Here is a 123676-nt window from a genome sequence, read left to right on the forward strand (position 1 = left end):
CTGCATATACATCTCCCTAGCATCAGAACCCACAAGCTCCTCCACCTCCTAGGCATGGTGGGACTCAACTGTGTGAACATCAGTCTTACACATAACACCTAATCCCACAGAAACGTCCCCCCACCTCTATAGAAAAGAGTCAATTTAGAAATGCAGACAGTGGGCTGTTTCACGGAAAGGGATCATTGGAGTAGAGATGGGAGGGAAATTTAAATAGTTTCTACCATTACAGATGTTGTGCTCAGCAGATGTTTTGCAGGCCATTATGGCATGAAACTGGTTTGTGACAATCGATTTGAAGGACGCCTATTTTTAAGTTCCAATTGTTCCAGAACACAGGCAATTCCTTCCGTTTGCATTCGTGGGTCAAATAGTCTAGTTCAGAGTCCTTCCATTTAACCTCGCTCTGGCACCAAGAGTTTTTTCAAAGTATGGCCAGGTGGCATTGGAACCACACCAAAGGACTGGCATGAGGGTGTTGCCATGCCTGGATGACTGGAACTGTGTAGCATCACCCCAGCAAGATCTTCATCTGTTGGACCATATTGCTGCTTTAGGGATTGCTTTTACAGTGCAATAACACATCATATTAATTAAGAATTAATAAACAGACACAGTGTTTGCCATTTTTTTGTGGTTGTATCAGACTAGTGCTGTGGTCCCTTTATGATCCTTGCTGCTCTTTGTCATTTTTGGAAGTCAGCAGTCGCGGTCACTGAACTGATGCTGCATGGAAAATGGTAGCTTTAGACCTTCTCGTTTGGCCTCTGACAAAAAAAAAAAAAAAAACTAAGCAGTTTGGGGTGAACTATTGTGTTACTGGACTGCATTAGTGGTTTCGCGCTCTGAATATTCAGCTGACTGTCTGATCATCATCTGGACTGACTTTGCACAGCACTTGAGCGGTCGTCTCTGTCCGTACAGTTGGTCATCTGATCAGTGGGTTTTAGTGCAGAATTAAAGCAAGCCCATCGGTTGAGTCCTGTCTGTGAGCGAAGCACTCGAGGGAATCACTAATCCTCAGCTGTTCACAGTAAACTGCACAAATGGTTTAGAGAAGTAAAGCTTGCGCTATTTTTAGCTACAATAAGCTCTGTTGTGTGTCAGTGTTTGCAGCAGATAGCAAACACTGCTGTCAAATAAAGCAGCAGAACACACACGCACACACACTCGTGTGAACTCAAGAACTGAAGCGAATCGCACTGAGGATTCGCTTCAAAATGACATTTGAAGTGTGTGAGAGGAACAGCTCTGATGATGAGTGTGTTTCGACTGGCATGTTTTATGTGTTTGTTCAAAGGTTTGTTTGCTGAACAACACAATCAACAAAATGCAAAATTCAAGGTTTAAAGACTCATTTATCAAGTGTCTTTAACTACTATGAATGACATTTATAATAATCATTTGATGCAATGCACTTATTGTATATGTTTTTACATTGTACTTATATGTTCAACAAAAATGTTCATTGTATTAACTCAAAATTTGAAGGCAACCAGGTGAAAAAAATTCTAAATAATTTTTTTACAGTGCAGAAGAGTTGAAGCTGTTATAGCTGCAAAGGGCCAACTCCATATTAAACTCTACAGATTAAGAATGGGATGTCATTAAAGTCCGTATGCATGTAAAGGCAGATGTCCCAAAACTTTTGGCACTATGGTGTAGGTCCATAGAGGACAAAAATGGCATTGTCAAAAAACTGTCATAAATATTTAAAGTTTGCACAGACTTAAGGGTCATTTTAAAGAAGACCCTTGGCAGACTATTGTTGAAATAAAAAAGTTTAATAAGTGAAACCAATTTTTGTTATAGATTTTTAAGTTCTATAGATGTTTAAGTAAATTATTTATGAACATTTATATATATAAACTATATATTTTATGAAACATGTTGAACTCTCAAAACTGCTAGAAAATCAAAGCTATAAATCTAAACAATTTGTTTGTTTGCACAGTAACAAATTTCCACATTAGATGCCAGCAAAACTCCAAGAGAGAGTTTTTTCTCTCTCAAATATTATAAACGCGCACGCACACATGTTGCGTTTTTGTGAATTGTGGGGACTTTCCATAGGTGTAATGGATTTTACACTGTACAAACTGTACATGCTATCTGCCTACACAGCCCCTGCCCCTAAACCTACCCATCACAGGAAACTTCTGCAAATTCTGCATTTTTACAGTTTCAAAAAAAACATTTACATTTATAATCCAGCCAGCCAGCGGTTCCCAATCTAGTTGATCTCAGGTTTATATTACATTGTGAGGAGATTTGGTCCCCACAATGTAATATAAACAAGTACACACAGACACACACACACACACATTTGTTTTTGTGACATATGAGGACATTCCATAGGCGTAACGGTTTTTATACTGTACAAACCGTATTTTCTATCCCTTTAAACTGCCCCTACTCATCCTGTATGATTTATAAGCATTTTGAAAAGTGGGGACATGGCCAATGTCCTCATATGTCACAACCCCCCACCCCCCCCCCCCCCCACACACACAATATTATTACATACATACAAACCACTCTGTCATCCACACACACATTGAATTATAGCTGAAGGATTTATCCAATGTATCTATCTTGCATGACTAAAGCATTTGCCATACCTGAGAAAATTACGCCATCTGGTTAAAAAAAAAAAAATTGTACAAAAACAAATATAAATGTTGAAGCCTTGCCAACAGAATTAAAGCCTATTAACAAAAATTGCATCATTTTATAGTTAAATGGCCCTGCGATTAAAAATTGCAGTTTCAATGGGAGGAAGAGAGGAAGTAATTTGTGTTAGTGTAAAATAGATTCATGAAAGGAAATGAGGGTGAAATAGTAAAATTCCAATAAAAATAAACACCTGTGCCAACATGTATGCAGGTGGCATTAACACATCTAAATGATCAAGAAAAACAACTATGGAAAATACGCAAATGTCCATAAGGTCGCACAAGGGTTAATCATATGATGCAACGTAAACATACGTTTTTACATTGTGCTTGAAAAGTACTTGTAACAAAAGCTCTCCTTGACTTCAACCATTGGGAAACAGGATTTGTATACAGTGTGTAGCATTTAAATTGTATTTTGTAAATGCATCTCATAAAATGCGTATTCTGGTCAGAAGTGTATAAAAAAAAGTACAGCTGTTTTAGTTTTTTGCTGCTCTGCACAAACACAGATGATGTCTGGAATGTTCAGCGTTGCATGATGGGATGTGCTCATGTATGTCATCTGTCAATGTATAGTATTGCAGTATCCACCTCTCTGGCTGTACGTGGCTCAAGGACGGCGGATGAAAGCGTCTCAATGAAGGGATTTACTGCAGCGCTGCGTGATAAACCTCAACACACCGACAGATGCTGCTCTCTTCCTCCTCCAGCTCATTTTAACATCCAGTAAATCACTCCGAAACTGAGGAAACTCTGAGGATCAGGACGGGACTGCAGAAAAACCACGTGAGGTTTGAAATCACTTTCTGCATTCATTTACCTTTTGTAATATCAAACGCATTACATATTACACAATCTACTATCTTTTTCTGGGCCTGGTGTCTATAAAAGCTTTTCTTTTACTAACAAGGACGTTTTCAGCTCCGAAACTTACAGGATATTCTTCAGTATATTAGCATGACCTTTTATACATCGAAAGCTCAAGGGAAAATTGATTTCTCAATTCATCACCCCTTTAATATTCACTGTTAAACTGGGACCAATTGTCTTTCATTATTATGTTTCATGAATGACATACAGTGTAAATAGTATTTTCTTTTTTACCTTCAAATGCCAAATTATATTTCCAAATGCACTTGAAGGAGCGATTTCCAATCTTAAAATACATGAGACAGATGATTTTATGTGGTTCTGTCATCTAACCATTCACCATCTTCTGTTCAACAACACAAAGCATACATATGCAACAGCGCAAATAAAACACACTGTTTTGTTTTCAAGGCAATGGTTTCACACCGCTGCCAGGAACGTGACTATTTTTAGCATCCCTGAAGTACCTGTTGAGGTGATTTTTCAGGCGAGATGAGACAGGTGTGAGTACAGGTGACAAATCCCAGACTAACACACCTGCACACATACTGTAGCATTCATATCACCTTCGGAAGACTTCTGGATCCTTTATGCTTCTCGTAATACTTACACTCTTAAAAAAAAAAAAAAAATAGATGGGTTAAAAACAACTCAAGTTGGGTTGAAATGGGTTGAACAATGGACAGTTTGAGTTGTTTTAACCGAGCGGTTGGGTTAAATGTTTGCCCAACGTGCTGGGTAGTTTTATTTAACTCAACTTACTATTTAAAAATGACTATATTGTTTGCTTAAAATGAACCCAAAGAATGTTGGAAATTCATATTTATTAATATGTTTAATAAATTAACATTATTAACAAGTTTAACAAGTTTAATGATTAATAATGAAACAATACCCCCCCCCCCCACACACACACACACACACAATATTATTCCATACATACAAACCACTCTGACATACACACACACACTGAATTATAGCTGCAGGATTTATCCAATTAAAAGCATGACTAAAGCAAGTATTTATTTGCCATACCTGAGAAAATTACGCCATCTGGTTAAAAAAAAAAAACGTAAAAAACACAAAGATAGTGAAACAGACGTGTGTGTGTGTGTGTGTGTGTGTGTGTGTGTGTGTGTGTGTGTGTGTGTGTGTGTGTGTGTGTGTGTGTGTGTGTGTGTGTATATGCACACACACACACACACACATATCTATCTATCTATATATATCTATCTATCTATATATATATATATATATATATATATATATATATATATATATATATATATATTAGGGGTGTAACGGTTCACAAAATTCACGGTTCGGTTCGATACGATACACTGGTGTCACGGTTCGGTACGGTTCGGTATGTTTTAGATACAGCAAAAAGAAAAAATTGGCAGAAATTACCTTTTTTTTATTATTTTTTTTATTAAAACTAGCAAAGTATGATTTTTTTGTTGTTGTATGATTTTACCCATCTTCTATGTAGTTACAGGAATAAGACATTAGCTCTTTACATTAGCATGTGCGTTGCGTGTGCGTTGCAGGAGCCCCACACCCTGTAGTGCTTTCACATATGCTGCGTTTGCAGTCCGTAACTGATCCGCTGTTGCATACCACAAACACAGCATTTATTCATTATTTTTTATTTAAAATCCAAAAGTTTTTTACTGAACATGCCTCGTCAGAATTCCAATTTTCTTTGTTTACTCTTTAATAGAAGTCAGGTTACGTAGCCTACTACATTTAAAAAACATTTTATTAAATTCATTTATTCATATTTATATACTTTAGATTTAGCTCACACAAGTGGCAAAACATTTAAACATAGTTTATAGCCTCACAAACATTTTAAATTAGAAACTTACAATAGTTTATTCAAAAACAGCCGACTCTCGTCTTTTCTTGCGTTTTTACACCCTTTTAAAAGAAATCCTGCAGGTCAAAAAGAACTTTGCTTTTCACCTCCAAGAAAGTACGAGTGCTCTCCATTATGGCACATTTTTTTTAACCTAAATGCCAGGTATGGTGTTGTTTTGTTGTTTTACTTGAGAAAAAAAAAGCCATGTGTTGACTTTGAAACAAGAGTATATTTTAAATGAGATGCATCTGTGATGAAATTACTAGATTTTCGCGTCAGTACATGTTTATTTTAATGCGAACAATGTTCTACCACTTTAATGCAGCAACGCAGCACAGCAAAAAATAGACTCGGTACGAAAACGATCCGTGCACTGCTGCAGACGCAACGCTCCTGGAACGGACTGACGGACAGCATCCGCGTGCAGTTTGAAAGCTCTCATCCCATGGGTACGGGAAAAAATACGCACCGCACACGCACTGCAGACGGAGTATGTGTGAAACGGGCGTTAGGTCTCATATCCGCGGCTATAAATGACCACTCGCCGCGGTGATGTCTTTTGCCATTTGAATAAGTTGGAAATGTCTGTCTAAATGCTGCGGGGATAGTTTGTGGGATAGTTTCTGGCTGTTTCTCCTTTTTATCGTCTTGTTGTCGGCGTAAAGACAACAAGATCGTCTTGTTGTAGGCTTTGATTGACATGAATTATTCCCGCTGCTGTACCATCAGCAAATGCGACATACCGTTGTTTTTTAATCCATCAATCTTGCCAACACCATCATAGCTTACCAAGAATCCAAGTTCACCCAAACACCAGACCTGTTGGTTATTGGAGGATCTTCTATTTCTGGTTTGTTAAACGCAATTGCCATTTTGCCACGAGCATTCAGCGCGTAGCCTGACTGAGCAGCCTAAAACATATATTTGGTGTTTTTTTTTCTTTCTTTCACTTCGGCGGTGTCAGGGGCATTGGCTGTTATGTCGTTTTGGTTATTGGGCTACCTTGTTGACCGCATATTATTATATTTCACACACTTTTTTATTTTCCAAATCTAATTAATTAGTCCAAGAACCGTTCGGTACATAATGCGTACCGCGTACCGAACCGAAAGCCTCGTACCGAACGGTTCAATACGAATACGCGTATCGTTACACCCCTAATATATATATATATATATATATATATATATATATATATATATATATATATATATATATATATATATATATATATATATATATATATATTGCCTAGATAGCACGCAAAGTGCACTCCCTTTATAATCACTAATAGCTGTCAATAAAATATGGAATATTTTAAATTAATGCAATCTCACAAAGTTCTGTTATATTAATCAGTGAAGCTGATAACATAATGAATCTCTTATTAATATAATTTCTATAGAAAGGATTAGCGCTCATGCAGAACTCAGCACTGGACAAAAACGCCTCGAGCGGTGAGTGGATTCTAATTTAAACACCTGTGATTTGCCATTGGGTTCTAGAAATCAACAAACATGTCTGTGATTGGGTAAATTATTCACCAAAGTGAAATGCGAAAACGCGTTGGAGATTGAATCATCTGATGAGTGCAAATACAGATACGCACTGGATCTTTTGCCAATTCTTTTCAAAGAGATCCTAGACCAGCAGTGTTGGGCAGCTTTTCCATCTAAAGGTAATCAGCAGCAGAAGCAGCCAGTGGCAGTGGTCTAAGTGAGAAAATTATACGATATTATATAGTCTTCCTTGGTCCGGAGGATACCCATGTGGTCCATGGCCAAGACTCCCAACGACCCCCCCCCCCCCCCCCCCACCCTCTGGTGTCCGGCCTGGTTTTGTCTGTTTTTCGTGACATTCCCGCTGAAAACCAATGCTGCCTTTCAGTCTTTTTGCTACTCAGTGGACATAACCGCAGTCACTCCAGCTGATGGTGATGTCACATGCATACCCTCTATAGTCATTTTTGAACATTAGTTGGGTTAACTGCACGCTGAGCAACACATTTAACAACTGCTGGGTTAAAACAACCCAATCACTGGGTTTCAATTGGTCAATTTTCAACCCAAGTTGGGTTGTTTTTTTGTTTTAGAGTGTATGCTTCTGATCTACAGGCTTCTGAACACAATTTGTAGACAAATTATGCCCAAGTACGACATTCTGTACAAAACTGAGAGTTTTCGTTTTCGTTTTAATCAACTCATTATTTGCAGAGTAATGTGCAGCAGAAGTGACCGAAACCTTTAATTAAAAAATTCCATAAATGTTCAGCTGTATTGACAAATCAACATTCAAGGTGACTGGGAAATGAGTGAATGCAAACAGAGAAAGATAACAGCAGAAGTGGAGGAAATGAAAAGTCTATTAAGAATTGCCGTGCATCAAATTGGCTTGATTGGCACTCAAACCAATCCATTAATCTTAACTTAGCTTTTCTGAGTAAATAATGCAAATTATGTCAATAGTTCAGATTACTAGATATTTACAATTAAGTTAAGACATTGAGGAAAGTTAAGTAAAAAGTGTTAGTTAGAATCCCTGATGAATTTTACAGTGGATGTCAGTACACTGCAAAAAAAAATGCTTTTCTTACTTAGTATTTTTGACTTTTTTTCCAGTCCAAACATCTAGAAATTCTTAAATCAAGATGCGTTAAGATTATTTTTTCATCTAACTGTCAAATTAAATAAAAATGAAGTGAGTTTTTGCTTAAAACAAGTAAAATTATCTACAAATGGGGTAAGAAAATTAATCTTGTTTTTTCCCAAACAGAAATAAGATTATTTTTCTTACAAGATTCACAGATCATTTTGCTTGTTTTAAGGAAAAACTCACTTTATTTGTATCTATTTTTTTCAGAAAACAAGAAAAAATAAATATCTTATGTCATTAATACAGCCTAGTAAAGGCATTGATTTTAGAATTTGTAAGTATTTTGACTGGAACTGGAAAAGACAAAAATAATTTAAAAAAAGCATTTTTTTCAGTGTGTTAAAAGCAGTTAACACGGTTTCCTGTTTTTCATGAAAGTAAAAACAACAAGTGTAGGCTGTAGATTCAGCACTGTGTGTGTGAATCGTGTCTGCCTCGCGTTGCTCCTCGGAGATCCGCGCTCTTGTCAATCAGCAGAATTATCGAGGCTCGCGTTGCGCAGGCGTGATCCAGTCTGAGCCGCGCGAGCTCGAAGCCAGTCTCTCTCTCTCTCTCTCTCTCTCTCTCTCTCTCTCTCTCTCTCTCTCTCTCTCTCTCTCTCTCTCTCTCTCTCTCTCTCTCTCTCTCTCTCTCAGTTCCGTTCGAACGAACCAGCTCTAGCTCTCCCGCCAGACATGCCTCTGCACCACCTGCGGATCGCGCGTCTCTCCGGCGCGTGAATGGCCCTCGCGCCATGGACGAATTGCCGTTCCAGAAAGTCAAGACCCGGCGCCGGAGGAGCCACTGCCCGCCCGGGGTCATCGCATGCGAGGACGAGTTCGACTGCAAGGAGCTCGAGTCGCTCTTCCACAACTACAACCTAAAGCTCGAGCAGACGTCCACGCTGAAGGCGCTGTCCGTGCTCATCCTGCTGTCCTCCGGACTCAGCCTGCTGGAACTGCTGCTGTCCGGCACCAGCCTCACCGTCGCCAAGGGCTCGTACCCGGTGCACTTCGTCGTCTTCATCTCGCTCTTCATCGTCAGCAACGTCAAGTACCTGCAGGTGACCCAGCTTCAGCAGATCGCGCACCTGAGCCTGTTCTTCAGCTTCACCTTCTCGGTGCTGTGCTGTCCGTTCCCCCACGTGTCGGGCGCCGCGGGTCCGGAGCAGGGCGTTTGGCCGCTGCTGCTGCTGACGTTCGTGGCGTACGCGCTGCTGCCGGTGCGGACGCTGCTGGCGCTGCTCTTCGGGCTGCTGGTGTCCGTGTCGCACACGATCGTCGCGGCCACGTCGGTGACGGCGAAGACGCAGCGGCTGTGGAGAGCGGTGAGCCTTTGCTTCTCTTGTACTCCTATAGTTCAGCACTGGACAGCGAGCGGCGCGCGCTCACATGCGACACCGGACTCGCTAACTCGTCAACAGGCGCTAGGACGTTGCATGTTAATTCTCGCAGGAAATCTACTTTCCAAATCACCCAAAGCGCGTGTTTAGTGCGCTCTTTTCTAAAGCGCATCCGTTTGATCATCGCGCATCAAGATTATGCTTGAAAAGCTCTGCGTCAATCTGTTTGTTCGGATGTTTAAAACACGAGACGAATTAAGCTGAATGATTTACAGTTTACTCTCTTTCTCAGATTAAGTGCATGCATATTTTCAGGAATTTCGCAGATAGGCTAAATACGAAGAAACGGCAGGTAACAGACGTTAAGGAGAAACACAATAATAGTATTTTATTGTCAATTCACTGCAATATTTTCAACATCAAATTTTTTTTTTTTTCACTGGGTAAATCTGAATCAGACGTTCTACCAACTTAACCCCTGAGTTTATTGTAACTGATTATTATCTGCCATTTGGACAGATTGTTTGGAGAGACAAAATATGCAGCATCATTTACTTTTCTAAGAGGTTTAATGATATCTGTTGATTTGAAAGAATGTGGAGGGAAAGCACAGACTGTGATGATGCATTAACACCATCAATCTAGTAAAGCTTTATATTTACATTAAAAATGTATGGACATTTATAAAACCATATTTGTGCATTATTATTACTACAGTAAACCAGTTAATGCTGCTGCCTTACTGTTTCTAATTCTCTCTTCGGATCTATCTAATCAATCTCTTGATATTCCTGTCCTCTAATGGAAAGTCAGAAACGCTACATTTTATTTTTTTGAGCAAATGGGAAAACAGAAATTACATTTGTTGCAGTTTCCTTTCACCAATATATCATTTTACCAAACGATAACCTCCACAAATGTAAACCGGGTGGAAAGGTCAGTTTTAAAAAACATCAGTGTTTAATGCTGAGCTATAGAGCTGATTCAGCTGAAATCCAGTTTATGAGAGAACAGCCTCCACGAGAAAGCGGCCAGTGAGTCTGTTTATTTGGTAATAAGACACATAGACGATGACAGGCGTGAGAAGTAAGCGGGTGTGCTGCAGGTTCATGTGTCATACATTAGTCAGGGACGATATTCATCTTCAGCAGCGGCTCTCGCCTCAAACGCAGTCGGAGGGAGCGTCGGGTCCAGATTTACCCAGAGGCTCTAAGTAGGACGGCTCTGAACAGAGACCAGACACACTTCTGAAAGCTATTTTAGCACAGAAATGGGCAACGAGGCTTCAGATGATCCATTCACAGACGTCTATAGATGTAACTGTGAAATAAGCGTTAGAGCTGGTCTCCTGTGGGACACTGTAGGACTGAGGCAGACAGCCATAGCACTAAAAAATAATGAATGGAAATATTGTCAGGAATGGTTGGTGCCACTCTTGCTGCTGCATTCTGGATCAGTGACAGAGGTTTGGCAGTGAGGCTGGAAGGCCTACCAGGAGAGCAACAATAGTCCAGTCTGGATAGAACAAGAGCTTGGACAAGGAGTTGTGTGGCTCCGATAGGAAGGGCCTGATCCTCCTAATGTTGTATAATGCAAATCTGCAGAACCGGGCCATTCTAGCAATGTGATCTGTGAAGTTTTACTGATCAACAATCACAACTCCAAGGTTCCTGCTGTCCTGGAGGGAATTATGGTTGATGAGCCTACCTAGATGGAGAAGTTGTAATGTTAGTGTTGGGTTAGTTCTGTCTTCACAAGGTTTAGTTAAAGGTGTCGGTCCTTTATCCAGCCAGAAATATCTGTCATACAGGCCGAGACATGAGCAGCTACCGTTAGATAATCTGTCTGAAATGAGAGGTAGAGTTGTGTCATCAGCATAACACTGATAGGAGAAATCATGTTTCTGAATGACAGATCCTAGTGATGACATATAGATGAAGAAGAGAAGTGGTCCCAGCATCGAGCCCCGAGGCACTCAGGTAGCTAGATGTTGCGACATAGACACCTCTCAACTCTACGACACCCTGAAAGAGTTTTTATGCGGTTAAAAATATGAGACGTAAGCCAGTGTAAGGATAAACACTACTGACTACAGCCACGTTTCTAAAGGGTACATAACACACACCGTTTCTGCATGTTAATCTTGAGTACCTATGGAGTAGTTTTGCATCCTTCATATCTACGAAGAGTGTTTAGTTTGATCATATTTAAAAAGTCAAGTGTGATGTACCGATTCTTTCAGAAAATAACCGAGCTGTTGGAGACGTGCAGTTTTATGATTTATAAGCTTTTTAAAAAGTGGGGATATGGGAAATGTTCTCATATTTCACCCTCTTCTTGTAATACCTATGTCATACCATATCGTTATATAGATTATTTGTGTCATGATATTTCACAAAAACAAGCACACACACACACACACACACACACACACACACACACACACACACACACACACACAAACACACACACACACACACACACACACACACACACACACACACACGTTTGTTTTTGTGACATATGGGGACATTCCATAGGCGTAACGGTTATTACATATTTTCTATCCCCTTACACTGCCCCTGCCCCTAAACCTACCCATCACAGGAAACATTCAGCATTTTTACTTTCTAAAAAATCTCATCCTGTATGATTTATTAGCATTTTTGAAAAGTGAGATCATGGCCAATGTCCTCATATTTCACCCTCTCCTTGTAATACCTGTGCCATATGTAATTATATACATTTGTGTCCTCATATGTCACAAAAACATGCCCCCCCCCCACACACACACACACACACAGCTCTGTTATGATTGCCAACAAAACAGAGACATTTGAAGCAGTTTCGCTCACCGCCTGCGGTTATGACTCATGACCGGGAACAAATAATCACACTTGCAGAACTCAGTTGCTGGTCCAGAAAAACAAACCGGAAAAAAAATTCTTAACGTGGGGTTATTTTGGAAGCTGAACAAGGTTATATTTCCTTTGCAAACAAAAACACACTTCTTTAGTGACATTGTTGATTTCGTGGTCTAAAAACAAAATGCCAGCGCTGCCGACGGCTCCCATAACCTAAACAAAGCTGGTTAATTTGCATGCTCTTGCTCTCACTCTGGATGGTGTGTGTGTGTGTGTGTGTGTGTGTGTGTGTGTGTGTGTGTGTGTGTGTGTGTGTGTGTGTGTGTGTGTGTGTGTGTGTGTGTGTGTGTGTGTGTGTGTGTGTGTGTGTGTGTGTGTGTGTGCCTGTTTATGTGGTTTATGAGGACACAAATTTGTATAACTACATGGGTATTACACTGGTATTACACTATAAATGTGGTTTATGAGGGCATTTCAAATGTCCTCATAATTCAAATAGCTTTAAAAACATACTAAATTATGTTTTTTGAGAAAGTAAAAATGCAGAATGTTTCCTGTGATGGGTAGGTTTAGGGGCAGGGGCAGAGTAAGGGGATAGAAAATACGGTTTGTACGGTATAAAATCGATTACGCCTATGGAGAGTCCCTGTAAACCACATAAACAAACGTGTGTGTGTGTGTGTGTGTGTGTGTGTGTGTGTGTGTGTGTGTGTGTGTGTGTGTGTGTGTGTGTGTGTGTGTGTGTGAGCCTGTTTATGTGGTTTATGAGGACACAAATTTGTATAACTACATGGGTATTACACTGGTATTACACTATAAATGTGGTTTATGAGGACATATCAAATGTCCTCATAATTCAAATGGCCTTAAAAACATACTAAATGATGTTTTTTTGAGAAAGTAAAAATGCAGAATGTTTCCTGTGATGGGTAGGTTTAGGGGCAGGGGCAGTGTAAGGGGATAGAAAATATGGTTTGTACGGTATAAAAACCATTACGCCTATGGAGAGTCCCTGTAAACCACATAGACCAACATGTGTGTGTGTGTGTGTGTGTGTGTGTGTGTGTGTGTGTGTGTGTGTGTGTGTGTGTGTGTGTGTGTGTGTGTGTGTGTGTGTGTGTGTGTGTGTTTGTGTGTGTGTGTGCTCATCCGGGAGTGCCCAAGAAGAGCCCATACAATGAATTCCACTGATTATGACCTCATACAGGGCCATAATCAAAATAAAATTCTAAAAAGTATTCAAATTCTGAAGAAATGTATTTAGCACAGAAATACTCTGTCATACTTTTAACTTGTTTTTTTAATTTTGACCATGATTGGCATGAGAATTTAACTCTTTAAGAGTGCAAATAAGTCAGAATGCATGACATATCATTAGACCCCCCTTTAAGGTTAATTTTTAGATTGCTGCATCACGTGCGAGACACTGGAAAAGATACGAAAGGCGAGAGCCAGTCATAAACGTCTGTCTAGCGCTCGTTTACATAGAAACGGAATGGGAAAGCAGTGCAGTGGAATGGAAAAACACAGTCACTCACATGAATGTTTCATTTCCACGAATTAAGGAGTGAAAGGGCCAAAGATTTCCACTCACAGATGTGAATTCACTGCCCTGAGTGACCTTTTTTTGCCTGCTAAATTTTACATTTCAGCTAAATCCAATTTTCGTTTATTTGTATAGCACTTTTCAAAATACATGTCAGCTTTACAGAGTGATCTGTTGTCAGAGATGACTATGCCGAGGATATGCATTTCAGAAAAGTACACATACAAACCACAAAGTTAGCTAACAATGGATTAATGAAAGCAGAAACAATTAGCTAAGTAATGAATGCATGTTTGTTAACAAATGATTAGGATATATAGAAAGAATTTAGCATTGTAACTAATGACCCTTTAGATTATCAGTGGTGCGATGAGATAAGCTAGAGTAGACATGAACTTTCACTGTCTCCTTCTGCAGTCAGTTTCCTCTCTCAGATACATAAACGTAATGATGGTCAAGAGAGTCATGCTGAGGAGCTTAGTTAAAGCTAGTTGACATGCTTACATGAACAATAACACATCTGGTATAATGATTTGATCGCCCCTTGACATTTGAGCTTTCTTAATCTTTTTATTTTCAGATGAGAACTAGTTTAGTATGTGGGACTGTGCATTTGCAGTGTTGTCTCCGTTTGCGTTCTTGCGTGATGAGTGTTTCTGGGCTCATCCTGATGCTTTAAAAGACAGAAACATGCGGCACTTTATACTGTAAGAGTCACACACTCTTAGAAGAAAAACTTCTATATGCAATCTTCAAGGGTTCTGTCAGGCACTTTATATGTAGAACTTTTAGGGGTTCAATCATGGGATCATTCATAGATTTAGTTTTTTTTAATTATTATTATTAAATTAATTATTAAATTTTGTTTTCATTTTTAATTAAATGTTTTGAATTTAACAGCTCATAAACATACTTCATGAGTAGTAAACATAACCCGCCAAGCATAAAATTGTTTTGCAATCATTTAAGACGTTTATATGTATATAGAAAAGTTTTGGCCAAAAAGGGTTCTTTAAAATTGGGTCCAGAACCCTAAAGATCTACATAAAACCCCTGAACCTTTTGCTCATGCTGGTCTGTATATCATTGGGTTTTCAGCATGTGCATGTGCAGAGTAAGGCAGGCTAAATAAAGGCGTTGTGCGTGTGTCCTCTTAAGAATCTAATCCAATAAAGAGCAGATAGACTCACGTCCCTGAACTCTACTATCTGAGGACGAACACAAAACCAGCACCGATGGACAAACACATGTCCAAACCCAACCACACTTACTGGTGTCGTTCATATCAATCGCTCCACTGACACAAACTGTACTAGGGCAGTCTTACAAATCTTGATCTTGATATTTTTGGCTCTACTGCAAAAGGTTTTCATGCCCGAATGTCCAAAAAACAAAACATCTTCCCCATATTTTACATATGATTTTTGTTGCAGCTCCTCTCTTCCCAAACTGTCAGTAACGTCTTTTAAGGAAAGTCTGTTCACTTTGTGGCCTTATTTGCAACGCCTCTGGCCAGCTATTTCGGGCATACAAGTCCAGGTCCTCTCCATTTGAATGGGGGAATCATGGAATCTCAAACACTATTTTCAGAACTCTCAATTAATTAAAACAAAATAATCAAAATCTAAAATTAACTTTCCCATAAATAATGTTTCTTATGATCAAATAGTGTCAAAAAAGCTTATTTTTCAGGCTAGATGAGCCAATGCGCATGTGCAGTCCTAAGCACGAGTCTCAGGTTTCTATGGGAACCGGAGCTTCTAACGGCAGCTGCAGTGAAGCAAAGGCTTTTCCAATTGGCAATTGGCTCTTTGACTTTAGAAGGTGGGACTATTCCGTCATATTGCGTGTCTAGGCCTGTCACAATAACTACTTTTTGTTTTGCGATATATCGCCCCAGAAATAATTGCGATAAACAATATTATTGTCATTTTTTCACTCAGTGAGCTTTTATGAGGGTTTACAAATGCACAGTAAGGTGAATTAAGAGTTATCCAATAGTGTGGATGTAGAGCGTTTTGAAATGAAAACTCAGTTTTCAAATCTATCCGGATTAACTAAACCAGGCCTGAGTCCTTTATTCTACATATGAATTATTATAATTAGGAATATTGTGACGTGTTTATTCCCGGAAGAAAACTCAAGAGTCAAGACTACAATGGAGGTGTTTCAGGGAGTTCAGAAACACTGACACTGATAGAGTCAAGAACTGCCTTTGCAGTGCTTTTTCATGCTCTAACAGCAACAGGCGTCATTTTGAAGATTGTATCATGTCAACATGTGTTGTAATAACTGATCTGGTCTGTCTGTTGGCAGCTGGTGGCGAACACGCTGCTCTTCACCAGTGTAAATCTGTCCGGTCTGTTTGTGCGGATCCTGACGGAGCGAGCCCAGCGGAAAGCCTTTCTACAGGCCAGAAACTGCATCGAGGAGCGACTGCGCATGGAGGACGAGAACGAGAAGCAGGTCAAACTTCTTCTGATTCCTTTATTCTTCAGAGATGGTTGTGGTGTTCTGTTTCATTCTGATGTGAATGTCCACTCATGCAGGAGCGTCTGTTGATGAGTCTGCTGCCCAGGAACGTGGCCATGGAGATGAAAGAAGACTTCCTCAAACCACCCGAGAGGATCTTCCACAAGATTTACATCCAGCGACACGACAACGTCAGGTAACGCGCTGATGTGATTGTTTGTACAGAGCGTTGTGGTTTACTGTTGGTAAAGAGTAATGGTCAGGGTGTTTGAGCATAAAAGATGATCGCTAGTGTTTCTCTTTTGTACACTTTTCACTATTACTAAATCGATAAAACTCATAGTACTGATCTCCAAACAGATCCTTAACTTGCAATACACAAAAGCTGTTCATCAGTACACAGTCAAAGAAGTAAATGTACTTAAAAGTGCATTTTTATAAACTGGTTTTGTTCCGTTTGTCTAAAAGCAAATGATAATCCCCATAGATAATATTAAAATAAACTATTGCGTTTAAATAGCATTTTGTCTTGATGTGCAGAACACACACTTACTAGTTTATGACAGCAGAAATGATTATGGATTTTATTATTTTTTCTGGTGTTTTTTTAAGAGATAAAATAAAATATGATGCAAGTTTTAAAAAGGCATCATAATAAACATTATAGTATTTCAAAGTTGTTTTTGTTTATAGTAAGTAAAACTATTAAACAAGCTTTAGCTTTTTTTATGGTAAAATTAAGAAGCAAACCTTTCTCCCAAGGTTTATTTTTCTCCATCATGCCCTGATGGGAGTTTCGGTTCCTTGCCACTGTCGCCTTTGGCTTGGCTTGCTCAGTTGGGGACACTGAAATTATGATCCAAGTTAGTAAAGGGGGGGTGAAATGCTGTTTCATGCATACTGAGCTTTTTACAGTTAAAGACTTGGATTCCCATCCTAAACATAGACAAAGTTTCAAAAACTAATGTTGGACGTTTGATGGATTTCTGTGTTAAAACTCCTTCCGGTTTCTTACAAGTTTCGGAGAGTTTTTTTCGAGTATGGGTCGACTTGACGTTAATAGAGCGGAAGGTCCTTGTATGGGCTGTACGGGCTCTTCTCCCGGTAGGGTGCGTGCGCGCGTGACTAGAGCGAGAGAGGAAATGCTCGCCGATAAACACTCTCTCAGGTGCAGATCCAGTGATCCGTGAACACTTCTGAGGCGCCCTATGGTCGCGCCGCGCTCCAATTTATTCCTATGGGTGACATCAAGCGACTTCAACGCTTCAGCACAGCATTCCGGGAAGGCAGCGCTGCATTTGAACCGATTTGAACGCAGAAATGACGGGAAGCTTCACAACATCGCTTCAGTCGCATCGCAAAGTGGATCTCCACCGTTCACTGCTGTCAGGACTTTACCAAATCATACCAAAGAAGTGTGTTTTTGACGGAGCGGTCTCAGCGATAAAGGTTTGGTCCTGCTTTGGAAGCAGCCGGTGAGTAAAACTGCTTCAAATGTCTATGCTGTTGGCAATCGAGTAAACATCAGTAAACGACACGATCGCGTGCTTCGTCATTCAAATGCGCTAACGGTTAACGTTACTCCATTGTTGTTCTATGTATAACGTTATACTAGTCTTACGTGCAAAACCGTTTTGCTTGCTCCTGCTAAGGTTTAGTCGCATACAATAGTCCATAAACCGAATCATGTCCTCATAAACTGCGAGTAAACACACACAAATGTTGACATTCCACTAAATACCGTCCATACCACAGAGACGGACGTCCTGCTGTTGCTGTTTCTCCTGTTCAATTTATTTCAGCCTCTGAATGATTCTGGATCATATCTCTATTAGCTGAGATCGATAGCCATGGGTTTCTCCACGCTTGAGGACGTCACCGCTTTGTGTGCGCATTCGTCATTCTTTAGCTCCGCCCACTCGATACGCCTCCAGGCGCTCGTTTTTTTCCAGAAAGACTCGGTACAGCCCATATTTCTTTTATAAATATAATAAAACTAAAGACTTTTCTGAGATATGAAGGATGCAATACTACTCTATAGGTACTCAAGATTGACATGAGATTGACTGAAACTGAGTGTTTCACCCCCCCTTTACTAAGACAAGTTGATACATACCTCTCTCATCTCAGTGTGTGCACTTAATCGCTCTGATGCACGCTGACATTCTGATAGCATTTAGCTTAGCCCACTAAAGCTTGGAACATGCATAAAAAGAAATGTGTTTGTTTTATCGAGGTGGCAAAAACAAGAACAAAGTTCGTCCTGACCAGTACATTCCATACTTTACTAGAAAAGCAGGTGCCTATCATCTGCGTTTCTCCGCATTAACCACGCCCACTTTAAATGTATGACCAATCACACAATAGTTCTCGGACACCAGCAAGAAAAAAGTTCTGCTCAGGTGATGCGAGAACTCCCAAACCAGGGCTGCGAGAACAAAATTACATCATTTTGTTCTCGCAGCCTGGGGAGTGAGAACTTTTTTCTCTGTTCTTGCGGAGTATGTTGCAGCCTTAAGCCCAGTTCATTCACTATGGTACCAAACAGAGATCAAGTTAGATGCGACCAAACACCTCCACGTTTTCCCTAATTAAATACAGTCACATCTCACATCTCCCCCTCCCCCCATTGACAGAAATGAGAGAGGGATGGGGAGATGTGAGGGAGGATTTTTTAGCCGGGATTTTATACTGCGCCAAGTCGAAGTTCTCTCAGAAGTGCTATTCCGCCATACATTTTAGTTCTCCTTTTTAATCCACTTAGAAAAGCGCCATGTTTTATTTTGTGTCACCATATTTGATCGTTCAACTATTCGTGTAACTGTATTTAAATAATGAAAACATGGAGGTGTTTTAGTCGCTTCTAACTTGATCTCTGTTTGGTACCATAGTGAATGAACTGGGCTTAGTGGGCTAAGCTAAATGCTATCAGATCATCACCGCACGTCAGAGAGATTAAGAGCACGCACTGAGACGAGAGAGGTGTGTATCAAATCGTTTTAGTTACGGTAATAACATAGTTTAAAATGGAAAAGCGGTGAAGTATCCCTTTAACTAAACCAGGTTACTGACACCATTGACTGACTGATGGACGTTAAGTCAACATGAATTCTTAACTGACTAGAGGTTGACTGACATATTGATTTAACAGCGCTGAGAGTTGCTACTGGTTCCATCAACAAAGATCAGTGGCAACAGTTGCTGATGGTTTGTTATAGTTATTCCTCAGTAAACTACACACATTCACCTGGAACACAAGTTCACGTGGATATTAAATAAAAGCAGCGTTTCCACTGGAGGAACTTTCCTCAGGAACTAGGGGTTTTGGGTTGGTACACTGCAGGAACCGTGGTCTAAATTAATTTCCGGGTAAAAAATTCCCCCTCAAAATGGCCCTGTTTGCAAGGTAGTACTTTTTCAGAGTTCAGGAAAGTTTGGGGGAGGGACTTGTGCACTGAACATGCTAATTAGTTGAGCACACACTGCATTTTATTTTAAGCTAAAAGTCAGTCTATATTGATAAGTCTACTCTGCTCTGATTGGTCAGATGGCCCAGACTGTTGTGATTGGTCTGCTCTGCTCTGATATGTCATAGGGCCCAATCTGTTGTGATTAGTCTACTCTGCTCTGATTGGTCAGATGGCTCAATCTGTTGTGACTGGGCTGCTCTGCTCTGATTGGTCAGAGGGCTCAGTCAGTTGTTATTGGTCTGCTCTGCTCTGATTGGTCAGATGGCCCAATCTGTTGGGATTAGTCTACTCTGCTCTGATTGGTCAAATGGCCCAGACGGTTGTGATTGGTCTGCTCTGCTCTGATTGGTCAGATGGCCCAGACAGTTGCGATTGGTCTGCTCTGCTCTGATTGGTCAGATGGCCCAGTCTGTTGTGATTGGTCTGCTCTGCACTATTTGGTCAGATGGCCCAGACTGTTGTGATTGGTCTGCTCTGCTCTGATTGGTCAGATGGCCCAGACTGTTGTGATTGGTCTGCTCTGCTCTATTTGGTCAGATGGCCCAGTCTGTTGTTATTGGTCTGCTCTGCTCTGATTGGTCAGATGGCCCAGACTGTTGTGATTGGTCTGCTCTGCTCTATTTGGTCAGATGGCCCAGTCTGCTGTGATTGGTCTGCTCTGCTCTATTTGGTCAGATGGCCCAGTCTGTTGTGATTGGTCTGCTCTGCTCTGATTGGTCAGATGGCCCAGACTGTTGTTATTGGTCTGCTCTGCTCTGATTGGTCAGATGGCCCAGACTGTTGTGATTGGTCTGCTCTGCTCTGATTGGTCAGATGGCCCAGACTGTTGTGATTGGTCTGCTCTGCTCTGATTGGTCAGATGGCCCAGACTGTTGTGATTGGTCTGCTCTGCTCTATTTGGTCAGATGGCCCAGTCTGCTGTGATTGGTCTGCTCTGCTCTATTTGGTCAGATGGCCCAGTCTGTTGTGATTGGTCTGCTCTGCTCTGATTGGTCAGATGGCCCAGACTGTTGTTATTGGTCTGCTCTGCTCTGATTGGTCAGATGGCCCAGACTGTTGTGATTGGTCTGCTCTGCTCTGATTGGTCAGATGGCCCAGACTGTTGTGATTGGTCTGCTCTGCTCTATTTGGTCAGATGGCCCAGACTGTTGTGATTGGTGAAAACGAGGTTCAGGCTTTATTAAGTGTTTATGTGGAGGACAAAATCCACTAGGCTCTGAAAAGTCACGTACAGTCCTACGCCACCAGACTAATCTTCACGGTATGTTACACCGCGATGAAAACGGAGACAGCAGCAGGTATGGGGGAAAAAAGGTCCTGGGACAAATTGTTCTGGGTAATTTCGGTGGAAACAGGGCTATATACAATATACAGAATTTATTTTACTGTACAGTGGACATTTGGCAGTAAAATAAATATGATTTACAATTCTCTACATGCTAGTAGCTATTTTTATGTATTTGAAAGCATTCTCATGGTATAGTCATTATTGTGATTTTTTTATATATTTTAGATTGTGTGAAACATTTTCAAAACCCATTTTTCCACACGTTATCACTGGTGTCTGACCTCTATGATTAATTTTACTACAGGACATGTTCTGGTCTCATTGTGAACAACACTCTTCTAAATAAATACATGTGTGTTTGTCTTCATTATCTTTTATCAAAGTTTCATGACTTGCTCTGCTGCTGAAACATCCCCAGACAGCAGAAGAATGAGATTTGAGAGCGGCCTGATCTCTAGTCAGCTTCATTATAGGGTGAATTACTGTAAGTGTTGGTTCTGATGGAGTACAGGATCATGTGATCAGTGAAGGTCCTTCAGCTGTGCCTGTCCTGCGGCGTTTCTGAGACACTTCACTGGCCTGCAGATTAAACCTCTGCAGGGATTTACTGCAACGGACACTAAAGACTGTTGCGTAACACTGGCACTGCTTAAAGACGCACACACTCGCAGACAGAGATCTGCTCACGCTCAAGAGTATTTCTGCTCCAGATCAGAGTTCCTCCACCTGCCCTGTTGACTCTGAAGGATCTGACTGACATCACTGAAAAATGAAAGCCAAATATTTTTTCAGTATTTTTGACAGTGATATACATTTATGTATTAAATATTTATGTATTTGCTTTAAAGGGTGATTCATGTTTCGCTGTGAGAGGAAGCATCATTCAACCGAACAGTCATCAGCAGACAGGCTGTTTGACTTTGAACTTTACAGATCAAAACTATAACTTTAAAGTGATTGTTGTTGTGAAGTTGAGGATGTTTTCAGCAAATGGTTTGCTTTGTACATTCAGATGAACAGCATTAAAGAGGGCAAATGTTATCACCATGCATTTTAACACATTATGGTCTTCGCCCATGCAATTAAAGCACGTCCTGCGCGGTTTTATAGCGTATTTAATTCAACGGCTTAGGTAATGTTTGTAAGGAATTGATTCGGATCAAATAAATCAAAGGGAATTACAGTGAAAGGAACCGTGATACATATTAAATGATTCAACATTAATATTTAACACTTAATCAACTATTCGTTCAGCGATACGTTGAAATTAGAGTACACTATCAATCCTGAATCGGAATATTACCCGTTACAATGGCAATAATATCAATTTTATGTTCACTGTTTGTGAGCTTAGGTAACACAATGAATCAGTTTGAGGCAGTAACTTAGTAAAGCCCTAAAACATAGTAGAGCCCTGCGCGGGACTGTTTTCTTCATCCCGCTCCCGCCCGCCAAATTTCTGACCATTACCGCCCGCTCCCGCAACGTATGTGTTACACTCCCGCCCGCTCCCGCAATGTGTATGTCCACTCCCCCCCGCACCCGCAAAACTCTGAGAATTTATTCCCGCACAATAATAGAGATGCATTGATTTTTTGTCTTCTCCCGTCCCGCAGGAAAAAAAAAAACCACGTATTTGTATTGGTATTATTAAAGAGATTCATGGGTTTGTTTGTTTCGTTTCCCTGGCCTTCATGTAAAAAAAAAAAAAAAAAAAAAAAACACAATACATTCAAATATAATTTCGTTTTTATCAAAAACTTTGCACATAAAAATAGACTGCTTTGCAAAAAAACAAAACAAAAAAAACCAATATGATATGATAAACTAGGCTACATGAAAACTTTGACCGGGGAGAACAGAGCAGGTGTGTCGCCTCAACCCAGACGTGCCGGATTTGTGCCCATTGTAGATGAGTATTTTTGCACATTTGTCACAATCAACAAAGTCCAGCTCCTTTCCATCTTTATCACAAACAATTGAGAAACTTCTCCAAATGTCAGACTTTCCTTGCTTAGCTTTTGTGCTGTAAATACCTAATTTGAGGTTCTTTTCTACATCATCTATTAACATCTTCTCCATCATGGCGCTAGGCAACCTCCCTATCCCGCTGCGTTTTTTTTAGCCGCCCATTCCCGCCCGCAGCAAAATTCAAACCACCCGCTCCCGCGAGATTTGCGTTGGGTCCCGCGGGACCTGGCGGGACTCAATCCCAATGCAGCCCTCTAACACAGCCATAGACACTTGTATAGATGAAAAAGGTAAACAAAAGTTTATTGGACTATTCTAAACACACACAAACTAACAAAAACACACATTCATACAGTCACTGGGAAAGGGAGGTTTGTTAATGGAAAGGAGTGAAGTCCCAAGGATTTCTTAACCACAATCTGAGAATCAATATACTAGTAGGTCAACCTTAGTTTGCTCGATTAGATATGATTTTTACCAGTTCAGCCAGAACGAAGAGTCATGTACTTGCGTTTGAATGCTCCTACGAGCATGGGTTCCTCTTAGCACGGCGTTGCTCGGCTGGTGGTCAGTTGTTGTGGTCAGGGGGACGAATAGTTGGTTTTGCGGGGTGAAAAGCCGGATCCTGGATGGTGTTAGATGGTTGCTACGTGACAGGCATCTCTGTGGCGCAGCTGTGCGGACTCCAGGAAGTTTTCTTCGGCGAGGTTCAGACAGAGTTTTGGAGTGTGGTGATGAAGAGCTCTGGGTAGCTCGGAGGACGCTGCGTGCAGGCAGGAAAGGCCCGCACGATCAAAGCAGAAGTCACCGCAAAACCATGGCAGTCAGTAAAGCATGAAGCAAAACAAAAAGCAAAGATATCTTGTTGCCAGGGGGTTTTAAACAGGCCCCAAGGTCCCTCCTTGGGGGCGTCTCCAGCCAATGAGATATTGTTGTGGGCAGGTGTCCCGCCTACTTCTCCTGTTCTTGCATATCATTAGTGTAATGTCTGATTAAACACTTTTAAGAAACCAACTTTACTATTGTGATCACAGTAAATTTTACACAAATTTACCTTGCATCAAAATGACGAGAATCATTTATCCATCACATTGCTATTCCCATGATGGGAGTAGGAGATAGTAAAGATCCATATGTAACACATGTCTCACGTACAGAGAAACTTTACAAGTTACATGAAAATATATACATAATACCTTAGTATATGTTTAAATCGCCGTTGGGTGGATTAATTCATGTTGAATGAATGAATGAATGAGGCATTTATATAGATCTTTCAAATGTACTACTGTACACCCAAAGCGCTTCACACTCATGTCAGGGGTCTCTCCTCAACCACCACCAGTGTGCAGCATCCACTTGGATGATGCGACGGCAGCCACAGTACAACGGCGCCAGTGCGCTCACCACACACCCACGATAGGTGGAGAGGAGAGAGGTTGATAGAGCCAATTCAGTGGATGAGGATTATTAGGAGGCCATGATTGGTAAGGGCCAATCGAGGGAATTTGGCCAGGACACCGGGGTTACACCCCTACACCCCTACCCCACCCCTGTTATTGAATCTATGGTTTAAGTCAACTGCTCATGTCTGCATTGGTGTGAGGTCTTTGTGTGATGTTCAAAAAGCCTTTGGAATGCGCGGGTCGAGGAAGGAGGGGCACGGCGAGGTGTCCTGGATGGTGTCAGGGTTGATTTTGGGCCTTTGAAAAGCTCTTAGCGACTCTGTGTCCCGATAACATTTCAAATGATTTCCTGTCTGTAATAAATGCTTCCCTTCTTCGTGAGGTTCTACCCGCTGTTACGCTTGTAGAACAAAGAGGAAACATGTCATGTGACTCGTGTCCTTGTGCTGGTTTTGAGATAACGCAGGTAATGGAGAAGAGATGTTGTCTTTGGGCCAGTTGGGCATCCTTGATTAGTTTTACGATCGGTTCAGGTTTCGGAGAGGGGGTCTCTGGAATGCTTTGTTGTGTCGACTCACTGCTGGAATATACATATTCCTACATGTTAATGGTTAATGATATATTATATTGTGCAGCGCTTGTCCAGTCTGTTGTGATTGGTCTACTCTGCTTTGATTGGTCAGACCGCCTAGTCTGTTATGATTGGTCTAGCCAGCTCTGATTGGTCAGATGGTCCAGTCTGTTGTGATTGGTCTACTCTGCTTTGATTGGTCAGACTGCCTAGTCTGTTATGATTGGTCTAGCCAGCTCTGATTGGTCAGATGGCCTAGTCTGTTGTGATTGGTTTACTCTGATTTGATTGGATTGGTCAGATGGTCCAGTGTGTTGTGATTGGTCTACTCTGCTTTGATTGGTCAGACTGCTTAGTCTGTTATGATTGGTCTAGTCAGCTCTGATTGGTCAGATGGTCCAGTCTGTTGTGATTGGTCTACTCTGCTTTGATTGGTCAGACTGCTTAGTCTGTTATGATTGGTCTAGTCAGCTCTGATTGGTCAGATGGTCCAGTCTGTTGTGATTGGTCTACTCTGCTTTGATTGGATTGGTCAGATGGCCAAGTCTGTTGTGATTGGTCTAGTCTGCTTTGATTGGATTGGTCAGATGGCCAAGTCTGTTGTGATTGGTCTAGTCTGCTCTGATTGGTCAGATGGTCCAGTCTATTGTGATTGGTCTGCTCTGCTTTGATTGGTCAGACTGCTTAGTCTGTTATGATTAGTCTAGGCAGCTCTGATTGGTCAGATGGCCCAGACTGTTGTGATTGGTCTACTCTGCTCTGATTGGTCAGATGGCCAAGTCTGTTGTGATTGGTCTACTCTGCTCTGATTGGTCAGATGGCCAAGTCTGTTGTGATTGGTCTAGTCTGCTTTGATTGGTCAGATGGTCCAGTCTGTTGTGATTGGTCTGCTCTGCTTTGATTGGTCAGACTGCTTAGTCTGTTATGATTGGTCTAGGCAGCTCTGATTGGTCAGATGGCCCAGACTGTTGTGATTGGTCTACTCTGCTCTGATTGGTCAGACTGCCTAGTCTATTATGTTTGGTCTACTCTGCTCTGATTGGTCAGACTGCCTTGTCTATTATGTTTGGTCTACTCTGCTCTGATTAGTCAGATGACCCAGTCTGTTGTGATTGGTCTACTCTATTCTTATTGGTCAGATGGCTCAGTCTGTTGTGATTGGTCTACTCTGTTCTGCTTGGTCAGATGGCCCAGACTGTTGTGATTGGTCTACTCTGCTCTGATTGGTCAGATGACTCAGCCTGTTGTGATTGGTCTACTCTGTTCTGATTGGTCAGATGGCCCAGTCTGTTGTGATTGGTCTACTCTGCTCTGATTGGTCAGATGGCGCTATATAAATCACACCAATAATAACTGCCCATAATGGCAGGAACCATATAGCAATCACTGAGAACAACCTGGCAACCACATAGTAACAAGACTCTTCAGTTCATCATGTGTCATAACTCATTAAAAAAAAACCGGATCAAATGATGTGTAACTCTGTCCTGATCTGTCAGTCATTATCTTTACTGATTGAAAGGTTCTGTCACTAATGCTCATCTGAATGCTCATCAGCAGCATGAACTCTGTCACAGATGGACGCGCATTAAGATACTCACAGCAAACTGAATTTATCGCACCAGTCTTACGGAGGCATCTGTGATTTTTTCTCAGAGTGGCATTTTGAGTGGCTCGATCCACAGACACAGTGTTCCCGCGCGCCTCCACACACACGCTGCAGGATGCCTCGAACGCCTCGCTCTCATGTGTGTCGCTTCACAGCTCAGATGGAGCTGGACGTCAGTGTTCATGTGTTTCTGGACAGTCAAGGTGTGTGTGTGCATATCATCGTCAGCAGAATCTTCATCATATCACTATGACAGCGGGAGGCAGTCAAATGACAGCTGGCCAAACCGTCATCAGACCTGGTTTATTAACACTCTTATGAGAACCAGAGAGACTGAAGCCTTTATCTCAGTTACTGTGATCTGTCCTTCAGATCTGACTCATATCAACCATTTCCTACTCTGGAGAAATTACGTTTTATAGTACCTAAACTATAACTATCGAAATATATGAATATCTAGATACATTTGCTTGATATGCACAAAGACATAAGATAACAAGTCTTGTTTAAAAAGTTAACATAAAACACATAAAACAAGAAAAAAATGGGGACAGAAGTAGAAACAGAGTTTGCGATCAGCTTCACTTCTATATTGTGATATATTTCTAAGGTTTTAAACAGGAAACAAGTAGGATAGTTTTATCAAGCGTTGGTGATTGGATGGTGAAGTGAGCGCTGAATGCTGGAACATATTAATGGAAAACAACAGGGAAAAAAAACTATTCAGTCAGTTGGTGACATTTTATTTTAGGGATAGCTAAGATTTGAGAATAATACTGAAGAAATATCAATAAACAGATGTATTTAAACTAGGGCTGGGCGATATGGCCCAAAAAAATTATCACGATATAATTTAGCATATCAGTCGATATCGATAAATATCACGATAAATGTAAAATGTTTATTTCTTTAAAGTTTAAAGGCATATTTTTGCTCCTGAGTGAAATATGTAGAAAACAAACAGTTAGCTGTGGTTTTAAACTATTCTTTATTGTCAAAACATGATAAACACTTCCCAAACAAATGAACAATTTATTTAAACTGAGGTAGATGTATTTATTAAAATCTTAACTGTGGCCAGCATTTTTTTACTCAACACTATATATCAATAATATATCATTATACAGGGCTTGACATTAAGCATGTTCATGTACTTGTCCTTCGAACAAGTACATCGTTCAAGCTTGTCCAAGTAAAAGATTAGCTTGTCCGGAAAAGTGTGTGTGTGTGTTTGTGTGTTGTATTCTGAAGCAATATTCTCACCAGTGTTCAATCAGCTTTGACATATTTAAATCTGCATCATTTGAAATATGTGATATTTTCACCTTTTATAAAGGGCATTTTCCCTTAATCTTATTAAATATAGGCTAAGCTTCATGTTTCATTTTATATTTGTAATTTTGATCAATACATTTAATTAAAATAAAACACTATAAGGGCTGTTACCATTCAAATTAAATAATTTACACTGAAAAATTACAACAGCATTAAATAAAGTTTTGAGATTTGTAGTTTTGAATAGACAAATAAGACATGTTGGAAAGTATGTTTAAAGATCAAATTAAACCACCAGTAGGTGGCCGTCTTAATGAGCGAGTCATTGAGTCGTTAATTCAAACGATTCATTCAAACAATGAATCGTTCATTTACACAGGTTGTTGTGAGACGCGTTGCGGTTCTGCTGTGAACGATTTTCGCAGCTTAAATAGAACAAAAACGCTCAATATTGCATCATATATATTTAATTGTGTAAGTAAACACTAAAAACGCAAACGGTCAAAAAAAAAGCGTTTTAAGAAACATTTTGAGGCCCTCTTCTCTTGCCTCACAGTGGATTGGTCCACCGTGCATCTCACCGACACACACACACAAACACACCTCACCGACAGTGGGCTGGTCGGGAGAGAGAAAAGTTCAGTGTTTGTGGATCTACAGTAAGGGCTGTCTAGTCTATTTTATTAATTTTAAACACCAGATGACATTATTTCTCTTTTGATACAGGCGATGCGGAGTCATTAATACATCACCAAAGACAAACAATTATGATAGCGATGGACAAGTCCGATGTTTTAGTGATTATAGTTTGGTAACGTTAGCCTGTTGTAAATAAGTCACCCACTACAGCTAACAAGGTAATAAGCCGGTGTGTGAATGTAGTTAATGTAGATTCTGTGTTGGGCTGCATGTTATATGGAAGGACTTTGAAGAAACACGATAATTTAATAATTAAATTCCGTGTGGTGAACGTGAACCTATAGCCCCGTTTCCACCAAAATTACCCGGAACAATTTGTACCAGGAACTTTTTTACAGGAACTTTTCTCCCCCCCAGACCTGCAGCTGTCTGCGTTTCGACCGCGATAAAGTTCCGAGAAGATTAGGCAAATTAGTCCGGTGATGTAGGACTGCGCGCGACTGCTCCTCCAAATCAGTGAAGGACATGTAATCATTTTTAAGTGTACCGATTGAAAGATTTAGTGAACTGTTTACATGAGACGTTATCTAAACCGATCTGGTGTTTACATGTGATGACTTTCAATCGCAATCATTTTGTCACATGCAGTTTGTCTGCCACATCAAAAATGTCAACGCTGTTTTCTCCAGCAGCTGGAGTGTGTTAACTGAAGCCATAGCAACTCTTAACGGCCACCAGGACTAATACAGTATTATTTATAGCTATTTGTTGTAAAGTGTAATAATCATCTCAGAAAAAAAAACAATTCTGTCAGGCGCAGTTAAAGTAAAAACTGCCCGGGGCAATATACGCTGTGTCATTACTCCAACATTATCTTCATAACTTACGAAATAAAAAGTTTACCCCTCAGAAAAATGTACTTTCCTCTCTTGTCAACATGAGCGCGGCGCGCGCCGTCACGTCATGTAAGGACACACACTTAAAAGTAATCGGTCAGGTCGTTTACATGGTGAAAAAAAATGAATAACGAGTATGGAAGAGATTCAAGCTTTGCTGCTTTTGCTGGTTATGTATAGGTTTACTAAAGAGGTAATTAACAACGACAGAAAAGAGCACTAATATGCAGATACAGCAGCATGCAGCATATTCAGAAAGCTTGTAAAGCTAGATTTAAAATGACAATGTATATTATTATCAGCTATTACGGACATTGAACGTGAGATGGCTGAGACGAACGCGTGCCACCAGACAGAGAGCAAGACTGATATTTACTGAACGCAGAACGAACCTCGCAAAAGACTTTTAAAAATGCCGGTTGAACTGCGTGAGCTCAACCAATCAGCATGTTCAGCGCCCAAGTCCCGCCCTCGAAAGTTCCTGAACTTTGAAAAAGTACTACCTCGCGAGCAGGGCCGTTTGGAGGGGGAAATATTTACCCGGAACTTCAATTTTACCCTGGTTCCTGCGGTCTAAACACACGAAGTACCACCCAAAGTTCCTAGTTCCTGGGTAAAGTTCCTGTGGTGGAAACGGGGCTTATGATAAGCAGTCCACGCACGTCGCTCTGTTATATGTCGGATGGGATCGCTAAAATATCTCCAAACCACTCAAGTTGAGCGAACTAACTTGTCAACGATATCTGTGTCCCCCGAGCTGGCCGTGAGCGCTGCATTTTCTTCACTATTGCTCATTTTTATCGCTCCACTTATCTCCGATCCTCCAAGCCTGTCAGCCACATGGTCAGCCACAGACTGTAAACATTACCGCGTGCAGCACGCAGACGCCCGGTCTGCAATACGCATGCGCAGCATTACGCATAGCGCGTAAGCATTATATCGAGAATTTATCGACCTGTTGTTATCGTTTTATCGAGGAAAATTATATCGTGATAATTATCGTTATCGTTTTATCGCCCAGCCCTAATTTAAACTGTAACTATAAAGGGGCCGGGTTGAGTTTGATTGTAGTGTGTTGTAACTGGCGGTTATGGTAAGGGACAGGACATTTCCCAAACATGCTGGAAGCCCTTAACCATTGATACAGCCGACCAATCAGAGCACATTGAGCTTTTCAGAAGGAGGGGCATCATAGAAAAAGGAACTAATTTGAGTGTTACTGACAGACTGGGAAGAGAAGAACTGCAACTATTGAGAATATGAGAAAATAATCAACATTCAAGCAGAAAACCTGCTTTTAGTAGAGACCAAAACCAAAATCAAGACTGTGAAAAGGGGGATAATGTGGCATCTTTAAGTGAGAACACAGTTACAGAAATATACAAAAATGAGGCTTGGTGGTCATATGGCACATTTGATGAAAGCACGGTGCAGTGACAATAGGGATGTTCCAGTCCAGGGGTCCCCAATCTAGGTCCTGGAGGGCCAATGTCCTACAGAGTTTAGCTCACAGTCCAATCAAACAAACCTGAAACAGCTAATCTATAACTGTGTCTCATTTCATTCAATTTTGAAGGCTGCGTCCTCCGGAGGACACGTCCTGTGTAAGATGGAGTATACGGAGTGTCCTAAATCAGAATTAAACGAGACGTCCTTTGTAGGACACACAGGCAAGAAGTATCACGTTGCTATGCCAACACCTTCAGCCTTGTTGTGCTCTCACGCCAGTTATATGAATGAAACTTATTCATAACTTGAAAATGCCTATGAAATGTTTAAACGTTTTAATGTCTAAACATTTAAAAAGCACTTGTAATCCTGTTTACCACAACTATCTGTTTCAGGTAGCCTAATAAAGCTTAAAAAACAAGCTTCAAACTGTTATGCATGTATGACTGGCGGTGGTGCCGTTTTTTCATATGATATAAAAAAAATATGACGTTGTTAACGGCAACGCAAAGAATTGTGGGTTATCTGCAGCAGCGAAGGCTATACTTCATGCTCACTCCGAATTCCTGTAAAAGAAGGGCGCATTCGAAGGTCGCATTTGGAGTGTCCTACTCACTTTTTTTAAATGAGATTATGACGTGTGCAGCCTTCAAATGCTACCTCTGGAGGATTCTTTCTTCCAAAATGAGACACAGCTAAGGGCTTACTAGGGCCTATAAAGACATTGATTAGCTGGTTCAGGTATGTTTGATTGGGGTTGGAGCTAAACTCTGTAGGACAGTGAACCTCCAGGACCGAGTATGGAGACCCCAGTTCCAACTTTTCTTTAAAGGTTGTGGTGTGACAGGCAGCGGGGCGAGGGACCGCGAGAGCGGGCCGGTGATTAGTGTTGACGAGTGCCAGCTGCATGGCACACCGGTCTCGTCTCGCAGCCATGTGACGGGAGCATAAAATGAGGAGCAAGGGCTGCGGAAGACGAGAGAGGACCAGGCCTGGACTTTATGTTATGTTTTGTTTATGTGTTTGTGGGCAGTCGTCCGTGAGGGGCTTTATCCACAGACCTTGTCCTCCAGACTTGAGATGGTCTTGATAATGGCGTCTAATTTTCTTACTCAAACCACTGCCACCTGTCATGCTGCTTCTGCTTTTAGAGTGAAACGCTGCACATAACTGCTTATCTGTGATCTGTAATCCTCTGTAAGAATTCTTAATAATAGCATATTATTAGCGAAAAGGAGCTAGCAAAAGATCCAGTGTGTATCTGTATTTGCACTCGTCAAATGATTACATTTCCAACGTGTTTTCGCTTTGGTGGGTAATGTAGCCAATCACAGACATGTTTGTAGACTTCTACAACGCAGTTGGCCAATCACAGGTGTTGAATTTGGAATCACTCACCTTTTGAGTGCTTGTCCAGGTGCTGAGTTCAGTTAACACGCGCAGCAATCCTCTGTAAGTGCAGACATTGTGAAAATAAGAGATTAATTGTATAACAACTTCACTGCGGAACTTTGTGAGATTGCGTGTGACAGCTTTTAGTGAATATAAAGTATATTACCACCACTACACCCTTCAAAACAGTGACCCATCCGCATATACATGTGGGGTTCACTCGAAAAATGTGATGAATGACAGTAAACATTCATGTTGAAATCAGGCTTTTAAAAATGTCAGGAAAACTCGGTTCCTGGCTGCATGTCATTATCCATGGATCACTGAATCTTTGGTAAGTTGTAAGGATCGTTTGCGCTACTCGCGTTTTCCTCCACTAACTCCAGTCAGGCAGCCACTCTTCTGCCACTCAGCCCCGGCTGATGGGGGGTGTTATGGCGGGAAAGTGACGTCGATGCATTCCCTCTATACGCTGGGTTTTGGTGGGCGTGTCGCAATGGAGACTTGGAAGTAAACGCCCACGGCTAGGATTGGATAAGATTTAATATTTAATGAGCTTCAGCTCCACTTTCATATCTATGCCCCTGTCAGTTCAAATGAGGGAGAGATTATTTTGAAAGCAAAGATTCTCTCAACCACAGCTCGTAAAACGTCTTTATCAAGCAAACACAATGATTAATTTCTCATCCACCCGCGATTGATTGGAATATTATTTCTGTATTACATGGCCCGTACGATCGGTCGATATAAGCGTGAATCGCGCGCACGTGCACACACACACGCACACATGCACAACCAGATCAAGAAAAAAATTCTGCCGGCGGGCGTACGTTTTGGTAGCCCGTCTGGAAAACACACAGCCCCCGGACTACTATTATTACATATAAAAAAGACGTTTTACTCACATAAGTTTGTTGCACCATTCCTGTCGCATCCAATATAGAAGGCACAACATTGTGTCTGCAAATCCAGCACGTGAGGCTTGTTTAGAAATTATTTCGCAGTGACTTGAATAAGAATAAATGAAGTATCACACATTCCTAATATTATGATCCGAAGGAAGCTTATGCAGCGACTGTGTTCTTCCACAATATCTTGCTATCTTCTTCCATATTGTGCTGGCTTGTGATCCGAACAGCTCCATGAGTCGGTGGGCGGGGTTACTGAATTACACGTTCTGTAGAGGCAGTATTTTGTCATGCAATTATGTCAGGATGAAGCACACAATCGTTTTCTGGGCCTGGTGACTATAAAAGAAAAGCTTTTCTATGACTAAAATGGAAGTTTTCAGCTCTGAAACTTACATGATAATCTTATATTACCATGATCTTTTATATAACAAAAGCTCAAGGGAAAGTTAATTTCTCAATTCATCACCCCTTTAATATTTGCTTTATATGGAGATGACAATCATTAGTGTACACATTCACAGTGTTTGATGTTGTGCTCCATATGTAATCTATCAGCTGGCATTCCCCCCAGATTCACACTGAGGGTTTCTGAATCATCAGTAACAAAAGATTCATTCCATCCATCTTTAAAAAAAAAAATTAATAACACCCTGCCTGCCAAATAATAATTATATACACCACACTGAAACCACTTGAGCACTATATAAGATAAAACATCAGACTCATAATGAACAAATCAGACCTGTTTAAATGCTCACAGCAGAGGATCAAAGCAGAAATTACACCTGCTCATTGTGCGAGAAATCAATGCCAACACTAGGGGGCAGATTTACTTAACAGGGCACATTAACATGAGAGCATAATACCCGCCGATTGGAGTGGAAAGCTCTGCGCGTCATCTACTGACAACGTGCAATTTAAAGAACACAGACGCAGCCAGAACATTTCCAGAATGGAATCTACTAGTTAGAATCTGGTTTAAGGCATGCTTTTTTGAGATAAATAATTGCACAAACACCAGTAAATTGATTCATTTAAATACTCTCCTCCTATAAATACTGCTCCTGAAACTCCTTCAAACAAATGCATATGCAATAAGACCAGCTGCAAAAATAACCATCCATGCCTTTTTTGTGCTAACTCTTCACTGCGTGTCTGTCACAAATCCTGACAGTAATTTTTAATGCCAAAAGAGTAAATCTGTCTGTAAAGAGTGTAAAAACTGCACAGATTTATTTTGTCTTTGTGATATATTTAGAAATAGCCTAAAGCTTGCATAATAAAACCTCATTGCCTCTGACGACAGAGAAGTTGCACCTCTGTGAGAGAAAAGAGAAAGCTTCCACTCGTGTCTAATGAACTTGTGCACAAACAGATTTATTTTCATCACAAAGCATGTTCAGGGCTTCAGCTCGGCCTTTGTTTCGATTAACCCCAGCAGACTCGTCTCTGTCCATTCATTATTACAATCAAGGTGGGCAGACAGATACAGGCCAGTGCCTCTGTGTCTGGAGCTTTAAACAGACCATAGCTGACATTTTCTGACAGTTGTCATCTCACACTGAATAATTTAATCTGAATCAGATGAAACATTCAATAAAATTGTGACACCCAGATTAAATGAAACAGCATATAGCCTTTTCCAGTACAGTAGTGTCTAAAAGTGATGTCCGGAGGGGAGAACTGTTTCTAATTACCCTACAAGTTAAATTAAACCATCAAAATATGAGAAAATTAATGTTAATCAACTAAACTTGGTTAAGGTATTTATCTAACAAAATTATTTGGGAAACTACAGCTACAGGTTTGCAAAAAAAATGCATACACTTAAAGCTGCTGTCCATAACTTTTTTTGTGTTCAAGATTTACAAAAAATATATAATGAGAATGTACAACATGAATCCATTTTCCAAACCGTGTTTTTGTCTTACCCTGAATCATTATGGTACACTTATAATAAGTGTTTATATTAGGACTATTTCAGGCCAGACTAGTAGGTACCGCTGCGGAGGAGCACAGTCCCTGCGTGATCGGCCATAGACATTAACAGAGAGAAGTAGCTCCGGCTGTAATGTTCTTCCGCAAGATGCATGCAGTTCTGTTTATTAACCACTAGAGAGCAAGAAGTTACGGACTGCAGCTTTTAAAAAAATGTATTATATGTTGGATTTACTTAATTTTTATTTATTTTTCGTCAACAGGTTCCACTAACTGGTTTATGTGGAATTTAATTAACATTGTTTATTTCAGTAAACATATTTTTTTTACATTCAATGTTATTTAGTTCAATCAGGTTAACATTCTTAATTGTGTCCAAAACTATTAAGTTAAATTATTCTCAAATGAATATCAAATAAAAACCATAACAAGTAATCCAGTTTAATTACAAAATTACAAATGTTATCTAACAAGAAAATCTTTTACAAAATCTTATTGGCTAGCAAGAAGATGGTTTTGTTACATCAATGGCATGCCAAAAGTAGTTGTTTTTTATTATTAAAACAACTTTATTTGTTATCAGCAGGTCCTCACCGCAAGCACATGCTCTACACTTCACCACAATGATAACCTCTAAAAACACTAACAATACACAAACTTTAAAATACACTGTAAAAAATTATTTAGAAAAAAAGTTACCCGGTTGCCTTAAGATTTTGAGTTCATTGAAATTAAAATTTTGAGTTAATAAAAAGAAGATTTTTTTTTGAGATTCGACAACCTTTATTAAAATATTATTAAAAGGTTTTGTAAGCATATTGGGTAATAGTGCTATTTTCATGATTTATAAAAAAAAAAATTATGTGGTTCAGATACAATAATATTTTGAGTTTCTATTTATTAAACAAATTTCCTTCATTGTATCAACTCAGATTTTTAATTTCAATAAACTCAAATTTTAAGGCAACCAGGTTACTTACTTTTTTAAGTTAAACCAACAAAAACCAACATTTTTTTTTTTACAGTGTACCAACATTAAAAAATCTTGTTAACAATACATAAAATAGCACTTTATTTAAGCATTTGCTCTTCGAATTTACTCAGCCTCTTTGCTAAGCATGATGGCAAGTGGATGTCTGGTTTGTTTGGGTTACTTGATTGAATCATGTTATTTGAAAATAAAAACATCAAGTTATGTCAAAGAGTAACGGTTTTAAGTAAATATAACATGAAGCAATTACATTTGAACCAGAAACCTGATATAATGGTGTTAAATCAAGATGTATTGCTTAAATAAAGTGAACAGCATCATACATGTTTTTTTTTTTGAGTGTAGAAAGACCAAAAGCTAACAGAAAAAGCATACTTTGACTACAAAATAATCAGTTATTCATATTTCATTGGTTCTCACTTGTTTTTGCATGTGTTCATAATTTCTTTGTATGACAGCCAATTTATTTATTTTTTTTGTGCATAATTTGGCAGGGAATATGCTCTTTAAATCTGCAATAGGTAACTTTTGTAAAATGTCTTTTTTACATATTTGTTAAACCTGTCATTATGTCCTGATAGTAGAATATGAGACAAAAAATCAAGCTCCCCTGGCTCCTCCCAGTGGTCCCATTGCCATTTGCAGAAATACACCGCTCCCGGTAAGAAACAACCAATCAAAGCCAGGAGGAGTGTCTTAGCAGTGTCAATCAAGCTCGCCGCTGATCACAACCCTCACACAGTGTTCGCCCTCATATAGTGTTCAAATTCAAGATCACTGGTGTGCCGCAGCTTTGCTTATGGCGGACAAACAATCCAAACTACCAATTCCTCAGGTGACATCTGCTCATAAAATAAAACCGGGCAAACAGAAAAAGACAGATGGCGATTATAAAAAAGACAAAAAGAAAGAACTCGATAGAGCCCGAAATAAACTAAGGGTTAATATCGGAGCGGCTTTTCCGAGGTGGAGGGAGCTAACGTTACATGTCCTGATTAAAAATCGATGCAGAGTTAGCCACATTTCTGCTTGACAAGTAAGTATCCCTGCTTGATTTGTTTCATTCCTCAAAGTCGCTGTGGGTGTGAATTCCTCGTCGGAGGTGTCAAAACTCTAGCCGCATATCATACAGATAAAATGTCACGCACTGTGCAAAGCAACTATTGAAACCTACTAATTCACTGGCATGTCATGTTGCGGAAATAATGTACTAGTAAACCTTATTTAGCATTACATATCGATAGAATATTTACTTGCATACTCTAACGTTAGTTACCGTTATATTATCTTACTAACTATTTATTACTTATAGAAATAGTGCAACGTCAAATAGTTACATTATATGTATTGCAAAATACGTAATGTTTTGAGGGTTTTTTCCATCGTCATCGGTGGGCCTGCGTGTTCCCGGCAGGCTGCGTTGTGATAGGGGAGGAGCTATGGAGGGAGGACTGTAGCGCAGCAGAACGCAAGGGGGAGTGACCTGTGAGTTTTTTTAAAAAAAAACTCACTACTGCACCTTTAAAATATTTAACACAAATGTGGATAAAGGGTGAAGATGTCAATTTACCCAAAATTATCTCTTCCTTTTTGAGATCCTTTATGATGTAAAGTGACAATAAATATCAAAATTCATGTCTAAACCACTTTCCCTCCTCTCTTTTTCTCCAGCATCCTGTTTGCTGACATTGTGGGCTTCACAAGTCTGGCGTCGCAGTGCACGGCGCAGGAGCTGGTCAAACTGCTCAACGAGCTCTTCGGCAAGTTTGACGAGCTGGCCACGGTGAGTCGCTCCCGCTCTCTCCTCTCATTGGCTTGTTCCTGTTGCTATGGTAATTTCCGTGCAACTGCAACAGGAGGACAGGTCTGCATAATCAAAGAGTTATACAACTGACATGACGATGAAGCGATGTGATCCTGTCAGGCTGGTCCCTGAGGAGTTTGATCAAACTTGTGTGATCTGAAAGTCAAGAGCTGATGCCATGTACGTATGTGTGTCTGAAAGAGCTTCACGGATCCTTTTTTTTAAAGCACAAAGTATCTTGATTTTTGTATGTGGGAAACAGTCAAATATTCACAGTAATACTATGATAAAAGAATCAGTGCTCAAGACTGTGACTAAAACGGTCGCACTTATCACCAAAAATATTAATCTGCGAGTGATATTTTTGCTGAGATCGCCATTGGCAACCATATAAATGTACATGCTATGATTAAGAAATTGCATGCCTTTTGACTTGCATTTTCTGTGATGAGTAGCCCATCACATATTTTGTTGTATTAGCGTAAAAGCATGAGACGACGCGCAACAAAGTGGCAGCGGGGAAAAAAACTCACTGACCTGAATGCCAAAATACGAAGGGAGACAGCGATGATCAGCTTTTCATGTCTGAAAGCCGTCAAGTGTGTTCCGAAGATGAACAGGTCTTACGGGTGTGGAACGACATTAGGGTGAGTCATTAATGACATCAGTTTCATTTTTGGGTGAACTAACCCTTTAATGTGGCCTGACAGAGCAACATCTCAACCTTGGAAAGAGCTTGTATATCATATAACATCAAATTTACCTCAGAAAAGACATTCAATGCTCAAACTCGTTAGTCAGCTAGAAAAATAACTATAGAAACAGGCATTTTGCTACATAGTAAATGCAGTGCATATCACTGTATGTAACAAGTCGGTCTACTGGATGCAAGTTCACTGAATCCAAGTGCAGTTTATTTACAGGTGCGTGAACAGATAAAATGCAAACGATGACTTGAAACTAGGGGTGTCGGAATTAATTGATTCTTCAATGCAACGTGATGCAGATGAGGACGATTTGGTATCGTTTCAGTAATAGACCATAACCGATTATAATGTTACTGACTTCACACATGTTATTTGTCACGTGGGTGCTTTGTCGTGGTAACATACAGGAAGAGGGAGACGAGAGACGCGAATGCAAGTGATTCAAAATGCTGGGAACATTCCGGCTTTAATAAACTGCTAAGCACAACCGGGAGAATACACGTGCTGTGTATAAATCAAAGCTATGATTTATCAAAACAATTTCATTTACACTTGGGCACATAATTGTGTCTCCGCGAAATGGATATAAATCTCATCTTCAATTCCCGCATCTTTATGCAGATTTAATGTTCATGTCACATCAAAACAAAAGATATGAGCTGCATTTTATTGATCATCAGATAATTTCAAATTCAAAGACATGAGCGATATGAGCGAGCATGTGTGAAATCATTCAGTTTCTTTACTTTTAATGAAGATGATTGTGTGTTAGGGTGCTTTCACATATCTAGTTTGGTTCATTTGGTCTGAAATTGGTCCGAACCAAGGGCAAACAATTAAACATTGTTGCATTTTTCTAGCCTGACAAGCCAGACCCACATCAAGATGTTTGGTCTGGAAATTCACCTGGCTCAGTCCGAGGGGCGGGATAAACGGTTGTCTTTCAAACTCCCTCTGCACGCGATAGGATAGCGCTACCACCAACCAGAGCAACGAAGGTGAAACGGAGCTTGTTGACGGATTAAACATTAGACAAATATTACATTTGCTGCCGCTAGGGTGCGTCTAGATTTCTAGGCTAGCATTTTTCAGCTTTTTTGGTTCTTTTTCACACCACACTGATTGCTTTGGTCCGAATCAGTTAAAATGAACAAAAATGCAAGCAATTGACAACTGTCCACATCACTCATTGATAATGGCGTATCTCCTAAACTGCTTTTCGATTGGTCAGAATTTACGCGTGGGAAAATTCCAAAAGTAGAGGAAATGCCAGAAAACTACACACATATGGAGAGACGACTGCACGGGATGGTTTGGTCCCAGGCCATAATCTACTACACTGTGTGTATTTACCACAGTATGCAAACAATACATTTCTATAATGAAGCGCCGACTTGAAATAACGTTCTAATGCACTGCAAACGGCAAGCGCTCATCACATTAATTATTCTTAACTCTGACACGCTCATCTTCCGAAAATATTGACAACGATCTATCAGGTAATGTCATGCACATACTATCAGCGCAGCTGGTTTAGTCCAAAAAATGATCAGTACTTTTGCAGTTGGTTCTGTTTGAGGTCGGATCACTTTCTTACCACAAACGAACCGCTCCAGAGTTCGTTTGAACTCCTCTTCAAGGAGGTCTCGGTATGCTTGTTTGGTCCGCTTTTGATGTGCACCCGAGTGCGATTGCTGCACCAAAGAGGGAAACAAACTCTAGTATGATTGAACTAAATGAGGCAGATGTGAAAGTACCCTTAAGCACCTACGACTTTACTTTCAGTTTAATTTGCGATAGTTTGTGCGTTGGCTTGATGAAGAGATAAATCTAAGTCTGTGGCGATGCGTGCTGCGGTAGTGCTGTCCCATCTGCTCTAACATGACATAATTCTCTTATACATTTTTTTTAGCATTGTTGGGATTAGTAAAAATTTACATATGTGGTTTCAAAAACCATTTAGTTTTGAAGACCCAGACCACCTCCTAAATATTTTGTGTATTTGTTATGCTCCTGTTTTCTTCTGTGCCCGGACTTGAGTTTTGTTTGATACATTCAAGAAGCGCGTTTTCTTTGAAAAGTTTCAGTTCATAAGTGACTGACAAAATTGTATACATGACGATGAAGTGAACCTATGTGAACCGATGATATGATAATCGTAATCGAACCGAACTGTGAAACCAGTGTAGGTTCACACCCCTACTTGAAACATGAAAAGACTTGAACCATGACACTCACCAACAGCGGATTACAGGGAACATTACTCGGCAAAGACACATGGCAAACATGAGGGCTTAAATGCACAAGGACTAATGACTAGACAAAGGACACCTGTGAACAATGATTAAACAGTTATCCAATAAGAACATGACAACAGAACACAAGACAAGGGAGCACATGGCAGGATCACATGAGGGCAAGGAGTAACATGACAAGACCAGGAAGTGCATGGGAGTAAACAAAGCAAACTAAGAAACATGACAGTGAACATGGCAAAACCAGGAAACATGACTGTAGAATAAACTTGAAACTAAAAGACATGAAGCATGAAAAAATAAGGGCATGAAACATGAACAAACACACCGTGACACTATATTATGCGCTAATCCTTATATTTTCACTTAACCTGTAAAAATTGTATTAAACACCGTCTATAGAATTGCATGTGGAGAGCTGTAACGGTTTGGGGAACCAGGAACAAACTGAAGAATCAGAGCCTGTTCCTGTGAAAATCTTCACGTCACAGGAACAGGCAGACAGGCAACGGAAAAACACACACTTAGGCTGCGTCTACATCAACCCGGATACACTTGAAAACGCTCTCCGTCCACACTAGGGTTATCAAGTATTTTCTAAAAGTTTCTTGTCCGCACTGAAATGTCGGAAAACACTAAATTCACCTTACTGTGCATGCGTTAAAAAAAGATGACAGACAGAACAAGACATTATCAGATTATTACACAATTCATCTGGCAGGATCATTTTATTAAAGGAACTGTATGTAAGAAATGTATTTCAATTCATCATAAAATGGCCCTGATATGTCTCTAGACATTAAGAAATCATGTTCACTTCAAATACTTATATCACTGACAACAGTAGTCCGGCCAGGATATTGTCATTTAAAAGTTGTTGTTGCAGCTCTCAACTGATGTTGATGTTGACATTTTGTGTTTTGGCCTGAAGCTCCGCCCTCCACCTATTGACCAATCATGAAGTTAGTAGTGTTTCGGCATCCGGGTTGCCAGATCTGCTCTAGTTACCTCAGCTGCAGCTACAAACGTTCCTGCTGGATTCTGCAGCCGATCTGGCAGCCTCGAGTCAGGAGGAGAGGGGAGGGGATAGGGATTACAGTACCAGTTTTCACCATAATCTTACATACACTTCCTTTAAGCAAAATATCTGATACCTTTTTACTGATGCATACAGTTCACACTCAGTCACCATTATATGCATTTTTTGCCACAGGACAGCAATTACGAATACATTTTGTGTCATCTTTGTTATGTTATGAAAAGTGTACAAAGTAACATTTATACATTATACATACACATAACAGGCACAATAGCGGTATAAACATGAATACCTATTGATACAATATGCGACACATGACTAAACATGCATCATTGTTTTCAAACACCTCTGTTTTCACAGTCCACACTACAACGCCAACGTTTTCTACTTTTCAAAAATTGATGTCTCAGTGTGGATGGAAGGCCAAAACGGAGAGAAAATTGTACGTTTTCAAACAAAACTATATTAGTGTGGACATGGCCTTAACATAGCAGTGACTAGACAAAGACTAAAGGTGAGGGTGCAGCTTAAATGTGCACTATGTAGTATTTTTGCAGTAAAATATCCAAAAACCACTAGGCCAGTGTTATATATTTTATATATTTATTTTATATATGGTATATATATTTTGTTCAGTTGAGTACCTACAATATCCCAAATGTTTCCAACTATTTGTAAATTGTGAGAAAATTGCTATTTTAACTAAGGACCGGGATGTGTCAGCATAGTGTTTGAGGGAGTCGCCTGTCAATCGCGTCATATCTGCGTTACCCTGTTTTATTTGGCAGAAGCGCTTTTCTCTTAGCATTGTGAACATGCCACAGCAGCGCCGAGCGAACACTCAGAGTAACATCATAACATCATTTTAAACACACTTAAATGTATCTAATATGATAAACAGAGCTGCTTTACCTTAAACTCATGAAAAGCGTAAATAGTGCAGGCGCCCGGCGACGATGTCCCGTCCCGTCATAATAAAAGCCCCGGTGCTTGCGAGCCGTGTGTTTGTATTTCATCGCTCCAGCAGCCGTACTCAGCTCCACAACACTCTGTCCTGCTCTGCTTCATACTACAGTAACATTAATAACCGCATCCATTAACATGATTTCTGCCAGTGTCCTATTTTCCACCGGCTGTGAGGGGAAGACAACATGTCCCAAGAGACAATAGGCGCCCTCTAGTGGACGGAAAGTTTAGTGCATAGTGCACCTTTAAGTTGAGAACAGAAATAACATGATTAAAGGCGGGCGTACACTGTGCGAATTCGGACACTCGGAAGGTCGTGAGATATTGCAGATGCTACGAGTTATTTAATTTGATCATCGCATCAAATCAGCTGGTACACGGCACGACTGTTTGCCCCGCGAGCCGGCCGCGATCACACGAGTTTTCATGTAACACAGACACCGGAGCTTTCAATGTTGCTGCTATAGCTTCAGATACAAAAAATAAAGAAAAAAGGTGTGAAAATGATTTGTTGAAAAGCAGAGAACAGCCATTCCTTTTAACGGAAACAACCAGAGGGAGAGAGAAGAGTGCACGTGAGAGAGAGAAAGTGTGTGTGTGTGTGTGTGTGTGTGTGTGTGTGTGTGTGTGTGTGTGTGTGTGTGTGTGTGTGTGTGTGTGTGTGTGTGTGTGTGTGTGTGTGTGTGTGAACGCAGTATGTGGCAGCCACTGAGCTAATAATAGTCATTTAGATTGAGCCTATGTGACGTGCTTGTGCATGATTTGGCAATAGGGGACAGTCATATGCTGGTAAAAATCGGGCCGACTCCCCGAACTTTTTAAACATGTTTAAAAATGATCGTAAGGTCGGGAGGTGCTCTTAACGTGCTCGGCTCGTCTCGTATTTCCTCTCACACGGTGCGAGCCGCGACCATACGAGCATCCACGATGTCCACGCGATTTCTCCCGAGAAAAAAAAATCGTCTGCGAGTTCGTACGACAGCAAAAATCGCACCGTGTACGCCCGCCTTAACTAGACCAGTGGTTCCCAACCACATTCCTGGAGCCCCCCTAACACTGCACATTTTGCATGTCTCCTCAATCAAACACACCTGATTCAGGTCATCAACTCATTAGTAGTGTCTCAAAGACCTGAAATGGGTGTGTCAGTCAAAGGAGATATGCAAAATGTGTAGTGTTAAGGGGGCTCCAGGAATGTGGTTGGGAACCACTGAACTAGACAATAACTGGGACAAATGAACTAATGAGGGTAACTATGAAAACAAAAGGTTGGTGGGAAAATTAACAAAGAAACACATGAATGAATCAAAACAGAAACTTCCAGATCAAAACAAAAAACAGAACTGTGACAAGAGTTGCTTTTCACCGAAGTGCCTCAATTTATGATTCTTTGTGACTAGTTCTTACATTGGAAAAGCAATTCAGTCCCTACTTTAAGTGAATCCTAGTTCCCAGGACATACACAGGATGGATGAAAATGCTAAGGCGGTAAAAGGAGGGCAGATGTGACAACACATGACAAAATTAAAACCCATTTATTTTCTGTGGCACTTAAAAAAATAATTTGCCACCTGTTTTTCGCCTTATAGGAGCCAATGGCTCCTTTATTGATTTTTAATTTTTAATTTGAGCCCTGAGCATATAATTTGATAAAATAATAATAATAATAATTAACCACCACCAATGTGCAGCATCCACCTAGATGATGCGACGGCAGCCATATTGTGCCAAAACGCTCACCACACACCAGCTTATGGTGGAGAGGAGACAAAGTGATGAAGCCATTTAGGATAGGGGGAAGATTAGGAGGCCATGATGGACAGGGGCCACTGGGCAAATTTGGCCAGGATGCCGGGGTTACACCCCTACTCTTTAACGAAGGGCATCCTGGGATTTTTAACGACCACAGAGAGTCAGGACCTCGGTTTAACGTCTCACCCGAAAGATGGTGCTCTTTGTCAGTATAGTGTCCCCATCACTATACTGGAGTGTTAGGACCCACACAGACCACAGGGTGAGCGCCCCCTGCTGGCCTCACTAACACCTCTACCAGCAGCTACCTGGTTTTCCCAGTTAGTCTCCCATCCAATTTGAGGTTTCATTGATTGCATTACAGAAGTGGATATTCCACTCAATCTTTCTCCTAGTTTACCAGTCATTGCTATTAAATACATATAGCTGTGCACATAGCAGTTATGTGTGTATAAAAGGAACTTACTGATGATAATGTGGTCTTTATTAAACAATACTGTACACTAGGATTTATGTGGCAGTGGCTCAGTGGTTCATGTAGGTTGGCTACAAACCGGAAGGTTGGTGGTTCCATCCCGGTTTCACCTGACCAAGTGTTGAAGTGTCCATGAGCAACACACCTAACCCTAGCTGCTCCTGACGAGACCTTACATGGCTGACATCGTCGTTGGTGTATGAATGGGTGAATGTGAGGCAATAAGTCAAGCACTTTGGATGGCCATAGGGTCTGTTGAAAGCGCTTTATAAATGCAGTCCATACATATGAAAGCACTCGAAATGGTTATTATTGATAACTAAAACTAAGTTATTTTCATTATAATAAGCATTAACTGAAATATAAAAATCAATAATAAAAATATAACTTATTTAATTTAATTCACATTTAGTCTAAGTTGAAGTACTACTGTTTAACTAAAACGAATAAAAACTTTAGACATATTTAACATCCTCAAAACTATGTTTTGTCACACTTCAGTCATTAAAAGACATTCCATAAGCTTAATGTTTTACACTGTACAAACTGTATTTTCTATCCCCCTACACTACCCCTGGCCCCTAAACCTACCCATCACAGGAAACATTCTGCATTTTTACTTTCTCAACAAAAACAAACAAACAAACAAAAAAACTAATTCTGTATAATTTATAAGCATTTTGAAAAATGTAGACAAGGGTAATGTCCTCATTTTCACCCTCTCCTTGTAATACCTATGTCATACCTATGTCATTATACAAATTTGTGTCCTGATATTTCACAAAAACACACACACACACACACACACACACACAGAGAGAGAGAGAGAGAGAGAGAGAGAGAGAGAGAGAGAGAGAGAGAGAGAGAGAGAGAGAGAGAGAGAGAGAGAGAGAGAGAGAGAGAGAGAGAGAGAGAGAGAGAGAGAGAGACTGGATTCAAGGATTTGTTTTTTTTTTGGTTTTTTGGTTGTTATAAAAATAGTAACAGATCATGTCCTCGCAGATTCCCTGGAAATTAATTGGATAAAATAAGGATTTTGTTTTGTCAATGTAAATAAAATCTGGCTCACACACAAAAGAAGGGACGAAAGCATAAAACATGCATTTCGAAAGTCCAGTCTGGATAGAACAAGAGCTTGGACAAGTAGTTGTGTGGCTCCGATAGGAAGGGCCTGATCCTCCTAATGTTGTTAAAAGACAAATCTGCAGGACCGGGCCATTCTAGCAATGTGATCTGTGAAGTTTTACTGATCAACAATCACAACTCGTCAACAAGGGAATTATGGTTGATGAGCCTAACTAGATGGAGAAGTTGTAATGTTAGTGTTGGGTTAGTTCTGTCTTCACAAGGTTTAGTTAAAGGTGTCGGTCCTTTATCCAGCCAGAAATATCTGTCATACAGGCCGAGACATGAGCAGCTACCGTTAGATAATCTGTCTGAAATGAGAGGTAGAGTTGTGTCATCAGCATAACACTGATAGGAGAAATCATGTTTCTGAATGACAGATCCTAGTGATGACATACAGATGGAGAAGAGAAGTGATCCCAGCATCGAGCCCTGAGGCACTCAGGTAGCTAGATGTTGTGACTTAGACACCTCTCCCCTCCATGTCACCCTGAAGGACCTACCAGATAAACTAGACTTGAATAATTGGAGTGTGGTTCCTGAGATGCCCTTCGTCTTGAGAGTTTACAGGAGGATCCGTTGGTTATCTGTGTCAAAAGCACCAGACCGAGAGCCATCATACTTTCTCAAAAAAACTAATCCTGTATGATTTATAAGCCTTTTGAAAAGTGGGGACATAGGAAATGTCCTCATATTTCACCCTCTTCTTGTAATACCTGTGTAACAACAATGACTGAGTTTAATATCTCGGGGAATAATTAACTCAAAAGGGATTTAATATTCAATATTCATGAATTTATGAATATAATTTGCCAGTTGTTCATTACGTATTAAGATTTTCCGATAGGGAAAAATGTTTAATTAAATACAAGTAACCCTTTACGGACTTGCTTGAAATTATCCGACTAAGTTTGTCCACCAAATTAGTTATAGACTTTTCAAATCAATTCTCAATAATGGATTACTGCTTTACGAGCGCATAAGAAACATTAACTTTACTGATCAGGACAAGTTCAATATTTCAAATGGTCATACAGTTTACTTTACTAAAATAGTAGCATGAGCAGTTAGGTAACGTTAGATCGCAAGTTTCATTGACTTTGTGTATGTGGGAGAACAACAGACTCAACTCATTAAAATGTCTTTTGGAGGTTTAATAAACACAGACTAAAAATAACACTACGATTCACACAGAAAGTACACACTAAATATGCATCAAGAGAGTAGAAATATAGATATTAACGAAAGACTATATAAAAGAGAATAATGAATAAACTAAAATTAGAGAGAGATAAAAGAGAGAGAGAGAGAGAGAGAGAGAGAGAGAGAGAGAGAGAGAGAGAGATGGGACAAAGAATTAGGGGTAAGAAGCAGCTTTCCTTCAGTTCATCAAATACAACCTTCACGGAGTTAACTTGTCCCAACGGGAAAATAACACACCCTCTTTACAGCAGTTTGAATTTGGAAAAATAAGAATACTTGCTTTCGTTTTGGTTTCGTTTTGGCTTCTCGCGTGTGTGCGTGTGTTCCGAGTTCAAAAGTCCTGCGTGTCCGGTGGTTCTTTCCGAGGTTGGAAGGGAAGCAGCTGTTTTCTCTAGCGATGCTTCGTGTTCTCCTCCTGAAGAAGGCCCTTTGGGGCTAGTAAGTTGATGAAGCGAGGAGAACCGGATTGTAGAAGAGAAGATTTCGGAAGAAGGAGATTTTCAGGAGAGGAGTTTTTCAGAAGAGGAGTTTTTCAGAAGAGAGCGATTGTGGTCTCCACTGGTCTTTTAAGACAGTTAATCCACGCCCCCTTCTGGGTTAGTTCACCCAATCCAGAGGGTGAATTCTGAGCGGGAAAAGTTCTCTTTGTCTTGGTTTACGACCTGTTTTGCATGTTTCTGAGGTGTCGTAAAGGGGTGTTGATTTTGTATGGTTTTACTCCCAAGTCGGCTAAACATATTAATGATACATTTCACAATCCCATTTTGTGCATCGTTGAGTAAGTCAAAGAAATAGGAATATTTAGATATCAAACACCTTATGGCTGGGAGATATTACAACAGAGATACAATTTTACACAGAAATACAAGCATTTAAAATGAACTTACATTGTTTCTACGCCATGACTGAGTAGGCATGAGTCAAGGAGCATGCATATACACACCAAGCTACCTCGTATACAGTCTAGAATAGTCTTAATTAAAGCTTCATAAGGAATGTGTGTGTGTGTTTGTGAGTCCGTGTGTATTGACAGGAGTCTTGGCGCCTTTCTGTCTGGGGAATGAAAGGGGGGGGGGGGGGGGGAACAGGGTTCGAGTCATGTGACCCGATCACTGCCTGTTTTATTTGGACATTTGGACTCTGTGGCGTGGCTCTTAATTTACATGGGGCTAAAAGCTATCCCCCCCCCCCCTTTTTACAATCAACATTGGGTTCATCTTTGATCCTCATTGTAAGAGACCACAGACGCTACACCTGTGTCATACCCATGTCATTATATATATTTGTGTCCTGATATTTCACAAAAACAAGCACACACACACACACACACACACACACGCACACACACACACACACACACACACACACACACACATGGCTTCAATAACCGAGAGCAGGGCAGTCTCAGTTTAGTGAAGCTTCTGAAATCAGACTGAATGATGTCCAGGAGATTGTTCTGTGTTGGAAAGCTCGAGACTTGTTTGAACATGACTCGTTCAAGTGTTTTAGCAATGAATATAAGAAGGGATGTCGGTCTGTCATTGTCTAGAAGTGCTGGAGTTTTACAAAGCAGTGGAGTGACCTGAGCCTGCTTAAATTCTGTGGGAAAGGTACCAGTGTGAAGAGAAGTGTTGATGATGTGAGTGAGAGCGGGTACAACTACAGAAGAAATAGCTTAAAGGAGATGAGTGGGAGAGGATGAGGAAAGGATCAGTTTGGAGACTTCTGCCTCCGAGACCAGAGAGAAAGAGGGCAGAATGTGTGTGCCAGCTGTTAAGATATGTGTCGGTTTGTGGTGTGGAAAATTGGCCACTCATGGTTGTTGTTTTATTTATACACACACAGACACACACACCTAGAAATATTTGACACATCCGCCTGTGAATCACCGTGGAAAGGTTAAAGCAAAGTTGTTTTAGTCTCCTGCACACACACACTGGTTAAATCTCTCCCTGTCTGTTTCCGTTAGGGTTTGTGAAGGTAAAGGTGCCTTAAAGGTCCCGTTCTTCGCGATTCCCTCTTTCAAACTTTAGTTAGTGTGAAATGTTGCTGTTGGAGCATAAATAATACCTGTAAAATTATAAAGCTCAAAGTTCAATGCCAAGCGAGATATTTTATTTAACAGAAGTTCCCTTTCAAAGCCTACAGCGAACAGCCGGTTTGGACTACACCCCTGCACTTCCTTCAGGAATGACGTCACTAGAACCGTTTGTTGACTAACCCTCCGCCCACAAGAACACACAAAATAGGGGGCGTGGTCTTGTTGCTCTCTCACGTGGAGAAGAGCGCGCATTCAGCGCTTGGATCTCCCCGTTATGGTAAGAGGCGGGACCTTTCCGGGCAAAGTGCGCTAAGCTGCTGTCCAATCACAACACGGGAAGCGCTGGCCCAATCAGAACTCGTTACGTATTTCTGAAGGAGGGACTTCATAGAACAAGGAAATCATCAGGCCGTTTTTAGGACAGAGAAGACAGTGGTGTACAGATAAGTAAATTGTGTGAAAAATACTGTGTTTTTTACACGTGAAACATGAACTCATGTTATATTGCACATTGTAAACATAATCAAAGCTTCGAAAACATGCGAAGAACGGGACCTTTAATTTAAAGGCCGTGTGTCTCTGTACAAATAAACATGTAGATGTATCTCAGTGTAATCTAGGCACAATTACTTACATTCACATGTGCCTGTGAAATCCTTTAATCCAAAGGATTACACCAACATGTTTTCTGTCCAGCTTAAAAAATCTTTCAGTCTGTGCTCGATGTTGCAGCCTGAGTCCCGTTCTGCGGTGTGAATTTTTTTGTTGCATGGTCAGTTTGTTCACATGTTTCATTTGATCCACTCATGCTCCTTCTGTTGGACTGTCTGTTGGATCATATAAATGCTGGTCCACACCATCGCTCTAGACTCTGTTCTTATGCTGTGTTTGTACAATGTGATTGTGTTTGTGATCATATTGTTTGGTTTGCTTATTTTGTTTATGTTGTGTAATGTGTGTTAAATATACAGTATTTCACTTACATATAATTTATGGAGAGTAAATTTAAATGCATATTTGGCATGCTGTTTGGGGGGAGGGCTTCGAGCTCGGAATTTGGCCTTAACCCAGAGTACACCCATCTAACCCTACACCCCATATAGAAAATATTGAACATCTTTCCCCTTGCAATTAAAACATTGTGTGCTATCATTGTCTTCCATTAAGTGCAATGCATACATATTTATTAACATCTTTAAAAAAATACTTGTATTGTTTCATGACACTTTAGGAATTATTATGTGTAAACTGTATAGAAACTAAGACTTCATATTTGTCTGCAGTGTAAAAGTGAAAACTTGTTTATTGAGGAAAAATAAACTGCATGTATCTTAAACAGAAGCTTTTATCCAGAGTGAGGAGAAAACACAATCAGAAGCTATTTAATTGTTTTAAAGAGTTAGTTTACCCAAAAATGAAAATTCTCTCATTAATTACTTACCCTCATGTCGTTCGACACCCCTAAGACCTCCGTTCATCTGAAGACACAAATGAAGATATTTTTGTTGAAATCCGATGGCTCAGAAAGGCCTCCATTGGCCACAATGTCATTTCCTCTCTCAAGACCCATAAAAGACACTAAAGACGTCGTTACAAAGCCCATCTCACTACTGGGATTCTACAATAATTTTATGACGCGACGAGAATAGTTTTTCTCGTCGCGTCATAAGGGGGGGGGGGGGGGGGGTCCTATATAAACGACTTATATAGTGATGGGCCGATTTCAAAACAACGCTTCAAACCGTTATGAATCAGTGTATCGATTCATGATTTGGATTGCCAAAGTCAGCCAGAGCCATCGAATTTCAACAAAAATGTCTTCATTTGTGTTCCATAGGTGAACAAAGGTCTTACGGCTGTCGAACGACATGAGGGTAAGTAATTAATGACAGAAGTTTCATTTTTGGGTGAACTAACCCAGTGTTTCTCAACTAGTGGGTCGTGGATCATTTCATAGGGGGTCGCGAGACTTTCTATGCTTTCTCCTATTTTCGAATTTCGTATGTTAAATCATTATTGCCGTAACTTTCTAATGCTGATTCTAAACTGTCCTATCACAATAATGTATTACTGCCGTGAACGGCTCTTATTTGACAAGGCCCTACTCTCTTTACTCAAGTGTTTTACCCCATTGCTTGGTAACGACAGCACGCTCGAGATGCCAGACCTATACTGTACGCAGCCATGGCCTATTAGCTTGAGACCTGAATTCCTTCTGGAATCAAACCAGACACAAATATATCCAGAACTCGCAGATCGCGCAACGAAGTTTCTCTTGCCATGCAGCACCATCTATCTGTGTGAGTCGGAATTTTCAACAGTTACTGCAATGAAAACAAAAAGCAGGAATAGACTGACAACAGCTAGTTTGAGAGCAACACTACGAGTGGCCCTTTCCCCAATTCCACCGCGTCTGGATATCATTATTTCAGAGGAGCAGTCTCAAATGTCACATTAATGTGAGTAAAAATCAGTTTGCCTTTAGTCTGCCTAATTATTGAAAAAAAATGTGTTTTCGTGAATTAATGGTAAAACTTTACAATATGGTTCAATAGTTTACATGAACTAATAATGAACTGAACTAATCAATATTTACTAATGCATTATTAAAATCTTGTTAACATTAGTTAATGCACTGTTAACTAACATGAAAAAAAACACGAATAGCTGTATTTTTATGAACTAGCCTAGGTCTAAAATGTATGTTATTTATTTCCAGCCTTAGTGGGTCGTATGACCGGCATACAAAAAAAAGTGTGTCGCAGTAGGCAAAAGGTTGAGAAACCCTGAACTAACCCTTAAAGGTGTCAAGACCACAATGAATTTCCATGACCAACCAGGAATTGTTTATATTCACTTTATTTATATGTTTTTTTTAGCACTTTGAGATTTGTTTCAAATGTAAAGTGCAATACAAATAAAATGTATTATTATTATTATTATTATTATTATTATTATTATTATTATTATTATTATTATATGGACAATAGCAACGAACCAAGCAGCGAACCTTGAGGCACCCCAGTGTTTACCTTCCTCCTCAGAAAACCCTCACACCAGTGAAGTGCAGTTCCTGTGAGAGGCAGCAGGACCTGATGATTCCCTCTGTCAAAAGTAGTGGACATTTCTTGGCTATTTCAAACTGTGAATGATTTCAGAGTTTCAGTTACAGCCAGATATCCTGAATGCCCACTTTTAAAGCTGTATGTTATGTGAAAGAAAAGAAAGAGAGAGCTGATTAAACACAAATTGACAGAACATTAGGAATCTATTACTGTAAGGATAAGTAGTTTTTTTTTTTTTTTTTTTAGCTGTTCGGTTAACTGAGTCCATATTGAAGTGATGGAAAAGATGGCAGTAATAACAAGAGATGTAAGAGGATTGTGGAGTGGAATGCTTTTCATTCAGCAAAACCACTTCAGGAGGTTCAGTTTGATCCAATTAAGTGTTTACATGGTGTGACGTGCACTGGCTTGGCATTGTAGGAAAGTAGTTGTGATCGTAGCTGGCCCGGGATCAGTTTTGTGTTAAATGATTATGATGGTTTGGGATTATACAGTGAGGATAAGTTTCATTAGACCGGTTTAGTATGCACAAGGCCTGTGAGTGGACTATTTATAAAGATGTAAATGTTTTGCTGACCACCCATGTTATTCCAGTAACTGGAGTCCACGTGGGTTTACAATACTGTAGTTTAGTCACAGGCTTTTACAACACTTGTATGACCCATAGAGAAGACTCAATATCTTGCGACGGCTTATACTCTCCATCCCGCCGAGGTTGTTCCACTCTGTAATACAGTTCATTGCAGGAGTGAAGGTGCTTGAACATGATGAGAAGGATGATGATATTTATATAAGAGCAGCAGTAGATTGTGGGGAGTGTCACTGGGAAGAATAGGCACAGACAAGAGTCCTTACCTGGATGGTCTTTGTCTTGTATATCAGTACGTTCAGGGGTGGAAATGGCCGAGATTTACGGGGGGACCTATTTTTTGGTGGGGGTATAAATGCCTTTATTATATATAAGGGCAATACACTCACATTGACAGTTCTGGAGGTTTCACAAGGGAGTACTTGGAGGTCCACAGAAGATTTCAGAGAAAGAAAAATCTTGCTTTTGACCACTATTAATTATGAAGGGAGCTATACAAATTATTTTAATTATTAATAATTATTTTGAAATAATATTGATATATTCCAAATAATATATATATATATATATATATATATATATATATATATATATATATATATATATATATATATTTTTTTTTTTTTTTTTGTCTTTTAGTGCAATGACAGCATAAATTGGCAATTCTTTTGATTCACATTGTCTTCGTAATATCACATTCACCATTTTTCCACGCACATATACATGATGCTTTTTTTGGGACTTCAGACAGACATCTTAAAAGTAGAAGACCAACATAAACGGTGCAGTGTGCATTTGTGCATTTAATTATAAATACTTGTGCACAGCAAAGAAACTGTATTTGTGCATCATTTGTGAAGTTAAGTGTCCGTGTGTGGATCTGTTGCAAGTATTTCTGGATTCCCTGTGCATTTGTGGCTCAGTTGCATCCATGTGTTGGAAATTATGTCACTTTATCCACTCAATTCGTGTCTCAATGGGAGCTCTCCGGCCAGACGTTTACATGAAAACCTGGCTCATTTCACGCACGTACCCAGTACAGTTTCATCCTTTGATGGACTTGCCATCTGTCCAGGGTGTTTCCCTCTCCTGTGGCCAGAGATGGTAGGCTCCAGTAAAAGCCCAATCCTAGAGAGAATGAGTGCTGTGAAGAATGGATGGAAGAAGCAATATTCCCAGGGGGAATAAACGTTCAAATGACATTATACTTGGGTGAAAATACAGTTAGTTGAACATTTTAAGAATTGGTCTGGTAACCTTTAAATAACATTCTAATGAGGATATTTTAACATTTTAGGAACATTTCTAAACACTGTTCCCACAACCTTTATATGTGTTTGCTGGGAGAGGAGCTGCAATAATGATATGGGGTAAATAATGTGTTTTTTGAACATTCAAGCATGAAACTCTAGTAGAGCCCAAAAACCAAATCAAGACTGTGAAAAAGGGTATAAAATGTCCTCTTTAATACATTTCAGTTCCGGTTCAGTAGCATTGGTGTCTTTTGTCATATTGCTGCTGCAGTCAAATCAGTTGTTGCATTTTGCAGTCATGTCATGTTCCCAAAAACAGCAGCTGCCAAGCAGGGAAATTATTGCGTAGTAAAAACATCAGAAACAAAACGTGAAAGGTATGTTAACTAAAGAGCTTATTTTACTCATAAATAATAAACCTCAGTCTGTATTCTGAGCAGCTCAATTCACAGCCTCAGATAGCGTACTGGTTTATTTCGCTATCATTTCTTCTTGGTTGGATTTAAATTAAGATGCTAAATTGACACAGATTTGTCCGCGTGCGATCTAATAAGGCTAAAGAACAGATGCTCAGTTGAAGAGCTTTGGCTCCTGAAGGGCTCTTGTTTGAATGATGCAAATGTATGCAGTGTCTATGATGATGGTGATATACTTTAATCTTACTGTGCTTTTTATGCTCCCCTGTTTCCATGGCAGATGCACACACTCTCGTTTTGTGTTTCACATTAAACACTCTGCCTGCTGTTGCTTCAGTGTTTGACTCGCTCCACTTTCCCTTTGAGACGTCTCTGAGATAAATGAACCCTAACTGTGAAAGAGAGACACTTCAGATTTGTTTTCTTTGACTCAGGCAGTCAGATTAGACAATAAGACTTTATTGGTCTAAATGACTGAATTAAATTCTCGTTTTCGAAGAAATGATTACATGATCAGGCCATTGTACAGAGTCATGTAGGTCAGGAATACTCTGAGTAATACTGAGTAGTATACTTCAATAGCCTTATTCCAGCTAACACTCACATTAATTTATGAAAACATAATTTCTGACTGTTCTCTGAATGTCCAGTTTTTCTTTTTCTTGGTTAAGTAAATGTTAAAGGGGGGTGAAATGCTGTTTCATGCATACTGAGCTTTTTACACTGTTAAAGACTTGGATTCCCATCCTAAACATAGACAAAGTTTCAAAAACTAATGTTGGACGTTTGATGGAGTAGTTCTGTGTTAAAAATACTCCTTCCGGTTTCTCACAAGTTTCGGAGAGTTTTTTTTCGAGTATGGCTCAGCTTGATGTTAATAGACCGGAAGGTCCTTGTATGGGCCGTACGGGCTCTTCTCCCGGTAGGGTGCGCGCGCACGTGACTAGAGAGAGAGAGGAAATGCACGCCGATAAACACTCTCTCAGGTGCAGATCCAGTCGTCCTTGAACACTTATGTCGGTTATAGTCCGTGCCGCGCTCCACTTCATTCCTCCACTTTGACATTAAGCGACTTCAACGCTTCAGCACAGCATTCCGGGAAGGCAGCACTGCATTTGAACGCAGAAATGACGGGAAGCTTCACAACATCGCTTCAGTCGCATCGCAAAGTGGATCTCCACACTCCCAGAAGTGTGTTTTTGACGGAGCGGTCCCAGCGATAAAGGTTCGGCCCTGCTTTGGAAGCAGCCGGTGAGTAAAACTGCTTCAAATGTCTCTGCTGTTGTCGCGTGAGTAAACATCAGTGAACGACACGATCGCGTGCTTCGTCATTCAAATGCGCTAACGTTACTCCATTGTTGTTCTGTATAACGTTACACTAGTCTGACGTGCAAAACAGTTTTGCTTGCTACTGCTAAGGTTTAGTCGCATACAATAGTCCATAAACCGAATCATGTCCTCATAAAATGCGAGTAAAGACACTGAAATGTTGACAGGCCACTAAATACAGTACATACCACAGAGACGGACGTCCTGCTGTTGCTGTTTCTATTTCAGCCTCCGAATTAGATTCTGGATCATATCTATTATCTGAGATCGATAGCAAGGGTTTCTCCACGCTTGAGGACGTCACCACTTTGTGCGCATTCGTCATTCTTTAGCTCCGCCCACACGATACGCCTCCAGGCGCTCGTTTTTTTCCGGAAAGACTCGGTACAGCCCATATTTCTTTTATAAATATAATAAAACTAAAGACTTTTCGGAGATATGAAGGATGCAATACTACTCTATAGGTACTCAAGATTGACATGAGATTGACTGAAACTGAGTGTTTCACCCCCCCTTTAAAGAAGCATTCCATTATCAAACATGATGTCTTCAAACATGATGGGAACACTACTTTTGAATGCTCTCTTTTAATGTTCTGAAACAAGTAGTAACATAATATAAAAGAAAAATGAAGATGAACATGCAACTAAACATTTAATAAAAATGCTCAATGAATAATGTACAGGTGCTGATCATGTAATTATAATATCAAAAAGTTGATTTATTCACTAATTCCATTCAATATTATATGAATTCATTACACACAGACATATATTTCATATATATTAAATGTTTATTTCTTTTAAGTTTGTTGAGGAATATAATATAAAACAAGTTTCACTTTTTGAATGGAATTAGTGAAATAAATTTGATGATATTCTAATTATATGACCAGCTCTTGTATATAATCAGTGCTTGGCATTAACTTTTTTTTGCTCAGCATCCACTGTGGCTAGTGGTTTTTCAAAGTTACTAGCCACTAAGCACTGCCCCAAAACTGTTGTTGGCTATATGTAAATGACCACTGTACAAACCCAAATTACTCTACATGAAATGTGTAACATGGCAGGTCATCAAATTTAGCCAAAGTCAGGCCTATTTAAATCCAGCATATATTGTGTATGAGTCCATTCAGTACATCCATATTTTCATGTGATTTGACAGTTTATTGTATTACATATCAAAAATCTAAAAGGTGTGCATCAATACCCGACCCCTAGATGAACACTTTACAGTTGGTTTTATGACTGTAAGTCATTCTATTCAAATGCTATTGAAGGTTGAAATGTGTATACGTCGTGTATGTATATGTTGTATGTAACTTTAGAGAGGGTCTCTAAATTTGCGGATCTCGAACGTCCAACGTCAAGCCAACTTTATGCCAGTCACATCAGATGCACTGTGGTTCTGTTGTGATCTTTGTTTGAAACTGTTTTCGCTGCTGAAATAAAACAAAAAGCACTGAAGTCAATCGATGATGAATTAATTTCACGAATGAATCTCTGCTGTGTTGTTTATGATGAGAGTGTACATTTCAGTAAGTGAAAGTGCACTGAACAAAACTAATCGGAAAGCCTCGAATTATTAGACATTGCATTCATCAGCTCAATAGAATCATGTGTGATTGGTTATAATGCATGACAAAAGTGGCTTGTGGGAGTGACTGTTACACACCAGAGCTGAAATACACCCACAAATTACAGTTTTGGTGGGTGTTAAAGTCAAGCCCTGCAAATAATTTATAAATAACGCTTCTGAGCTAACATTATTAAAGACATAAATAATTGTATGTTGTTCATAACTTTGAGAGAGCCTTGCCAGAATGTTAGCTTAAGTTCTGAGAACGTTCCCTGTTAGCTTCGGATGGAGTCTGGAGAAATCAAGAACTCAATCAATCTAGTAAGCAGGTCTCATCCATTACACCTGACACATATTGATCCGTGGCTTTGCATTTATCCGCTGTCTTACTGTACACTTGGGACATAGGGATGTTCAGTGTGTCATGCACCTCAGTGGAGGATTAACTAGATCAGAGGAGTTAGATGAGAAGATACATGTTGCTATTGAGCGTGTGACAAAGTGCTGGATCATGAATTCCTCTGGGTTCAGAGAGTGTCATTCCATCATGTGCTCAGGAGGAAATGTGTCAGTAAATATAATGGCGGTTTCTCAATATGCGTTGTTTAGTGATCTTGCGTCCTTGTGTTATCGCTATACGTCATCATTACTGTCGACGTTCAATTCCAATACTCAAGAACGCAAGTAAAGAGGACGCATGAAAGAACCCAGATGTGGTCTTGATATCGAGGATGCATCGAATGCAGAATTGAGAGAATCGAACTGTTAGAAATTCCAGAAGATGCTGCAGGTGGTTGACATACGAAAGCATGTAAGCTTTAAACTTCTCGTGTTCACATATATTTCCAGCTGGCAAATGTCAATGTTAATGTCAATGTCAATGTCAGCTTTATTTATATAGCACCATTCAAACAACACACGTTGACCAATGTGCTTTACAACATCTATATATAAAAGAAATAAAAACAATAGTAATGACACATATACACATATTAATAATCATAATAAAAATATTCTCTATCTCTATCTCTATGTATTCATATCTATTTCAATACTAGGGATATGCCATGGAAAACAAGTGTGTCTTAAATTGTATTTTAAAAACATGTACGGAAATCAGCATCCTTGACATTTATTGGTAAGCTATTCCAAAGTCTAGGTGCTACTGCCGCAAATGCACAATCCCCTTTCCGGCTTAATTTAGTCCTTGGAATTTGTACATACATTACATTTTGTGTAATTTTATTAAGGCGAGACTTTACAGGCAAATACAGTTTTTTCATGCATCTGTCAATTTGTGCTTTTTAGCTTTTCATAAAAAAAAATTCAGATTAGTGGCAAGGAAACATCGAAAATTATACTTAAGTGTATCTTTTATAGCACTTTATCTATTTGCATCTGTAGATTTCAATTACAATACATATCTTTAACACTTAAAGACAGAGAGCGCCGGCTAAAAATAACTATAAATCTAAAATGTTTAATAAGTTTTAAACCGCTAATCCAATCTGTATGCTGTAAACTGCACCACAAAAAAAGAGAATCTCCCCTTATGCAGGTATAACATGTCTAGCGATTGATCATTCAGAGGCTCTCTAGTCAGTGTATGCAGCATTGATTTGTCAAGGAAACCCGCGTGGGATGGTCCCCTGGGCCAAACAGAAATATTTTTTTATCCCCCCGTGTCCAGATTCGTTGAACTGTCATTAACTCAACCAATAAACACAGTGTTTGGTCTTTTGAACCACCAATCACGTTTCTCTGAAAAATGTATGTGAAAGTGGTTGTGAATTTGCATGCATGTAAACAACAGAAATAAGCGCGTGCAGAGCACTGTCTCACAGTGCACAGCACACAAATATAATAACACATTATTTAACATAATAAGCTATACTCATTTAAAAAAAAAAAAAAACTGCATCTTTATGAGTTTATTCTTTCAAGGTCACCTGGCAAGACCATTCTCCACAAAAACGCAAGTCCATTCTTTGCATTCTTGGAATTGAGAAACAGCCAATGTTTCCTGAGGTGCACTTATAATGTTAATATGACAAAGCTCGAATCATTTCAGATTGGTTTCTTGAACATGACAATGAGTTCACTGTACTAAAATGTCCCTCACAGTAACCAGATCTTAACCCAATAGAGCATCTTTGGGATGTGGTGGAATGGGAGCTTTGTGCCCTGGATGTGCATCCCACAAATCTCCATCAACTGTAAGATACTATCCTCTCAATATGGGCCAACATTTCTAAAGAATGCTTTCAGCACCTTGTTGAATCAAAGCCACATAGAATTAAGGCAGTTCGGAAAGCGAAAGGGGGTCGAACACAGTATTAGTATGGTGTTCCTAATAATCCTTTAGGTGAGTGTGTATATATATATATATATATATATATATAATATGGTGTTTATGTTATTAGAAATAAAAAAGGTGTAATATTGTAAAATGTTATTAAAATATAAAATAACTGTTTTCTATTTAAATATATTTTAAAATGTAATTTATTCCTGTGATGCAAATAATGAATAAAAAGTTCCAAAGAACAGTATCTGAAATATAAAGCTCAAAATTCAGCTTTGCATCACAGAAATAAATTACATTTAAAAATATATTCAAATAGAAAACACTTTTTTTTTTTTTTGTATTTCTAATAACATAAATGCAGCCTTGGTGAGCAGAAGAGACTTCTTTAAAAACATTCAAAAATCTTACCGTTCATAAACTTTTGACCGGTAATAAATAAATGTTATATATATATGTTATATATATATGTTGTCAAACTGGTATTCACATTTAATATTATGATCCTTACCTGTGTCTTGTTTAGTTGATCACTATCCCATTTTTAGTGCTTAGTTTGATCTGTTAATGGTCAGTTCTTGTCTATGTTGTGTATGTGTAAGTAGTTAATTTCCTTGTAAATGATCATATTTTATTTAGCAGACAAACCTGCGGCCTCTATCTTTTCCTCCTGTAATGTCAGTGACAGTTATACATGACAGAAGTAACTGTAAAGAGATTATAAGATGTCTCTTATGTTTTTAAACACTGGAATTACAATACAATAAGATAAAAATACTAAGCAAGAATTTTTTTTTGCTGTGTAACAGTGGAAAGGTGGTTCGTGTTCTTTATAACGTAACATTTATATTTGCAACCTTTTTGCACACTCACTCAGTTCATTCATCCATGCAAGTGACCTTCAGGTTCATGTGAAAGCTAATAAAGATTTGATATTTTTCCCACTGTGTGAAGGCTGTTTCCTGGAGCAATAAAACATGTTGATCCATAAAAACTAGGTATCTACTTCCTGCTGGGCAGAGTCCTAGACACAATACATACATCACACACGTCACGTTTTGTGTTGCTGATCCTTGTGTGTGTGTGTGTGTGTGTGTAGGTTTCTATGTCCTCAGAGACCTGTGTCAGTAATAGACGGGTGAATATGGGGTTGCTGAGGTGTCCTGCGTGGTTTGAATCATGGTTCTGTGTAGTTGTTGGGGTGTTTTCCTCCTGTCTGGTGTGTAAAGAGTCGCTCCTGATCTTCTGGTCTGCATCTCATGTTCCTTCTGTGCGTCTGTGTTTTTTTTAAGCTGTTTTCAGGTAAAAAGTTTGTGTCTGATCACTTAGTTCAACACACATGATCTGATCTTCTGTCCGTATCAGTAATTATAGGAAAACTACAATCAGTGGTCATGAATAAATGGCTTCATGTCCATTTGATTGATATATTTAGAGGTTGTGACTGTTTAAATTAGTACCAATACAATATTTGTGGGCCAGTGAGCATACTTGTTTTTACATTTGCTGTGTTCCAGTTCGCCTACTTATTCTATGCCCTAAAAGTATATGTTTTTGTGAAGTAAAAGTACACACTTTTGAGTGTGTAGCAGGGTATACAGCTTTTGGACAAACTAGTACTTTGTCATAGCTGCGTTTTAATGGACGCTCTGATGCTCAGTTACACGCATTCTGTCACCGATTAAACTGCCCTGTCAATCATTCTGTCACAGTTAAAATCCTCCACATTCAATCTGATTTAATTCTCTACCGTTTCAGAGAGAACTGTAGCAGCACGTGGATCTGCCAGTCGTGGGTCTTTCATGCGGAGACTCTCCTCATGTGTTTGCAATTTGCATAATGATGCATTTAATTACCAAACGCATTATTACAAAAGCTCACAATGCTGTTGCAGATTAAATATAATGTGGATAACATTGAAGAAATATCTTTTTGTCAGCTTTAATACTGATAATTAATCACCCAAAACCCTCTATCTAAACCTCTCTACTTAACCATCGCACTCACACACCCGTTATGTTTGTATTTTTCTAACAGTTTTTTTCCGTGTTTGTAGTTCTAATCAAATTTTCGTCCGACCTGCACTTCGGATTCTTAAAAGGAAAAAGTAGACCATCCGGATATCTTTGGAATACTTATTTCAACATACTTCGATTTGGGACAACTAATTCTAATTTCAAATACTATTTAGGGCAGACCGTATGTGAATTGGGATGCAGCAATTGTACTTATATTTAAAAATACCTTCATGTAATTACAGCAGTGATTCATTTCTGTAATTACATCTATAATTACACTGTTGTCCTCATAATCCCTAAAAACCTTACCCATACCTGTCCTAAACTTAACTGTATCCACCTCAATAGCAGCACAAGTACAACATCAACACGTTTTTTTTTATTTTTTTTTTTATGTAACTATTAAGACATAGCCTTACAAGCCAGACCTACATCAAAATGTTTGGTCTGTAAACTCACCATTGTAAGACTGAAAAAACTAGTATATGCCGAAATGTCTGAATGAAGAACAAGGACTCTCTGAGAAAATAAAGGAAATTAACATCTGAACTGTCCCTCACACACCACTGGAGACGCAAGTCTCACCTCAGTATCAGCTAATCTACATTTTTCCCTATATACCCCGTCTCCCCAATTCCTTCCCTGTCTCATGCTGAGATCACCTGAAAATACACACAAAATCTCTATATTACAATGTCAATCTACACGATACAGTATTATATGTGTTTGATATCATTTGAAATGTTTCAGTGCGACTGGTACAAATATCTCAACTCCACAGAAGTTAACCAAAAGATAATCAATGTTTTAAGAGTTTAAAGATATCTTGTCTTAGTTTGGTGGGTGTGGCTTTCAGCCATTTGGCCTTTGGATCAATACAAGTCTTGATCAATGCAAATTCCCATTGTGAACTTGTGTTTACACTTCAAAGAGTTTGTGCATTTGTTTCTGGGTATTTAAGGGAATGTTACAAATAGCTCAGGGCTTGACACTTTAAACTGGTCAGCCCGTAATGTTGGATGTCTCAAGATAGCCAGCATTATGTAGTTTTCAGAAGTCAGGTATACATTTCATTCTTTACTTCAGAGTATTTGATGTTATATATGGATTACCTTTTAATTGACTATGTAATTGGCTTTATACATTTACCTGACTGTTAAATAAATTGTTACACTTTGATTGATTCTGACTTGCTCTGGAATTATTCAGGTTGGATATAATTTCAACAAAGGGTTAAACGGAATAATTAAATGTGTAGTTAAACTATTAAAGAATGACCAAATAACCAATTGGCATTCTAACCCAAATTCTAAATTATAATTAAATGGAGTCAGATAACGAGGAATTGGAATAAAATCCCCTTTTCCCGCTGAAAAGACCGAACGCGCAGCGACCTTCACCCGCCGATCGTTAGCCTCCATTGGGACGATTTGGGCGGCCTTACACCATTGACAGCTCAATCCGAGGGGCGGGATAAACAGTTGTCTTTCAAACTCCCTCTGCACGTGATTGGATAGCGCTACAACTAGGGTTGGGAATCGTGAGAAATTTTCCGGTTCCGGTTCCGATTCCGCCTAACGATTCCGGTTCCGATTCCGGTTCCATTAAAATTATTAAACAAATAGTGGTAAAGGAAAAAGGCACAATACGCAACTTTAAACAATACTTTTTTGGGTTTATTACTTGCTCTCAAATTAATTTACAGGTTGGCAATGTCAAAAAAAAAAGTCCTGTACTATACATATATTACAGGATTAATCGAGCCATATGGAATTTATGGAAATTAAAATAAACATGTTCAAATTTACACCTCTGAAATTGTCTTATTACATTTTCTCTCTCTGTTTTAGGGATGTTAACCGATGACCGTTTGACCCATGGTTGACCGTATCAACGTTAACTGATCAAAGTTGTCGGTTAAATAAAAAAGTGATCTCTAAATTAGGCTATTATAGACAGTGGACTAAACGCTACTACAGTTAGCCATCTCATTCCAAAATCTTTTTGTGTGAAGTGAACATATCCCTCGCGCTCAATTTTTCATAACTCTCCTGTTTGTACTTAATAAACCAATAAAAACATTTGCCGCGAGGTCGCAGTGTTTGCGCGCTCACAAGGTTTGCAAAAAGTAAACAGTTAGAGCCAGAGCTGACGACAGTATGAAGCGTGCATTCCGCATAAGATGGGCTTACATTTGGAATATATATATATATATATATATATATATATATATATATATATATATATATATATATATATATATATATACATTTCAGTGGTAACACATAAGGTGTTGATCGTCTTTCTTTATTATTGTTAGCACTAACTTACCTCGAACTAAAGCGGCGTCTCTTCAGAGCTGTCATTTTCTTAAATGAGCCGCGGCAATGTTTCAAATGAGCTCATAACGCTAGACAAATGCCTTTATTTTCAACACGATCACCTTGTACCCAAACCATTTCGAAACTAATGAGCCATTGTCCTCAGATTACAAACAAGCTCCTCGGCGCCGCGTTTGCGGGACTCGCGCTGTGGGGGATTTTAAAAAAGTGACGTGAGGGGAAAGGAGGCGGTAGCGCTAGGACAGTGTGTGGGTGTGAGTATGTGTGTGTGTGTGTGTGTGTGTGTGTGTGTGTGTGTGTGTGTGTGTGTGTGTGTGTGTGTGTGTGTGTGTGTGTGTGTGTGAGAGAGAGAGAGAGAGAGAGAGAGAGAGAGAGAGAGAGAGAGAGAGAGAGAGAGCGGGAGCGCGGCTCGCGGCTATGCTCCCAGCGCTTCGCACACACATTACACCAGAACCGTTTTCGGAACCGACACTCAGGAATTTCGCGTGGTTCCGGTATTTTTCAAAAATCAGTATCGGTTCTGCATAAGAACCGGTTCTCGGTTCCCAACCCTAGCTACAACTAACCAGAGCAACGTGAACCGGAGCTAGTTGATAGATACAATTTTTGCCATATCAGCAAATCAGCAAAACTCAGAACACATCTTCCCTTCTTAAGAATTATTTCAGTGCTGTTCTTTGTTCTTTTCTCAAATAAATGCTTAACTCCAAGTCTTCCAGAGTCACGGCCAAAGCTGATTCGAAAGACCGCCGCTCGCCAGCTTCTTTGTTTACAAGTACCACGCAACTCTGCCGTCATTATGTTAAGCCCAGCCCACCGACTTAATACACGATGTGATTGGCCTGACCAGGGTTTTTACAGCTCAGAAGTGTATTGAGAGTTGCTAGACTACACTCGTGGCAGATTAGATTTGCTGCCTCTAGGGTGCGTCTAGATTTCAAGGCTAATAAAGACACCTAATATGAGCCTTTTAAATGTGAGTCTAAAAATGTGAATACATAAAGCTGCAGAATCAATGTGAAAACACTTATTTTGGACTGGTTTTTAATGTTCATGGTGTAACACCTAATAAACACAGAACTAGAACTCTTCCGTTAAAATCAACAAGCCCTAGACACAGAGTGAATGAGAGAAACGTCTTCACTGATTTAGATGCAATTGAGCATTCAGTACATTTAAATGAACCCTGAACAAGAAACTCAAGACTGGATTGGTAGCAGTTGCAATAGATTTTACTTTCATTATTCTTCAAACATTATGGGAACGTTAATTTAAAATGTTCTCTGAACATTCTGAAAGAAGTAGCAACCTTTAAAAAGCGCTAGACAAACATTTAAATGGTTAGTTTACCCAAAAATGAAAATTATCCTATAATTTACTCAACCCATCCTAGTTGTATATGACATTCTTCTTTTAGACGAATACAAACAGAATTATATTTAAAAAAATATCCTGGCTCTTCCAAGCTTTTTAGTGGCAGTGAATGGGGCATTGGTTTGTGAATCTGAAAAAAAGTGCCCTCATCCATCATAAGTAATCCTTATGACTCCAGGGGGTTAATAAAGACCTATGTTTGTGTAAGAAAAATATCCATATTTATAACTTAATAGACTAAGGCGAACGAAGTTCACACGAAGTTAGAACTTTCCCTGTCCAATCTTTTTTTCCCCTCCTTCTTTTTTCCCCTCCTTCGCCTCTCGCTGCAAAAACGCGTTCTGTGTGATCTGGGCCTAAAAAACGGAGAAGAAGACTTGGAGCATGCGTCAAGACGTCAGACACTCCACACTGCATACAGAATATTGGATAGGGAAAGCTCTGGCTTGGTGTGGATGTGGCTAAATAAATAGCAGTTTCAGGCTCCCAAAACACCGGATCCATCTAGACAAAATGTCGATACAATACAAAAAATGTCTGTATGCAAAACGTGTTTCCATGTGTACGTAGCTAGCTTCTGATAGATGGCCCACGTAAGTCGACTAACTGTGGGAGTGTAACCTCTGATGTAGGATTTAGGAGTAGCGTACGCTTTGAACGCCGCTCGCTGTTCAAACAAACTCAAGCTCCTCATATCAAAATCCTCCCACATTTCTCTTTAAAACTTCATGAGCAGTTTTTTGTTTTGCTCTATCCTCTGCGCTTCCCCTTTCGTCAATGCAAAATCTAGATATTTTTCTTACACACGATTCGGTTTCGATTTGATTTCGCCCTGCAGCTCAGGCTGGAAACCTGTACATTCATTTACCCTGCTTCTTTTACACCTTTGTAGGAACTAGGGGTGTCCCCGACTAAGGATTTACACATTCGAATCAGAATTTTCGAATCTCTCTATGGTCGACCAAAAGTCGAATCATATGTGTGTGTGTTAACCATAGACTGGGAAAAAAAAAACGGTATAAACGGGTTGGGAAGGGCAGGACACTAGTCATTAGGAGGCTAAGACTATTTTTATTTTACTTTACACACGGCACACAGCCACCACTTTTAATAAAGTGATCAAAACTGGCTACACTACATTCGTAAATTAACCGTTCTCTCATAACATTTAAAAGCCACGATCGAAACACAAAACATCACACAAATTTATAAAAGAACATTTTGATAAATAAACCTAAAAAAAATACCTGCCTAGAGAGGAAAAGACCACTTTGAGGGCGTTTATATGCAGGTTCTTAAGCCGATGGTGCCTGAAGGGGGTTGCACACCGGACTGAAGCTCAGCGCCGTGTCTCAGGTAACATTATCTCACTTCAGGCTGACGTGAACATTGTATACGGGCGAGCTCAATTTTGAATCGACTTCTGACAGAAGAGCTGCACGATGAGTGTATCTTGTAGCACAGGGTGAAATCAGTATGTACATTCACGATTTGAGGGAAATATACATTTAATCGCCGCGGAGAGGCGTCCAATGCCGCCGTTGGTGTATGTGTTCGAATTTTAAAGGCGCGGCGCGTCTGGTGCGAAGCTCAGTGCCCTTAAAGGGGCGATTACTCAGCGCCGCGACACGTCTTTATAACACTAATATTGAGCACCCCCATATTGCCAAAATGGTATGATCCTCGTTTCATAACACCTGCGAAGATTCGACCATGAGATCGGTGGTCGAATCCGGTCCTGCATATCGATGCATCGAATCTTCGACTATTAGGGGTCACCCTTATTAGGAACCAATCACAGACCTGCTTATCCACCTGGCGCGCTATTGGCAGGTTTAACACAGTGACCGATAAAGAAGGATGGATCTATGCCCGTTGAACACGCCTCTTGTGGTCTGATTGGTTGAAGGACTATCCAATTACATACAGAGTCATTTGAATTATGCCCGTTGATCACGCCTGTTGTGCAGTAGAAAATACAGAGCAGACTCCTCAGACCAGTGTTTAATCTTAAAAGATCGAGTATGGTTTGGTGGTTGCTAGACAATGAACTATCCATTTAAAAAACATTCCATGAACAATCTATATATTTTGATAACATTGTTAAAGATTACATTACGTTACTGGGAGATTGTTGTTCATAACTTTCACATGAACCTTGCCAGAATGTTCTGAGAATGTTCCCTGTTTGAGTAGATATACATTTATACTAAAAACCAGTGACGGTGTCAGAAGAAATGACGTGTCATTTTTTTCAGAGGCATGTGCTGGGAAACCGTTTGATGTTGAGGTCTAGTTGTAAAGGTTTTGCTTCTCCTGTGTTGGTCTGCAGGAGAATCACTGCAGGCGAATCAAGATTCTGGGCGACTGCTACTACTGTGTGTCTGGCCTGACGCAGCCCAAAACAGACCACGCTCACTGCTGTGTGGAGATGGGCCTGGACATGATCGACACCATCACGTGAGTGTGTGCATCCTGCTCTGTGCTCAAGGGCAGCCGGCTGATGAGCTTTGCCCATAAATCTACTCTTCCACCAAACGCCCTGCGTTCTCAACAGACTGTGTTCCTGTGAGGGTACACTGAATCTCCAGAGGATTGTTTTTATTGACAGTTATAGTTACAGCCTCATACATTTCAATTATGATTATGAATTTTCTGCAACATAGTGATGATTGAGTTTTCACCAAATTTGGCTCATATTTTCATAATCAGATCATACAGTGTGCACAAAGAGCTTTTGGTATATCAAACTGTCCTTGTGTATTTTTAGGAGCACATCTGATCTAGTGAGACTGATCTTTGAAACCTTCTGAGAAATGAACATGACATGAGCATGCACTGCAAAAATACTCTTTTTATTTAGTATTTTTTTTCTTGCTTCCAGTCCAAATATCTAAAAAATCTTAAATCAAGATGCAATAAGTAAAATTATCTGTCAATGGGGTGAGAAAAATAATCTTATTTCTATTTGAGATGGAAACAAGAAACAAGATTTCAATCAGAAACAAGATTAGTTTTCTCACGCCATTGACAGATAATTCTGCTTGTTTAAAAAAAAAAAAAAAATTCTTATGTCATTTTACTGATCTAGATATTTAGACTAGAACCAAGACAAAATTACTAAGTAAGAAGAGCATTTTGCAGTGTGGCAACACTGACACCTGCTTGGATTAGATTTTGTTTTTTTTTAATGGTCACCAGTTACCCAGTCAACAGGGTACATACTCTCAAAATTGTGAACAAAATTCTTCCTGTAACAAAAATAGAATGTTTGTTCAAAGTCATCTGGTCTCTTATGCTCTCAAAATGTTAGCACAAAAACATTTATAAATCATTCATGGAATTATGGAACGTATTAGTTTTTAAATGTTGTTTCTTTTTTCAGAACATTCAGAGAACATTTCAAAGTTACATTCCCATAATGTTTGAAGAAGGATACAATGGAATGTTCCCTTGACGTTCACATAACCAAGAAAAATGTTTTTAAAACATTAAAAAAACTGGACGTTCCAAACGTTTAGAGAACCTTCGGAAATAACGTTTTCTTAACTTAAAGGTGCACTATGTAGTATTTTTGCAGTAAAATATACAAAAACCACTAGGCCGCTGTTATTTATTTTGTTCAGTTGAGTATCTACAATATCCCAGAAGTTTCCAACTATTTGTAAATTGTGAGAAAATTGCTATTTTAACTAAGGACTGGGACGTTTCAGCATTGCATTTGACAGAGTCGCCTGTTAATTGCGTCATATCTGCGTTACCCTCGGTTTCGGCTTTTATTTGGCAGGAGCGCATCACTCTTAGCAGTGTGAACAAGTGAACGCACGGAGTAAAGTCATAACATCGTTTTGAACATACTTAAATGTATCTAATATGATAAACAGAGCAGCATTACCTCAAAATCATAACCGGAAGAGCTGATCAGTGCAGGCGCCCGGCGACTGTCTCCCGTCCCGTCATAATAAAAGTCCCGGTATTCGCGAGGCGGGTATTTGTTTAACAATCGCTCCAGCAGCTGTACTCAGGTCCATAACACTCCATAACACTCGGTCCTGCTCTGCTTTAGACTACAGTAACGTTAATAACCGCATGCATGAACGTGATTTCTACCCGAGTCCTATTTTCCTACGGCTGTGAGGTGAAGACCACATCTCCCAAGATGTTGCGCTCACACTTTGCGTCATCAAACTACGATTTGTTTTGAATAGGTGCCCTCCAGTGGACGGAAAGCTGCATAGTGCACCTTTAATAGCAACATTATAGTGAAACATTCTTTTTAGCTAGAAACTCACCCATGAAATAAAGTAATTTTACCCATTTCAAACAGGAAAAGAGGCTAATTCGAAGAATCTGAATACTTTTTATATACCTACAACCATGATGTAATTAAAGCTACACTGTGTAACTTGTTTAGTTTATTTTTAGCTAAAAACACTTAGTTCTTTCAAAAATATATGTGCTCATTAATGTATATTTACTTCTTTTAAGTAATAAAGTATTCTCGTAAGTTTATAATATGCCATTGAAAATACATACGGGTGAGGGGTTCGAATGCTGGTCGCCATGTTGCCCCTCCATCTTGAAAGTACATTAGCCAAAGAGGGACATACCCATAAATTCAAGCTTCGCCTTTCGCGTTTTAATACTCAATGGCACCGTGTCGAATGTGAAGAGGAGGATTGCAATGTTAATCTTGGACTAAATCGGCCACCGTAGGAGTTAAAACGAAATTAGAATTGAGAGGAACAGAAAGTATTATTCACTGGATGGTCATATACCTTTTCACCGCTAGATGGGGGAAAATATCACACAGTGTAGCTTTAAGGTTTTTTAAATAACTTTGTGTAACGTGAGATAGGGAAAGGGTTAATTTACCCAAAAATTACACGTAAGACCTTCGCTCATCTTCGGAAAACAAATGAAGATATTTTTGATGAAATCCGAGAGCTCTCAGATCCCTCCATTGACAGCTATCAAATTAACACTTTACAGGTCCAGAAAGGAAGTAAAAACAATCCAAAACAGTTGTTAAAATAATCCATGTGATTCCAGTGGCTCAACCTTAATTTTGACGAGAATACTTTTTCTGCGTAAAAACAAACAAAAATAAGGACTTTATTCAACAATTTCGGTTTTCCATGTGCCAGGCTTTCAAGATCTACGCGGCAGCCGATGCTGTTCATGTGAGCACCATGACGCATGCAATGTAAACAGTGTAGGAGACATGGTCATTGTTGTTTTTGCACACAATTAGTATCTCATTGCTTCATTAAATCAAAGGGGTCATTAATTGAGATATCAACTTTCCCATGAGCTTTTGATATATAAAAGGTCATGGTAATATAAGAATATCCTGTAAGTTTCATAGTTAAAAAACGTCCTTGTTAGTCAAAAAAAATTAAGTTTATTGACAGCAGGCCCAGCAGAGGAGAGATCTCAGAATGTCCCAGGCTGTGACGACGTTGTGTGGTGAAACACCGCCTCAACAGAAGCTGTAGCCCCGCCCACCGACTCGTGCCTGGAGCTAAACCGGATCGAACTTCCAAGCAATAAACATGCTGCATAAGCTTCATTCGGATTCAAATATTATGACTGCATGGATGAACTTTATTTTTAATGAATATCCAGCTCAGGTGGGGAAAATATTGTGCGTTTTTTCTTTCATTTCACCACAGATTAATTTGTAAACAAGAGACTGCAGATTTCTCAGACAGGATGAGATTACATGAATGAATGAAGCAACATACTTATTATGTGAGTAAAAAATGTTTTTATATGTGATAGTATTGTATTATTACAGATCGTTTGATCTATTGATTATGTGTACGCATCTTACTGAACATAACTTAGAATGCTGTTACATGTTTGGACCAGGGCTTGCAAAGCCCAAAGTCCCAGGGCTATGTGTTTCCCAGACGGGCTACAAAGTGTGTTGTTCAATTTTTTGACTTGATTTTTGAAGGACAAATACAGTCGCGGAAGTTTTGATCATGCTTTGATTTGTCTGTCTCTGCAGTGAGGCTTGTGTGTGCGTGCGTGCGTGTGTCAGAGATGCATGGTTTGCAGTTATTGACATTTTGCGAGCCTTGTGGGACAAATCTTTCAAAACAAATCCATGTGTACAAACCTGAAGCTTATTAATATGCAAAGCTTATCCAATCGTAGGCATTGGATGTTACTTACATGTCTTCAGTGCGGCACGACCATAAAAACCGTATTCATTATGATGTTTTTTTAATGTAAAGAACAGCGAACGTCATAAGTTGACCTCAGACAACAATATAAAAAACAAAAACAAAGCCAGTTCCTGACAGCTTTAAGGTTAAACTGCTGGTGTCACGTGGACCATTTGAACAATGTTTTACTACCTTAAAAGTGTTAATTCGATAGCTGTCAATGGAGGGGCCTGAGACTGAGAGCTCTCGGATTTCATCAAAAATATATTAATTTGTTTTCTGAAGATGAGCGAAGGTCTTACGGGTTTGGAACGACATGAGGGTGAGTAATTAATGATAGAATTTTAATTTTGGGGGTAACTAACCCTTTAAATGAAACATCCCTAGCCCAAAGTAGGTGCCACTTTATCTGAGAAAGACCTGGAGATCGGGGAGGTGGAGGACGTGCAACATGCCTGCTCTGATTGGTTCCATCGTCTTTCAAAGGCATACATGATAGAATAGGTGTTCTTATTTGTAGTTGGTGTATGAAGGAGTGTCATTTAAAAAAGTGGAAAAGCTGTGCAGTTTTACTGAAGGGAAAAAACATTAGTCTGTTACTCGCAATGTCCCTGAAATGATTGTTCTGCAAAATCAAGCTTGTCTTTAGGCTAACGCACGGGCAACCCCACAACATTTAAATACAAATGCTTGGTTATCCACAGTAGGAGGGTCAGGTCTTCAGGTTGAGGAATGAATTATGACTTCAAGTATTTATGACATTTTGATTATTTCATATCACCATAGTATGAGAAAGGACATTAAAAGGATGTATCAGTATCTACCCCAGGTGCATCTCCTCCCAGAGCTGCAGGCTGCAGCTAGGTGTACATGCTTTATCCTCCAGTTTTACTCTTTGCATATATTATTCATAACTGTTTTGATATATTGACCTGTTCTCATCTAACCCACAAACAATTTGATCAAAGTGTCAAAAATTATCAGATTCTCTACAACTTCACACAAGCCTCTATATTTGCATATCAGTTTGATGACAGCACCACCTGCTGGTCAACAGTTTGACATGCATGCATTGCAATATACACAACCTGACAAAAGTTTGGAATAATTACGATTTTTAAATGTCTTTTAAAAAGAAGTCTCTTTTGCTCACCATGGCTGTATTAATTTGATCAAAAATACAATAAAAACTATGTGAATATACACTCACCTAAAGGATTATTAGAAACACCATACTAATACTGTGTTCGACCCCCTTTGACCTTCAGAGCTGCCTTAATTCTACGTGGCATTGATTCAACAAGGTGCTGAAAGCATTCTTTAGAAATGTTGGCCCATATTGATTGGTAATCATCTTACAGTTGATGGACATTTGTGGGATGCACATCCAGGACACGAAGCTCCCATTCCACCACATCCCAAAGATGCTCTATTGGGTTAAGATCTGGTGACGGTGGGGGCCATTTTAGTACAGTGAACTCATTGTCATGTTCACATGTTCATTTTGAAATGATTCGAGCTTTGTGACATGGTGCATTATCCTGCTGGAAGTAGCCATAAGAGGATGGGTACATAGCGGTCATAAAAGGATGGACATGGTCAGAAACAATGCTCAGGTAGGCTGTGGCATTTAAATGATGCCCTATTGGCTCTAAGGGGCCTAAAGTGTGCCAAGAAAACATCCCCCACACCATTACACTACCACCACCAGCCTACACAGTGGTAATAAGGCATGATGGATCCATGTTCTCATTCTGTTTATGCCAAATTCTGACTCTACCATCTGAATGTCTCAACAGAAATCGAGACTCATCAGACCAGGCAACATTTTCCAGTCTTCAACTGTCCAATTTTGGTGAGCTTGTGCAAATTGTAGCCTCTTTTTCCTATTTGTATTGGAGATGAGTGGTACCCGGTGGGGTCTTCCGCCTCAAGGTTGTGCGTGTTGTGGCTTCAAAAAATGCTTTGCTGCATACCTCGGTTGCAACGAGTGGTTATTTCAGTCAAAGTTGCTCTTTTATCAGCTTGAATCAGTCTGTCCATTCTCCTCTGACCTCTAGCATCAACAAGGCATTTTCGCCCACAGGACTGCCGCATACTGGATGTATTTCCCTTTTCACACCGTTTTTTGTAAACACTAGAAATGGTTGTGCGTGAAAATCCCAGTAACGGAGCAGATTGTGAAATACTCAGACCGACCCATCTGGCCCCAACAACCATGCCACGCTCAAAATTGCTTGAATCACCTTTCTTTCCCATTCTGACATTCAGTTTGGAGTTCAGGAGATTGTCTTGATCAGGACCACACCCCTAAATGCATTGAAGCAACTGCCATGTGATTGGTTGATTAGATAATTGCATTAATGAGAAACTGAACAGATGTTCCTAATAATCATTTAGGTGAGTGTATAGTAAAATGTTGTTTATTCCTGTGATCAAAGCTGAATTTTCAGTATCATTACTCCAGTCTTCAATGTCACATGATCCTTCAGAAATCATTCTAATATGATGATTTGATGCTTATTACCACAGTTTATGGAGCATCGCAGTTTTCAACATTAATCAGATTTTCTGACAAATCCGCATATTAGCTGATTTTCATTTATTGGTTCTCCCGAAAATGAAAATGTTATGTTTATCTGCTTACCCTCAGGGCATCCAAGATGTAGGTGTCTTTGTTTCTTTGGTAGAACACAAATGAAGATTTTTAACTCCAACCGTTGCTTGTATAATGCATCTCAATGGGGTGTTTTTCTATGAGAGCCCCTATGAGAGTGAAAAATAGACATACAAATCCATATTAAACCCTGCGGCTCGTGGCGACACATAGATGTCTTAAAGGTCCACTGAAATCAATATTGAAGTTTTTTAGCTTTTAGTATGACTGTGTTAGCCAAAACTATGTTCCAAAACTAGGACAAAATTTGGATTTAGGAGATATAGGCATTAAAAATGTATAGTCTCTCACTTCCGTAAAAAAGAATCTCAGATTTTGGTGACATCATCGCAGACTTTACTTTCTTGTCAAATCTTCTGTCCAATCAAAATGCTCTCTAGAATCGAAAGCCCGCCCCCTACACTGCTGAAGCTGTGGCTGAAATCGGTCAGTTGTTTACACACATTTACTAATTTCTACATGGTGAAAGGCACATAGCACACTATATATGTGATAGGAAACGATTCAGTGTAAATATGCTTTCATTTCAGGCGAATAAAGTCTGTAAAGTCTGTTAGTTTCACACACCGCAGCAGCGCACACACACCAATGTCTCTGGTCTAAATTTAGACTACAGACACGAGAGCGCAGCGCGGATCATATGCGCGAGTCCACGCAGACAACAAACATATCGACCCATTTGAATTCTGCACAGAATGCTGCATTTCAAAGCGATATGGAGGAGATTATGATGGTAAACAGTGTTAGAGGAATGGCTTTACCAAACAGAAAGGTCCGCTCTTGCGCTCTAGTCAAACTGTATATTAATGAAACGCTATTGGCTGTTTCAAAAAAGGGGAGGAGCTGCTAACAGCTGGAGCCGTTTCAGGGGAAATAACGTCAACACATTGAATAATGCTGTGCGTTTCAAAGCATTTCAGTGGGCCTTTAAGACACAAAACGATCGGTTTGTGTGAGAAACCGATCAGTATTTATATAATTTTTATCTCAAATACAACACTATGTACAAACACCGCAACCGCTCCATCACTTCCTGCAAGTGAGGTCAAATGTACAACATATGGCGTACCTCAATGGGATACAGGTGGCGGAGGTGATCTCTTGCGCGTATCTCTACGTCATATTGTGTAATTTTTACCTTACTTGCAGTCACTGATGGCATGGGGAAGGTTGATGTACATAGTGTATTTGAGGTAAAAAATTATATAAATACAACATTTTCTCAAACACAATTTATGGAGCATCGCAGCTGTTTTCAACAGTAATCAGATATGTTTTTTGAGAAGCAAATACGCATATTAGCTGATTTTCATTGTTTCATTTCTTAAAGGGGTGGTTGCATGCAATTTCACTTTTTTAACTTTATTTAGTGTGTAATGTTGCTGCTCGAACATAAACAGTATCTGCAAAGTTACAGCGCTCAAATTTCAATGCAAACAGAGATATTGTTTTTTAAATTTATGGCAGTTTATTGCCTACAAAAACTGCCGGTTTGGGCTACAACAAGCTTCTTCCCGGGTTGGTGACATCATAATCCCTTGCTAGTCAGCGCAGATGTGACTTTTGCCGGTAATGGTGAGGGGCGTGCTGTTTCCGGATAGCCAATAAAAATACATGAAACTACATTTGGCTATATAACCAATTTAAGACCATTGCGTGTTTCAGAGGGATGGGCTTCATAGAAGTGGGAAGCAAACGAGCCGTTCAAAGGACAGTGGAGACAGCGGTGTGAAATAAAGGTAAAAAATATAAGAAAATATGCCATTTAAAAAAAAAAGTATTAAGACATGTTATACTGCGCCCCATAAACACAACCAGGCCTAGAAAAAATCCACGGAACCACCCCTTTAAGACGTCAATGTGTCGCCACGAGCCGCTATGTTTAATATGGAATGGTATGTCTATGTGTTTTTTACTCTCATAGTGACTCTCATAGAAAAACACCCCATTGAGATGCATGATATGAGCAATTGTTGGAGTTTAAAATCTTCATTTACGTTCTACTGAAGAAACAAACACACCTGCATCTTGGATGCCCTGGGGGTAAGCAGATAAACATCAAATACAATTTTTTGGGTTAACTATCACTTTAAATTGAACACCTGCTCATTTCTTTGATTGGTTTGGTTTTGTATTGAGCTTCTTTTCTGTCAGTCTTTGTCCCATCTTTGTTGCATTTTAGTTGGTTGATCTGTCTTTGTTTTTGAAAGCCAAGTGTCCTGAGAACCTTTGTTTTATGTTTTAGTTCATTTTTAGTTTATTTAACAGGGACCATACATAACACAAACGATATGTCAGAGTTAGCTAAATAGCATTTGCATCGGCGATCACTGATCCCATGTTAAGTTTGTTAATAAATCATAACTGCTGTCAATAGATCCTGCTTTATCACATCTCTGCATCCGCCTACTGTGATAGTAATACCTGAAAATGCATAATAGGGCCTTTCTAAAATATTTTTTTTTTTCATAGAAAAGTTGTTCTAATATTTCACAATATTACTGCATTTTTGATCAAATAAACCCAGCCTTGGTGAGATTAAGAGACTACTTTCAAAAACTAATCAAGACTGATTATAGTTGTGATTTTCAAACTAGTGATTATAGACGACAGCTACAGTAAAACTATGAGTCATTAAGTGTGTCATTGTGCCATCAGATCGGTGGCTGAAGCCACAGAGGTGGATCTGAACATGCGTGTGGGTCTGCACACGGGACGCGTGCTCTGCGGTGTGTTGGGCCTCAGGAAGTGGCAGTATGATGTGTGGTCCAATGACGTGACGCTGGCCAACATGATGGAGGCTGGCGGACTGCCTGGGTGAGCATCTCAACCAATACTTGTTCTTGTCTACCCTAATCCTGCCTAATATGTTGTTTTGGATAGTTTTAGGACTGTTGTCCACTCATGTGGTTGGTTTGCAGGAAGGTGCACATCACACGCGCTACACTGGAGTGTCTGAATGGAGATTATGAGGTGGAGCCAGGAAACGGCCGCGAGAGACACGCCTTCCTGCTCAAACACGACATCGAGACCTTCTTCATAGTGCCATCTCACCGCAGGAAGGTGTGCGCTTATTCATACTAAAGAATATGATCACAATCGTCAACAAACTACAAACATGAAAATGACAATCAGTGTCCCTTTTTTAGTAATCGTGATAAATTAGGTATCATTGGAATGCTGAAACAGTCAAAATTGCTCCTGTGAAAACCGTTTTGAAATTGAACATTTTGTTGCAATACGAGCGATACTTTAAATCATTTTGGCAGGCTCCTCCCCCTAGTAGGCGGAGTCATGTTTCACATTTTACAAAAATGTACTGCACTTTTTATAATCAAAACTGTTTCTAATTGTGTTAAAAATATATTTTTGGCAAGGGCTGAGACTCAGGGTTACATATTTGGCGAACATGCATTAAAGGTCGTGTTCTTCACGATTCCATCTTTCAAACTTTAGTTAGTGTGAAATGTTGCTGTTAGAGCTTAAATAATACCTGTAAAATTATAAAGCTCAAAGTTCAATGCCAAGCGAGATATTTTATTTAAGAGAAGTTCCCTTTCAAAGCCTACAGCGAACGGTCGGTTTGTACGACACCCCTGCACTTCCTTGCAGGAATGACGTCACTAGAACCGTTTGTTGACTAACCCTCCGCCCACAAGAACACGCAAAATAGGGGGCGTGGTCTTGTTGCTCTCTCACGTGGAGAAGAGCGCGCATTCAGCGCTTGCATCTCCCCGTTATGGTAAGAGGCGGGACCTTTCCGGGCAAAGTGCGCTAAGCTGCTGTCCAATCACAACACGGGAAGCGCTGGCCCAATCAGAACTCGTTACATATTTCTGAAGGAGGGACTTCATAGAACAAGGAAATCATCAGGCCGTTTTTAGGGCAGAGAAAACAGAGCAGTACAGATAAGTAAATTGTGTAAAAAAATACGTCTCGGTTAAATATGTAACCCTCGTTCGCTGAAGGAGGGAACGGAGACGTACGTCAGAACTGAACCGAAGAATTGGGATCTCAATTCGTCGGTTCAGTTCTGACGTACGTCGAACGTGACCGAATGAAAGGGAACTATGTTTTTTTACACGCGAAAAAACATAGTTCCCTTGAACTCATGTTATATTGCACACTGTAAACATAATCAAAGCTTCGAAAACACGCGAAGAACGGGACCTTTAAAAAAATCAATGATTGGATGTCCACAATTGGATTTTTTTTTTTAGGTGCAGCGGCTAAACAGTATTTTACAGTAACCTACATTTTTTATAGCAATTTTAGAGTCCAAATATTTAGTAAACAATATGTTTTGTGTGAAATATATATAGTTTAGTATGTTTACAAACTTATTTCTGTAACTTTATACTTTTAACACCATGCTTAGTGTTACATTTAGCTTACGTTTCATATGGACAGTCCCTGAGGCCTATAACTGCTGATTTTCATATCACGATTTTCATATTCAGTCGATATGGGATGGGACTTGCTCCCAACTATTTTTTTTTTGTGCTTTTTTTCCAGATTTTTCCTGGTCTGATCCTGTCAGACATCAAACCTGCCAAAAAGATGAAGTTCAAGACCGTGTGTTACCTACTGGTGCAGCTCATGCACTGCCGCAAGATGTTCAAGGCTGAGATTCCCTTCTCCAACGTCATGAACTGTGAGGATGGGGACAAGGTATGTCTGTTTAAATGAGGACACACTTTTGCTGTTTGTGTATGATGAATGTAAAATTAATTAATTTTTTCCCCAAGACAAACTGTGTCTGATAGTAATGATGTAAAACAGCTGGTGTGTGTTGTCTTGATCTGGACATCATGCTGCTGTTCAGATCATTCCAGCTGCTGTCACCTTCCATAGCTTTCACACTTTCAGTCCAAATCCCATTATTTGTTCATACATTTGGAATATGATCTAAATTATTGACTGTCCAAGCTGTGTATCGTGACTATTCTGATCCGATTTGTGTGCCCTGTGGCACTCTTTTGCTTTCCGGTATATCTAAATTAGTTATTATGATAATGGAATTGCTTTGGTATGCCTATACCAAAAAACAACTACAGCATGCGCAGACCAGGCTAAATAGCAGTATATTGTAATGTTTCACTCAACCTGTACTTCGCAACAACACAACACAACCCATTTTGTACAGTGTGAAGTGTCTTTAAAGAGATAGTTCACCCTAAAATTCTGTCATAATTTACTGACCCTCAATTTTTTTCCAAACTTGTATCCAAACCAATTTCTTTCTTCTTCTGAACACAAAAGAAGATAATTTGAAGAATGTGGGTAACCAATGGTGCTCGGGGCTTTTATACTTTTATAGTATGGGGGAAAAAACACTAGGGAAGTAATTTGGTTACTGATAGTCTTTAAAATATCGTGCTATGTATTCAGTAGCAGAAAGAAAATCATAAGGTAGTTGAACTATCCCTTAAACTACTCTGTAAAAATATTTAAATTAATAATTTGAGACGATGCACTTATTGTACATGCATGCTTTACAATGCACTAATATTTAAAAATACTTGCATTTAATTACAGCTGTAATTAATTTTTTTAAATTACATATATAATTACACTGTTGTCCCCTTAATCCCTAAAAACCTTAAACCTACCCATACCACCAAACCTGTCCTAACCTTACTGGTTTCCCACCTCAATAGCAGCACAAGTGTTTGCAATGCAACATCAACAAAATAAGTACATGTACATAACAATTATAGTAGTTAAAGAAACCTGATATAAAGTGGGATCCAAAACCTTGTTTCCCTTTAGAAGTTGAAGTTTGACACGGCATCTGGAGTTGACGTTATGGGGAGTGGTGTCTGAACACGTGAACCAAACATGCCAATCTATTGGCCGACACAAGTCCATGAGTGGATATAGAGTTTTCGAACAGTGTGTTCCTCCATGTCGGTGCTTCCTTACACCAGAGGACTCACATGAGCTCTGCGTCATATGTCTCAGCCCAAAGCATACATGTGCAGCTCTTGAGGGAGCTGAATGTGCCCACTGTGACCCACAAGTTCCGATCATGTTCATCTCTCTTTATCGACTGTGCCTTGTGGCTCTGGCCCTGCAGTGCGGTGGCTATACTTTTGAGAGTTGCAAGTTATGCTGGCTGAGGAGTTCAGGAGATCTGCTTGATTGAGAAACACAGTCAGTGGATTCTTCCAATCATGCAGACAGTGAACTGGACGTGGTTGGAGAACAACATTATGATGTTCTCCCACTAGCCTTGCATATGGGGTAGGGATGGGCGATATGGACTAAAACATGTATCACGATATTTTATGGTATTTATTGCGATAACGATATCAATGGCGATAAATGTAGTACAATTCCCCTTGTTTTTGGCTACAAGTGAGAGCTGCACACATTCTTGAGAGCCTCAGAAAAACAAATAATGATCTAAAGCAAACATACCCGTCATGAAATAGTCTCCTATAATACATAAAAGAAACACCAGCCTTTTCAGAAATTGAAAAAATGCAGTTATACTTCTGTAAAAGTGCAGGTAATGTTTAAATAATGCAACTGTGCTGAAAAACTTCACACAATACAAACAATAAAGACAAGTTTGAAATGTAAACTCAGATTCTGTATTTATTCATATTCGCATGTTGCAAACAGTGTCAAAAATAGTGCAAACAGCAAAAGTAATAATCATGTCTCCAGATTACAAAAAAAAATAAACTGCAAATAATGATTTAATGATAGAACTTTAGTAATTTGAAATAAAAAAATATATTTTGTAGAAAAGGATTTGGATAATTTTTACTGGTATATCGCAAACGATAAGATATTGCCCATCCCTAATATGGGGAACTATTGGATATAATGGTCCGCACCATGCACATATTTAGTCTGCCCTTGTTGCGTGAGAAAAGGGAAGTTGTTTCTGGATATTTGGGCTTCCTCGTGGGCTATGAATGTCCTTCCCCTGTGAGTGTAACATTTCTTTCAGACCTTAATACTGAGGTAGAGAAGTCTTGGAAGATACTCTAGTCTACTCGGCTCGTCTTTCCTTTACAGCATTTGAGCTATTTGAATGTGAAGGGACTGGGTGAGCAGGGTATGTGAAGATGCCCCCTGTGGAGGAACTAGCAGTTTCTCTCTCACTGGGTGAGGCGTCTTCACTTAAGGCTCTGGCCTTGACTTCAAAGCTGTGTCATCAAAGACATCTGACAGCTTGTGTGGTAGGCGAATGTGGCAGCGAGCCAGGTGGTTGCAGCCATACTAGGCCAACCTGCTCACAGACTTGAAGTAATGGCAAAGGTTGTCTCATGAGGTGATGGCGAAACTGCACTGGACAATGGAACTGGCTCTCCAAGCCACACAACAGACTGGCCCGGCTGTTCTGTGGCGGCCTTGGTGGTTAAAGAGAGGCACCTGTGGTTAAACCTATTGGGGATTAAGGAGAAAGATACATTTTTTTTTTTTTACCTGGATGCCCCAATCTCACATTCAGGTTCTTTTGGCAGATCTGTTGCAAAGGTGGTCAAGTGTTTCAAGGAGGTAAGGATGCGGTCTGCCGTCTGCATGTGATTTATCCCCCGTAAGGATGAATCCAAACACTCTACCTCCTCTAAGTCTTCTGGCCTGATTGCAGACTTATGGAAAGTAAGTGGAAATGCAGACTTTCCTTTGTGGTTAGCTGAAGTGATAAGTCTTGCACCCAGGTGGTGAGTAAGGAGTAGGCTTCCCCTTGTATGGAGAGCAATAGGATGGTTGTAGCCTGGTGGCTAATGGTAAGGCTTTGTCTACTTGTAGGGAAACACCCCTGAAAGTGGAGCAGGGTAAACAGAACCATATGAGCTTATATGATTCCTTTGGTTTCCCTCTCAAATTGATTTTGGAGTTTAAAGCAGGGATATTGCTCCTCTTTGGGAGAATACTCATCTTGGTCTCTCCCTGTTATCAGATCACTACTGGTATTTGACCTGGAAAAGGTGTTTTAATTGAATTAAGGGTTGAGCTATTCTTAAAGTAGAATGTAAGCCTGTGGTTCCCTCTGTTTTTTTTTAGTCTGGGTGATAGAGTTGTAGGCATATGATTTAATGCCTTAGCATGAGTTGCTCTCCTCCAGTTATCTGGGGTCTTTAAGTAGGACATGGCTCCCCTGCGGTCTCTTTGGATTATAAAGGCCGGCGGTGGAAATAATTAGCAAGCAATGCCATGCCATGCCATGCATTGCTCTCATGTTTCCTAAGTCGAAATAGTGATTGGTTCCCCCTTGGCTGAGCGGCATTTTATTTTTGATTAAAACTATTAGTATGGATGGTAAGTATCTTAAAGGCATGTTCCCTGTCGTTGCGTTGCGCTGCTCTGACGATATCCTTAAGGGTAGAGCAGGGTAGTAAAATGTAATTTTTTTGAATCCATCTGTTCCTCCCCAATGATGGTTGGGCCCTAAAATAGTCTTTGTGCTCCCCTATAGCAGATATCACTCAGGAAAGTTATAAGGCTGGCACTTCCCTTGCAATAGAGCATTGAAGCTGATTTTTTTTCGCTTTTAGTCAGGTTATTTTATGCCCACTATGGTTTACATACTCAGCCTAGTTAGGCAGGCACCTCCAAAGCACGGTGGAGTATGTATTTGTCACTTCAAAAGGGAACGTCTATGGTTACGTCTGTAACCCTGGTTCCCATTGAAAGGAAACCAGGCTCGGCTTTTCTAGTTGATGACGTATTTTGCAGGTGCCCTCTTATACTCTGCTCATGACGTCATAGACGGTTGTCATGCTCTGTACACATGCTCAGACACCAGTCATGCTGAGGGCATTTTCCATAGCGTCAACTCCAGACGCCACGTCTCTTTCGCCTTCTTAGGGAAGCGGGGTTACTGTCGTTACCTGAGACGTTCTGCAGCATCTTTCATCATGTTTCCTAAATCAACTGTAATTGAATTTTACTTGGTCTGGGAAAGTGACATAGGCAGATAAGCTACATGAAATCAGATTGGAAAAGTCAGGACTGAAATGGATTATCATAAATGTGGAATGAATGTGAAAAGAATTTCAAACCACATATGAATGTTGGTTGAAATTAATTTGTACAAATTGTATTCAGGGCCAGATTTAATAACAAAAAGCATCAATACAACACCTCTTTTGGTATTACAACTACTATCAGGATTTACTAAAGACATGCAGTAAAAAATGAGCGATGAAAAGGCATGGTTATTTTTGCGTCTGACCTTATTTCATATGCATTTGTAGGAGATTCCCTTTCAGATGCAAAATGTATGGGAGGAGAGTATGAATCATGCAACATGATTTACTAAGGTTTGCGTTTGAAAACGCCCCAAAAAAGCACGTCTCAACCCATTTAGTGCTTGACATGCTGTGATAGTTGCTGTAGGAGAAGGAACCGCAGGGAACAGAGAGCATGTTAGAGAAGCGGGAGAATCTTCTCCACTCATGTTAATTTATTTGTTATCATTTATTCCAGAGGAAGATTCTATCTGAACATATCATTTGCCAAGCCACACTATTTTTCAATTTGCTGTGACTGTGTTGTAAGTAGATCATTAGTTGCTCTAGATTGCATTTGTCATTATGGAAATGAGCTGCTGCGTCTGTGTTCCTTAACTTGCGCCTTGTCAGTAGATTTACGCGTAGAAGTTTCCTCTCACATCCCATCATGACGCTTATTTGCCCTCTTTAGTTAATCTGGCCCAAAATGTGATTTTTTTGCCACATATATTCCAATCGGATATGCACAAATATCAGATTTGGACTGACAGTCTGATAAAGGCCTCACAGCTTCATCATGTGATCGTCCGTTGGCAGAGGAGGGTTCTCCGCTCCGCACCAGAGAAGCTAAGGAACCGCACTTCGACGGCAGCCAACGCCGCTCAGAGCAGCCCAGGGACACGCGTCAACCGCTACATCAGCCGTCTGATCGAGGCCCGGCAGACGGAGTCCGACACAGCTGACCTGAACTACCTCACTCTCATGTACAGAGACTCAGAGCGAGAGCATCGGGTGAGAGCCATGAACACTCCATCAACACATGTTGTCAGTCATCACTGTGTCTGTACTGAGGTTAAACTGTTCTAGTGGTATGAGATAAGTCTGCTGCAGATGCATGGTTGGATGTGGTCACATTTACTGTTCTGCAAATTTTCAATGGTGAAATCCAGTAATTGCAATTGAAATCCATTCAATCTCGAATTTTTTGTGAGGGGGAAAGATTCCCCAAAGCAGGTGTTACAGCTGGTTGAAGTTTTCAAGGATTCATAGCACTGACCAACAGAAAGCTTCTTGGTTTCAAAGTGACCAGTGTGTGCTTCGTACACTTACACCAGGGGTTCTCAACCCTGGTCCTTGAGGGCCACTGTCCAGTAGAGTTTAGCACCATCCTTGATCAAACTCACCTGCATCACTCGCCTGTAGTTTTCTAGTAATCCTGAAGAGCTTAATTAGCTGGTTCAAGTGTGCTTGATTAGGGTTGCTAAACTCTGCAGGACAGTGGCCTTCGGTGACTAGGGTTGAGAATGCCTGAACTAGACTATTGTCAATAGACAATGGACTTTTATTGCCCATTAAATTATGCTTATGTTTCACTAATGTGACTGCACCAGTGTCCAAACCAGATGCAAAGCGATACAATTCCATCAACAAGCAGTTTGTTTGTCCACACCAGACATAACAAAATCAATCACAAATCACAGCCCATCAGAAAAGACTGTGGGCAGAGTCTCTGCAAACGTACAGCACTCACAACAAAATCACAGCCAATCAGAAAAGACTGTGGGCAGAGTCTCTGCAAACGTACAGCACTCACAACAAAATCACAGCCAATCAGAAAAGACTGTGGGCAGAGTCTCTGCAAACGTACAGCACTCACAACAAAATCACAGCCAATCAGAAAAGACTGTGGGCAGAGTCTCTGCAACCGCACTGTACTTGCAACCAAATGAATACACAACAACATCAAATTATTTTTAACATGACTAAAAATAGATACTGAGTGACGAAAACTACACTGAACTAAATTATAAGCTCAAAACTTTTGTTTTTGCCCCCATTTTTCTGAACTATAACTTTAATACACGGCCCCATGTTACAAAGATCTGTACACAATTTCTGGAAGCTGAAAACATCCCAGTTCTTGCATGGCCAGCAAACTCACCGGACATGTCACCTATTGAGCATGTTTGGGATGCTATGGATCAGAGTATACGACAGCGTGTTCCAGTTCCTGCCAATATCCAACAACTTCACACAGACATTGAGACAGACATTGAGGAGGAGTGGACCAACATTCCACAGGCCACAATCAACAACCTGATAAACTCTGTGAAGGAGATGTGTTACACTGCGTAAGGCAAATGGTGGTCACACCAGATATTTAAAAAATGACCCCCCAATACAGTCAAACTGCACATTTTAGAATGGCTTTTTGTGGCCAGCCTAAGGCACACCTGTGCAATAATCATGCTGTCTAATCAGCATCTTGATATGTCACATAGATTATCGATGAGGTGGATAGATTATCTCGGCACTGGAGAAGTGCTCACTAACTCAGATGTAGACAGATTTGTGAACAATATTTGAGAGAAATAGACATATCACCATTGTGGCTGGTTAAAATGATTTCATTAATTACTCACTCTCATGTCGTTGGATACCTGTAAGATCTTTATTCATCTTCGGAACACAAATTAAGATATTTTTGTTGAAAGCTGATGGCTGAGAAAGGCTTCAGATAGGCCTTCATTGGCATGCAGTACATTCCCACTCACAAGACCCATAAAAGGCACTAAAAACATCGATACAAAGTCCATCTCACTACAGTGGCTGTACAATAATTTTACAATGCAAAGAAAATAGTTATTGTGCACACAAAAATCTAAATAACGACTTTATCCACCAAGTTATTGACATGAACTCGACGCATGCGCGAGAATATGATGCAGATCCGCCGTTCAGATACATGACCCAGAAGAGGAGGAGCGCCGCTATCGCGTGAGTTCACGTCTGAGACCTACACGGAGGACAATATCTTGGCAGATAAAGTCATTATTTTTACATTTTTTGCACACAAAAGCTATTCTTATCACTTTGTAACATTATTGTACAGCCACTGTAGTGAGATGGACTTTGTATCGATGTTTTTAGTGCCTTTTATGAGTCTTGTGAGTGGGAATGTACTGAATGCCAATGAAGGCCTATCTGAAGCCTTTCTCAGCCATCAGCTTTCAACAAAAATATCTTAAACTGTGTTCCGAAGATGAACGAAGGTGTTACGGGTGTCCAACGACATAAGGGTGAGTAATTAATGAAATAATTTTGGGGTGAACTAACCCTTTAAAGGGTTAGTTCACCCAAAAATGACATTTCTTTCATTAATAACCCACCCCAATGTCTTTCCACACCCGTAAGACCTCTGTTCATCCTCAGAAAACAGTTTAAGATATTTGAGATTTAGTCCGAGGCCTTTCTGTCCTTTAAATGTAAGTGAATGCCAATTTTCTGTCCAAGTCCAGAAGGTAATGAAAACATCATCAAAGTAGTCCGATTGAAGAATCGACAATGCATTTTGGTCCAAAAATAACAAAAATACGACTTTATTCAGCATTGTCTTTCTTCTCTTCCGTGTTCCTCAAATAAAGAATCAAACGGTCATGATTCAAGATTCGGATCGCGTGTCAAACTGTCAAACTGCTGAAATCACGTGACATTGGCGATATGAATCCCGAATCAATCTGCTGATTCGCAACCGTTTGATTCTTTACTTGAGGTTTGAAAACAAACACGGAAGAGAAGACAACACTGAATAAAAGCGTATTTTTTGTTATTTTTGGACCAAAATGTATTGTCAATGCTTCAAAAGAGTCTAACTAACCAACTGATGTCACATATGGACAACTCTGAGGATGTTTTCATTACCTTCTGGACGTGGACAGCAAGTGGGCATACACCTACATTCAAAGGACAGAAAGGCCTCGGACTAAATCTAAAATATCTTAAACTGTGTTCCGAGGATGAACAGAGGTCTTACGGGTGTGGAACGACTTTGGGGTGAGTCATTAATGAAAGATATTTCATTTTTGGGTGAACTAACCCTTTAAGACAAAAACTGTGCCTTTAAATTTTTTTTAAAAAGATGCCTTTTATCACATTACAGTGTCATGTCTGGTTCGGGCATATTGTAAACTCCGTCATGAACAGGGTGGATTTCGGTTGAATCACGTGAATTTGAGCTGCTATAACTGCTCAGCATTTCTTTTCTGTTTTTGAAAATGGCAGTGACAGTGTGATGTATGTCTTTAGTATCATCAGCTGAATGACGAGTACTTCACTGGCGCTGTCGTTCTGTCTCTCGTCCTCGCTGCTCTGTTCGGCATCCTCTACCTTCTCATCATACCACAGTACGTATAGCAGGATCCTCTCAGACACATGAGTTATTGTGACAGAGAAATACTCTACATGGACACTAGTATGAGGACACCCCTTCAGGCTGACAGGGTTAGTTATTCCAATAAAATAAAATAAAAATTGTACTTATTTCAACACGTGTGTAAAACAGTAAGTGCATTTGTCTACAATTTGCACAATAACTAAATGTACATGGCTTGTGCTAAACATCAAACTTCTAAACATTTATTCATTTTGTGAGGCATCACATGCAAAATGATCCATCCAGTGATCAAAATTTGTCAGACATGCTATATCACATATATGTATATCTGACATGCAATGTTTGTAATAACTTCTAAACCGGTAAATGGACTGCCGTTGTAATGAAACAGGAATCACAATCATACCAGTCAACCAATCAAGTTTGAAAGCGTACAGTAGTCTATGGACTTACAATCACTAGAATTTTTGTACATGGAGAAAGGCCACAACCCTAAACAGCAACAACAGTTTATTTTTGTAGAAATGTTACATCATGTAAACAGAAAATTCATAGCTGCTTGTCATGGAAGAGAAATAGGAAGATATGTAAGAATGTGTGGTGGTGGTGGTGATAAATGTAGTGTAAATATAAACTGCGAGTTGTAACACATTTCTACAAAAATAAATGTGCTGTATAAATAAAAATGTTTGGTCCCACTTTATATTTTAAGAGTACTAAGAAATGTATCATTTGATACAATGGACTCATTGTGTACATACAGCACATTTATATTTTTAAAAAATATTGGGAAAAAAATTATCTTACCCTTTCTCTTCCCATTTCCTTCCTGAGTTTTCCTAAGCTTTACTGAGCTGTTTTGTGTTGATCAAGGCAGTATTGCGTGTCAAATAAAAAATATATGAAAAATTGTAATAAATTATATATATAAGAACGAAATATGCATTGGAATATCATGATACAATTTTATTGTATCTAAAACTAAGGATTGTAAACTAAGGATTGTGAGGTTGGTGTCAAGTATCTGTGCTGAATTGTATATAAATAATAGTGTCAGTTCCTCTTGTGCATTGACTTGTGTTTTTATTTGTCATGTCTTGTCGTGTCTGTGACTCTCAGGGGGACTGTTGTGCTGGTGTTGCTGGTCTTCTGCATCTGTTTTCTAGTCGTGTGTATCATGTACCTGCACATCACTAGAGTTCAGGTAAGAAACTCGCTCACCCGGTCCAGCTGTATCATACTAGTTTCATGTCCAGGTTTAGGACAGTTGTTAGCTTTTCAAATATTTAAATGTATGTAAATATTACGATTTTCTTAGCATGTATCTCAGTTAAAGTTTTTAAATGTTTGGTAAAAAAAAAAATGCAGAAGATTAGTTCACCTCAAAAAAAAAAATCTAAATTTTGTAATTAATTACTCACCCTCAAGTTGGTCCAAACCCATAAGAATTGTTGTTCATCTTCGGACCATAGATGAAGATATCTGACCGTAGAATTAACTGGATTTAGGACCACTTTATATTAGGTGGCCTTAACTACTATGTACTAACATTTTAATTACTCATTTGATACAATGCACTTATTGTGTACATACATTTTTTTACATTATACTTACATTTTTAAAATACCTGCATGTAATTGCATCTGTAATTCATTTCTGTAGTCATTTGTAATTACACAGTTGGCACTTCCCTTACACCTAACCCTACCCTTAAACTTACCCACACTACCACACCTGTCCCTAACTCTACCCGTATCCCACCACAATATCAGCCAAAGTGCTTTACAATACAATTTGAACACAAAAAGTACATTGCACTTATTTTTTGATGTAAGTACATAGTACTTAAGGCCAACTAATATAAAGTGGGGCCTGGATGGACTTGTTCATATTCTGTAAAGCATGTTAGTTTTCTTTACTCTCTGTCTGTTTGTCTCAGTGTTTTCCAGGGTGCCTCACCATACAGATCCGGACCGTTCTGTGTGTGTTCATAGTGCTCTTAATATACGCTGTGGCTCAGGCCTGTGTGGTAAGATTATTCTTACAGTCATCACTGACTGGAGCATCTCCACTATTTCAGTACTGCAAAGAAGCCACAATCTCTCTCTCTCTCTCTCTCTCTCTCTCTCTCTCTCTCTCTCTCTCTCTCTCTCTCTCTCTCTCTCTCTCTCTCTCTTTCTCTCTCTCTCTCTCTCTCTCTCTCTCTCTCTCTCTCTCTCTCTCTCTCTCTCTCTCTCTCTCTCTCTCTCTCTCTCTCTCTCTCTCTCTCTCTCTCTCCTCTCTCTCTGTCAGGTGGGTTGTATGCCATGGCTTTGGCCCAACTCCACACGCTCCATCATGATCATTGATGCGGCCAGAGGGCTGAACCGCACCATGACCGAACTCCCATGTGAAGGCGCCCAGTACGCCTTTCTGTCCTGCATAGTGGGGACGCTGACCATGGCGCTCTTCCTGCGGGTGTCCTGGCTGCCCAAAATGATCCTGTTACTGCTGCTGATGGTGCTGTACATCACCATTCTGGAGCTCAGTGGACTGAGACACACTTCAGGGTGAGAGACGGCTGAGATGGCACTGCGCTCTCAAACAAAGTTCCCCAAGGTTCAGTGGGGTTTTATGTAGAACTCTGTGCCACCTGGTGTATTGGTTTCAGTGCATGGCGAAGACAAAAAAAGATCTAAATAACAATCTTTATTGTCTTTTAAAAAGAGGCAATTGTGATATTTAAAGGGGGGGTGAAACACTCAGTTTCAGTCAATCTCATGTCAATCTTGAGTACCTATAGAGTAGTATTGCATCCTTCATATCTCCGAAAAGTCTTTAGTTTTATCATATTTATAAAAGAAATATGGGCTGTACCGAGTCTTTCCGGAAAAAAACGAGCGCCTGGAGGCGTATCGTGTGGGCGGAGCTAAAGAATGATGAGCGCGCAAAGCGGTGACGTCCTCAAGCGTGGAGAAACCCATCTATCTCAGCTAATACAGATAATGATCCACAATCAAATCTGAGGCTGAAATAAATTGAACAGGAGAAACGGCAACATCAGGATGTCCGTCTCTGTGGTATGGACTGTATTTAGGGGCCTTTGTGTGCAGTTTATGAGGACATGATTCGGTTTATGGACTATTGTATGTGACTAGACCTTAGAGGTAGCAAGCAAAACGGTTTTGCACGTCAGAGTCAGACTAGTGTTATACAGAACAACAATGGAGTAACCGTTAGTGCATTTGAATGACGAAGCACGCGATCGTATCGTTTACTGATGTTTACTCATGCGACGGTAGCCAATAGCAGAGACATTTGAAGTTGATTTACTCACCGGCATCTTCCAAAGCAGGACCGCTCTGTCAAAAACACCATTTTTTGGTATGATTTGGTGAAGTCCTGTGACAGCAGTGACCGTGGAAATCCACTTTGCGACGCGACTGAAGCGATGCCTTGAAGCTTCCCGTCATTTCTGCGTTCAAATCGGTTGAAATGCAGCGCTGCCTTCCCGGAATGCTGTGCTGAAGCCGCTCGACGTCACCCATAGGAATAAAGTGGAGCACATAAGTGTTCACGGACGACTGGATCTGCAGCTGAGAGACTGTTTACAGCGTGCATTTCCTCTCTCTCCCTCTAGTGACACGCGCGCACCCTACCGGGAGAAGAGCCTGTACAGCCCATACAAGGACCTTCCGCTCTATTTAACGTCAAATAGACCCATACTCGAAAAAAACTCGCCGAAACTTGTGAGAAACCGGAAGGAGTATTTTTAACACAGAAATACTCCATCAAACGTCCAACATTAGTTTTTGAAACTTTGTCTATGTTTAGGATGGGAATCCAAGTCTTTAACCCTAATATGTCCTTAGTTTCCTGTTTACACTCAGTGCATTTGGGGTCTATATGACCCCAAAATGTAAAGAGTGATTGTAAAAAAAATATACATTTTTAATATTACATATAATATATTATTTTTTTTGTTCACTTCTCATCTATACAGTAATGCTGTGTTTTTGGATATTCAAAGTACTTTTGTACCTATTTACCACACAAATCCTCATTTATACCATTAGCTTGCGTGTGAAATATCAATTTTTTATGAAAAAAATACTTAAATCATGATCTAAATTAAAATGAATTTGTTTCTGGATATTGATATAGGTGTTAGCTGTACAATTCTGCCATCTGTTGGTCAAAGACAAACTTGAAGGAATTACAATTTAAGAAAGAAATTGTTTTGTCCATAGGGGGCAATAGAGATCCATTCATTTTACTGGATGTGGCCAACTGCTCATATCATAACTTTTGTTATACATTTTGTGAATTTATACATGTATAAACATTATACAAGACATAAAAAAATAAATATTCCTTCAAATAGTAGAATTTTGGTAGTTTTTGATAAGTTTTGAAATGTCTGTTTTAACAAAATACCACATAAATCGCCACATAAGAAAATTATTTATTTTAATGAACCAAATGTGGAAAAAAAATTATTAACTTTAGAATTTTGAAGATATTAATTTAATAATATATATATAAAAAAAAACAGCAGCAATATGCATAAATGACCAGGAGTGAAGAATGAACATTGAATAACAATATAATTTTTTGATAATCAAATTCTGAACACTGACCATAAAAGCAATAACTAGCTACAAAAATTATTACATAATTCACATGGTAAAAAAGCAGTTCAGAATGTTGTGAATGAACATGTATCATGAACAAAAATCAGTCCATGCTCTGGCCCTCTTTTGTATGGGAATATATGTTATGGGAACAATTACTTTGCTTTCAAAACAAAGTTGCAGCTCTTAGATCTCAGAGTAAACTTTCTCAAAGTTGAACGGGTCAGTTTCCTTTCATCTCTCCCTTGCTCTCTCTGCGTGTGTGTGTGTGTGTGTGTGTGTGTGTGTGTGTGTGTGTGTGTGTGTGTGTGTGTGTGTGTGTGTGTGTGTGTGTGTGTGTGTGTGTGTGTGTGTGCATGCATTAGGTCTCACTGATTCACTGTACTCACATTTGTTGCTGATTTCATTTGACAAATTCCATAGATGCTCTCTCTCTCTCTCTCTTTGTCTCTCTCTCTCTCTCTCTCTCTCTCTCTCTCTCTCTCTCTCTCTCTCTCTCTCTTTGTCTCTCTCTCTCTCTCTCTCTCTCTCTCTCTCTCTCTCTCTCTCTCTCTCTCTCTCTCTCTCTCTGTGTGTGTGTGTGTGCGCGTGCGCATAGGCGCACGTGCGTAATGCGCCAGTGCGCATGTGGGTGGTGCCTCAGTACGCATGTGCGTGTATGCGTGCACATGTGCGCGGGCGTGCGTGTGTGTGTGTGTGTGTGTGTGTGTGTGTGTCTGTGTGTGTGTGTGTGTGTGTGTGTGCATTAGGTCTCACCCCTTTTATCTTTGTTCTGCATTTGTGGCTGATTTTATTTGGCTATGGCAGTCATTCCTGTTAGTATGTATGTATGTGTGTGTGTGTGTGTGTGTGTGTGTGTGTGTGTGTGTGTGTGTGTGTGTGTTTGAGTGAGCATGTCTTTTCTACATTCCATTTTTGCTCTAGTACCAGGCCTTCATTTATGTGTAGAAATTTTCAGATTTTTTTCTGGAATTATTGATTTTATTTGTCAATTTCTAAAAAAAATGCTTTCAATTGGAGTCACTCCTGTGTGTTTGTTTATGTGTGTTTGTGTGCGTGAGCATGTGTGTGTGCAAGTGATCATGTTCGTTCCACTTTACATTTGTGCTCTAGTACCAGGGCTTCATTGTGGTATGGAAATTTTCAGATTTATTCTGGATTTATATATTTTTTTTGACAAATGAAAAATAAAAAACACATTTTTTTCGATTTTCCCATTCATTTCAATGTGGGGTCATATTGACCCCAAAGCTCCTGAGTGTGACAGATTTTTTTACATGCCTTTAGAACAACCGAATCAAGCCCAGTTTTTTTGTGCATGTACAGATAGATAACTTAGGAAAAGTCACAAAGTTTTATTCCACTGAGATAAAGGGAACCATTTTTTTTAACTAAAGAAAAGTGCTTTGGGGTCATATAGACCCCAGAGCAGGTGTAAAAAGCTCAGTATGCATGAAACAGCATTTCACCCCCCCTTTAAAGGTCATACTCATCCCCTTCACCATCCATCTGACACTGACTCAAAATTCCTATTGCTAGAAAAATACACTTGATTAACTTTTGTGCTCACCAGGCACTGTTGCTGTGGTTTTCCAAAGTTACAAGCCAATCACCATTTTCACTGGCCACAATTTTGCTGTTTGGAAATTACATTTGATATGATTAAAGTTGACTTTGGCATACTCAAATTACTTTTTTTAGTCATTTTACTTTATTTAGAAGATTTAAAACCCTTTAAAACTGTTAAATGCAGAGTGACACCCAAATCAAGACTGCATTGTATATCAGCTGGTATGTGCAGGTGGGCAATATGAGCATAGGCTAATATGAGACATTTTATACGATATGAGTTATTTTTGTTAGGCTATATAAAATAACAAAGAAGCTAGTTAGCAAATTACAAAAATAATAGTAAATTTTAAAAGTATATCTAGATAAAGTAGGTTTATTTATTATGTATTCATTTATTTAACATCTGTAGTTGTTTGATTAACATTAATGTCAGACAGGTATTTAATTGGGCTGCTGAATGCATGGACGTAATATTCTGACACATATCCAGTTATTACCTACCTGTTTACGAACACTTAAGCCATAACCAACAGGGTTCATGCGAGATACTCCACATGATGGACATTTTGACATCTGTGTGCGCATGAATTTGACTGTTCAGTCGCAAGGAGAACTGATGCCGCGTGTGCGACAGAGAGAGAGCGCGCAAGAGAGAGCACTTCTGTTGTGTCATTCAGGCGCAATTCCGCTTTTTCACCTTCACTAACTGCAAGTTAATTGATAAAGAATTGTAATTTAATTTTAATTTAGTGATTTCAATTAATTGAAGTGGTACGTGAGTTGCTTACACTAAAACATCAATCCTTGAACCTTGATGCATGCGTATTGACGAAGGCAAAAGCGCAAAGGATAGAACAAAACAAAACGTAGTGTCGGGAGTTATTCTTTTAGCGTAAGTCAACTTGCGTAGTACTGTCATCTGTATGGAAAAAACCCAAAGGACATTCTGCCAGAAATTTAAATAGAACATTCATTCAACATTATATGCTATTTAATAATATTCTCAAAACGTTAGCACTAAAACATTATTTATATATTGTTTATTTTTTATATATATGTTTTAGATGGACATTTGTCTTTTTTTAAATGTTACTTCTTCTTTCAGAACGTTCAGAGAACATAGAATAATGTCTTTAGAATATATTTTGTTAGCTGGGTATTGCCCATATGACAGAAACTATCATGAAAGCTGCTGAATGTGTCTGTTGACTCTGCTGATTGTGTGTTTTGGAGTGCAGTTGGGGCTTGCTGAGTTTTCGTGGTCTGGAGCCCATCGTCTCTCTGCTGCTCTTCTCCACCGCTCTGGCCCTCCACTCCAGACAGATGGACCTCAAACTACGGCTTGACTTCCTCTGGGCCACTCGGGTACGTGGGGAACACCACAGACAGTCAGAAGAACAAGAAATACTCCCAATAACGCCAACATAATCTGTCTATCCATCAGTGTTTTCCCATTTTTTTCTATTTTTTCTATAGGGTTGCGGGGATGTTTGAGTTAATTAATACGTTGAAATAAATATTACATTATTTAAACGTATTAATTTAGCAGAACAACAGCAGCATTTTAACATAAAGTAGTCATAATAATAGTAGTGAAGTTATGCTAGGGCATGTTACTAAACTAACATTATCTATATATATATATACAAAACACTTTTTCACATTAATTGGACTTCTGAACAGGTTGCTTCCCCTGAGCGCCAGTAGAGGTCTTTAATCCCCTGAGTTTTGCCATTATTTCACCTTTATTGCATCAGAATAATTACTGGTGACCTATTTGAGTGCTGAGCTCACTTGACTCAGCACAAAGTTTTGTTTTGCCCTGCAAACATATCTAAGATGATTATTCTTTGGACTGGATTTACCTGTGCTTGACGTTACTTGTTTTTTGGACTGGATTTTTGCCCCTTCCCCTATTTGGATTATTCATGCTGTTTGGCTATGTTTGGACCAGAAGTGTAATGATACCCTCATTGCATTATTACACACACATATATATATATATATATATATATATATATATATATATATATATATATATATATATATATATATATATATATATATATATATATATATATATATATATATATACAGTAGTTTAATGTAGTACTGACATTAAAACAACATATATTTGGGTGAACAATACAATACACCATACAGATTGTCACTATCCACAATACATGTTGTAAAAATGTTGTATTGTGATATATTGTGACAATATATTGGTACACCTCTAGTTACGACCCTTGCCTGTTTTCATGTTTGCTCTGACAGATTCCCATGGACTGATGTCTGGTGCCTGGACTTCCCCTTTCAGCAGTGTGTGTTATTTTGTGTCCTATTTCGTGGCATGTTGGTCATTCTAATATCTGCAACCTATAAACTGCACATGGATCCTAACTCTCAAGCCTCCACATCACACTTCTTGTTAGTAGAATGTCTAAAGCGGACTATCGAAATAAAGCGTAACCATATTGCATTCCCCTAAGAAACTTTAGCGCTAACTTGCAAAAGCACGGAAATAGTTTCCATCACAAATGTCACTTGAGTTTCTTATGAATGCAAAAGCATCATGCCAATATAGTCTCTTTTTTTAACATCACAATGTCCCTTCAGGGGCTCCGTAGAGGCGAGAGGACTGTGATTGTCAAGCAGCATCATAACAACATCGTCATGTCATATTGATACCTTAATGGGAGTCATTCTGCCATTCAGGGCCCGTATTCTTAAAGCTTCTTAAAATTTCGAATTTACCTTAAAAACTTCTATGGAAGTGTGATTCAGGAACGATTTGAAAGCAACTCAAAGCAAATAAAATACTAAAACTTTTACTGTAGTGAGGAGGCAGGGCTGACCCTGTTGCTACATATGACAGTCTTTTGAAGACTGTGATTGGTTGGTTGTCCAAGAAGGAAAAAAAGAGTGCTTTTAAAGAGTTAGTTCACCCAAAAATGAAACTGAATTCATTAATGACTCACCCTAATGTCGTGACTCGTGCCACACCCGTAAGACCTCCGTTCATTTTTAGAACACAATGTATTTTCGATGCTTCAAGAGATTCTAATCAACCAACTGATGTCACATATGGACTACTTTGATTTGTTTTTATTAGCTTTCTGGACATGGACAGTACAGTGTGTATAGACTGCATATGCTCTGGACTAATATATAAAATATCTTAAACTGTGTTCCGATGATGAGCGGAGGTCTTACGGGTGAGGAACGACATTAGGGTTAGTCATTAATGATATAAATGTCATTTTTGGGTGATATAACCCTTTAAGTATAGGGTCTATATAAACCTTCACTTTGAAATTACAGGCGTAATTTTTCCTTTTTTTACTGTACTCTCTCTCTCTCTCGCTCTTACATAATATATAAATGTGTGTGTGTGTACATATTATTATTTTTTATTTACCATGCTGTTAATGTTGTACTTAACAGCGACACAATAAGGTTCTGAGATGGCTGTAGTTGTGTGGTCAAATTGCTTATAGAAGGTTGTGACAGACTAGGGTGAGCAAACGTCCTGTTTTCCCAGGACATGTCCTGTTTTCTATTCCTGTCCTGGTCATCCTGCTGTTTTTTTTTTTATAAAGCGATGAAAATGTCCTAGTTTTCATTATTTTCCACTGGGCCATTAAATTGACCGGCACTCAAGTATTATTTGCAGCACCGGCGCACCCACCACACGCACCAAAAGAAGACCTCTCTAATTCACCTCTCTAGAAAGTAACAAAGAAGAGGCCGTGCGACGCCACAGAAGAAGAGACCGTGCAGCACCACTTTATTTTTCACGAATACGGGCCCAGATGTGATGCAACTGAGACACGCAGGAACGTCTTGTTTACTTAAGCACAGTGTAATGCGTGACTTTTACCTTTAAACAAGTGAGGCATGACTACAGATCCCACCAGATCTTGACTAACATCACACTGATTTGATCGTTTTGCAATTGACTGCTTTAACCAGTTCGCAATCATAATGAACATTTCCACAACCATATCTGTCAGAACGCTGTGCATTATTTTTCAATAATTCAACAGCCCAGAGTCAATTTTTCAACTTATTCTACCTTTACCACACCTCAAAATATTGTTCAGATTATATATTTCAAGACATTTGTCAGGTTTAGTCCTTAAAACACTTGTGTGCAGGACTAATTTCTTACGCATTTGTTTTAGTGCTAATGAGCTGTATTGCGGTCAAGACCTGCTGGAACTACTTTAGCCGTAATTTCCCTGAAAATAATTGCACACCTTAGAACGATAGCCAAACAATCAGATTCAAGCATTCAACAGTCCCGTGGTATTAGCATAAATACTGTTTCTGTGCTAATGTTTTAAAAACATACAGATAACTTTGAATGAACGTTCTGTTAATATTACTGAAAGAACTTTGTTCATAACTTTGAGAGAGCCTTGACAGAACATTCCCTGTCAGCAGAGTTTGTCCCGCTGAACTGTGACATTGTGACTTCATGACATGTCTTTCTCTTGGTCTCTGTGTGTGTTTTCAGGCTGAGGAGGAGAGAGATGGCATGGAGAAAGTCAAACTAGACAACAAGAGGATTCTCTTCAACCTTCTGCCTGCTCACGTGGCACAGCACTTTCTGCTGTCCAACCCCAGAAACATGGTGAGAGTATTTCAAAACCATGTCATGAGCACATTCATCTAAACGAATGGTTGATCTCATTCTCTAGTTCTCTTGTGGCAGGATCTTTATTACCAGTCCTATGCTCAGGTGGGGGTGCTGTTTGCCTCCATTCCCAACTTTAATGACTTCTACATCGAGCTGGATGGAAACAACATGGGTGTCGAGTGTCTGCGGCTGCTCAACGAGATCATTGCTGACTTCGACGAGGTCCTTTTCCTGATTTTAAAGAACTTTGTGAAGCATGCCTGTGATCATGCTGGAACTCCTCATCCATTTCAAGTCCTGTTTCACCTGTTTTGCAGCTCATGGACAAAGATTGCTACAAAGACATCGAGAAGATCAAGACCATCGGCAGCACGTACATGGCAGCAGTGGGGCTGGTGCCCACCATTGGGACCAAGGTCACTAAATCAGCTACAACACATATTACATATTCATAAGAGCTCATTTGCTAAATCAGATAACTCATAACAGATCATTAATTTTCATAAATAATATTTTTTATTCTTCTTTTTAATATCAATCAAACTGCAGTTGAAATATTTTTCATTTAAAGTAAAAATCAATTAAAGGTGCACTATGTAGTATTTTTGCAGTAAAATATCCAAAAACCACTAGGCCAGTGTTATATATTTTGTTTAGTTGAGTACTTACAATATCCCAAATGTTTCCAACTATTTGTAAATTGTGAGAAAATTGCTATTTTAACTAAGGACCGGGACGTGTCAGCATAACGTTTGAGCGAGTTGCCTGTCAATCACGTCATAACAAAAAGCTGTGTTACCCTTGGTTTTATTCTGCAGAAGCGCTTTTCTCTTAGCAGTGTGAACATGTCACAGCAGCGCCGAGCGAATGCTCAGAGTAACGTCATAACATCATTTTAAACACACTTTATTAAACACTAATATGATAAACAGAGTTGCTTTACCTTATAATCATGACCGGAAAAAGCAGAAGTGCGGGCGCCCGGCGACTGTGTCCCTTCCCGTCATAATAAAAGTCCCGGTACTCGCAAGCCATGTGTTTGTATAACAAACGCTCCAGCAGCCGTGCTCAGCTCCACAACACTCAGTCCTGCTCTGCTTCATACCACAGTAACGTTAATAACCGCATCAATGAACATGATTTCTGCCCGAGTCCTATTTTCCACCGGCTGTGAGGTGAAGACCACATGTCCCAAGATATTGCGCTCACACTTGGCGTCATCAAACTACGCTTTTGTTTAGAATAGGCGCCCTCCAGTGGACAGAAAGTTGCATAGTGCACCTTTAAACAGCAGTTGGGTTTTGTTTTGACAAAATTAAAGTTCACTTAAAGTATGTATATTTATATTTATATATTTTTTTAGTTTTTATAAGATTTTTAAGTTTTTTAGCAAAACCAGATAACTCCAAGCCTGACAAGGCAAGGCAAGGCAAGGCAAGTTTATTTGTATAGCACATTTCATACCCAATGGCAATTCAAAGTGCTTTACATAGAAATTAATTAAAACAGTGGTAACAAATGCATGAGAAAAAAAAGAATACCATATGGACGAATAAAGAATTAAAAACAAGCATAGTTAAAACAGTCGTAAAGATATAGTAATAAAAAATAAAATAAAATAATAATAATAATAATAATAATAATAAAATATATATATATATATATATATATATATATATATATGTGTGTATATATATATATATATATATATATATTTATATATATATATATATATATATATATATATATATATATATATATATATATATATATATATAATTTAAAAATAAAATAAAAAAATAAAAAAAATAAGATAAAATAAAATAAAATGGTCAGATCCACAATAATGGTCTGATATAAAAATAAACATTCTTCAGTTTACTGCCTACATACATGTACCATCTTAATTAGAACACCTCTCATTCATTTCTTTCTCAAACACGTTCATAACATCCATTTTAATCACTATTCCCTGATTTTTACTCAGAAACCTTCTTGTTAAAACCCTTACTCACTCATCATACCCTCCACAGATTTACACATACTCAAACCTTATTGTCAAACTTACTATTTCCATCAAACCCAGTTTTCACTCGTCATATTCAACTCAAAAGAACATATAAAATAAACAATAACCAGAGATAAGATCAAAAGTAAACTAAAACAATTAGAAAAAGAATAAAGAGATAAGATAGGGTGCAATCAGTCGGACATACAGTGCTCAGAGCTCATTCAGTAAATGCACAGCTGAACAGATGTGTTTTGAGTCTGGATTTGAATGTGGCTACTGTTGTAGCAAATCTGATCTGTTCAGTAAGCTGGTTCCAACTGCGGCTGGCATAATAGCTAAAAGCAGACTCTCCTTGCTTTGAGTGAACTCTTGGTATTTCTAACTGACTTGATCCTGCTGATCTGAGTGATCTGTTGGGTTTATATTTAATCAGCATATCTGCGATGTATTGGGGTCCTAGCTCATTGAGGGATTTATAAACAAGTAATAGTACTTTAAAGTATCCTTGGGTGCTGAATCTTGGAGCAGATCTAATCCTTCACAGTCAGTCTGTGGTGAGCTCTGTGGGCAGGGCTCAGCTGGGAGTGTGTCCGTGAGCAATTGTTGTTGTGGGGGCGTGGTCTTATCATTGTCCTTGTGGGATGTGTCAGCCGCATGTCCATTCAGCTGCTGAAAAGAAGTCCTGTGGTCGTCCATACTCTGTATCAGGTTGAGTGGGTTAGAACACACAGCTGAAGGATGATGAAGGGAAAAATAAATATTGTCCTTTAACACTCTTGCACCAAGTTTGTTTGGGTGGTGGCCATTTGATGTAAACAGTTGTCTCTGGCTCCAGAAGAGATTAAAGTTGTCGATGAAATTCACTCCCTTCATCATGCAGGTTTTTTGCAGCCATGTATTAAGCCCAAGCAACCGTGAGAATCTATTTGTTCCTCTTGCTGGCAGTGGTCCACTAATGAACGGCTGAACTTTCAGTTTGCTAAGTGTTTCAAAAAGTTCATTGAAATCCCTTTTAATGAGTTCTGACTGCTCTCTCTGAATATCGTTCTTTCCTACATGAATGATAAGTCGATTTGCGGTCTTATGTTTTATCAGGATGTTCTGAATTTCCCTGTTTACATCAGAAATGGTTGCTTGTGGAAGGCAGCATGTAGTTGTATCTCTGCTGCTAATGTTTCTGACTGTAGAGTCACCCACTATCAGAGTCCTTGGCTCGGCTGCGCTCTGAGCTGAGGGCCGCTGTCTGCTCGACCTTGAGCGCCTGTTAGCATTAGTGTTAGCTGTGGGCTGATGCAATCCGTGTTCGATCACATTCATCACGTTTGGGGATTCATCACCCTCATTCATTAATACTTCAAATCTGTTTTCGAGATGTATCGATGGTGGTCGGAAACTAGTGTTTGCAATCCTTGTGTCTGGGGTAGAGCATGCTACTGCAGCAATATATGAAGCTCGTGACAATCTGACGTCTCGAGTGCGTTTGGGTCTTGCCCCCTGTTTGTGCCACTGATTAATGTGTTGATCAGTTACTTGTTTCTCTATCTGTTGAGTAGCACTAAATTTACGGGACTCACCAGCTGTGTGCAGAGGACGTTCGTGATGAAGCTCTGCTGTGTGATTCGTCCGGTTTGGTAGTTGCGCAAATAACTTTGTTTCAAGAACTGCAATCCGTTGTGAAAGTCTGTGGCAGTTTGTGCAGCAAGTAGATTCTTGAACTAAAAGAGGCATTTTCTTATCCTTTCGATAGTAGGCAGCTGTGTTTTCCCTTCCGGAATGTAAGCTGATGGAAGGGAGAGGCTGGTCAGATGAAGTGTTCGCTTTTTTGTAGTAATCCAGTCTCCAGAGTTTCAAGTTTTATCAAAAAAGTTAAGCTTTGTTGTTTGAGCGCTTTGTTGATTTGCTGAAGTTTAAGTTATGAGATAAAATATAGAAGCGATAGAGCAAAGCGCGGAGCAGTAAGCAAGAGCGTCCGAACAGTAGCGAAGCAGGAAGCAGAGCTTGTCTAACAGACAAGCCAGACTTACATCAAGATGTTTGGTCTGGGAACTCACCATTGACAGGGCTCAATCCGAGAGGTGGGATAAACAGTTGTCATTCAAATTCCCTCAGCGCGCAATAGGATAGTACTACAACCAACCAAAGCAATTAGATGGACAACCTAGTTGATGGATTAAACTTTTACCATATCCCGTCAGCAAAACTCAGAACACATCTTCCTTTTTTAAAAATGGCTTCAGTACTTAGTCCTTTTCTCAAAGAAAAGCTTAACAACAAGTCTTCCAGAGTTTGCCAGCTTCTTTGTTTTTAAGTAGCAGGCGGAACCGTGGCAATTCTGCCATCATTATGTTAAGCCCGCCCACCAACTCTATCCACAACTTTCCCGAACTCTGACCTTTTCCATGATCGCTATGGCAACGTAGAACACGCCGGTAACGAACTTCCGGTTTACGTTAGTCTGTATTGTTATCAGCTGAACTCTTGGTTGTATTATGAGGATTCAGGAGTAGACTTTTACAACACCGCTTCAGGCAAAATGATCACATGTCCCAGATGGTCGCATGGATCTGACTATCTTACAAGAACTTACTAATATCTGTAGCACTAAGCGATTCACCTGAGTTATGCGGTGCACACATTTTGCCTTTGCGTGGTAGGCTTGGCTGTTCCTATGAACACGCGAGAGTTACCTTCCGTCCATGCGCCTGTAAATCGATTTTATTTTATTATAAATAAAGGTTTATTTGTTTCTAGTTATTTATTTTGTTAGATATTTCCACTTTGCGGGGGTCCCGCAAAATAATTTTATTTTCCCGCGACACGCACACAATAATATCTTGCCACTCGCATCCGCATTCACCATCAAATATGATCCCGCGCCGCACTCGGTTGTGCTGGGTCCCGCGGGAGTGCAGGTCTCTATTTAACGTTAGGTTGTTAGAGCGGTCTTGCTACACAATAAATCTGTAAATTATTGAAAACAATAAACATACCCCTTGCAAAAAATGATACAGTTGTACTGCAGTATTTTAAATAGGTTAAACTAGTATATAAACTCAATAATTACATTTACAGCAATGAAATGTAAATTTTTATTACAATGCACTTAAATTAATTGAAGTTCATGCATCTATTTTCATGTTGATTAAAAAAAAGTCTACTGACAAGGTCTGACATGATTTCAACAATTACAAATATTAAAATATAAATATTACTTCTACATCACAATTCTTGAGTTTACTTGAAGCTCATTGGGCATTGAATGGGTGCGTATGGTGCTAGGCAAATGGAAATGGTAAATGGACTGCATTTATATAGCGCTTTTATCCAAAGCGCTTTACATTTTGCCTCACATTCACCCATTCATCAGCCATGTAAGGCGCCATCCAGCTCGTCGGGAGCAGCTGGGGTTAGGTGTCTTGCTCATGGACACTTCGACACTTGGTCAGGTGGAACCGGGGATTGAACCACCAACCTTCTGGTTTGTAGACAACCTACATGAACCACTGAGCCACTGCCGCCCCATAGGCAACATGTCAAACGGGTCCGTTTATGTTGCATGGTTTATGGAAGCAAGATTTCGGAGGTGTGAGACCCAGGCGCTCAGCGCTCATCAACCCCAGCGAGAGCAGCCTTAACTCGGCTCGTCTTTCTGACGACCGCCGCTGCCTGGCAGAAGCCCCTCCCATGACGCAAATTTGCATCTGTTGTGTAGTGAATGAAGCAAATGGATTCAAAATGTTCACGCGTCCATGTTCGCGCGAATAGCGCTATTTATTCTCGTCACTCGCGCCTGGTGTGAACGCAGCATAACTGTAATGTGTGCTAAACCGGAACTGAGATACCGTCAACCGGAATTATCGAGTGTCATGGCGCTGCCCACTAAGACTCGCAGGAAAGTTGTGGATACACGATGCGATTGGCCTGATTAGAGTTTGGTTTTTCCAGCTCACAAGCCAATGGAGAGTTGCGAGACTACCCTGGCTGCAAATTAGATTATCTGCCGCTACGATGCGTCTAGATTTTTTAGGCTAGATAACTCCACATTTCATGAGTTAAACAAAACCAAGTAATTGCTTTGTAATTGCATTTAATGCAATTTAATTTAAAACACTTCTGATTACAAGCAATACATACGTTTCGCTAACCATTGTAACGTTCTGCTTTAGCAAGGTTCTGTGAAGAAGTTTCAGCTCCAAAAGAAGATATCACAGGTTCATAAAGTTTGTAGAAATGATCCATCCTTGATCAATTTTAGTCAGCTTTGACGTAACTCCTTTAGATGAAACTCCTCTCAGCTAGCGCATCTTTTCTATGTGATTAGCAGCCTTGTCCTCTGACCTAAATTAGCTGATTCGCTTAAACTGACCTATCGGGTTGTGTTCACAAACAATGAGGGTGCTTGTCGGTTTCTGCTGTAAAACGTGAACTCACGATGCCTTGACAGTGGACAGTACAGTTTTTTGTGACAAAATGTGTTTAGGGTTCAGAACATGCTATATGTGGACAAAAACACACGCCGGTCAGTTATATTGTTTTTAATGTGCCGTTTATCGTTTTTTGCACATTACCTCTTCATATATCAAAATGCAAAAATACCTACAGAGCATCTGTGACCATGATTTGTTTTCTCCTTCATAGGCAAAGAAATCCACGGCTGCCCACTTGAGCACCATTGCAGACTATGCCATTGAAATGTTTGACGTTCTTGATGAAATCAACTATCAGTCATATAATGATTTTGTCTTGAGAGTGGGTAAGTTTTAATAAATGTATACTGATGTGTTTGCCACAGTCCCTCCACCAAATCTGCACTTTTTCTACTATTTTTTCTACTTTTTTTTTTTTTTTGAGAAAAAAAAATACTTCTCATTTATTCAGTTCGTGTAATTTGATGTTTCTTTTCTGGGCACCACTGAGTCACAACTTTTATACTGAATACATATTATACATACAGTATACATAGTAGTAGTAACTTCACAGTAGTAACTTCAATACAATACAATTTCCTTATCCTTTACATCTGACAGAGTGCCTTTGACCGTAAAGGGTGTCTTTGTGCCTCTTAACAGACACAAAATGCAATTAAAATGTCTGTTCAACATGAACAGGTCCCTTACATGACAACGAGATGAGTTTAGCCACTTAGCCATTGTTTAAATTCATCTAAGCAGTGTATTAGAAGGGTATCTGTATCTCACGCTGAAGTCCCGTGGGAACTCAGCGTTGTGTGTGTAAAGCACAATTATTTTATTAGGCTACTGCACATCTTTTCTCAAGCCGTGTATGCCCAAATGGAAGGATAAATAAAGTTTACATTACCTCCACAGTGGCTGCACCCGTCTTTAACCACGGAATGGCATTTTTCTTCAACCGACCCGGCTGTGTTGTGTCTGTGTAAGTTAGTCAAGTGTTCGCTGCAAATTTTCATAATTCGGAAAGGCACAAACGCGAACCATTTCTTCTTTATTGTGAGTCCAATCGGATCATCACTCTAGGGATGTCCGGTTCACAAACAAATCGTTCTTTTTAACCGGTTCTTTTTAGTGAACCGGGCAAACCAGTTCACCAAATCGGACTGAATCGTTCTAAACGGTTCGCATCTCAAATCAGCGCTGATCACACAAGTTACTTTAGTTACTCACTTTCTGACATGAGTGACAGTCCCTCTGAATAGAAATAAGCAAATGTTTTGAATTAAATGTTGTAACTCCAACCGTTCACTGAACTGAGTCATGTTTTGCTGAGAGAACTGATGAACTCATAAGAAGCTGATACTGAGCATGCGCGAGTAACTGAACGAGCAGCGGCCCTCGGATCAGCAGGACAGAATCGAAAACCGTTTCTCTCGGACACGTTCAATACTGAGAACCGTCGAGCCGATAAGCAGAGCCTCTTCATACACACGACGCTCTTCCCCACTGGACTGTTTTTCCGGCTACAACGGAGTTCCCACGGGACTTCAGCGCAAGACTAAACAGGTGAATTTAAACAATGGCTAAGTGGCTAAATGCATCTTGTTGTCATGTAAGAGCCCTGTTCATGTTAAACAGACATTTTAATTGCATTTTGTGTCTGTTAAGAGGCACAAAGACACCCTTTACGTGTATGCCCCCAAAGCTGCCATTTTAGCTAAGGGGGGCTCTGGGCATTAACTGTAATAACTCTGTGTTGCAAGCACCAATCCAGTTCGTTTTTTTTCTATAGACTGTACTCACAAAGATATAACGATCAAGATAATCTTAAAAATTCGCCGGAGTTGTCCTTTAACTCCACCAGAGTGCCGGGTTGAACCTGTTACAATATAAGTTGCTTTGCATAAAAGCATCAGGTGAATGCATAAATGAGAAAGGAATGACAAAGTGTTAATTTGTGGGTAAACTAACTCTTTAACATACTGTACTGACATGGAGGTTAAGGATCCAAATGCAGCTTTTATTAGGGTAATCATAATTCATAAAACAGGCAATAGGTCAAAACACAAGCATATAATCTAAAAAGACAACAGGAGAGAAAAACACAGGCAAACGGAAATCCAGGAAACCAGGCAGAAGGGTAACTAGAGGGTGAACACTCAGAAATGCAATGTGACACTTACAAGACTTCACAATGAATGAATGAGTGAAAACACAGGGCTTATATAGACAGCGTTAACAAGGGTAATACAAATCAGGCATGCTGGGAGTATGGCAAAGTGACGCAGCCTCTTATTTCCTCTCAGGGAACCATTGTTACAGATGTAACCTGAGACATTCCCTTTCAAGGGAACTTGCACTGCATCGAAACGCTGCGGGAACTTAAAGGGGGGGTGAAACACTCAGTTTCAGTCAATCTCATGTCAATCTTGAGTACCTATAGAGTAGTATTGCATCCTTCATATCTCCGAAAAGTCTTTAGTTTTATCATATTTATAAAAGAAATATGGGCTGTACCGAGTCTTTCCGGAAAAAACCGAGCGCCTGGAGGCGTATCGTGTGGGCGGAGCTAAAGAATGACGAATGCACAAAGCGGTGATGTCCTCAAGCGTGGAGAAACCCATCTAGCTCAGCTAATACAGATAATGATCCACAATCAAATCTGAGGCTGAAATAAATTGAACAGGAGAAACGGCAACATCAGGATGTCCGTCTCTGTGGTATGTACTGTATTTAGGGGTCTTTGTGTGTCTTTACGCGAAGTTTATGAGGACATGATTCGGTTTATGGACTATTGTATGTGACTAGACCTTAGAGGTAGCAAGCAAAACGGTTTTGCACGTCAGAGTCAGACTAGTGTTATACAGAACAACAATGGAGTAACCGTTAGCGCATTTGAATGACGAAGCACGCGATCGTATCGTTTACTGATGTTTACTCATGCGACGGTAGCCAATAGCAGAGACATTTGAAGTTGATTTACTCACCGGCTGCTTCCAAAGCAGGACCGAACCTTTATCGCTGGGACCGCTCCGTCAAAAACACACTTCTTTGGTATGATTTGGTGAAGTCCTGTGACAGCAGTGACCGTGGAAATCCACTTTGCGACGCGACTGAAGCGATGCCTTGAAGCTTCCCGTCATTTCTGCGTTCAAATCGGTTCAAATGCAGCGCTGCCTTCCCGGAATGCTGTGATGAAGCGTTGAAGTCGCTCGACGTCACCCATAGCAATAAAGTGGAGCGCGGCGCGTCATAAGTGTTCACGGACGACTGGATCTGCACCTGAGAGACTGTTTACAGCGTGCATTTCCTCTCTCTCCCTCTAGTCACGCCCGCGCGCACCCTTCCGGGAGAAGAGCCCGTACAGCCCATACAAGGACCTTCCGATCTATTTAACGTCAAGTAGACCCATTACTCGAAAAAAACTCGCCGAAACTTGTGAGAAACCGGAAGGAGTATTTTTAACACAGAAATGCTCCATCAAACGTCCAACATTAGTTTTTGAAACTTTGTCTATGTTTAGGATGGGAATCCAAGTCTTTAAAGGTGTAAAAAGCTCAGTATGCATGAAACAGCATTTCACCCCCCCTTTAATACCCACGCCGCCATAATACTACCATTGTTGAAGCCACATCCAGGTTATAACCATATAATTTGCTCAAAGTCTGCTTAGATGCAGGCTTCCTCTTACTAGGGGACTTGAACCATACAAACAAATGGTCAGTTTTACACCAAAGAGCAGTACTGTGGCCTTTAGCATCTAATGCCCTTACTGGGCAGAGTAGATTTATTTCTCCTGGTCTAGATCCTAAAACATAGACGGAGCTCTGGAGTGAAGAAAAGTCTCTACCACCTCATTAGGAGGACCTGAAACTATGAGCTGGGCCCCCTCTGAAGCCAAGCAAAGCCACTGTTTCCATAACTCTGGCTGGGGGTGAAATGTTGACCCACTCATTATTGCCCCCCAGCCGGTGAGGGATGTATCCGTTGTTAGCATCAAGTGACAACAATGAGCCAGTGTTGCCAACTATTTTCCAAGGAAAGTAGCTAAAGCCTGCCCAAAAAATTGCTGAATGTCGCTAGATGACGTCATGCGCTAATTAGCATATTAGGGACGTCATCACGCCGTCCTTGCGTTCAGTCTGCCTGACGTTTTTTCTCTCCTAATCCGTGCTCATTTACTATATTTTACAATAATATAATACAGCCGACTGTCCAATAAATGTTTTCATTTCATATACCTTTTTGTCATACAATATATGATATAGTGAATTACAAAAAAAAATGATATGTGTAAAATCTGAATTGAGAAACTGGATGAACTAAAGTTCTGTGATAGTGAGTATAGCACAAGAGATGGAACTCATAACTAATTTATTCAAATATAAAACAAAATAAGCAGATAACATTAAGTGAGAAATCGATGGCAACCTTGTGTGCTCATATGTGTAGCTCGCTCATTCACGTCTGTCAGCTGCTGTCTGTAGGCGCGTGCAGCTCCCCTCAGCCATTCACTGAACAGGGCAGACGCAGAGAGAGGTGTGCGTGACGGCAGAGGGGAAAAAAGAGCTCGCGCTCGCAGGACAGTACTGGCGACATTTGTAAACTAAAGTAGCTGAAGTTTGTCCAAAAAGTCACTAGATTTGTCGCTAGTCGCTTTTTTGAAAATAAGTCGCTAGAGGGGTCTGAAAACCCGCTAAATATAGCGACAAAATCGCCAAGTTGGCAACACTGCAATGAGCCCCTGACAAGTAAAAACGATTTTGCTGACTATAATGTATTAATACAGATAATCTTCTGAAAAGTATTTATCAATTAACTACTCATAATTAAATGCAGCCAAATATCAACCAGACAAGTAAAAATGGTCTGGAGGAGGCTGAATATAGTGTTAATACAGACATCAACTCAGATGAGTATTTAACATTTAATTTCATCAGAAAACATTTAGATACATTCATATTATATATATTTTTTCTTCTCAATTTAACAAAGGGAACCACAGATATAGTCTGCAAACACACATAAGGAGTTTGCATAGTTTTATATATATATATAAGGAGAGAGAGAGAGAGAGAGAGAGAGAGAGAGAAAGAGAGAGAGAGAGAAAGAAAGAAAGAAAGAAAGAAAGAAAGAAAGAAAGAAAGAAAGAAAGAAAGAAAGAAAGAAAGAAAGAAAGAAAGAAAGAAAGAAATGGAAATTCCCTACGCATATATTGCGGACCCATAATCTACACATTGCCTCAGCAAATGCGAGATCTGAGCCACTAGACTCTATATTGCAGACCCGTGATCTACACGCTGCCTTGGCAAACCCAAGATCCGAGCGCGGACATTTCCCTCGAGAAGAAAGCCAACAGGAGCAGAGACTCTCGATAGTACATGTTACACGTCAGGAATTTTATGAATGAAAAGCTGACATCTTTTGGTTCAGGGGTGCTTTATAGTTTCCTGGTCAATGACGTCACCCACCAATGATGTACCGTCACGCCATTGGACTGATTTCACGAGTGCTTCACGACACAGTCACGCAGAAGCGTTCCCGCAGCGTTTCGACGCAGCGCGAGTTCCCTTGAAAGGGAACTAAATATTTCTTCTTACAAGTTTTATTATACGTATTCTACACTACTATTAAAGCCACAACAATGACCGAATACAACCTTAAAATCAAAGCCTCATTTCTGGAATCATATTTTGTGATATCACAGTTTATCCATTATTTATACAAAAAATATGATTTATAAGTGTATTCTTATGTCTCCATTCTGAGTGAAATGTAGACGCTGTTGAGGATGTTTTCTGATGTTTTATCTCTGAATGTGCAGGTATTAATGTGGGTCCAGTAGTAGCGGGGGTTATCGGGGCTCGACGGCCACAGTATGACATCTGGGGCAACACGGTGAACGTGGCCAGCCGAATGGACAGCACTGGGGTCCCGGGGAAGATCCAGGTACTTGTATATATATCACACACTGTGATATGTAATATATGTCTTTACAAGTAAATTTCACAAAAACCATGTCCAAGTCACAAATACAGATTAAAGTAGAAAAAAAAAAAAAAAAATTGCATAAAGAAAGTAAATCCCTGTTCATAAGCATTTTATACAACAACAAAAAAAAAAAAATATATATATATATATATATATATATATATATATATATATATATATATATATATATATATATATATATATATATATATATATATAGTATAAATGTAACCATTTATAATTTTGGCATCCCTTTTCTTTTAAAACAAAATGTTAAAAGGCCGAAATGGAAGGTTTATTTTTTATTTATTTTATTTTATATCAAAACATCCATTAGGCTTTTTGAACTGTAAAATTGTCAATTTTTACAGTCATTTTATGGTTTGGATGTTACCATAGACATTCCTCTACCCAGCAGTACCATTCATTTTATTTTATTGAACTGCAGATACATTACATATATTTTCATAGCATTAAAGTATTAGTGTAATGCAAATAAATTACATTTGTATTAAACTTCTTTATTTTAAATGTTAACATTGTCGCGAACTGTTCTGAGACTAGGGTTAAAGAGCCAAAAGCAGCTTTATTGGGACAATCCAGAATCATTATCCATATAAGAGGCAAAAGGTCAAACACACTGGTAAACAATCCTATTGAGTGACAGGGCAGAAAACAGGCAAAAAGTAAATCCAGAAAACAGGCAGAGAATAAAAAAATCAAGACACAGGAAACCAGAAATGCAGTGTAACAACATACAAAACTTTGCAAAGAGTGTAAAAAAAAGGTGCTCCATCCCAATTAGCCTACCTATACTATGACTTAAAAGTATGTACTCTTTTTGTGAAGAAAAAGTACATACTTTTAAGTGTGTAGAAGATGAGTATGCAAGCTTTGGGACGTACTATTTTGTCATCTCTAAGGAACTGTTCACTTAGTTACGTACATCCCGTCAACGTTTAAACTCAATCATTGTCACAGTTAAAATCCTCCGCATTCCGTTTAATTTCCTACTGTATCAGAAAGAAATGTAGCCGCACGTTGATCTGCCATTGGGTCTTTAATGCAGAGACTCGTCTCCTCATGTGTTTGCAGTTTGATGCATTTAAAAGATAATGGCCAAACGTATTATTACAAAAGTTCACAATCCTGCTGCAGGTGAAATATAATGTGGATAACGTTGAATAAATATATTTTTGTCAGATTAAATCCTGATAATTGATCACTCAAACCCCTTTATATAAATCTCTCTACTTAACCGTCGGACTCACACATCCATCATGTTTGCAGTTTTTTAACGCTTTTGATTTGTGTTTGTAGTTCTAATCAAATCCTCGTCCTCTGACTGATAATAGTAGACCATCTGGGTATCTTTGGAATACTCCTTTTAACATACTATGATTTAGGACATACTATTTATATTTCCGAATACTATTTGTATGGAAAGTATGCGAATTGGGATGCAAGGAGGGCTTAACAGGATAATGGCACAGCTGGAAGTAATCAGACATAACAAGTCAGGCAATGGCTGTTTCTCAATATGGGTTCTTGTCTGTACTTGTGTTCTCATGGACAGCTAATCAACAAGTAGTGGATGAGAAAGCCCATGTAATTTAATATACTACTGTTATTGTGTCGCAAAATGTGGTTTTAAGACTTTTTCAGGCTCTTAAATCTGTGGTTTATTTATAAAGAGAGCACCTATTTGAAATTTTGATCTGCCGTTTTCGGCGTTTTGTGAGATCCAGTCGATCAACGGGCGCTCAGCACTCATTAACCCTGGCGAGACCAACCTATCCTTGGCTAGACCTTCTGACGTTTGCCGCTGGCTCTGGTGTCTCTGTAGTCATTAAACTTGAGCTATAATTCGTCTTGTGTATATCTAACGGGCGATCTTTGGTCTCATGAATCTATCATGTGTTCCCTAGCTATTCATTTTGGCTGAGGGCAAAATAAAGTTTCATTTATTTTTTTGATTATTAAAACTGACATTTAACAAAAAGAGACTGGGTTGTTGATGTCATAGTTAATTTTATTACAGTGAAAATAATCATATATGCGCACTTATTGAATGAACCTAATATTTTAAAATGTAAACGAAAAGAGGCAGGGTTGTGTTTTATATTTCGCTTTGTTATAAATATGCAGTGAAGATAATCAATGTGCGTGTTGCCTGAACTATAGTTGTGTGGCTATTACTATGTTTAAATAATGTTTAAGATTTTTTTCAATGAAAACGAAAAGAGGCAGAGTGGCGTTTTATAACATATTTCGTACATACAGAGATAACCGGAGTAGCCAGAGCGTGCTGAGTGGCGCTATCAAGAATGCTGGTGTTCCGTCTGCAGAATTACCAGACTTTCTCTGGAGTTCGTTCTCCTGAGTCGAACTTGGCAAGTCTGAACTAACAAGCACGCAAGTCCGAAGTACTATTAGACACTATTAGACACGCACTTGCGAACTTCCCTAAGCACTTCCCCTTGGGGGAATCCCCGCCGCCATTTTGAAGTGTGTTCCACTTCGTGAAATGGACAAGGGAAGTTTATATGGACAGACCCTTGCTCCCTCAATTTTGACCCAGGGAGCGAGTCTATTACATATGTACACTTCAGGCAGCTTCATATACCACAATGCAATGCGATTGTGACGTCACCGCATATCGCGTTTAATTTACCCCACCACAAACATATTTTAAATATTTTTAAAAACATTTAAAACAACCCAAATACACTTATACAAATACATATAGAATGTTAAATTAAACAATTTCGTAAAGGAAGAAAAAATAAATAATAAATACACTCCATAGTGGATTCCAAGTGATCAAGGGCTTAGGGCGTTCCAGTTCAGTCCATTGCAAAGTTTCCGCAAGTAGTGGGCACTCATGCAACATAAGCAATGATGCACATCCGAGTGAACGACACGGAGGGAAGTTCGCGAGTGAAGGGCATACTATAAACGAACTGGAACGCAGCATTGGTTTTGAAAAACAGCCAATGTGTTATGGGAAATTAAGTTCATGATCAGATAACAAAGGAGACAGATGGAGAGCCCTCTGGTGGAGATCATGGGCACTCCAGCTGGCGGATGTGACAAACATGTAGCATTTGTTCAGATTTCTTTCATCTGTGAGGATTCAGACACAAAATAGCCATTGAGAATAATAGGAATTACAAACAAGCATAAGTAAAACAAACACACATTACAGTAGCGAGAATTAGTGCTGCTTACACAATTCACTTCAAGGTTCTGAATTGACTTCATATGTACTTACTGTACATATTTACACATCCACACACAAATAAATATGCTTTTACATATGTTGATTTGAACATCAATGCTCTTCCAGGTGACAGAGGACGTCTACCGTCAGCTTCAGACAGACTATGACCTGGTGTGTCGTGGCAATGTCAGCGTGAAAGGCAAAGGTCAGATGCTCACGTACTTCCTGGAGGGCAAAGCGCAGGACGCCGGTATCAGAGCGCCGCATCACACCGGCGGCCTGGAGCGCAGGGTTCACGCCATCGCCCGCGCCAGCAGCACGCAGGCCAAGGGCAGCAGCAACTCGTCCGTGGCCTCGGGCTTCGCCGCAAGGGTCGGCATGAGCAGCACTCAAGGGACGCACGGTCACAGCTCCAATGTGCCTTCAGTCGGAGAAGAGGAGGAGACCAAAGACGAGGAGGTGTAGGAATCACGTCTGCAGGTGGACAGAATCAACCGCGTCTTCCCTTTGTACCCAGCTATCAATAATACATTCTAAAAACGTTTTGCAAACGTTCACATTCAGTTATTCCTGAAGGTTCCCTTATAGTCCAAAACGTCCAGTTTTTTAAATGTTTTAAAAACATTTTTTTTTCTTGGTTATGCTAACATTAAGGGAACATTCCGTTTTATCATTCTTCAGACATTATGGGAACGTTACTTTTAAATGTTCTCTGAACGTTACTAAAAACATTAAACGAATGTCCAACGTTTCAGGAAAAAAACATTCCATAACTTTGAGACAACGCTCCCTGTTCGCATTAAGCGTTAAGATTCTCATCTGACAAACTCATTTTCATAAAAACAAACCTTTTCACAAAACGTTCCTGCTCTTGCTGTGAACAACCCTTCACTTCACGCTCTTTTAAAGACTTTTCACCATCACATCAGTTCCCTGGATAACTTTAGCTGCCGCCCTGCGTTTCTTTACCACTCAAGTCATTAAAGTAGATGGGCTGTGAATGTCCACACATTCACAGAGACGTGTCGTGAATGGTCTTGAAACATGAAGGATTCTGTGGCGCTGCGGAAACGCTCAAAGCCTCAAGTGATCTTTTTTGCAAGGCGTCATTTTTTAATGCATCCTAAGCCAACATCTTGTATGAACTGTACATACTAATTAGAGTTTGTGCTTTATTTTGTATGAAACTCTCCAGTGCATTGGAATGAATGTGATTGTGTGTGCATGAGACACATTTAACAGATAGACGACGACAAAACAAGCACACACTCTGCATCCAAACAAACAGTGCACTGGATTTTTATTTTTTTATTTTTTATTATTCATTTTCTCACAATCTTCATCTTCATCACATGATACAAGTTTCTAAAGGTTGATACTGCTGAAAACACTGGGGGAATACGAATCAGAGCTCTACAATCTTAATAGCTGCACTGATTTAATAATAATAATAATAATAATAATAATAATAATACAATACAAATTGATCTGATGCTTCCAAAGCCTTACATCAGGATACAGAGTGTTTATATGTAAAGTACACATTGTTTCAAAGCAGTGTGTGTAAACAAAAGAAATCAGGGAGTTTAATAGCAGCCTAAAGAAAGCTTCATCATCATCATCGGCTGCAGTCACACTGACAGACTGTTCTGACACTATAAACTACAATCTGACATTTATATTCATACAGTTGGGTCCAAAAAAGTATGATGCTACTTTGAAAAGGCTTCTACTTAAAGCTACTCTGTGTAAAATTTCCCCCCATCTAGCAGTGAAAAGGTATATGACCATCCAGTGAATAATAGTTTCTGTTCCTCTCAATTCTGATTTCGTTTTAACTCCTACGGTGGCCGATTTAGTCCAAGATTAACATGGGAATCCCCCTCTTCACATTCGACACGGTGCCCTCCATAGATATGTATACGTAGATGCCTCATTCGAACGCCCCTGGCACGTAGACGAGCCACCATTTTAGAACGGTCCACATGCGGCAACACTTCAGATGCTGTCAGTCATCACTCACTTAAAAAAAAAAAAGAAAGAAAAAAAGAACACTGCGCCTGCGCAGCCTCTGTGAAACTCCGTAAAGCTCAGCGCGATTTAACTTCCAGAAGAAACCTTTCTCAGGTGAGACGTTTGTGTTAGTTTAGCAATTATAATGTTTGGATCTACACAAAAACACGTTACATTTGTTAGTAACAGGCTTCATGGTTCTTGAATTTCAATTCCCAGTATCATAGTTCTTGATCAACTTGACTTGATTAACATGAAAGATAACCGATTTCACCAGAAACTCATGTAGTGCAGTGTTCCGTGTGTTTCACAATCACCACAACATCCAGCGCTGTGAAATAAATAATAAAATACACGATAACACTAGCCTAGAAATCTAGACGCACCCTAGCGGCAGCAAATTTAATTTGCCCGCAAGTGTGGTCTAGCAACTCTCAATTCCTATCTGAGCTGTATTCCCCTAACTCTTGCCGGGCCAATCACATCGTGTTTAGAGTCGGCGGACGGGGCCATAATGACGACGGCCGAGTTGCGTTTGCGTGCTTCTAGTAAACACAGAAACTGGCGAACGGCGGCGGTCTTTCGAATCAGCTCTGCCCGCGCCTCCGGAAGACTTGGAGTTAAGCTTTCCTCTGAGAAAAGAACAAAGAGCGGCGCTGAAGTCATTCTTAAAAAGGGAAGATGTGTTCGGAGTTAAGCCGACCGGATACGGCGAATGTTTAATCAGTCAGCGAGCTCCCCTTGACCGTCGTTGCTCCGGTTGGTGTAGCGCTATCCTATCGCGTGCAGAGGGAGTTTGAAAGACAACCGTTTATCCCGCCCCTCGGATTGAGCCCTGTCTATGGTGAGTTTCCAGACCAAACATCTTGATGTGGGTCTGGCTTGTCAGGCTACGATAAAACATCACTGCCAGAAGATTTTAACCAAACTTCCAAGGCCTGTTTAAATGCTTCTTAACTTTATCTTAACTTTAATCTTACATATATCAAGTGAACAACTTATATTCAGGATATTATATGCATGTGTGTCTGGGAATGGGGCATTTGCTGCAGATATATGCTGCCCATTTAAATCAAAGCACATCTCGGAGGAGAACACCGGCAAATGTGACAGAATATGCACTGCTTCTGCTCTGTCAACCACATTCAACGGACTGCTTGCGCGTGCAGTGTGACATCTGAATGGTCACAAAGCGTGTTCGCGACCGGCTTTGACCGTTCTAAAATGGCGGACGGCTAACGTATAGCGGCCCATAGAAACAGTCACTAATGAGGTATCTACGTATACATATCTATGGTGCCATCGAGTGTTAAAACGTGAAAGGCGAAGCTTGAATTTATGGGTATGTCCCTCTTTGGCTAATGTACTTTCAAGATGGAGGGGCAACATGGCGCCCGGCATTCAAACCCCTCACCCGTATGTATTTTCAATGGCATATTATAAACTTACGAGAATACTTTATTACTTGAAAGAAGGAAATATAGATTAATGAGCACATATTTTTGAAAGAACTGTTTTTAGCTAAGAATAAACTAAAAAAGTTACACAGTGTAGCTTTAATTTGAGTTTTAATTACATATTCTATTATCAATATAGAAATGAATGTGTCAGTCTCTCACTGAACATCGTCACACAGAAATAGAGCACAATCTGAAAAAACTTCCATTTAATGTCATAACTTTATTTATCTTAAAACGTTCCTTTTCTCTCCAGGTTTAAATTGTAAATTCATTCTTTGACTGTCAGACCGTTGGACCCACTGTATATAAATAGTGATATAGTGTGTGATAAGCAGGGACAAACCTCAACATGCTGAATATGTGCCAATTTTATGAAATCCTAATCTGAAGTGTAATGATTGGACACGATTCTGTCATCAGCATTCACTTTAATAATGTCAACATGATACGTACATTTGACAACTCTGTTAAAAGACTGGAGTTATTAGATGCTAAATGTTTTCTACAGTATTCAGATTGTTACTGTGGTGTTTACCTGAGCGCGGCAGATGCTTTGATGGTAATGAGGTCAGATAGAGAGGTCTACGGGGACGGTGAACATCTGTTGACATGAAGGTCAACAACCTGTCCGTGACGAGCGCTGTGTAACCACACACACGCACACACTGTATAGATCCCTGTCAACTGGTGCGTGTTTACAAGCACAAGACCCATTCTCAGATTCTGTACATTTATGAGACTGTTTGTGAGTCACTGAAGGAGGAGAAACAATTATTCTGTCGATATTTCTATGGCAAATGTCTATTTTCATGCTGATGTTTTTGAGTCATGACGCTTTTCTTCAGGGTATGAATCGCTCTTTCAAATGCATCTCTGTACTGTCGATACAGTATTCTTGCCTTATTTGACGCTTGCGGTGGTTGAAGTCATTTGCCTTTTAGCTCTTTGATATACAGAAGTGTATTTTGTAAATACAGCGATGTATGAAATACTGTCCTTTGTACAGTGTAAACCTCAGCAATATAAGATTTTGTAATAAAGAGAGTATTGAAGTACAACGGCTCTGCTTTCCTGTTTGATGGCCATGTGACCCGTCATAGATCTGCTACGTATCTCCTGTTTGTGTTCCTTGTGCTTGTAGTTTGAAGTTTTACTTTGCTCTTGTTTCCTGGTGTGTCTTGTCAGTCTTATTACCCATGTGTGTATATAAGCACTAGTGTTTCCTGTGTGTTTGTCCTTCTGTTGTGGTTTGTTCAGTTCTGCTTTCCATGTTTCCTAGATCACATGTTATCTATCTTTTGATCATTATTATTAAAATATATATCTGAATTTGTATCCTCTCTGAGCTCTTTCACACATTCCAGCTGTCATATTAATTGATACACTGCAAAAAAAAATGCTTTTCTTACTTAGTATTTTGTCTTGTTTCTAGTCCAAACATCTAAAAATTCTTAAAACTAAGTATTTACAAGACAAGAAAAGGTCATTGTCTTGTTTTAAGGAGAAAATAAGCAAAATAATCTTTATTGAAACAGAAAACAAGATTATTTTGCTTACCCCATTGGCAGATTATTTTGCTTATTTTAAGATAAAACTCTGACATTTGAGTTATTTTTTCCCAAAACAAGACAACAATTTTTACCTGTTTATTAAAAGGTTTCTTAATGTAAGAATTTTTTAATATTTTGACTTAAACCGAGACAAAAATACTAAGTAAGAAAAGCATTTTTTTCAGCGTAGGCTACTCAATGTCGCATATGCCTTACATTTACCTGGCCTTTATTTGCATGGTTTCAAATGATGCGCCGTTTCATAATGGGGTCGTCTTCTGACACAAGTCACTGTGGCCCATCCATCTACATTTATAAAGAGAACATAATCACAGTAAATTAATATTGCTGTGATGTTGCAGATATTTAATTCGATTAGATGCATTATTAGATTCAAAATAATCACAGAGGAAAAGGCTGTTTGTGAATCTGTCATTTATCATTTTAGCAAAACATGTCTAATACTGCGCCATTGGGGAATGGCTTGTCAACCTGCACAGGTGAGCTCAATCATCAGCTAACTTCAGGAGGATTTGTGTTTGGGTAACCGACAGGACGTATGATACGGGACACTGTGGAGTTACAGAGGATCACACACTGAGTTTAAGTAAGAATGATTGTGTGCGTTGTTCTGAGTAGTGTGTGTCAGGGTTAATTGCTTTCACAAACATCAAAAATACTAGCTTATGCTGCTTTTGTGGTATAACTGTTATAAATCACTGTTGCTGTAGGAAAGCAAAGTCTCTGTATAATATCTCAACCTAGACAGTACTAAGATTCGGATCAACTAACAGCAAATGGTCCAATGACTTAGAAGATAACAAAGGAAAATAATCTTAGCATTGTTTGTATTCATGATAGTCTCATGCTTGTGTTTTTAACATATTTTTATACCATTTTTAAATGTAAAATGTGTTGTGGTGTAACTCCTCAAAAAACAAAACGTTTTGATTTATCATTGGTGACTTTGTTTGTTTGTTTGAGGAGTTGCACCCCAAGACATTTTATAATCTGAACCAAACAAATCCAAACAAACTTTACCTAGTCATAAAAGGTACTAACAAAAAACTTCTTATTAATATTTGAAAAACACGTCTGCAGAATAGAGAGGTTTGTGTGAGTCTCAGATCATTTTGTTTTCTAAAAAAAAAAAAGAGATTGACATCCAAGCTAACGAAAATATGTTCCAAGAGTGTTTTACTAACATTGCCTTTAAGTTAAGAATAATTTATTTCTGAATGTTCTCTGAACATTTAAAGCATCCCGTTTAAAAAAAAAAAATTATTGGTTGTACAAACATTAAAGGAAGTGTATGTAAGATTGTGGCCAAAACTGGTACTGCAATCATTATCCCCTCTCCCCCTCCTCCTGACTCGAAGTTGCCAGATAGGCTGCAGAATCCAGCAGGAACGTTTGTAGCTATAGCAAGCCTGCAGTCTCCCTCTCATTTACTGAAGCTTTCGTGCCTCGATCGCCCCCCGGTGACCGGTCCCAGTATAGCCGCCCCTCTGTGTTTTCTAATGGACGCGAGGCAAATTAAATAATAAAATTACACTTCAAATGTTTTTTCCCCAAAGTTAGTTTATGTCACTGAAGGCAGTTATCATCACGATGATTTCATTTCAAGTGTTCGTTTTTAAAATAAGTTTAGTTTGAGTTAGTTATTTGATGCTATAAAAACGGGGTGTATGACGTCATGATTGACAGCTGAGACTGACGGCTTCTCTGAGTGAAGTTGTCACTGAGGCACTAACTGACTTTTTTCGAATTTTTTGGGAGCAGATTGGAGCTTTAGCTTTAATTTCTACATTTCCATAACTGTTTATTTCACACCAACATAATTAATTGTTCTGCATCTGCGAGAGTGTGCGCGGGCTTTTGATATCGCAGCTGTACTTCCTGCGCTCTACTGCGCAACTCCGATCCCGAAATCGCTACTGCGCAGACTCGGTCCCAAGATGTCAGCGCCGTGCAAGGCCGCCTAAAAGCTTAAAATCTGCCAAGCGGAAACGGATGATGTCGAGTCGTCCATATTTTTTTACGGTCTATGAGCTGTAGCTGTGGTAACTAGAGCAAAGCTGGCAACCCGGATGCAGAAACACGACTGACTTCATGATAGGTGGAGGGTGGAGCTTCTGGTCAAAACACAACGGCTGCGTCCGAAAACCTAGGCTGCTGCTGACTCGTTGCCTCGCTGCCTTATCAGGCAATGACTTGTAAGGCAGCGTTTTGTGCATGAATGCACCTCACGAAACTGATTTCGGACAGACTTCTAAGGCAGTGTAACAGTTTAATGATCGACAGCAAAATAGAGAGAGCTTTGGTGAGAACTAAACACATATTTCATTACTACATTAGTCATTTCTCGCTGGAAATTACATCAGAAGTGGAAAATATTGGTTAAAAACATACATTTACACACAAACTGAACAGCAAACGCAACTTTCGGACGCCATCTTATTTTTCAAGCTCAACTGTCACTGAATGGAAAGCACAGGATTGTGGGATACCAAAGGCAGCGAAGGATACATGTATGCTGACTTCAAAAATCGATCAGATGAAGTTATCTCAGGAAACAGGAAGTGAAGCAAACATTGGATTCGGACATTGCCTTTCTGCCTTGAAATGTGTCCCCCGAAGGCAGCATTTTCCAAGTTTCGGCCGCAGCCAACATGTCAACATCAGTTGAGGGCTGCAACAACAACTTTTAAATGACAATATCCTGGCCGGGCTACTGTTGTCAGTGATATAAGTATTTAAAATCAACATTAATTGAATCTTGAATGTTCAACTGATTAATTGAAATGCATTTCTTACATATACAGTTTCTTTAAGGGAACGTTCAATTTCATGATTTTGCAAACATTAAAGAATGTTACTTTTGAATGTTCTCTTAAAAAAATAAAATTAAAAAAACACTTCAATGAACGATGTTGTGTTAGCATTTTGAGAACATTATTAAAGATTACTCTGTTACTGGAAGAACGTTTATTAATAACTTTGAGAGAACCTTGCCACAATGTTAGCCAGAGTTCTGAGAACGTTCCCTATTAGCTAGGAAACTACTCGAGGCATTCTGCACAGGAATTTAGTTTAACTCTTTCTTTTTCGTCTTCAGTAAGATCTCAGGACAGTTGCTTCTCAGTTGAGTTCATGAGTTCCCTGCACACCATCTCAGAGCACGTGGAGCCGGACGAGTCTCTGGAGCTCGTCTCTGGAGTTCAGCGCAAATATCAGGCCAGTTTAACCCTCAAAAAGGTGCAGAAAAGACAGACGACAGGAACTACTGGTCAAGACCCAACGGGCATGTCACCGCCTGACCCAGCAGATCATCCAGTCCTGCACACACCTGAGGTGAGTTTCCGACCAGCTACCCCAGGGTTCATATAGCAACACATTTACTACAGTTTTAACAACACCAAGATTTCTAGGCTAAAGGGATCATGGAAAAATGTCCATGATTCCAGTACATTTTGTCACCGTTACAATTCACCAGTGTGAGTGCTCGTGATCACCACTAGAGGGCACTCCAACCCGGACTGTCATTATATCATAGACTACATTACCCATAATCCTTTGCCCTACTTCTGAGTTTTCTTTCTGGTTTCTTGTTTCTTGTGCTGCGTTCCACTCCACTTTAAGACACGCACTTGCAAACTTCCCTAAGCACTTCCCCTTGGGGGAATCCCTGCCGCCATTTTGAAGTGCGTTCCACTTCGTGAAGTGGACAAGGGAAGTTTATATGGACAGACCCTTGCTCCCTCGATTTTGACCGAGTGAGCGAGTCTACTTCATATGTACACTTCAGGCAGCTTCATATACCACAATGCAACGCGATTGTGACGTCACCACATATCACGTTTAATTTACCCCACCAGAAACAACTATAACTATTTTTAAAAACATTTAAAACAACACAAACACGTCCATATACATATAGAATGCTGCATTAAACAATTTCGTAAAGGTAAAAAATAAATAATATATCAACTCCATAGTGGATTGCAAGTGATCAAGGGCTTAGGGCATTCCAGTTCAGTCCATTGCAAAGTTTACGCCAGTAGTGGGCACTCATGCAACGAAGGCATGACGCACATCCGAGTGAACGAGACGGAGGGAAGTTTGCGAGTGAAGGGCATACTATAAACGAACTAGAACGTAGCATTGGTCTTGGATTATGTGCCTGTTCTGTGGAACAAGTATATTTTGCCTGTCTCTCCTGTATTGTTTGCCTTTTTGGACTGCTTGCCTGTTTT

General features: G+C 39.7%; 1 protein-coding gene across 1 annotated transcript; it reads left to right on the plus strand.

The window, feature by feature from the left end:
• Nucleotides 1-8334: 8334 nt before the first annotated feature.
• Nucleotides 8335-119199, plus strand: adcy1b (adenylate cyclase 1b). The gene is made up of 20 exons (XM_067452288.1): nt 8335-9370; nt 16112-16261; nt 16345-16463; nt 37745-37856; nt 68042-68169; nt 77221-77379; nt 77484-77625; nt 79078-79233; nt 84354-84548; nt 87843-87940; nt 89050-89134; nt 89870-89959; nt 90223-90479; nt 95354-95480; nt 98638-98754; nt 98836-98982; nt 99078-99176; nt 105410-105524; nt 111008-111132; nt 114524-119199. Exons 1-20 carry the CDS (start codon nt 8798-8800, stop codon nt 114860-114862), a joined length of 3333 nt encoding a protein of 1110 aa, XP_067308389.1. The 5' UTR covers nt 8335-8797; the 3' UTR covers nt 114863-119199.
• The last annotated feature ends 4477 nt before the right edge of the window (nt 119200-123676 follow it).

This window comes from Pseudorasbora parva, chromosome 9 (genome assembly GCF_024679245.1).
Source record: "Pseudorasbora parva isolate DD20220531a chromosome 9, ASM2467924v1, whole genome shotgun sequence".
In the NCBI taxonomy this organism is placed as follows: Eukaryota; Metazoa; Chordata; class Actinopteri; order Cypriniformes; family Gobionidae; genus Pseudorasbora; species Pseudorasbora parva.

Excerpts from the sequence above, each read along its gene's own strand:
- adcy1b (XM_067452288.1), top strand. The coding sequence starts at position 8,798 with ATGGACGAATTGCCGTTCCAGAAAGTCAAGACCCGGCGCCGGAGGAGC. Across the intron at positions 84,549-87,842 it reads ACTCAGAGCGAGAGCATCGG|TATCATCAGCTGAATGACGA; the intron begins GTGAGAGCCATG and ends GTATGTCTTTAG. Across the intron at positions 89,960-90,222 it reads CTGTGGCTCAGGCCTGTGTG|GTGGGTTGTATGCCATGGCT; the intron begins GTAAGATTATTC and ends TCTCTCTGTCAG.